The sequence below is a fragment of the Condylostylus longicornis genome, unplaced genomic scaffold (genome assembly GCF_029603195.1).
Source record: "Condylostylus longicornis isolate FDR11 unplaced genomic scaffold, ASM2960319v2 ptg000040l, whole genome shotgun sequence".
Lineage (NCBI taxonomy): Eukaryota > Metazoa > Arthropoda > Insecta > Diptera > Dolichopodidae > Condylostylus > Condylostylus longicornis.
Window position 1 is genome coordinate 1046492 of NW_026578009.1, and position 129750 is coordinate 1176241.

Sequence of the window (129750 nt, forward strand, 5' to 3'; positions counted from 1 at the left end):
TTAAATTTGAAATAAAAAAAGGAGGAAGTGAGAAGGAAGAATCATAAAATTTGAAAACTTTTATTCTTCATAAATTTCTCATTTGCGATTTTCTATAGCAGCTTCAATTTGTTTTTAAGGTTTTGTTACCGACCGCATTGCATACAATAAGGAAAGTTATGTGAATGCACGAAATTTCGCATATCGTGTGGAAACTCACTTCCCCATAGTATAGAACGTAAATAATTAATTTTTAGCAAGATGTCGATCTGCGAACGCATAGATGTATCTTAAGTTCGGACTGAAATTTTCATGAAATGAATTTTGAAATTTTATATATAAGTTTCGTCCGACAGTATGAAAAACAATCTAACTTTTGAAAGAAATTAGGTGCTGGTAAATGGAAGTTTTCTATACAGGCTAAATTTACGTTTATACGCATATAAAAATGAATAATTAATAACTTTCCTTGAAATATAATGTGTCATTTCAGTAAAATAATGATCCTGTTAAATTTTTGGAAATATCAAAATTCGGCAATCGAATTAAGGGTTGATTTAGCTGTCTATCGGAACCTACTGACGAAATTTTCAGAGAATTCGGATGGTGCAAAGAGAAACTCTACTAAGTGCCAAATTCACATTTTCCAGGGTATTTGTTAACTAATAAAGTTAACTAGTGTCTTAAAATTTAAAAGAATTTTTTTCTAATTCTATGTAAAATTTTCGTTCAATACAATTTGAAATCGGTTATGTGCTGATCACATCAAATTTTTTTTTAAATGCACATATTATAATTCATTGTATTGTAAAAAAACGTTAAGCAGTTTTATATTTTCAAGGAAAAAATAAATCATATTTAAGAGATTAAATTGTAAAATAAAATTATTGTAATATACAGGAAAATTAAAAAAAAATTCAATTTTTCTTAACGAAAGGACATAAGTTCAAGAAAATTGTAAATTTTACCTTCCTAAAATAATTATTTTCTCTTTCTCTCTCTCTTTGTTAAATTTTATTTTAATTTAATAGTTTTCCCATTGTTAATAGATTTTAATAGTTCTGTTAAGATAATAATGTTTGTATTCAAAATAATACCAATAAAATGAATGAGTGTTAAAATGAAACACTTAACATATATATGAATGTGTGTATATGTACATACATACATATATCATCATCTATATATAACAGATGTGGAAAAATAACTTTTTGGATTTGCATAATTTTTAAATTCATATGAAATTTCAAAATTGCAATATATACGTGATACTTGTGTTCAAGAACAGTAATTACAATATGATCATTCTGTATATTTAACGTAATTCTTGTTATATGACAATAAATTGCAAAATCATAAAACTTCAACGTATTCGTGATGATTCAATAAATTAGATTACGTTTTAATGAAATCAATGACATTTTATTTAAAAATGTTAGAAAATTATTTACGAATATATATATTATATAAATAGAAACCCTAGAAAATAAATAACATAAAGTGTATTTTAATAACAAAATTGTTGTAATATTAAAATATAATATGACATATTTTTTATATATATATACATACCTACGCCTCAAACTCCTGTACTCTATTCCTTAAAATCAAAAATTTTTTGTTTATTTTTTTGAAAGAAAATTTTTATTTTCGTATTGCTCCTCTATTCTCTATTCCATTGTAAACGAATTATAGGACAAAAATATTTATTATGCGTCAATATTAATGATGAAGATGTTTTCATATTTATTATTTTCATCAATTATATTACAATAAAATTAAAAAGGAAAAGCATATTTTTCTCTTATTTTTAAATTTAAAAACATTTAGACATCTACCTATACAATATTTACATCTATATTGTAACAAGGATAAAGCCTTGATTTTATTTAAAAAAAATATTTTGTTTGAATTTGGTAGAATTTATTTTGCTAAAGCTCATAATTTAAAATTAAAATTCTTAAATTATGAAAAAATTCTAGAATTCTAAAAAAATTTTTCTCATTCTTATTTTTCAAATAAATTTAATTTTTCAAGCAAAATTTTTTAATATCACATTAATTATACGTTAAATAATATCTACAGAATAAAAAATTTTTAAATTTCCACTTTAAAATAGAGTTGGCATGGTCCATTGTTATCAGTAGCAAGAAGAATTAAAATTCAATTCGATTATAGTCGGAAAAACTAAAGAATATTAACTAAAACTGAGTTTCCTGAATTTAGATTAATATTTTTGTTTATAACAATTTGATTTTTTTCTTCCAAATCTGTTTTAACTAAATTTTAAAAAAGTTATTCTCATATTAATTTGATCAATTTAAAATAATTTTAATTCTAGTGGAAACTTTGAGAACTTTTACTATTTTTTACTGATTATGTAATTTAATTTTAAAATTTAAAAACCACTATGTAACTGAGCATGAAAAGCATTTACACTAATTCTCGATGTTTTTAATGTAGTTAATATTCGTCTGCGTATTGGTTAAATCACTTCCGTAAAAATTGTTTTAAAACTGATTTAGCTAATATTTTTTATTTTTTGTAAAATTTAAATATAGTTACGAAAAAAATTAAAAATATTGGATACAAAAAATTCTACCAATTTATGCAATTAAAACAATTTTTTAGTCACAATCTATTTTATTTCACTAAAATTTTTTTGACGCTTTTTTTTGCATCACAAATTCAAAATTTGAATAGCGACAAAAAATTTTAGTTCAAAACTATTTTAAAAGTTTTTGAGGAAGCACGTTAACAATTTTACTTTAATAACTTGTCTTAATATATTTATAAAGCGGAAAATTTTTAATTAAATTTTTTTAAAACATCTACGAGTACTATTGCAATAATCAATACAAATATTCAAACATTTAAATCTATAACTTTTCCTTTAAGCATCCTTTATTGAAAAAAAACTTTATATTCCCGGTATAAAATTCAGATACCTACCTTATACAGTATCATTCCGGCAGCTAGACTTAAGGATAGAGCATAATTATGATTCCACTTAGAGTTCGGGTATAACCAAAGATACTTAAAAAACTCTCCTTTCTTTCCATTTTCTGGCATTTCCATCATAAAGGATTAAAAGGCAGATCTAACATTGTCACAAATTTTCCAAATTAATATCCCATTTAAGCCGACACACAAATAAAGTTACGAGAAAACTACTAAAATTAATATTCGCGTGTGCAAATTTCATAATGCTATATGAGGGGTTTTTAAATTTTTCTATTTAAATTAAGGGCTTTCAGACTGACAGAGTAATGATATTTCAGCATATTTTTCACTTTTCCCATTTTGTTACAAATATTCTACAAATATTTCAAAAATTATAATAAAAAAATATTGAGGTATTGAAATTTTACTGTATTTTAAAAATCAATATGGTGTTATTGTTATCCAATAAAAAAAGAAAAAAATTATAAAGTTTTTTCCATGAAAAAAATAATAAATAAACAACAACAAAAAAGAAGCGATTATAAAATAAAAGCAAACATTACTCGAGTATATCAGGTTTAGTTGAAACAAAAAGAATACAAAAAATAGAAAAAAAGAATCAACTTTAAAGCCATGCTAATAATCGGGGTGCAAAAAAAATTGTGGAATTTTCAGTTAGTTAAATTTTTTAGAAATTTAAAATTATTGAAAATAAAATGGAAACTATGCCGGCATTATTTAATAGTTTTATGATAGTAGTAAAAAAGAAAACGAACCCATTTATTTTTTAATTTATTATTTTAATTAATTTTTCCAGCATACTTAACTGACATCCGAAAAAATATCCTAAAAATTTCATCTATAGGAATCTTTTCAGTAGAAAATATTGCTTTTATTTTGTTACTAAAAATCAGTTTTTTCATAAGTTATCCCTATATGCTTTTTCTACATAATATTATGATATCAAAATGAATATTACGGAATGAATACTATAGACATCACTTCACGTTAAAAAAAAATTGTAGGTTATTAACATGTAATTATAAGCTAATGTCAAAAAAAAAAATTTTATTATAATGTTAAAAAAAAAAAAAAATTTATACCAATGATACACAGTTAGCAGGAGAATTTTCTGAAATTTGCAATGAGCATAGTATAGATTTGCTCTGCCTATCATATTTCCCGATTTATCAATCATAACTTATTTTTTGGACGGTTTTTAACAATTCCAAATTTGACGAGTTTTTTATTCGGTTGAGCGCATTCTGTCACTTTGCTTGGGAAATATCATCGAGTTTTAGATGTATAAAGGTACTGTCTTATTTTTATTTTTTTAAAATATCAAATGACAAAAATGGGACACTATTTCAATATAATATAATTCAATTAAATTAAGTTTTAATAATACAGAAACGTTCAATATTCTTGTCAGGTATCATATACATAACTCATGGCTCATATTCGTACGAGTATCACAAAGTTAATGTAATGTAATAAATTCCACTTGTTCTGATTTTTATTTAGAATATTTGCCTAATAAAAGTGTTCACTAATATATGGCTTTAACATTATCCTCCAGTTAAACAGGGTATTTAGTTATTTTAGTAGTGGCTATTGTTATTTAGCCGTCTTGGTGCTTGAAGAAAATTTGTACTAACTAATCAGATAGAATATAAATTTTGAGCTCATAAATATACGTTTTAAATACTATTACATTTCCGTTAAGATTTTTATAAAAAAATTTGTTAACAAAATCAATGAATACTAAAAATATAACACGATTTACTATATTATGTATAACATTTGTGTATAGTTTGTTTTAATATAAAATATTATTATTTAATTTCAATTATATGAGCTGTAATCCTCAATCCTTAAGGAATAGATGTAGGAACTACTTTATTTTAGTTTTAATTTCATTAATATTATTCTGTACACATACATAAAATTTTTGTATGTAATTTAATTATTATTTATTAAAATTTTTTTAAAAATTTTCCTAAATTAGGCTATTTTTAGTATTTAATTTTTATTTTACATGTACATATATACACATTTATTTAAGTAGATACTTTCTAAAAGCGAAAATGTCGTAAATTATATTTTATATAATATGAAATTACCATTACAATTATAACGCGTTACTATTAAAATTTAGTATCGTATTACGTATATAATGTTTGTACAACCATAGATTTGAACACATAATATACTTAATATATAAATTTTTGTACATGATACATTACTCATTCTTAGTACACAAATTTAATAATAATAACATAAAATGAGTATTAAAAATTAAAAAGATAACGTTATAGCAATAATAACAATAATAGCAATAAGCAACAACAATGATAATATAAAATGTTAATTTATAAAAGTTATAATATTAAAATGTTTGTAACAAAGTAATTAGTCTAGTATAAAATTTTAACATGTTAAGTCACATCTGTCAGAGCAACTGGTGCATAAAATTTTACATATAGTACGTGCCCTTACAATATCGTTACGATATGTTAAAAAAAAAAATTTTTTTTTTTTTTTGTTTTTCTTTGAAAATTTGTAATTAAATTTAAGAGATTCTCTATATTGTTATATACTAGTAGTACAGTATATGTACACAACATAGAGAAATAAAATTTATTACATTGAATTTTTCTTTAACAGTGTTGTGTTAACAGCAGAGAGATTTCTCTCCAAATGTTGTAACATTTTTATAAAATAAAATAAAAAAAAAAATACAATAATAAAATGTACATATGTGTACATTTTCCTGTCATATAACAATTATTATATAGGAAGAAGAAAATTTGCATTTTGACATTTTGTGCTAAAAAAAAATGTTTGTTTGAATATTTTTTTTCTGATTTTTCGTTTTCATTTTTTTCATTTTATTTTGGTGACTTTTGTATACAATAAAATAGCAAAAAAGTGCATAAAATTTTTGAAAAAGAAAAAAAAATATAATAAAGTGATTGAACATGAAAAAATTAAAATAATATTAGTTTTTTTTTATTATTAAAAAATTTAAATATAAAAATAAAAAATTCTTCAAAAAACATACACACAAACGCATTCACATACACACAGAGTAGCATGTATAATCAATAAATGTGATGATGGTTTCAATAATGTACTCTGAAAATGATGTTAACAACAAAAAAAAAAAATAATATTAATTTTATTTTTTTAATAAAATCAAAAAAATTCAAAAAATTTTGAACGTCACGATCATTAAAACCTCTTCCAAATATAACACACGAAAATATTTAATGAGATACGAGAAAAATTTAAAAAGGAATTTTTAAAGTATAAATAGATAAGATAAAGAAGAAAATATTTGTATTACAACAAAAAAAAAAACCAACAGAAAAATAAAAAGGACTGGAAAAGAAAAACAAAATTTTTCTTCCACCTTCGGTTAAATTATAATATGCAGCTTATGACGTTCAATTCACTTCTGATGTTTGACATAGTGTTTATGTTTTTTCTGTTTTTAGTTGGTGTTACCTGTTTGGTTTATTATTTACCAACTGGTAGACCACATAGACCATTTGTACAAACAGCTGAATCATTATTAGAAGCAGAAAAATGTCGTTATCGGCATCGACATCTTCATCTGCTCAGGTAAGTTTATAATAAAAAAGAAGAAAAGAAAATATAAAACAATAATTAATATAATGGAGGCAGACAATATTAATTAGTATTGTTGCAGAACTATAAAAAGTTTTTAAAAATTTATAAGATTTTCGTACCGAAAGAACAACTCAATCTACGATTTTCAAATCAGTTTGCATATTGTGAGATGTTATTAGCTAATTTGTTCGTAATTTTAACTTTCAAATTCGATATTTACAAAATTAATAGTCGAGCTCATAATTTTTCTAGTAGAACTTCCCTTACAAAGTATGTTCTCAATATAATTATAAAATATATTGAAAATTGGGTCGAAAAAAAGAATCTCCATGTCCTGTAATGAATAATGAAAAACAATTTTATAGAGATTCACAAACCCAATTGCAACTTAATGTTGAAATATAATTAATGTTGGTAGTAAATTAAATATGGAATTTTCCAAAATTTTTTTTTCCACACTATAATGGGTCTTTAATTTTCTTAAAAAACATAATTATTGCTTTTTTCTCAACAAATTCTTCAAAATTGTAGATTTTAAATCCAGACAATAAATATATGTATAGTGGAGGAAAAAAAACGTGATATTTTCCAAATTTTCCTTAACAAAATTCGATACTTAAATCTGAAAATATCACAACAATAATATTCATTTTTCTTTACAGTTCAAACGGTCTGCCTCAGAAAGAAAAAAATAATAATCAACAAAATATACGTTGACATTTAATTTATTTATACATAAATATTTTTTTTTTCTTTTCTTGTTCTCGTCCTTCTTTTTTCATTTTTTTTCTTTATCATAAAAAAATGAAATACGAAAACATAAAACAAAAATTTTTATAGCCAAAAAAATGGCCATGCTGATAGAATTCTAACGGATGAGGCATCATCAGAATACGAGGATGACGAAGAAGAAGACATTAACGATGATGAAAGTGATGAATTTGAAGAAATTCCAAAAACTCAATCTAGAAAACATCATCAACAACTACAGAATAAACAACATAGTTGTCATATACATAACCAAAATCAAAATGATGAACCGTGTTTAGATGCTAAGGAAATAAATTTTATTGAAAGAAATGAAATTGAGCTTGTAAAATTACGTAATAAAGGTTATTATCCTTTACCACGGCAACAACAACATCAGCTACAATTCAGTCAACGTAAAGAGAATAATATTTCTCATAAAAGAAATAAAATTTTATACCATTGTTGTCCGCCATGTAATTTAAGCGATTGTGAAAATTTTTATATCAGTTACGAGGATCCTAGTAACATTACTAGTAACACTAGTAGTAGTAGTAATAAAGGCAATAATAATGAAATATTTACTAGTAGTATGATAACTACCTATAAAGACACTGATACTATCAATACTATAAGAGATGATAATATTAGCTCTTCAGCACGATTAGTATATTTAAATGGTATTCCAACATCAAAAAGTAATGAAATTAGTAAGGGAAGCAATATCGGATGTAATATTAGTCGAAGTGCTATCAGTGATTTTATTGATATTGATAATATTCATAAGAATAGAAAAAATAATTATATTGACTATAAAAAAAATTCTCCCTTATTAAAATTAAAATCAAAGGCAATTGTTAATAAAAAACAAACATCAGCGGCAGCAGCTATAGCAAAATCTATAATAGAAATTAAAGAAGCTAATAAAATTCAGCCAATTCTATCATTACCATCTTCAATATTATCTACAATAGATGAAAAAACGAATGTTCCTGATGACGAAGTTGACGGTATTGATGATGATGACGATGTTGATGATGATGGTGATGTAGATGATGCCTTCGATAATAATGATGATGAATATGAAGAATATATTTATGAAGATGATGATTGCTGTTCTACAACATCAGTTGATATTGTTTTAGCTGAGGGAATTGATGAAGATGCTTCAAATGTTATTATATATGATAATAAAAGAAAATGTCAACATAATTGTAAAAATAGATATATAAATAGTAATAGAATAGCATCACAAACTAAAAAGGCATTTAACAATAATAACAATAGTAATAACAATAATAATAATAATAATAATAACAGTCAACATACATCTTTAAATATTAATGCAGCTGCTTTTGCTGCTGCTGCAACATTACGCGAACATTTTTATATAATTAAAGAGACTGAAAAAATTAAAGAAGGAACAACATCCTTTTGTAATAATTGCAATTTACAAAATTATTCATCAACATCATTACCATCATCGTCATCTTGTACTAATTCGTTGTCAACAACATCAACATCACCACATCTGTCTTCAGCTCATCAAGTCTTACAAAGCTGTAATAATATTCCATGTCCTTTATTATCATCGTCCTCAATACGTTGTACAGCTTTTAACACGTCACCATTATTAAATATTTCAACACCATTAATATCTTCGCCATCATTTGTACCATCACCGCCTGATTCACCTATATTATCAACACAATTACCATATATATCATCACCATCATCTAGATTAAGATTTTCTTCATCATCTTCTTCTTCTTCTTCAAATATTCCAGCATTGGCACATCAACCATATTGTTGTCATGTAAAAGCTAAATCAAATGATTTGAAGGATTGTGTGGGACCTATTGTGGATGTATAGAATTTTTGGTATGTAAATTATACATAATATTCTTTTATAAAAAAAATATATGTCATGTAATATTATGTAATGCCACCTCAATACTTATATTATATGAGCACACTATAAAAATTAAAATTACATAACCACCATCAAGTCGTAATATACAGAAATTTAAAATATTGAATAAATGACGTTAGTTAAATGTAAAAACCATTAAGTTTTTTAAAGTAGTAATTGAAAATCTTTCCGCTATTTTAGGATTAGTTTAATTTTAATATACCAAAAGTTACTAATATTGTTAAAAAGTGTACGAAAATTTAAAAATTCTTATACTACGGGGTAGTATAGAACTACTTAAACTTGCGGAGAAACTTAATTGAAAATTTGAATAATTTTTTTTTGATGACCTTAACGAATCAAAACAAAAATATAATTGATTTGAATAGATATTTTAGAACATCCTTCATCTCTTACTCATTCATAACTTGAACCACTAAATTCCAATACATAGTTACCAAATTACCATAAGAATCGATATTAAATTTCCTTTAAAAAATTTTTAAATGGTAAAGTTTTGAAAATATAAAATAGTTAGTAATTCAAGAACTAAAGTTAATATCGACACAAGATTTTTTTCGAAGTTATTTTATGAAACTTAAGACACCATTTCTTATTTGTAAGTCGGACAATAAAACAAATTATAATGGTTTATTTTTGGATATCCAACAGTTTTTTTTATTTTTGCAATGTTTCTTTCGATCCTAGAAAATGTTAATTTATGTTTGTATTTTTGTGTCTTATGTATTTCTTTGTATTATGAATTTGTATTGCTGAAAAATATAGATCTGAAATATAGATACATATTCATGTTCGACATTGAGTCCTAAGCTATTCCTCTGTTCTCCCAGCTAACTTAATTAAGCTAAGTTTATCAAAATTTTCACAAAACAGTTTCTAAAAATGAACGCAAGAACCTTATTTGATCTGGATGTGATCAAGTGTTCGAATTGTTTAGGCATAGCTGTCATACAATTTTAAAAGCTATTTGCGTAAATAATACATCTCGAAAATTTTTGAAGCTACTGTACCAAAATCTCAGACAAAAATCTTCTTTGGATTACTTCACTGCTTATGGCAGCTGCCATACAAATTCATAAGTGAATTATGAATGACAAAATGAGTGAATAACAAAGTCATTATAAAAAAATCAATAACAGATTTGGTGCAGTGTATCAAATTATTATGTAGCTCTTGGAATAATCCATTCATATAGATGTCACATAGTTACGGTCAACCCTTCGTATATTCTCATTTCTTATTTATTTAGATTCCTTTTACATTTTGTTCTTCAACCACCTAAGTCCTTTAAAAAAAATATTAAATGTAAAATTTTTAGATTCTTAAAACTTTTTTTAACTAGAATTTTTCGTATCCTTATATAGAAGAATATACTATTAAAGAATATACCGTCGAGAAAACAAAAAATAAAAGTAATTGCAAAGAAAAATTCGTTTTGTTTCTTATTTATATTTTTTCTCTTTTCTGTTTACTATAGGAAACAAAATTTTTAATTTATTGACTTAAGGCTAGTCTCCATTATAATGTTCAAGTTATAGAATACGAATGAACATACGAACGTCTTCTATATGTTATATATACTATATACATACTGTATACTAGGGTAGGTATACCCATTTGTCTTGTGTTAAAAAAAATTGTCTCTTGAGGTTTCATAAATAACTTAATGCTAAAGAATTTATTCTCTAATGCAAATATTATTTAAAAGTTTTTTCATTCTTATCAAAATTTCTTATTACATACTTTCTAAATTTTAGATATACTTAAAACGAAAATTCCAAATTTCAACTAGAATGAAGCTTTAAATTTGAAATATGTCCTGATTGCGTATATTATTTATTTAAAATGTTGTCCCGAATTTCTTCCTTTTGAAATTTATATAAAGAAGAAAAAAATATTTCATTTTAAATATTTCATTTGATTTTAGATACTTCCCCAAAAATTAATATTTAGAGTTATAAAATCATTACGAATTCGAAATAGGTAAAACTTTTTTGCCGACCGCATTTCATAAAATAAGAAAGGTTATGTGAGTCGAGTTTTTGGCAGAAATGTGTTTCTCCATGCTAGGAAAGCCGACTTAGACAATTTTTAGAGGTCTGTCTGGCAGTCTGTGTGTACAGATCAGAATCTCAACTTGGGTTGAACCAATTTTAACGAAAATTTATAGCTGAATTTTTACCAAGAATGTAATAGTTTGATCAACTTTTGGAATTATGTAAGGCCTCTTGAACTGAATACTTACTACGGGTTGATTTTACATTTTTCACTATATCCAAAAAAAAAATCAACGTATTTTACTAAAATTTTATATATAAGCCTATAATTTTATATTACGAGAAACCACTTAACTTTTGAAAGAAATCAGATTCCAGCGATTGGACGTTTACTACGGGGCAAATTTACATTACTAAGCATAAAAAGGAATAATCAACTCATTTCTTTGAATTTTAATATGCGAATTCAGAGTGTTTAAACAATAAAATTGTAATAAAATTGTAAATTGAAAGCCTGACCGCGGTCCGAATTGACATTTCTTAGAATATCTGAGGAACTACTTGACGTAATTTTGTTGAATTTTAATATTTTGCTTGCTTGTACCTCAATGCACATCGCGGTCAATTATGTGCTAATCAGGTCAATTTTTTTATATTTAAAATAATTTTTAAAAATTGGTATAATTTAATAATTAATTTTAAAAATAATCTAATGTGTCCTGATTTAAACCAGATTTTGAATTATTTGCTTGAATTATTTATAACACACTATATTTTTATTACAATTTTATTAAACAATCAACAAAATTTTGATAAAGATTTTATTTTTCTCTGTCATTATGATGATTTTATGGTATAACATTTGAAATATTTTACAAAATTTTTCCTTACTTTTAATCCTTACATATACATATTATTTACATTGTGTTTTACGTATATACACACAATTCAATGTTGTATTTTTGGTACGACTTTCGAAACTCAATTTGCTTACACCTTTTGTATTATTTTTCAAAGGAATTAAATGTTTTTTAATAAAATATCTGTTTTTATTTTCTATAGAAGACAGTACATATATTATACATATACCTTTTCTTAATTTATATACACACATAAATAGAATTGAGTTATATAAATTAAAATATAATAGATCTGACATATGTAACATAATATACAAACAATCAAAATAATTTAAAAATGATGAAAATTAAAAGAGAAAAAAATATTATTACAAATGACAAACAATTCAAAATAAAATTATATATTTATTTTTTGAAACCGCCTCTTTAATTCTAAGACATACCTACCTTTCTTTTTATATTTTTTGAAATTAATTTTATATAAACCCTCAAAAAAGATTAATGACATCAGTTGTGACAAATTGAAGGGAATGAGAATAATTACTAAAATTTATGACTTTAGAAGAAAAAAGAAAAATAAAAATAATAAACTTTTGTTATACCAAGATCATAAAAATTTTCTCAAAACTCCAGATATAGATTTTCAGTCAAATGTAATTGAGTAATAAAATAAATAATGGTATAATATACTCAAACCTATGTATATAGAAGAAAAAGATGAAATAAATAATATAAAAGTGAAAAATGATAATCAAAATACAATGATATTATAATTAATTATAAAAAAAAAAGAATATTAGTTACAGTATGGTCTACAAGTTTAAAAAATTTCGAATAATTCGTCAAGGAAATTTGATGAGAAAATGTCGACAAAAGTTTTATAAAACCTAACATCTTACATATGAAGAGAAATATGCACATATTTCAGCTCTTCTTTCAACATATTATTCCGATTCGCACCCGGAAGTTTTACTTCAAATTATGACAATGAAGGGACTTAAAAAAATTTATGGGAACTTTATCTTATAAATTGTTTTTGAAAATTTGAATCTGATTTTCGTTCATAATTAATACATGAAAAATATTTAGAGAAATCATAACAAAATTTGATTTCCAATTTAGACAGTATCATTCGTTCCCTTTTTAGGACTAATTTGCGCAAGTATATTAGGTTTCGAAGAATTAATTAGAAGACATTTTACTTCTTCTAAATTTCAACTTACTTCACTTGAATATTACTAAAATAGAAAAACTAACTTTACGCATTTATTAAACCAGGTAAAGAAAGTTTGGCAACAAAAAGGTAGTGCATTTGAAGTTCAGGAAATTATAATAAGTTATATAATTTCCGAGAAATCTTAACAGTAATATTCAATATTGTTTTACATGCTAGAATTCGTGCAACTAAAACAATTCTACAATTACGTTAGAATTTTATTTTTAGTACTTTTATATACAAATTTTTTGATATTTAGTAGGAATTTTTTACAGTAGGAAAAATTTTTAACCTGTCTCCTCTCTCTGAAAGTGAAATGACAGCTCTTTGATGGAGGATATAGGCTACAAATGCAAGAAAATAACAACTATTTAACTGTCGAATGCGACTATTCTTTTTTTTTGTTTATCCTAAATATATGCAAAAGTTTCATATATTTTGACATACGAATTAAAATACATAATTTATATTATATTGTTATACCTAAATTGTTTTCGAAAACAGTATTTTAATTTATTCAATGGAAAAGTGCTACTTTGCAAACCATTATTTTAATCCAAATTTATTTTTAATTCATTTTTCAGTCGATTATTTTCATATGTCAAAGTAATGGTTTTTTGAGTGAGTAATACAAAATGAAACTGAACAAGATATGTATATGGCAATACCAACACCTATGCACACAAAACAAAAATTCACATTCACCTAATAATTTTTTTGAAGAGTATTGAAACAATTTGTCAAATGATTTAATTGTATGAATACCTACACATCTGTTGTGTTGATTGGTAACGAACGTTTCTTATAAAGGATCTGTTACAATGAAAAATTCTCGAACACAATATTTTGTATACAGTCGCTAGTACATTTCTAAACAATATGTGTTACAAATTTATTGTTATATTACGTAGTTATTATATGAATAACAAAATATATATATATATATATATATATATATATATATATATATATAAGTAGGTATGTAATATATCTTCTATATAAAAATATTATTATAATTAAATAAAATGATAAGAAAGAGAAAAATTTATGCAAATTTTAATTTTATTCTAAAGAATTATAAGAAATTATTTACTAAGAAAGTGAAAAAAAAACAACTAACATACAAAAAGAAAATTGAATTACAAAATTTTCTTCTTAATACAAAACATTAGAGAATTTATTATGTTTTTTTTGTCCTCCTTGCATTGAACTCACTTTTTGAATAAAATAAAATATTATTTTTATATTTGATTCTCTAGTGTAATCAAAAACAATTACAATATATGCTAATACACATAATGTTTATGTAGATTATTAATAAAGAAAATGTTATCTCTTACACATTACAAATTTGAAACATATATGTATACACAAAACGCAATTAAGTGCAAAAAAATAAAAAAATATATCATCAATGTTATAAACTAAAAAGAAATAGAATAAAATTTGGGAGTAGAAGGTTCGAAAATATCAAGGATAACATCAAACTTAATTTAAAATTTTGCATTACATATGGCGTAATTAGAGAGAGTTTGTAAATTATAACACAACACTTCTCAATAGATTTTATTTCTTTGAAAAATTTACAAAATTTTGGGACGCTTCACAAAATCTATTAATTGTACTTAAATACTACCTCTCTAATTTGCCACGAGAATTCCGAGAGCTCCGAAGAATTACTCTGGTTCTGTCAGCATTTTTTCCAATAATATATCGAAATTTTCACATACACCCACATATACCTTCACAAAAGGGAGTAGTAATAATAAAAAAAGAGAAAAATGCAAATTCTTTTCTTATAAGAGAGAGTTGACAGAAATGTTCCTTTTACAGGGAAGAAATGATATTCAATAGCTTTTTTACATTGTTATACAGAGTTAAAGAAAATAATCTTATAGATTTTGAGAAATATTTTAAGATAATTCAAAATGTCGGAAAAATAAATTCACTATAATTGAAATTTTCTTTTCACCCATTTATTCTCTTACTAAAATTACATTTTATAAATTAATTGTTGCATAAAATATCTAAGCAATTAATATTATCACTGTTCAAACAACAACACCATTCAAAAAATAATTTGTGAGTGCAAATTTAAATTAGCATCTATCGTTTAAATTCACAAATAATTTTAATTTAAATTCACAGTGATTACATTGAGCACTGAAATTATTTATATGAAAAATAGACGTTGGATCGAAAAATTGTTATGAGAACAAAGACTTGTTTTAATATCAAAGCTAAAATGTATTGCGGTTTGGCAAAACCGGGCGTATAAAAACATATTTGTGCCTTATTGATTTGAGATGCTGATTATTTTGAAATTATCTGTTTGTCAATTGGTAATAAATTTATAATACATTTTTATAGTGTATGTACAGTTAATTGTTTGTTATGCTTCAAATTATAATTACCTTGCGATTTATAATTTAAAGTGTACAGAATTTCAATAATGAACTCGTATTAGTTTTAGATTCAATAACAATATTTTTATAATAACTATCTGCTTAACCCTAAATTTATTCCTTTATTAACTTTATCCTAAATTTATTCCTTTATTTATAAGAATATCTGAGAATTATCAGAGATACTTTGTGAATTGAAGAGCTCATTTTCATGTTGAACAATATTCCCTTGTTTATTCTTTCTAGAATCAATATATTGACTTCCAAAACGCAAATTTTTTCTATGGAGTTCATCATTTCTGTATTTATTTCATTGTAAGAACTTATTTAAAGCAAAGCTTTTAATCAATTTTATCACATTAAAGATTCGGTTTGTTGCTTTTCTTTCATATTATCTACTTCAATTTATATATAATGTAAATCTAAATGTGATATATTATAATATTAAATTAACACTCATCCATACAGTATAGTGTTTTGTCACATGTACTGTCGTATATACAAAGTTAATAAGTATTATAATATATTAATATCGATGCTATTGATAAAGTTTCTTTTTAAGATAATTAAAACTTAATCCCCGATGTTGAAAAACTTTCTTCAAATTACTTATTTTTTTTTTATAAAATTTTCCCAATAATATACATACATTATAAAAAACATTTACACACACGCATGCCTATGTAGAAATAATACCCATATTCATTTTAAGGATATACAGTGTTTTCATACTAAACACACCTTCATACATAGCTACATACTATGTAAGTATACCAAATAAAAATATTTCTTGACATCTGTGAAACATTTTTTTTCTTATGGCAAAACAAATAAAATTTGTTGTGATTTTAGAATTTTGGAATAATATTAGTGTATTAACGTTTTAAAAGTAAAATTACAAAAAAAAGTAAAAAATACTTTAAACTTTGTTTTTAAAGTTTAAATATTTGAAAAGAATGGGCTCAACAGAGCCCAAAATTATATAGAAAAAAATCTTGTTTCATTGAAATTTAAAGTAAATAATTTTCAAGATTCGTATTGTTTATGAAACAGTTGTTGAAATAGGTAAAATACAATTATAGTATAGTAGGAAAATCCATAACTCTCAATCTTGTTAGGGTCTTGTACTATATTATTATTAATATACTATCAAATTTTAGTTATAAAATTAATTTTTCTTTTTCGAAGATATTATGCTGCTAATAGAGAATTTAATTAGTTAACCTTTTATGAGTTGTAAGATAAAGCTTAAACTCCTTTAAAGATTTTTAACATTTATGAACGGTAATTATTGCAATATTTAAAATTTTCCGCAAAGATGACTTATAAATCAATAATTTCTGTTAAGTTTCGGGCGGCAATAATGAGTTTTGATGATAAAGCACTCTACGTCTCAGAAGTTACTGTTAAAATTATTCTTCTCCTGAGATACGGCAAGTAGTAAAAAAATTCGCCAAAATTGAATGTAGAGTAGTTCAGAATGTTACTAATTTTTTTGTTTTAATATTTAGTTCCTTTAAAATTAAAACACATTAATTTCCCCTAAAAGTATGCAACATAATAATTTCAACATTTTACTCGCCAAGAAAAATTACTTTTTTTTGTAGAACTACGTCTAGGAAACTGAGGTACTTATAATTTTTGATTTTCGTTAATAAACTAAATATTTAATAATTTTCACCCTCGATTTCAAATACAAGTGTGAATGTGCGTAATGCACATCCCAAAATACCTTATTTAGTTTCAGTATGGCGTACCTTTTACTAAGTAAATATTCAAATTCGAAATAATAGTACATTAAATCCGAATTTAAATTCTATTATACATTATTTTAAAAAATAATTAAGTGATATAGAACTGAAAATTATTACAAGTAACTTTTATTCAACAAAAAATTTTAAATTTAATTACCTACTCCATAGTTCTCTTAGAAAGCCTATAAAATTAATATATCGCGCAGCCTACTTTTATACATGTTTTCTCTTTGTCATAATATATAATTGCAATTGTTTTCGGAGCTCATGTAAAACAAAATCCAGCTTAAATATAAATAAAATGACTAAAAAATGAAATTAGGTCAAAGTTTTTTTCTCTTTGCACAATGTAAAAGTTCTAACAAAAAAAAATTTGCTTTAAATTTTTTATTTTTCTTTTCACTTCAATTTTCTTTTTTTTTTTCTTTTTGTTGTTTTCTATTTATTTTGGAATTTTAAAATTTTTCAAAAGTGGTAATGGTCGATTGTTCTGTATATTAAACGCATTACTTATTAACATTTTTACGAATAATATAATATTTTAGGGATTACAAAAATAAGAGGGCGAGTTGTTCAAGTGAATGAATGAGAAGCATAAAAAAAATGTTTGTTAACAAGAATTTAGTCCTTGTTGTATATTTATTTAAATATACACTCTTATATATAATATTATAATGCATGTTTATTTAATGGAACAATATATAAATATGTATGTATGTATTTCAGTGTAATAGTGTTTTAAAATTTAACTTGCTTACATTTAAACATCCTACAAATTGACATTTGAAAATTTCAATAATCAAATTAAAGAAAAAATTAGCCAAACGATGGTAGTGTGTGGGAGGGTTGGGAGGTGGTGGGAAAAGGCTTCTGTTGTCGGATAAAAATAACAATATTTGTTATGAAATCGAAGTACAAAAATCTGTCGTAAAATGTTCAGTTAACAGAGAAGTGTTCTTTAATTTGAAAATTTAATTTCAAAAATTGTTTTTTTTTCCGAAATTATTTCTTTGTTTTGTTGCTTTCATTTTATATACCGTGTAATATCTACAATATTATATAATATGTACGTTTTAGTATTCCTAATAATAAACATATTTTCGATTTGCTATGCTGATATTTTAATAATTTAATTAAAAAACAATTTCAAAGAACTTTAAATAAGAAAAAAATTTTCTTTTAAATTCTTTACAAAAAACAAAAAGAAATTGAATTTTTCGAAAATTAGTCATTAATTTTTTTTAATTCTACAATAGTAAATGAGACTAAACTGCAATAATTCCAAGGAATGTTTGTGCACATGCCATATATTCTGAGAAAAACTGATGGTTTTTTCCCATATTAAGAATTATAGTCCAGTTAGTCCCACTAAATATTACAGAATTACAATTAGTCCCATATATATAATATAGAAAATGGAAAATATTTCGTTTCAAGCAGTAACTACCAACTAAAAATCAACAAACTTTATGGTACGAAATGAAAGAAATCTCATTATTCGCGTGTTAAATAGTTGAATTGTTTCTTATCTATAGGCATTACATGCTAGGCAACTTTAAAATTTTCTAAATGAACTTGTGTCTATACTGTGAAAAATTATTCTTTATATGTAAAATTGTAAATTTTATGAATCTTTTCTAAATTATAGTCATAATAATTCAACTTCATCCAAAAACAACATTTTTAATTAAGTTCCAAAAAAATGCATTAAACATAATTGGATTTTTCAAATTTTATATTGTGTCAAATAATGTTCGCGCTTAAGCAATGGTATATGTTAATGGAATGTGCAGTAACTATATATGAATTAGTCCAATTACATTATTTGTTGTGCTAACATAAAACTTCCATAAATGTATATGTAAAAAAGTTCAGTTCACAATATGAATGCATACATTTTCTGTTATATAATTCATATGAACTTCAATAATAATATTTTATTATATAATATATATGATGAACTTACATATTTTGAAATATTTCTTTTATGTTGTTATAAGCTCTCGAATTTTATTGAAATTTTGGGTAATGAAAATTTAGTTCATATTACAATTTTTTTTAATTAATTCTTATTTTATAAATTTGAATTCAAAAGAAGATTTCTTTAATAAGAAGCTTAATAATTTTAAAATATTCATAAATAAATAAATAAGTTGTTAATATTAAGTAAATCACAGGTGTTTCAATTAAGTATATATTAATTGTTTTTTTTCATTTGATTAATCCCTGTAATTTACAAATTTAAAACTATATGACGAATGGATTATGTTGAAGACGTAATAATAATAAATCAAGTGTACATTAATCAAAAAAATTAATCCAGCACATCCAAAGACCATATGATGAAAAGAAATCGTTTTGAATTGCTCGTACTTATAATACGCGTATAAGATAGCATGAAAAATCATTTCTACTAATACTGCAGGTTTCCAAAGTAATTAACGTATATCACTCTCGATTATAATCGTAGTATAACAATTTTGGATTGCTTTTTAAGTATTGAGTAGGTAGTTTCTTAGGTAATTCTTAGGTAGATCCGATTAAAATTATTTTAATTTCACATACTCACATGATGGTTATAATAATTAAACTTAAAAATTTGCATATTTCAAATTCATATATCGGCAATAATATAACAAAAAATAATACGAGTATAATGTAACAAAAAATAAAATGAAAAATTTTTTTTCTTATAATTAATATTATATTTTGTTAAACAATCAATCAATACAGTAGCTAGTAACTAGTTAATGTTCTGTAATATCAGAGCTGGGTATATAAAAATGTTCATAAAGCAGATTAGATGTAAATTATTTTGAAAGACATAAAATAATTTGACTTCCATTGAATAAAAATCTATTCAATGATATAAAATTTAAAAATCGGAAAATATAGGTAACTATTTTTGCTAGCAATAATACTCATAGCTATTTGTCGACAACCCCACAAATCATAGAAAAGAAAATCTCATATAAACTACATAAATACTGTACAATACTTGTTTGAGGGCATTACTAAAACACTGTGAAATTTATAAATTTAAAAAAAAGGATTCGTGGCGTGTCAATTAATTAAATCATTTGCTTTAACATTTCATGTACCTTCATTTTATATTGTATGATTTTTTATTTAGAACAACTTAATGAGTTGACGATTAGCTCAGAAAACATACATAGGTGTGCCTGAAATATGAGCTGTTTGAAATAATAATATATATGAAGTGTAATGTTTATAAGTATTTAGGGGAAGATGTATAAAGGCTGATTATTATAGCTATATAGCGAGTAGATGTCCATTTTGAAGCAAATAAATATTCTAAGAGGTTTTAAATTAATTAAATTTTCTTTTACGTGAGTTATATAGTTATCCAAATATTTAGTAACAATGTGAGTAATGTCTTTTTTAATTAGCAAAATTAAAAAATTGTTGTTTCTAAGCTTTTACTATATTTTTTTTTCCATATTGATTATTACCTTAATTTGGCAATGGTTGACACGCTCTAGTCATGATAAGACTTATTTTAACCTTCCATTGGTTACAGCGTTCCCACTTGGATACAATTGTATCCATTTGGATACATTTTTGCTTTAAAATTTAGCTTGGATACAAAGATACTCAAATCTGCTAAAATGTCGAAATTGGCTACATTTTAAAATTTTGCTGAAATATGGATACATTTCTTTCTCGAACACTAAATAAATGTTAGAAAACTTTTAAAGTGCTGTAACTTTTAAGTGCATTATCTTCCAAAAAATGTTATTTGCTGACTAAATAAAATTTGCCCGTTTTCGTGCTGAATAGTTTTTACCGCATAGTTCAACAGCTACAGAACATATATTTTCTGACCTTAAATTTTAAAATGTAATAGAAATTGCGTGTGATTTCTAAAAGAATTTACTATAAATAACGAAACTTACATTGTTGAATAAAGCAAATTAATATTATTTAAGAGTTTATTGGTATAAAATAAGGCGATTTAGTATAATAATTCTACTTTAGGAGGCTGGATACATTTTGGATACATTTTGTTCTTGAAATTGGATACATTTTGTTTTTATTGAGTGGGAACACTGATTGGTTACAAAACCTTCAGGAATCCCACCCCCCAACAAAGCTATAGGTCTGACAAAATTCAACTCACGAAAATCCGACGTTGTGCAATCTTATACAAGGCAAAATTCAAATTATCCGCCACTTATTATATTTTGTGCATGTATATTCTTCCTTTTTCTTTAAGCAGTTGAAACCTCGCAAAGAAACCTCGTCAGACCAGGGCCAGGAATGACGAGAATTTTCTGTTTAATTAACCACCCTACTACTCCTGCATATTTTTTATATCCAATCTAATATTTTGGATTGATCAAAACAGGACTCTCAACCAAAATCTATCGCTTTAAATATCGCCAATCAAACTGCCTGAAAACAATAACTACTTTTTCAGTTCATATTTTTTAGTTTTAATGATCTTAATTAATAAATAATAGTTTTTATAAGATAATTTTTTTAAATACTATTTCACATACCTTCACACTATCGTCAAATTAATATTATAGAACATTTAATTTAGTAGATATCTACATATTTCTCTTTTAATAAAAGAAATTAAATATGGGTACGTGGGTAAGATGTTAGGCATTTACTCAAAAATTTCAATAATTTGAAATAAAATAACAAAATCTTACAAAACACATTATTTAAATACACATTTATTTTTTTTTTTTAGAGTAAAAGACCTTGACCTTTTTGTCACGTATGTAAAAACAATATTAAAAAGCTTACTCAAAAAAAAAAAAATTAGAAAAGTTAAAACGTGTCAAAATTACAAATTAAAAATAGAAAAAAAAATGTAGAGTATCAGTAATGTTCTTTTAAATATTTGTAAATAAACTTAACCCTTTGCAGGCTAAGAAGATTATTTTTAAAACCTTTAGATAGACTAATATCTATAAAACATCATACTTAATGTTTGTATTCCAAAATTGGCTTATACCAAGATCAGTATTTTTAATGTGGGGATGAAAGTATATACCACATTTTTTCAAAATGTGTTACGTAGCAACAGGTGAGCTGCATAGTGAGTGAAGGGATAAGAGGAAAATCAGTTTCGAAGACATTTTTTGTTAACACTATTTGGAACCTTCTACGAGAGGCTTGATGTTTTTGATTCGGCCACTGCTCCCCATTCACTCATTAGAATTTAAAATAAAACCTTTCGCATTCTAGGTTTGCTTTAACAAGTTTACATAATAAAACTCCATCATAATGGTTAATTAGTTTTTTTTTGTCATCCATTTGTGACAATATTAAAAAAGTTTCCTGTTTTTTTTTTTCATTTATTTGCTTATTAAATTAAAGCGATATTTTAAAATATTTCGTTGACAATCTTAAATGATTACAAATTTTTACTGAAAGATAGAAATTCTTATTTTTTTGACAAGGGAGAATATTAAAAGAAATGAAAACTTTTAATTTTCTTTGTTTTCTATATAATTGTGATCACAATAAATCATGATTTGACATACTGTTATTTACAAAAATTTATTTTCCTAATATATTTTATACGTCATAGCGCCTACACATTAATCATTTCTACAAAAATAAAAAGAGAAAAAAAAAACAAAAATATTTCTAACAAATTTTAAAGTTATTCCTTGGCAGGACATCATTTCCTTTTCCTATATATACAACAACTAACTGTGGCTATATTATAAAACAATATTTCTAAGAACTAAATACAATAGATATATAATAAACGTATAGGTACATTATGTATTTTATAAAATATTTCTGTAATAATTTGTGAGTGTATAGGAGCAAATATTTCGGTTGGGTTTGTTAATTTATACGGATGAGAGCATAATACAAAGATTCTTATCAGTAAAAATGTAATTTTAACTTGTTAACTGTGATAATTTTTCATTAATTTTTTTTATTAATTCATTTGGGAAATAAAAATTTTTAAGTTAAAAATCTTATGCATAATTTGTAACACTCAAAATTATTGAACAAAAATTAATGAATTTTCCTTTGGAATACAAGGGATAAACACTGTCCCTCCAAATATAAGCCTTTATATTTGGAGGGAGAGTGTTTATCCCTGTACTTGAAGTTAGAGAAATATGTATCAAAAAATCATCCTAAGTATGCAATCTTTGTTCCTCAATGTAAACAAAAAATAGTTACTTAATACATGAAATGAAAATCCTAAATTTATTTAGTCTGTAAAATACTAAAAGTTTCCTCCCTTGTTATCCATTTATTCTAAATTAATGACATGATTTCGTAATCTTTCATAAATTTTTTATAATTATTGAGTTTTATAACTTGAGCAACAGTTTTAAACTGTATCCAGTAAAGTACGAATCCCAGATGTCCTCAGGTTTTTTATATTTTTCTATTTTATATTATTTAATTGAAAATGTTAAAAATTTAAAAATGATCAAAGAATTTTTTTTAGAAAGTTCTTTCGGATCGTTTTTTGCGTTTTCAAATAACTTATATGTGTCTTCCATTAGTATAGTCTTCACAATTTAATATGGTCGTAATATTCTATACATGAGTCTTATCAATAAAAATTTTTCAGAAATTTAATAATTTTGTTTTTTTTTTGAAGAAATAAGATTCAGTAATGACACTAGTATGTAAAGGGTATCAAACAGTGAATAAATCTGAATGTAATAGAGTTGAAGTAGCTTTGTGCAAATTTGTGATTACTCTACATTCTTCAAATTTTATTTATATATATTTATATATATACATAAAACGACTACTTAATAGCAGTCGTCCCATATATGAACGATCTAACGTAAGGCAACTACCGCACGGCGAGTTAAAAATTTAGCGAGTTATAAGAAAAAAAAAATCAATGCTACTGTAAAGTTTAGCCTTAGGCACCCTCTTACTTATATTAGTACAAAAGCCGACGAATACAAATTAATTTCGAGCAATCTATTTTCTGCATAGATTTTTTAATAAAATGCAAAAAAAATGGAAAAACATAAAAAAAATGTTTGCTAGTTCTATGAATTCTGAATAACTAATAATAGAAAGAATAAATAATCGGAAGAAAATTAGACCGAATATTGTAAAGCTGCATATTATGTTGGGATTTTAATATTAAAAACAGCTTTTAATGATTAAAGTGAGATTTTTTAAAGAAAACAATCGATGAAATATCTTATACGAAATTATTAGAATATTGAAAATTTTTCATTCAAAATTCTCAAACGCACAATCGCCGCAACTATGAAAAAGAACAGAGTTGTCAATGAAATGTTTAAAATATTTTATTAATTTTACAAAAATATTTATGAATTTAATATCCAACTGTTGAGATGAAATGTTTTGTAGGTAAATTTGAAAATCGGATATCGCTTTAATACAACACAACAGTAATAATATATTTATTTAGTAAACGAAATGAAAAAAAAAAAACAATAAAATATAAAAAAAAAGTAATATTGTTACATAATATTTTTTTAAGAATATCCTTATAAGTATTATCCTAAATAAAGATAATAATAATATTATGAAGAATATATGAACAATATAATGGAAAGTACAATAATTTTCGTCAATAACAACATCGCCATTATCATCATCATCATTATCATCATCATTATCAATGCTATTTAAGGGATCATAAGCAACATGTCATTGTATCGTATATGTTATTATATAAAATTTTTACTTTCCAAAATGTATCCATATTGCCTTCATATTTTGTGAATATGGTCAAATCTATATAAATATGTTGGTACATTAAAAATTCTATGAAAAAAGAAATATTCTACAATAGATTGAATTATTTTAGCTGTCTATTTTTGTATCGATTTATTTTGAAAATTTTTTTGAAAAGTTTTTTTTTTAATTCACTGCTCATACACTAAGTGTTATTTGTTTTAATTTAATGATCACTTAAAGTGATTTTTGAAAAACTTAGCGAAAATTCATTTTTTGAAAATTTATAAGTCAATTTTGCTAAGTGAAATGGGATCACACAGCCTCAAACTTTCAACATCATAAGCGGAATTCCACACATATGCATAAATGAAGTGCATATTTCATTCTTTTTTAATAATTTTAGTTTTCCAAAATCTTGGAAAAAAGGGGAAATTATACTCATTAACTTCCCGGTTTTTCTAATAATCCAATCCAATATGCATACTAATTGATCTTCCACATACAAAATAAAATAAAAATCATTATGCAAGTTGAAATACTTTTAAAGAAATTATGCTTTTCAAAAACCAGGTCTAATTTAGAAAAACTTGTTTTTTTATCTTGTATATATTTATTTTATCCATTATTATTACCATTACAATATACTACAGTTGAAATAGTATGAAGAAAAATGTGAACAAATACTATACAGTATAAATGAAATAGAAAAGTAATTTCAAACAATAATATTGAATCAGGACACCGAAAAAATTATACAAAAAAAATTCTAATATAAGAAATAGTATACTAAAAGAGAAAGAGAAAAATACAAGAATAGAAAGGAAACAACAACAAAAAAAAGAGACAAAAAAAATCTAAAGCTATTGTTTTTTTGTTTTTATTTTTTTTACTATTTTATTCGATTTATTTCCTCTTCCTTATTATTTTTTGACAGTAAATGAATTCACTACATAAAACACCGACACAATATTATATGTGTAAGGTAGTGATCATATAAAAGTATATATATAAATGACTATGATGATGATGATGATACTGATGGTGTATATTGTTATAGTGTCATTATATGAAATCGAACTTTTATATTTTAATATTGAGTAAAAGCATCGAATGTGAGTAACTTTTAAGGGACAACAGAACAATATATTTATTAATTATAACAGTATATTCTGCCAATTTTATGTGATGGGTGCAATGACAACGGGCAGATTTAAGATTTCTTTCAACATTTAACTGCTAGTTTATCATTTTAGCTACTGCATCAAACTTATCATATATAATATTGGAAATTCGAATTTTTATTCATATAGTATGAAAATTTATAATCAATATTAAAATTTAATTCTCAATCATTCTTTTCCTTTATGATTGATCCTTTATGATTGATAAAGTTGGAAGCATAATGTATTCATAATCAAGAACAGGTTTCAAATACCGAAAATTAAATGGCTAATATTTAGGACAGACTAATTTATAAAAAATATTTCTTACTAAATTTGTTTACACAAATTCGTGGTAAACGTGAAAGAAAAACAGGACATACAGTATGTATATTAGAGCAAAATATATTACTTCTGATAAAATTTATTTAATACTGCCTTAATGATGATGAGAGGCATAATAACAATGAATAGGCAAAAGGGAACCTACAATATAAAATTGTTAATACATATTTTTAGCCAAAATGTGTAATTTCTCGATAAACTACTTACCAAGGTAAGAATTGAATAGCTTCTAAAATTGTGTCCTTATATTCTTCCTATGTACTTCTTACATACATTGCGTATAATACAGGCTTGAAATTAAATAAATTATAGATATTGATTATAAAATCTTATAGCATGGCAATAAAAATACAACTGACTTAAATTTTCTAAATCAATGCATTGATTCATTTTTGTTAAGAATATTTTATGATCAAATTTATAAATTGTAGTATTGTACTCGTAATTTAAGGTTTAACAGTGCATATACTACAAAAACGAACGGTAGGAAAAAAAATCTTATGTGATCAGCACATAACCGCCTTGTTAAAGTGTCGCATAAGTCTTAGAAAATTGTAAATTTTATTCTTAACAGGTTTTGATTTTTTGTGATTCCATTTTTATCAATTGATTTTGTTGATAATCGAAACTCAAATACCAAATTTGCAGAAATTGAATTAATTCCTCAAATATGGTACAAATCTAAAATTCACCTATCGTGATAGTTCAGTTTCCGTTCCCTGATGCTCCTGAGAAATTGACCGCCTCATTATTTGATCTTATCTAAATATCAGAAAAATTGGTTGATTATTTCACTGTATATGGGCAAAATTATAACTACCATCCGTAAACAGAACTGAAATTTCTAAAAAAATATTTTAGTCAACCTTTCCAATATGTCATAGACAAACACATTTCCACTGAAAACTCGACATGCAAAACTTTGTGCCATAACATGGGTTATTTAAAATTAACATTAATAACTTGTTATGTAGTTTCTCTTTTAGATGATTAAATGATTCTTTTAGATTTAGATGATAGTTAGCTTTTGAACACAAATTAAGCACGCATTGCCAATCTTAAATTGATAGAGTTTGTGGTAACTAAATAAGTTTTATCTAAAAATTTCTTTACTATAATAAATACAAATGAGGAGGTAAAAAAAACGTCTGCCTTTAAACAATCAAATGCGTAAAATAATTGAAATTAATTTAAACTCTGTGTGTATGAAGGCAGGTTTTCGTATCACACATATTGCACATATTTTTATCGAAATTTTAGAAGACCTAAAACCACTTCTTGTATTGTATACTTTCTACATTATTTTCATATACATTATTTTCAAGAAACCGGAAGTTTAACATCATCTGAAAAATTATTTTCAGAAGGTGCTAAACTTCCGACGGGTATGTCGGTATCTAGCAGATAATTGCATCCCAGAAACACAAACAACAAAAATTTATTTTGAACTAACTTTTTTCTTTTTGGAGAAGTTAATTATTATGGGTGAAGACTAACTTTCTTTAATTTGCTTAAAATGAAGACACGAAAAGTAATTAACCAGAACAGTTTTTTAGTTGCACAAATGGAAAGTTTGTATTAATGAATTTTTTAAAGTTTTTGACACTAGAATAGAAAATTTAAAATTTTCGGTCTATTTAACAACAAAATTTTTAATTAATTGCCTTTGAATACAATTTGTTAATAACATGTGCTACCATTCTCTACTTTTTTGTCTCACATTCATGAATATCTTCACGAATTTACGACCTTCCTATTTTTCGCTTAATAAAAGTTTTTCAACAAAAGGCCATATATTCTTGTAATAATATGCACCCTGGTTCTTAAAATACATTTTACTTGTTTATTTTAAAAATCACTGGGAAATTTTTTGGTATTGAATAACAAGCAACATTATTTCAAATATTGAGAGCCTCCAATGTAATCTCTAAAATGTTTCATAAATCAAAAATATTTTCTATTGACAATTTTTTTTTTTTTTTTTTTGTTTATCTAATGTAGGAAACCCCCAAAGGAATTCATTTCCCATACGAATATTTTATATATGATAAAATATATTACACTTTTTACACAATGAATCAACATTTTCTAAAGATTCAGTGTTGAATGGTACACGTGTTAAAAAAAAAATATTTGGAATCCACCTTATCAATTTTGCTATAAATGACATCATTATTTCACTTTTATACTTATATAGCGTTAAAAAATATAAAAAAGAAAAAAAAAAAGAAAAAAAATTCTTTTGGTTTAAAAAAACCAGGACAAAAATTTTAACGAAATCAACATAATTTAATTTTTTTTTTTTTGGTTTTTCAAGGCCGAACTTCATTAATTTTGGGTAATATATCAAAAGTTGGTTAGGTATTTTATTTCTTTTGCCTTATCTATTTTTGTTGGGTCTAGAATATTCTCATTTTAATAATATAATGTATAACAATAGTAATGAATAATAATTTATGAAAATTTTAAATTCAAAATTAAGTACTTGTAATGAATATACATGTATATTTAACAGTTACTATATAAAAATATTCTTACGTATAACTTACATAATTATGAAGGTATATATGTATGAAGAAAATATTGATGCACAATTTTGAATTTATTTTACAGTAGAATTGTGATAAAAGAGACTTCGGAAATAAGAAATTATTTACATAAATTTATTTTATTTCTAAAATAATAATAAATTAAAAAGGATCTTAATTGCTCTGTACTCAAAGTGTGAGTCAGAGATCAGATTTTAGTATTATTGTTCATGAGAACAAGCCCTTTATACATTGAAAATTAAAAATATAATTCATTTAGAATTGCATATTACTATAATCTAAAATCACCCAGAAGTTTTTGCCCCATAAATCGACTATAAATCTTATCGTTTAACCCGCAACGTTTATACCTGTCCGTAACACGTACATAATTGGATCTAGCTACGTAAAACTAATATAAAATTAAAGGACATTTCTTGTCAGAAATTCAACTATGTTAATTAATTTAAAAAGGTAAAAAAGGATGCAAGCTGTCATAATCAGTAAAAGATTATCAATGTTTTTCCGAATTGAAATTTGAAAATATTCTGAATCCAACCACAAATTTTGAATATTTTCCAAATAGAAATTCTTTCTCAACAACATCTAAATTTAAATCTTGAAAATCTAAAAAAAAAATCTAATCTTTTTTGAATATAATGAGTTTTGAAAATAACTTAGTATTAATTTAATTTCATTCAACTTATTAAAAATTTTGACAACTTGCAATACTTTTTCAAAAAAAAAAAAAACCTTGAAGAAAATAAAGACATTATGTTTAATAATATTCTTTAAAAAACAAACTTCATCTTAAAAAATCTGATGTGATCAGCATATAACCGACCGCAATGCATATTGTCTAGCTTAGTGAAAGCGTTGCAAAAGATTATAAAAATGCGCTTTAAACATATTTTTTTACTTTTGAGGACAGTATAGTAGGCTTTTAGTTAAGATTCATCAAAAAATGTAAATTTGTCTTTAAGTAGAGTTTTGGCCATTCAAATTCCCTGAAAAGTTTATCAGTTAGTTTCTCAGCCAGAACAACCGAACTCAAATATAAAACTTCCAAAAGTTCCATCAATCCGTTCGGCTTACATGGTAAAAAATGTAGAATCTGCCCCCAGTTCGGTTTTCGAGCCTAATTAAATTTCAAGTAAATTAGTTGATAATTTCTCTTTATTTTCGCAAAAATAAAGAGAAATTATCAATCGGTCTGATATATCCCTAAAGTTGATCAATCTGTGACATAGCCAAAATAAACTGATACATATATAAAAAATTTCACAAAAATTGGTTCACCCGAACTTGAGATACACGCATACACATACAGACAAACAACCCAACCGAGATCTCTCCAAAAATTTCAACCAAAAACTCGACATCCGAAATTTGGTGCCATCATATTACCTCCCTTATCGTATACAATGTGTTCGATAGAAACAACCAAATTTTTAATATAATAAAATTTACCATGCTACCTTGCTTTACACATTACAAGGAAATTGTTTAATTTTTTCTTTTAAATAAGTACCTACTTTAAAATACTCAAAATGTGATTTTTAATGATTGATGTGCGAAAATTGTAATTCTTATACACAGATTAAAAATACTTTTAAGCATCCTATATATTAGGTATACTCTTAAAAATTGACTTGTCTGTTTTGATGAAAAATTCTATAGAGACCTTTAAAAAGTTTTCTATTTGATGAAAAAGTTTGCTTAATTTTTTTTTTTTAACAAGATAAAAACAATCCAAGGTTGATAATGTTCTATTTTAGATATTAGATAATAATATAGACCCACGTATACTGCTTAAAAGCAATGTGTGCAGTGTACACACAAATACGCGTAAAGAGAATATCTTTGCATGCTTTTTTGAAAAAAATTCATAGAAACGGATAAATTAATAATGACAAAAAAAATGGAAATGGTACATGTTATTTTATATTACAAGGACCTTTGTAAATGAAATGATGACAAATTGCAGCAAGGATAATTTATAATATGATATGCTAACAAATTCTTTTTTTTTTTTGAGATTTTACGTAATACCTCATCATATTCATTTTTTTATAATTTATTAGAAAATTTTAAAAATCATATTATATCATTATTCATGTAACGCAAAATAATAAGATATAAATTTGAGACTTAATTACCATAATATCGATTCCTCTTTGTCAGCATCACATCGATTCCTTTCCATTATAATCGCAACGGCTATACACGTTGTATTGAAACTATGTTGGAATAATATGTATACAAATTATGAGAATGAAAGATTTCTATTAAAATTTATTTGTTTTTATAATTTATTATAAGAATTTTCTGGCCGTTATTTGTACAAGGTCGAAGTTAGTTTAATAAACATCTTTTATAATTAAATTTTAGCTAAATAATCACTTTAGATAAATTGCATAAATAATTCTAATGATTTTTAAAATAAATTTAAACCAAAAATTTTCTCAAGCTCAATTTATATTTTGCCAAAATTTACAATGATTTAAGATAAAAAGGAAGGAATTTTTTTTCTCAAACAATCACAATCTAAAAACAAACAGTGAAATTTGGATAAGATTAGTACTAAAATATTGAAATATATTGATTGGACGTATGCTATCTGAGTGTCCTGAGTTTTCTAATTATCGTGATTCAAATTTTGCCCTGCAACTCATTTTTTTTCCAATGAAATATAACTTAAACGTACGCAGTAACAGATACTTAAAATTAATTAAATTTTTACTAATTAGTAAAAAAAAATTAAAGAAATTATAAAGTAAAAATTATAAAACTAATTTGTAGTTAAGCATAAAGTCGCGAACAAAAATTCATAATTCAATAAAGAGAGCAATTTTATATATCCATTGTTATCCAAGATTATGAAAATGTCCTTTTAAAAATTATATAACTAGTTCTCTTGTCAGATGCGTTGTCGTTGAATTTTGTCTAAAAAATTATCTACCTAACGTAAAATTTACACTTAGTACAAAAATTCAGTTCTTAAAATCAAATCTATTCCAAAAATTGCTCAATTCGAGGTGTATAGCCAAAATAAACTTAAACATAAATTTGCATCAGAATCGAAAATCAGTTAAAATTGAGATACACGAGTAAACCAACAAACTTGCAGATCCTATATATTTCGCTAAAAATACTGTATTTGAATTTCCGTGCCATAATGAAATGCGTTTTCGCCAAAAATTGATATGCGAAATTTTGTAATATCATAACAAATTTTTTTGTGAAAACACAAATAATTCATAAAAAATTTAGAATATAAAAATTTATTAATCCGGTAAAAGTTGATTAATTTAGAATTTCTTAAATAAAATATCTTCATGCTTCGATTTTATGAACAGAAAATACACTGGCATATGAACAGAAACATTTCTATATTCTAAGTTATTCTAACCACATGTTTTCATTTTTGAAAAAATATTCAGATATGTTTGTAGTTCATTTATATGCAATTATGGATTTCTTTTAAATTTATTTTGTCAAGCTACTTAATCAAACATTCGGAAAATCAAAAACTGTTCTGCATTGCAAATATTATGTAAGTTGTTGTGCGCTATAATCGATACATTACAGAATAAGTTCTTATATTGAAAATTTTAATGAAAAATCAGTGTTTGTGCATGTATACGCAATCTTTAAAATGAAATTTTTTTTTTGGCTTTTACATGCTTTATTTACACTTTTTTCATAAGAAACGTGGGAACGAATAATAAGGTATTTGTCATGAAAATTATTAAAAATGTCAGTTTAACATAAAATTGTAAATCTGTTATTAAAGTTTCCGAAAGAAAATATAATTGGAAAATTTGAAAATGAAGAAAAGTTACAAACAAAAAATGAAAACGACGATGGAAAACAAATAAAATTCCATTTCATATAATGTGTTTGAACTTGTAATATTTACCTTGTGTTTAAAAAAAATAATAATATAAAAACTAAATTAAAAAATATTGCTGTTTAAATACGAAATTATTTATATAAATACGATTTATAACACCCCATCATAATTTGAATTTTCTATATGTATTATGTAAATACGCACTATAACAAAATCGAAGAAATTTCTTTGAGACAATTCTTTCAAGCTGTAAACATTCCCCTATTTAACATAGTATGCAGTGAAATAATTATACTAACTTTTAGTTACTTCGAGGACTCGAAATAAATATTATTACTCGATAATCAAAAATACTCGTACCTCAGTACTTGTATAGAATCTGATATATTTTAACGTCATGTCTCAAGTACCACAAATTTAACAGATTCGCATATTCTCATATTACTACTTTTGTTAAATTTCATAATATTACTTAGGTTAATGAAATAACAAGAATGTGACAGATTCGTATTAGAATTTTCACATGTGTTGTTAAGCTTGATTCATAATGAAATATTCCACTTATATATAGTGGAGAGAATTCATCAATTGTATTTTCATTAATTAATTAATAATAATTAGAATAATATTATTATCGTGTTGGCCTTTAGTTGGCCATGAAAGTAGAATTAATTTTCTTGAAGTAACCAATATTGTTTAATCGATTATGCTAAGCGTTTAAAATATAAGTCGTTGATATAAAACGCTATAAAACAAAATTTTTAGAATTTTGAATAACTGGAACCTTTAAATGATGATGTGTTTGAATTAAAAAAAAAAAAATTCTGCTTGAGAAATTGGTTTTCTGCAAAGATATACTGTATTTAAGATTTAATGCCGTTTTTACTGCAGTTTTCTACATCTTAAAATACGGAGAATTTTCTGTGTAGGAAACAAAGAATTTCATGAAAAGCATTTTACAGAAATCACCAAAAATAGAATTTATGAAATAGCTACAGCTATATATTTACATATGTATGTATATTTGCTCTTTTTATTTGTAATTAAAAAACTAGTGTGCTGATGTTAAAAATTTTATTAAATGTTTTTTTTGAAAATTTCAATATTGAAGTACTCATATTTAATAATTTTTCACTATTATTTTATATTTTTTTCTTGTAACTCTACAAAATAGAAATTTAATATTTAACATTTTGACCTTGCTCTTTTATAAAAGAGCTCTTCCAAACTACAATAAAACTATAATATGCACTTAGCTTTAAATAAAAATGTGTTACAAAATTTTCTCTTTTTTTATTTTCCTCCTTTTCAAACAAACAAGTAAAAAATAATATTTTGAAAAACATCTAAAATCCTTGAATCTGATTCATATCCTGCCAAGACGTTTAACAACTTTAATTTGCAAAATAATTGTCCTTGTTTCTCAACAGAAATGAATTAGAAAAAGATGAAAAAAAGCAACAACAATTGTAAAGTTTCAAAAAATTAAATGCTCCAGTCACAGTTCAGCACTTTAAAAAAAAATCAATTGACTGCTTTGTTTCGTTTTAAAGCTTGTTTTTTTTCACTATGTAGGAAAAACGAAGACGGCAGGAGTAATAAGAAACAAATTATTGTTATCCTTTCCATTTAGAAAAATATTCTTATCTCTGTGTTTATTTTTCCTCCTTTTTTTTTTTACTTTTATGAATTTTGATGAGCAAAGAATTGCAGCAACCGGAATATGCATTTTTTTTTTCAAGCATGAGAGAAACAAAACAATAATTGCATTGTTGAAATATATACGCCATGGTATTTAAGAAATGCTTGTTCTTTGTATGGTTGTGTGTATTTTTGAACCGTTAAAATATTATGTATACCTAGTGTAAGTTAAATGTTGATAATTTTGAAGAAAAGCAACATAAGCAAGCAACATAACAAGTAGTAAGAATAGTATACAAGAACTTTTTAAAATAACCACAGTGTTGCAGTCAAAGTAAAAATTATTAATATTATCGCGACATTAAAAATTTATGAACAGCTTTTGTTGTTTTTTAAATTTTCCACAAAATTTGAAATTTTCAATAAAATTGAATAATCTTTACCTTTCCAACAGGCATTACAAAAATATGTGACTAGTTCATCCGTCTGACATCATTTCTGCTATTAAAAATGCTGTATCTAAGCAAATTTCAGTCTCAGTAATTTTTCGTACTGAAATTTTCTGCTACGAGAAGTTTTTTGTTTTTGAAATAATAATATTGAAGTAGTTCCTATTTGATTTGTCTAAATTTTGTAAAAGTATTTCCAATAACTAAATTCTATTCTTTTAATATTGAAAATCCATTTCAACTTAGCCTTAGAAATGTGATAGTGATTAATTACTATAACTACTCAAACAGTACTTTCTCTGTTATTTGCTCTTCTATATGCTCAAAACAAAGTGAAAATTTTAAAGGAGCTATGGCTAAAACACGATTGATCTGAATGTCATTTTGCTGAAATTTTCTAAAATAATTTTTATTTATTTTAACATATTCGCAATGCAATTATTTATAAATGTATCCAATATTATTTTATCGGCATACCATTGCTTTAGAATTCAATTAAAAAATAAAAAACAAAAATTTGACAATAAATTTTTAAAATTCTGTATAAATTCAATTAAATGGAAAATTTAATGAATAATAAATATTATTTCTTGTTTTATGAAATAAAGCATTGGTTTTGTTATTCAAAACAATTATTACTCCAATTTTTATTTATTTTTTTTTATTCTAACCAAATTAAATTATTGAAAATACCAATTACGGATATAGATTATAATTATTTACTTTTTATTGTTCAATTTCATTTTAGGTTGCACACTGAAATAAATCAAAAATATGTAGGAAAGGAGAAAACAAATTTTGCAGATTTCAATTCATTAAATTTTAATAAAACACAATCATATCACTCATCAAATGAAAAATTAATACAAAATGATAAAAGTAATCATCATATCCAATATATTCAACAGCAGAGTAATACATTACCAGAAATAAATATACAACAATATAATAAAATGAAAAATAGCGCGAATTATAATAATAATTCCAACAACAATAATATCAATAATAATAATAGCAATAACAATAATACCAATAATAATAATAATATAAATAATAATATAGAAAATTATCGACCCACCTATGGTGCCTATTTATCAAATACATTGCCTAGGGGGCCTTACCTACAATACAAGTGCAAGGACCTACCAAAATCATCTATAGGAATTTTAACAAACACAAATGACAATAATAGTAATAACACCACATTAAATCGTCATAATATAATTTTTCATCCGAACCATGAACAACAGCAAATTACAAACCATGAATCAAGCAACAATAAAGAACAATTACAAAAACAGCAGCAGCAACAAATTGCAATACAATATAATCAAGATAAGCAATATGAAAATCAAAAAATCAATCTTATTTCTGGAAAATGGTTACCAATAGATACAAAAAATAAATCAATTGATTGCAAAACAATATATAATTCCCAAATTCAACAATCAAATACAGGAGATAAAAAATTATTAGAAAATCAAATTGGTGATAAAAAACAATATTTTCCAATTGATTCGAAAAGTACAGTTCACAATACACAGAATCAAAATATTTTGAATAATAATAATAAGAACGATATTACCAGTGCAATATTCAATAATTATAATTCTACCAACAACAATAATTCTAATTCTAATAATCAAAATATCATTCCACCAGCTAAACCTCCCAGATTATATTTGCAACAATATGATAAAATTCACAAATATATTCCACAAAAGCAACATCCATTATTGAATAATCCATTAGAGCAACGTCCACAACAACAACAACAACAAAATAAAAATTTTAATTTTCAACCATCACACATGTCCATTAATACAAAATGTCAACTAAATCCTATTTATACTCATCATAACAATGGCAACATACAAAAACCACCAATGGCTTATCATTATGAACATGTTTTACCAGAAAATCAAGAGAAAATCCAAATTCAACCACAATTCTATTCAAATATAGAAAATAAAAATTATCAGAGCACTTATATAAACTTACATTCACAACAACCGTATCAGCAAATAAAATATCATCAGCAAGAAAAATTTCAACAACAACAACAACTGCAACAACCGTATTTTACAAAATCTGAAACTAATATTCCAAATAGCCAACAGACAGCAACATGTTCGAATGTACAAAAAATTATGGACATTCATATTTCAGAGCCAAATGATCAAATTTCATTCAATGAAAATTTAATAAATTCACAATCAACGGGATTATTGGCAATAGCAGCATCGACAACTACAACAACAACACATCCTATTCCATCTAAAGAATTGAAAAAAGGATATAAAAATATTCCTCCTGTTAGTATAAAATTCGAAAAACCATATTATGATTGTTTATCTTCTAAGGATATTGAAGAGCCAGTAGATAAACTTCAAATAAAATCGACATTAGAGAATAATATTTTAAATGATAAAAATAAATTTTATGGATGCCATAAACCACAACAAATAATCAATTTTTATTCACAACCGCAAAACAATAATAATCAAATTCCTATAGTAAATTCAAATAGAAAACAATTTATGAATGAACAGGAAATTAAATTACATCATTTTGACACAAATAAAGCTGGAGCAACAACATCAAGTAATTTAATAAAATCCGAAACAAAACTAAAATTATCAACTTGTGAAAATATTGCTGATGGGCAACTTAATTTATATCAAAATCAAAAACATCAGCCAAAACAACTACAATCGTCGTCACATCAATATACAAAAATATGTGAAATTCCAAACGGAAATGACCTTTTAACTTTATGTCATGCAAAGAAATTAAATGTAGTAACCGGAAATAATGCTGTTGATAATAATCAATTAATAAATAAAAATATTGATGGAATCCTTAATGTCAATTCAAATAGAAATTATTTTAAATTTCCATCCAAAATTCAATCAAATAATGATGTAAATAGCTGTAGTAGTAGTAGAGGTAGCTATGATAATGTTGTTGTTGGAGTTCCTTTAAGTCCATTACCAATGATGGGTGTTTCAGTTGGAATAACTGGTAGAAAACGTATTCAATCTGAAATAAAATATGTGACATTAGCAGATGTGATGTCAACTAAAAGTGGAAAACTTACTGAAATGGAAATGTGGGCATTATTATGTCAATCGGTACAAGCACTTCAGGATTTGTTTCTTTCTGGTAAGTAGATTTGCTTTTGATTGAAAAAATATTTTACCATTTTAATATCAATTTTATTTAGATATTTTTATCATAGTATCTACATATACGTATAGACATGAAAATTTTCCAGTATATGCTTGAAAAAATAATTCTTTTCTAACGTAAATAAGACGCTATATGTATATTAAGTATATATACATTGTATTCTTGAAAATTGTCAATTTATGTATTTATAGGTTTAGAGAAAATTACCTGTAGCTACTTTTAGCAGGTATTTGATTAGAATTTTTAAAAGGACTTTAAAAATTTTTTCTTCAAAGAGAAAAATTTTTAAATTAATATTCTCAAGTATAATTGTTCATATCCTTTTCTCCACTCATTGCTAAAGGAATCTTAAAAAATAAATCTGAGAAACGTCAACAGCAATATAAACTTAAACGAGTCATTTTTCAGAATTTAAAAAAATATTTTAAATTATCACAAAAAAATTACCTACTTGCTACCTATACAACTTTATAATTTAAAGCAATTTCGTAATTTTGTTAAAGAAAGACCACTCGAATATTTAATATTTACGATGCGTTGCGTGGTGCCAAGTTTTTCTAATAAAAATATAGAACTATATTCAAAAATGTTTTAATTTCCAATGTAAATTGTTGTATTACAATATTTTTGATTTTTTTTGCGATATCTCCTTATATTTTATCTTTATTAAAATTTTGTTAATCAAAATCCCATAAATATTTTTTATAACTTTTCTATAGCCTATAATATATTTCCAAAAAAAGTTAAAAAAAAAACTCTACTACTTATACTTTCCTATTTCTTTTAATAATTTTAAATTTAGATAATCAATATAGACATTCCAAAAAAATTTAATTATTTTCTTGATATTATCCTTGTTGACGAAATCACCTTAAGTTATTTTTAAAATCATTAAAAATTCTTTTATTGGAAAAATATTTTCAAGGGTGTTTTGAAAAACGAAAGTTGATTTTCATGGCAGAATTCTTTTTTGTAAAAAGAATTTTGAAAAGATCTTAAAATTCATATTTCACACTGAGAGTTTCAGTTCTAGATTTAGAAATTTAGAAATTAATTTAATTTTATTAAAAATTGAATTCGCCTTGGTTGCTGTCCAAAAAATATTTTTTTTTTCAAAGCAAAGGTGACTTTTCAGTATAGTTATAATCTTGCATATAAGTTTTGAAGTATTTAAGACACAATCATAAGCATTTAATCAATTAGGTTTTAAAAACACATTTAAAGTAATTGAGAAAGAAAAGGAAAAAAAAGCCACAGTGTAGAAAATATCAACAACAAAATAATTTATAACAATTTTTTTTTTTACAAAAAAAAAATGAGAACATTTATTTCCCTATAGAATTTATAATGTGTTAATAGGTTCAAGTTTTCCCAAATTATATTAATAAAGAATTTCTACAAAACAAAAAAAAAACACAAAATATACATTTTATATAAAAGGAAAATAAGTAGCCTTAAGGAAAATTTTCATTGTTGTTCTTTTATCGCTCATGAATTTTAATCACAGTGTAGATTTGCTTAAAGCAGCTAATATCTGTTCTGCTATAAATACAAAGATATTAATAATAAATTTAATAAACCTAATATAAAAAAAAATCATTTTATATTGAACAGCGTTGACATTAGGCGTACAAACAAATTTTTCTCAGAAAATCAATAGACCTTACTGTATTTTGTATAAATATGAGCAAAACCAAAGCTTTCGAAATTATGTTATTCGTCAAAAAATCAAAATTAAATATGATTCTAGATATAAATAAGTCGCTTGCTAATGAACACTTTTAGTTCAATGGTAAGCTAAAAAAACACACATTACAAAGTTGCGCTCAATTTTCGTGATATAGTCATAAACAATAATGTCAATTGCGGTCTTATCCACATCTTTTGTTTATTTGCATACAGTTTTTTTTTCGGACAGCAAAGACAATCTCATGTTTTCATAAATTTATTAAAAATAGCATTAGTTATGCAAAAACAAATCAGAGACGATGTGCTTGTTGTTACGTTTTCGTAATTATGGGCGATCCCTTTACTAGATTTTTAAAATACATATCGTCGGCTGAATGCTATTTTGATCCATACGCCACTTTCACGTTTTTTATTATATTATATCGAAATTCATACAAAATAATAATTCCCTTGCTCATATTACCTCACAAGATATCTACAATAATAATAAACTAATTGTGCTTTTACGAGTACTACATATTTGTATCCTGATGTAGCAACTTTTCGGAGTTTATTATACAATACTACGTCTATACTCTTAAAATGGTAACACTATTTCAATTAAAATTCCTCTTTTAAAAGAGAATCGAAAGATTTACTCTAGAAATTTAACTTTTTGTTTTTAAGTAACTGTTTTTCCTTTCATCCTAACACAAAGATAAACTTTTATCTACAGTTATTAATCACAAGAATATTTTGGGTTTCTATAAATATTTAGGTTTGTATTTTCAATATTATTCTTACCGCATAATTTTTATTTTTGGTATTTTTTTTTTTTGTTCGTCATTTTTCCTTTTTGCATCTCTTCTTAATTTTTTTATACCCGTACGAACGTATGTTCGAAGGGTATACTAAATTTGCCTTACCGTTTGTAACGCTAAGAAATAACGGTGTTAGATATAGACCCAAGTGTATGTTTTTGATCAGCATCAAATTCTGAGTTGATTTAGCTTTGTCTGTCCGTCCGTCCGTTCGTCCCAACGATAACTCAAAAACTAATTGAGCTAAGTTCACCAAATTTTCGCAAATGATTTATTGTCGTAAGTGCCAGAACCCTATTTAAATTGGACATGATCGGGGTACCGGTTCGGATAGCTGCCATACAATTTCAAAATTTATTTGGGTATATCTCAGAAACTATGCAAGCTATGCTATTGAAATTTCACACAAGTGAAGTGAATATATTAGTACGGCCGATGTGCTTGACAAAATTCGTTAACATTTCTTGGTTCTTTCTGGTAGCTGCCATACAACTTCAATAGTAGTTTGGCACACACAGTATTTTGAAAAACACAGTACTGAAATTTTGCATAAATTAACATGGTAATATGGCAACTTAAAGTCATAGTCTGTCCCATAGTCAGTTATAGCATCTTTATTCGCACATAGAATGACAAATTCGTACGGGTATCACAGAGTTGACAAGGTCAACTCTATTTTTTCTCGTTTTTAAAATATATTTACATAACATAATATTTTTGTTATAATGTACATTAATATTTGGAAACTTCTTTATACATATATAGATACACCATCAACAACTAAAGTTCTACCACTTGTTAAAGCTTCTACTATACAAATTACATCAAGAGGACGTATTGTTTTTAGGTTAACGTCAACCAGCCAGTATTGTTGTCCTCCTAATGAAGCATTAACGCATAGTGAATCTAAGCATTTTGATATCACATCCCATTTATCACCAGAATATTTAAATAGCATTGGAAAGAAAATTACTTTTCTTGAGACGGATGTCGAAAAGGTAAGTAATAAAGTATAAAATAATGACATAAACGATAAATATATATTTTTAAATTATGTCTATATAATGACACAGTGACGTAATGTGAATATGTATATAAAATTTCGAAAGAATTTTAGAAAAGATTAGTTAATACAGTAAAGAAAAGTAAAATTTTAAACAATGTTTAGGTTTAATCAATGACATTAACATTTATGGCACTTATTTTAATGTAGAAGAAACAAAAGTTAAACATCCAAATTGAAAATATGAAAAGAGATTTGCATTTTCTAATAGGAGATCCGCAGTTTTTTTTATATGCAAAGTTATGGGAATGATTCTTGCGACAGTCAAAACCCAAATTTCGGTCGCGTAATGTGGCACTTTCGTGCGCCGAAATTCGGAAGAAGAATAGAAGAAAGCCAACTAATAAAGTTGTTGGCTTTTACAAATGTCATTCCCGGTTAAAAAATATTTTTTTCATGAAATTTTATAATAAAGACAGTACAATGTAATTAAGATAAATTTTAGTATATCCAACCTGTATTGCACATTTACTTTGTACAAATGAAACTATAAGTTGTTATAATTGATAACATTCACAAATTTCTTTATTTCTACTGCGATTTCTACTTTTTATAGATATAAAAAAAAATATTTTCTTTTTTGCGTATAGACGGATGTCCATGCATTAATACTTTTATGCATACACTCTTGTGCATACTCCCGTAGATATTCCTTATAAATTGTGATTGGAGAACATAATGTCTAGGCCATTAGATTTTCTGAGACAAATATTCTTACAAAATCATAAGAAGGAAATACTATAAATAAAACGGAATACCTGATAATATTATTGAATATGTAAATATAATATACACATATATATATATATATTTGTATATATATATGTATATTATGCATATATATGTTTTATTCATGCTCATTATATGGCGTTAAGATTGCTAATATATTTGCTCTTGCTTTAGGCTAAAACAGTATAGATTTGTGGATATTTTCCACAGACACTTTTTCTTATTGTTTTACTTTTTTTTGTTTATTTTTTTTTTTGGTTCCTCATAAACACATTGAATTGTATAGAGGATTTATTAAAATTGGATGGCTATGTTATATAAAATAATAATAATATTAGAATACTAATATACAATAGGATTTATTATGTACATTTAAGGTATTAAGAGTGAAATTGAAAGACAAAATATATATATACATATACAATTATATATACCTACAGGGTGTCCGAAAGCTGATGGTACTTCCGTAGCAGGTTTATAATATTAGTCTAGATGAAAAAGAAACGCATTAAGATTTTGTGTTTTCAGTCGTTCTCGAGCTATATAAGATCCTAAAAATGTAATTTCTGAAAACCGTTGAATTTTTACATTTTTACTGAGAACTCGAGAAACACGGCAAATACAGTTTCCGTTTTAGCGATGTATCAAAATTTTTTAGCATTCGTATCAAAGATTTTGTCAGTTTCAGAGGCACTCAATTCCGAAGTAAAAAATTTAGAAAAAAAAATTCAAAAAGAATTCCAAAAAATCAGGCATATCACTTTTCTATTTGTTGTAATAATGTCGGTATTTTGAGCTCCATTTTTGTACAATACAATATGCCAAAAATTTCAAGAATCCTTTAATCGAAAACCTCATGAAAACAAATTGAAAAAAATTACTAAACCAAAGTATTTTCACAACAAAAACAAAATTGTTTAAGATTTATTTTCCAAAATGAAAATCATTTGCCTCGTCTTACACCTCCAAATACTTTAAAAAATTACCATTTTTCGGAAGTACCATGGCTTTTGCACACCTTGTATAGGTACAAATTCTATAATAAAACTTTTTAACATTAAATAATTTAAGATTTTTTTCTTGCGTCCCTTTTGCACTCCTAAATATAATTTCATACTTCAAACTCTGCATCTATATGTATACCTAACCTAACACTTACAATATTATTTATAAAGTAATAACGTTAAGTATTGATAAATTAAAATTGAAGTGAAAAATATCTTTAAATTTATTTAAACATGTCCAAGTTTTATCTCATCTGCTCTTTATATATATTTTTTTTTGTTATTTTATTACATATTTCCTTGATTCTTCTTCATTTCATTAAATTTATCGCATTTGTGTATATAAACACATTTATGTATACACACACACAGTTCATTCCCATTTAGCATCCACGAAAATTTTGCAATAATGATAAAAATAATTGGTGAAATGTTAAATTGAAATGTAGGCGAAATGTAATTTATTTTAATTTTCATTTTGGATTCAGGAAAGCAATTTAATATTGGATTAAACCTTACAATACAAATTCAAAATTAAATAAAAAGAAAAACGTTTCTCTTTTTTTTTACATATAAGCTTATATTTTCATTTTTATTATGTAAAATGGGTTTTCCTATAAATTTAAAAGAAAAATAAAATTGATTGAGCAGAAAGACAAAAACATAGCACAAAATGAAAAGAATTTAACGAAAAAATTTGTGAATATTTTATGGAAATGAGTAAAATAATTTAAATATTTTAATCATGTTTTAAATTGAGGCTACAATTCATGTGCAATATTAAAATTTTTTGAAAATTGTTAATCGTCATATTATTTCGGTTTCAAAAAAAAAAACACTCTTTATGTGAAATCAACTGCGGAAATCATATTACAAAAATTCGTTTTCCGGGGAAACTGAAGGTATTCTGCTTAAAGTGTAAGTGCAGTTTTCCAAGCAGTGCAGCATTTAAAAATTTTAAAGAGAAGACATCTCTTTTTTAATAATATAATATTACGATCAATAAAAGATATTTGCGAAAATACTGTTCGAAAGGCTAGATTTAACAAAGATTTAAAAATACTAAATTTAATTTGTAAATAATGTTTTGTAGTACTAACCTGAAAAACTGTATTTTAGAAAACTACAAAATTTAAATTTATATTGCAATTACAAATTAAAAAGAGTCTTTAAACTATAAGGCAAGAAAGTGTCAGTCATTTAATCTCAAGGTAATGCGAAGAAAATTGTACTATACAAACTAACTAATTAAGTCCATAATTATTCGATAAACTAAACCACTATCATTGAAAATTAAGAAACTTTAATTCAAGTTCACGAATATAATCAAATGTCCTTGCAAAATTAACTGATTATTTCAAAGAGTAAAACTAAAACTGTACTATAATGTTCAAGAATAATTCTTAAATTTTAATGAATTTAGTTGAAAATAATTCCTAGTCCAATTTTTCATTACTAACAATCAATACAAAGTTATTTTCAGCCAATAAATCTTAAACTTTATAAAAATTGAAATTGGAAAAATACTCAAATTTTCATTTAAATATTGAGTTGCAAAATCCGATATTAATAGTTTTAATTTTTACATTCCTAATTTAATTCAACTTTCCATTATCACCACATCAATGTGAGCTATTGTCACTCCACTCCACAGACACAATAAGTTTTATACAATATCCACACTGTGTATTCGTCAAATATGCCACCAAAAACAAATTAGCGTTACACATATATGTAAAACGTGCTTAAAGGATTACATTGGCGCACAATTACACTCTAACGTTGTTTTAATACAAACAAATTTGTTGGCAGTAAGCTCCCATTTTTAATTATTTGTTTTATAATCCTTTATTTTCATAACAAAATCGAAATGTGCGTTTACATACATCCAAATTTACATATAGGCATACATATATTGTATTACACCTTCCGAAATATTCAGCGTAACAAATACCTGCAAAATATAGTGAATTCAATATAGTTTTTATTATAAAATGAACAAAAATAGAAAACAAATTCAAATCTGCTGCTAAGCAATATTGTTCGTATTAAAAAAATATTGAAATTTTTATAAAAAGTCGTAATTTAAAAGGAAAAAATGTGTTGGAAGTGTATAAATTTTCTTTTTAATTTTCCTGTGTTTTTTAATTGAGTTCTTCAGTAGCACAAAAAAAAAAACAAGCAAAATACAAAAACATATCCTAAAAGCACAAATTACACAAAAAACAAAGAGAGAAAGAACAGGAATTAATGGTGCTAGATTTTTAATATTGTGGGTGTGAATGTTGATGTGTTTTATTGTTGACTTGGGATTTTACTCCCCCTGTTTAAAGGTGAAAAAATATCCTTTATTAAATACAATGCACATCTATTTCACCTGTACGTACATACATATATTATTATTTATATGCTTCCAACCTATAATCGAAATTTGGATTAGTTTAGTCAAATTTGGAATTTAAAGAAGTTTACCACTTCTAACAATAGGTAAAAATTCACTTTCATTTTTTGAAAATATTCCCCAATTTCTTTTTTAGAAAATTATAATAGAATTTACTAAAATATCTAAGCTAATTGTATATTGAAGTTTTTTGTATGGAACAACCATGCTGATCGATCCCAAAAAAAAAGCTTTATGGTTTTTCCAACTAGCCTCTTCGCTAGGGTGCTTCTTCAAAACTTATTTTACTCAATACCTTCTGGGAGAGTGTGAATTTCCCGCCCGTTGTAGAAGGGAATAAGCGACTTTGCTCTCACGACGGCGGAGTTACCCACAAGTTGTTCGAGCTCATCAGGAGAGTGGGTGTCGAGTGTGTGTTGTTGAGTATGTCGCGTGCTCAGGGAGGGGAAAAATACATCCTTATAAGTCGTAGTGGCGCACTGTTACCCCTGGTTCTATAAATCTACAATCTATTTCATGAAACGCAAACAAATGAGGAAACTATCTTGTAACAAGATCATGTACATGCATTAATTTTATATGTAAACTAAAACTTCCCTTCACAATCTCAGTCTCATAGAAAATTTTTTCTTTCTCTAGGCATTTTGCTAATATTTTTGGTTAATTTGCGTTTTAAAAAGACACATGACTACATGACAAAGACACTTAGACTAAAAAATAATAATAATTGTATTTTTCATTATTGAACTAGACAGTAAGTAAAGATTTTTTTTTAAACAAAATACTAGAATTTTACATTGTTCGGCGGTAATTTAAATTGTGTCGTTCGTTATTAATCAATATCTTATAGAGCAGAAATGTTTTTAATTACTAAGGAAAAGTATAAGCCATTTTCAATTAAAAAAAAGACACTTTTTACAACAAAAAATACTTTAAAGACTAAACTTTTCAATTTCAAATTCTATCATTATCAAGGTTATAGCTTTTATATTTTGCTCTTCAAAGAGAATTCACAACGTAAATGCGTATGCAATGAAATCGGAAATTACTACAAAATTACAATGTAATAACTGTTTTTATGAGTTCGGATCTATATTTAATATTTCAGGAAAAAAATACACTAGTTTTTTTTTTTTAAATTTAGAAATGTTTGCATTAATGGAAGTGAAATATTGTTTTTTTTTCATATACTTCAGTGTAGTTAATTTTTCATATCCCCAACAATAGGTCAGCTTGTAGAAATATATGTTCATTTTGGGAAAATAACAGTATACATAGTATGGATTCGAGGAGTACACTAACGCAATTATTATATCTACTATTATTCATAGTCGATTCGCAAATAGTACAATCGAGGAGATATTAACTTGACTATGATCTGATAATCTTCTTACTCAAATGTTATGCTGATAAAGTCCTAAAATTAAAAAAACAATTTTTTTTTGTAAATTTACTATAGCAAATTAAACAAATATTTTATGTAACAATAACATTTTCTAATAATCACCCCTAAAAGTATGCAATTTTGCTAAATTTATAATTATTTTAAAATTGTTTATGAAAGTTTTGAAAATTTACCCAATTATTTGTAATGTTTTATTTCTTTCTTAGACCATAAGTTATTATTAAAGTTTATAGGTCAAGTAGGTATATTCTTTTATACTTCTATAGTCATTTACACTTCTAAATCCTTAGTTTATCAATAATTCTTGCATCTGTATACTTTAATAGTAAATTGCAGTAAAATCATTCAAAGTATTAATTTTTAAATGTTTTTCAAAATATTGTGTGTAGGCTTTTAGGCTTTCTTCTTTTTCAATACTGTAATATTAATTTCAGTAACAGAACTTTGCAAGGTCTAGTTTACAATTACTCTTACTTTCAGTTTCAATAAGCATGCGAAACTTTTAAACTGATAAATACGAATATGTGCTTCAAAATGATAATAACTGAATTAAGTATACATACAATTAGAGATTACAGATATTCTAGTAGTTTCCTAGAATAAATTTTAGTCTTAGATCTTTGTAAAGAGATCTAAGGCTTATTCTTTAATATTTTATACATATAGTTTTACGTACTATTGTTACGTAAAAAGTCATAATCCAATCTAATTACTTTGCAAAAAATAAATCCAACAAAAAAATTGTGATAATCAATGGTATTGAATGATTTCAGGAACAATTATCGCAATATAGTACAATATGACAAAGCAATAAAACCATTCTTGAAAATCCTTTTTAAATTTATTTTTACATTTTTATCCTAAAGCACTATTGATCAGATAATGGCTTTATCCTTTATCAGAATAAAAGGAAAATTTTCCTAATTGAAATTTCTTACATATATGAATGTCTTTTTAATATTCATATTAATAACAAGTAGTATAGTTTAGAATTTGAAAGAATTTAAAGTTTCTCATATAGAAATTTAATTTTAATTGAAAAAGTTTTCATTTCCAATGCTAAAAAATAAAATTTAAGGGAGAGAAAATATATCACTCAAATGCATAGATCGGCAATTGAATTAATTAGTCAAAGCTAATAATTTTGTATAACAGAATTAACATTACGATAGATTAGAAATTATATAACACATTATATAACAACTTAAATGTAAGAACACACCAGAAAAGTGATATTGATTTCAAGTTTTGCAGGGAAAATAGGGAAATTGGAGTAGTAGCTTTAAACTACAAGAGAAGAGAAACTTTTAGACGCCGTTTATTCCTTGGCAACAGACCCTTCTTAGGGTGCTTGGCATGATTATCTTTACTGGTCCTTGTTAATTCAAACACATAAATAACAATGTATTTTAAATCGAGCTTTACCTACTTGTTTTTCAAAAATCAATGTTAAGTTATTCTATGGCATTTCAGTTATCAAATATATTATATAAATATTTTTAAAACATACTACTACCTAAGTTTATAATCACAAACAAAATTGGTCCTTATTACATTCATTAATCTTTATCAAAAACCCACTCATTTTGGAATTCTCGTAATGAATCAGCAATAATTAAATATTCTGTAAATCAGAATTATGTAAATATCTAAGTATTTACATAAATCTTAGATTACTTTTTTTTAAAATATCAATGATTTTGAGCTTTTATACAAAGTGTTGTTTACTTTCGTAAAAGCTTCAACCTTCGCACCTTCGCCCTAAAATCTTTCACTTTACCAAAAGAAAAAAAGAAAAAGAACTTTACCTATGCAAAAATAAATGAATTAATCATTTTATCATTTCTGTTTTTGTTCATTTTATTGTTATCCTTGAAAATTTCAGAATAAAAATATAATAACACATTATCTGCAGACCGCAATGATAATAAAAATTTATTATTAGCACTTAATTCTTAATTTTCTTTATCGCTTCTTTACTTTTATTATTATTATTTTTTTTTTTTTTTCGAAAAAATAAAAATTCAAATAAAAATGTAAATTTACGTGTGAATCATTATGGAATCTAATTTCTTTAACGTAATTGCATTTTTTGTTTTTTTTTTTGCTCAGATTTAGGAAAAATAATTAAATTAATAAATATTTAACACAATATTTACGTTATTCACACTTTCTTGTACACCAATACCGATTAATTTGAGCTACTTAAATATAAATTGAATTTGAAAAAGCTGTACCAAAAATAAAAAAAAAAAAATGAACCAAAAAAATTGGCAAAATGAATTAAAAAAAATTAAAAGAAAAAAATATATGTATAAGATCAAAAGAAAATGTAAAAATTTTAAGGACGAAAATAAGGGCAAACAGTAGAATGAATTGAAACATAAAATAAATTTTATTTTAAAGATTTTAACATAGTAGCCCTATATATTTCTAAGAAATGCCTAGCCTTATTAACTGTTATTTGAAAAGAATTTTAATACTGTAGGAAATCAAAAAAAAATTTAATTTCAAGGAAATTTTATTAATCTTCTTAAACCGATTTATATTAGTTTGAATTTAGTTTTCGTAACTAAATTTCATAAAATTCTCAAACTATAAGGGAACAACTTCAAAGTACAATCATCTACACAATATCCTAAATATATTTTTAAATACTTAAAATAATCCTATAATTTAATGGTAATTTTGAAGCTATATAAACCATACATGGTCTATGTATTGATCAATATGTGTCTCATATTTTGTAACTTCATTCACCAAAAAATTTGTTACAATATTGAAAACATGATTAAGACATGCAACTTTTGTTGCCTTGCGTTTTTGTTTAAAAAAAATAAGTAAGGTTTTTAACGTTTTATTTTGTAGCATAACTTTATAAGAGACAACAATTGAAATTTTCACATAATTATAAAAGCGTATACAATACAGCCATTGAAAAATATTACACAAATTATATAAGCAAAATAATGAAGATTTTTCTCCTCTCTATTCAAAATTTGATACTTTGCTCTATTCCTATTGTATACGAATTGCACTGTATTTTACTTGTATACGACAAGGGTAGTCTGGGCTTAAAAAAAATGTGTAAAATAGCAACAAAACAAAGAAGTAGTTCAAACAAAACAAACATAAATACAAAAAAATGAATTTTTCTCGTGAATCCTTTTTATGTCCTTGTCAGTTCGTTAATATTTTTGATACTTTAGTGACAGTCAGCTACTTAGAATGTTACTAAGAATGTTGTTTGTATTGTTTACTTAAAACACAAAGCTTCACAGTTTTATGTATTATTTAAGGCTGTTACCTTTAATAATTTATTGAAACTTGTATTAATTTAAGGTTCAAAATCACTTACACCCTTAAAGTAACTTATTAAATCAAATACTAAAAATTTTAACCATTTATTAATAATATACAAGTTAGTTGTATTAAATTTTTTCTTCAATTTATCCATATGAAAAAAAATAATAATAATAATATATAGACCATAAATACGTGGGTTTCTTATTTAACTCAATATATTTTGTGCACATCCATTTGCACAATGTAAAATTGTATAGATCCAGCAGATAATATCCATTTTTTTTTCTCTGCCACAATATTTTCTTCTTGTTTTTTCCTTCTCGTACTACATCTCGTTTATTTCTTTTTCTCTAAGGTATGCATATATAATAATATTGAAAAATACCATAAGGACATACACATTACGAAGGAAGTTTTGATACGATTAAAGAATTTATCTTATTTTACCAGTTCATGTCGATACACTTAACCATTGATGTATATATACGTACATACGAGTAATATGGGATGGTATAACATAAAGTGTATATGCGTCAGACGTTCTCCATCTGTAATATATTCTTCTACATTATTACTTTTTAAAAGTAGCTGTTTGTTTTTTTTTTTCTCAATTTTAGCTTTTATTATTATTTTTTTTTTATTTTCCCTTACTTTTTTATTATATTTTCTTGTGTTTTGTTTTTTCTTGTAATATACATACGTGCTTTAGTTCTGTTGTTTGTCTCTTTGATTTAAGTTAACTTTAATAACGATTTATGGTGGCATGAAGAAAATGAAAACCAAAATGATAAAGAGAATAAGGACTGTGATTTTAACTTTATCCTCTAAAGGAATATCTTCATGTAAAAGAATTATTGAATAAAAAGAGACTTTGTTTTGGTCTTTTTTCTTTTTCGAAATTATTTAATAATGGTATGATTTTATTATTGAATAAGAAGGTAATATTCATATGAATTCTATTAATTATACACTTATTTATACGTATATACAATATTTTAGGGTAGCATTTGTGGGATGTTATAAAATTGTTGAATAGAATTTCTCTGATTTTCTTCAATTGGGAAAAAATTCTTGATTAATTTATTATTTTAAGTAAAAATTGTAAACCACTCCTTATTTTATAAGGATATATAGAGCTGTTTTTTTTTGTAAGAAGTATAAGTTCAGTTTTTAAAAATAATAAGTTAATGGTTTAAACCTTCTCTCCACAGTTACAATTACAATTTCAATAGAGTTCTATTTAGACATAAAATAAACAAAAAGAATTTTGCTGCACAATGCTATTGCATCTTGCAATGCAAAACCTTAAATATCTTAATATATGAAAAAATGGGCTTAAATCATTTTCAAAAAATTACTTTTTTTGTTATATTTCATTTATGTTATACATTGATTGTGTTAATAAGGTTTTTTTAATAGACTAATGAATATATTTACGATATTTAAAATTCGTAATTGTGGATATCAATTCAAAAACGATTTAGATTTAAATTAACACGTCAGATTGATTGTTTTGATTTATACATCAAAAATTCAATTTGTTTCGGAAATCAAATTGCAAAAAAGTACACATTATTCAAAATGAAAATTTTTAAGAATGTTGCCAATTTTCAAAAAAAATTTATTTATAAATACCTTACTTATTTAAGAGTTTATTTTATAAACAAAAATTATTCAATTTTTTATTTCTTTTCTTTTTTAAGTTTTGGCCCTGAAAGTATGCAAAATTTTTGCTTTATATTTAAACAGAGTTCTTACATTTAGCTGCTGCGCCTAATTTATTATATATACACCAAGCATTTGCAATGAACGCCGAAAAACCGGGATCCAATTGAAATCTTGAAAATAAAATTAGTTATGCATTTTCCAAAAAAATGTTTCTTTTCTATTTACAACAAAATAACCTTGATAGTATGAACTTATATAGAATTATTTCGAAAAATAACCTGAAAGTTTAATTCCAGGCCTTCCTCATTTCGCATTTATCTTCCGCATTCCGCAATAGATAAAATAACAAAAAAGTGATTATTATGCGTAATGTGAAATTCTTACTGTAAAATATTGTTCATTTATGCTTTGAAAGCATAGAGGGGAGGACACTTTTTGGAAATCGTGTAGGGCTATGAAGGAGTCATTTTTTTTTCAAAATTCCTTTTGCATGAAAATTTTTGCAAATTCTTGAATCAGAGCAACTCTTGTTTCGGCAATTAATTTTTGATTTTTAATTATCGAAATTCAGCTTTTGTTAAGATACTTACATTAAAAATAATTTGTTTTAAAATACTTCCAGATGCAATTAGTAAAATTTTTTAGAAATTTTTTTTTTTTTTTCAAAAAAAAAAGAAAAAATAGCTACCCACTTTTGCAAATTTTCTAGACAAATGCGTATGAATAATGTTAAAAATATTTGTATACAACTATATAAGTATTTCTGTTGTGTGATTTTATTGCTTTTATTTTTAAATATCATTATCCTTTTTATTCTAATTTAAATTTCATATAAACATATAAATTAAATTACACGGAAAATAACAGGAATTTCACTGTTTTTTGTCACATATTTTCCCATTCAGATATTTTTGTCTATGTGTATATGTGTATATGTCAGTTAAATACTCTTATTTTTTTTTTTTTTTGTTAATTTTGTTATGTCAAGGTTATTATGAGAAACACGCAAAACGAAAAAGAAAATTATCTATGACGATGATGATTTTATCATTATTGTTGAAAATACAAAACAAAAGCTTAAATGTATATCGAAGTCATTTCAAATTTTAATCTAGGTATATGAGTTCACATACCGTACATAATTCTATGTGCGCTATTTGAACTCATATATGTATAAGTGACTATATAAGTAAAACAAATATTTATAAATTTACACACTTATGCATTTAAGAACATGATATTACTCGTATATTATATATGAGTTTGTAGTTTCTATTTAATGTTCACCTGACACTAATTTATCCATAAAAATTTATTCAACATCAATTACCTTATGTCACGGGTCTTCTATAATACCATACGCATATACAAAATGTAAATATTATTTAAGTTTTTTATACACACATATGCATTCATACATATACATATGCATGTATGATTTATATTTTTTTTTTCATCCTGTTAAGATATAAATTCTATTTAGCTTTTTTAAGTCATTCTAATCTATATATATCGAATATATGGCATGAGTTTAACATCGTAACAATAAAAAAAAAAAACAAAACAAAAAAAACACATATCCCGTTTTGTTCATAAGTGACAATGTTATGTCATTTTTTTTGTCTTGTTTGCTGATGACGGTAAACATTCAATGTTGTTGCTGAACTTTGAATTTTATACAAATAGAATATAAAGGATAGAGTATGTATTTCCAGGATGTGACATATTCATTCACCATACATTTATCATATATTTTATGTAGAATTCTCAAATACTTAACGATAAGATGATTTGTATTAAGATTTTGTCGTTAAAAAATTGAACATTAAAATATTATATATTTTATTTATGTGCTTAAGTATAAAAGTAGCAACGGTGAGAAACGAGAAACACAGGAACAACTAAATTTTTAATATTTTAAATAAAATTGTATAACTTTTTTTAGTAGAATAAACGTTTTAACCTAGGAATTAGATTGAGAATTTAATATCGTAATCTTTTACTAAATAATTATTCTAAAAGAGTTTTACATTTAAGATAACACAGTGCATAATAACATATATTTGTGCCCAATGCAGTTCTAACGTAAATTTTAAGTGTAAGTTTTAAAATTATGTAGTCATACAAGTAGTATACTCTGTTAACTTCAGTTCTAATTTGAATTAAATATGCAAACCATTTTAAGGTTTAAGAAAATTATAAACTCAACACAAATATAAAATGCTAATTCAGTTTTGTAACCAATATTTAATAATTAAAAATAAAAGCAAACCAAAAACCATAAATTTTTTATAATACGTCGTTAAAAACCCTAATGAATTATTAGAGAACAATATTCGTGCAAAATAGTATAGAGATTATAAAGATGACATATATTAAGTAGAAGATCATAGAAGTCTTTGCATTTTTTGCTTTTAAACTTTAATTTTTTTGTTCAAACAATTCAACTAATAAAAAACTTTGTTTGTATTATTTTCACATATTTTTGAAAAACAAAACAAAAAAAACACATATCCCGTTTTGTTCATAAGTGACAATGTTATGTCACTTATGAACACATTTTTAATTTAAATTAAGCGTGGATACAAATATAATTAAATCTGATAAGATTCCGGAATTTTCTACATTTGAACGTATATTGTTCGATCTCAAATTTTACAATTAAAATATGTAAGTAGTACACTGTTTCTTAAAGAATTTATTATAAATAATAAAACTAACATTGCTACTTTACGATGCTGAATACATTTTGGACACATTTTTTTCTCGTAATTGTATAAAATCGGTATTACCGAATGGGAACACTGCCTTCAATACCAAATCACTTATATAATTATATAAGCATATTAATAACTATAATAAGTTTATATATTTAAACATAATATTTAAAAGGAATTCAAACGCATAGTTTGATTAAGCATACTTAATTAAGTATTTTCATATCATATTAACGGTTTATATACAATCAACAATTTCCGTCACTCTTATTAATGAATATACTCAATTAAAATTAAATAAATTTTACCTTTAATTTTTATTAATAATAAGTGAACTAATTTCTAATTGAGGTTATAAACTTTACCAGCTTTAATACTATTACAAGTGTAAGCATTATGTAGTAATAACCAATATTGTGTTTGTACAATACAACATGTGCCCGACATATATTTGTATATAAATTATAATTATTAAATACATCTTAAAATTACACAATAACACTACAAACTTATATCATATCTATATTATTGATTTATAGAAAATTTTAAGAATTTTACAATATTTTACATTGCGAAAATTTATGTGTTTTTCTTCAACCATCAAAATAATATACTGTACAATTAAGATATACAATCTTATTTGAGAGCAAATAATTTAAATTTCTTATGAGTATGCAAGGTATAAATCAAATATTTAAATATACTATTAAAATTTATTGAAAATTTCTTGAATAAATAATTGAAATGGTGTTAGAAAAGGAGTTAATAGATGATTACGTGTAATAATTTGTTAATAATTACACAATAATATTTATTACACTAATACGAGTAAGTATAGGTAAATAAATTAGAACATTATGTATATAGAAAGTATTTTGCACTTAATTGAATTCAAATATTAACATAATATGTGAACATATTATATGTACAGGAATAACATGAAATACTAAACATACTTATTAGTATATTATATGTACATATTATACTTATATACTCAAATAGAATTAACCACTTACTAAAATATACTGCTTATTTCTATTAACATAATAACATGGGAATATTTAATATACGATATATACATAATATGTATTTAAGTATGTCTTAAGTAATCCATTATAGACCAATATATCAATTAGAATTCCTCAATATTAAATATAATATTATTGTTGTAAATAAAATATGAATTAAAGGAAATTATTTGTATATGCTAATTAAATAATTGCAATATAAACGATTTGTTTTCCTTTCAAATGAATTTTTAATTTATAATTTTCATACAAAATCAATCTATAATTCAAAATAGTATACAATAATATTGATAAATAAATTATAATATATATTTAATAAGCCGTAAAAATTTACCCGTATATATTTACTCTACCTATGTAAAATATATTTTATTTAAAGGATAATAGGCCAAAATGAAAATTTGAATAGTAGAATAACAATATATTGTATAACACATTTCATAACTATTATTTGATAGGAAAACTTATTACTCTTATGAAAGAAATTACGAAAAATTAAAAATTTAAATTTTATTTTTTAAAATTATTAAATTTTTGTTCTAAATTTTTCATATTACAATTTTACAGATGTGGATCTATTCATTGGGTATAACTTTACAAAATACTATGAAAAATAATTATAGATTAACTAATTGGAATCGTAATGAATTGGCCAGTTCTATGCAAAAAGGTAATTAAAATTTATTACAATTTTATACTTTTAATATTTTAAGAAAAAAATATAACAAAGTTGAGTTAAACCAATGGTTTGTAATCATTTTCTCTTCAACATGTGGAAATACAATCTAGCTATTAACATTCTAGTTAAAAACAATCTAGCGTTTACGTTATTTAATTTATTTTCATTCACATACTGAAATATTTGATATTTTGCATACATTTAGGATGAGCTGAAAAAATAAATTTCAAAGAGATGTTAACATTTTTAAAGTTAATTTTTCTTTCAATTTTTTGCTAAAATAGTTATTAAAAATACTAAATTTAATTTTGTAATAAAAATTTACAACACAAATAAAAAAAAATAAAAAATTGTAGTGTCAATAGTATTGGCTGTACTCTTAAATTACCACAAAGTAGTCAGTCTATATCATGATTCGACATATTATGCCAACTAAACTACAATTTTTGAAACATACGTAAAAGTTGAACATACGTTGTGAAGAAAGGTCATTCTATAAAATCCTGAATATTTTGTAATTCTCATACAATTATCGTAGATCGTTAATTACCTGCATCTACATATATCATTACATTATATGTAATGAAATATTGAACAATTTTAACATTTTTTATGTTATTCTAATTGTCACAAACAATTGCACTTCTTTTTTTTATTCATGTGATTATTATCATTAAAATTATGTAATTTGCTGTAATACAGTAGTCATAATTAATAATAAATATTTTTTTTTTTTTTGTGTTTATTCATTATTTTCATATTACCTATAATACAATTTAAATAATTAATTAATTTGCAGATGACATGAACTATAATAATCGTACATTAATAGCTGGTATACCAAAATTGGAACAAGTTGTAAAGTGTATGTGTGAGGAGTTAATACAACATAGAGCAAGTTTAATGTATTTACTTGATGTAAGTGATATTTAATTTTTTAATACATACTATTAAAATATTACAATTAAATACATAATGTTTTATATAAGTGTTTTATAAATAATTAATTAAAATATTCGAAAGAAAAAAAACACTATATGTACATAAAATGTAAATGAAGGTCCAAAGTATAAATATCGCTATACATATTGTTGTATAACCTTAAAAATTCAATTTGTTTGCATAATATTTCAATAATTTTTTTTTCAATTAATTATTATTGAAATCGTAATCCCATTTTTTAACACGAGGTAAAATAAAAGCCACACCAAATAAAGGTGTGGTAAAAATGGGAAATTAATTAGGATGTTCCCTATTCAGGGTGAACCTGTAGTAACGTGGTATAATCTCTCAAGAACAAAAAGGCTGGACAATTTTACAAAAAATAAAATAAAAAACGTTCTTTGTGAGAGGGGGAAGCCACAAATGAATATTTGACCACCAAAATCCCCCTTAAAAATGTTTTGTTTCGACAAAAAGGGGTATCGACTTAAAAGGCTATTACTTCCATAATTATTAAACGATTTAAAAAAAACTTAATATGCAATAGAAACTTGTAAAAAAGCTCCATTGTTTGTATTTTGAGGCATTACATAAAAACTTATTGAGAAAATAAGTCAAAAAAAAAAAAAAGAAAATCTCAAATTTTTACAAAATGACCAATTACTAAAAAATTCACCCTTTTTTATTTTTTTTTTTATAATTTGAAAGATTTTGAATTAGTCTTCAAATTACCTTTTAATATTTGTTTTTGTGCGACGGCCTGTTTCCGAGATAATTCGGTTGTATACTCGATGGTTTCCAGAAAAAATCGTTATTTTATTGCAGGTTACACTTTACAGGTAATTACAGATTACACTTTATCTACACAAAAATTACAGGTTAAACTTCATCTTTGGTTTAGTTTATTTAGCTATATAGAGGAACATAATGATTTTTAAACCGTCCAGTTTACTAGAGAAATTATACGATGTTACAGGATAAATAGATTATATAACGTGCCCCTGATAGGTCTATGTTTGTGTATACACATTGAAAATATAAAGAATTAAATAACTTTTTGGTCTTTTTTGAGCATTTTTTTGCCAAAGAACACAAGATTGCAATATTAATATTCCTTTAGTTTTCCGTGCTTTCCAACTTAAGTTCAGATTGATTTACTATTTATCAAACTGTTTACCATTTGTTTTAATATAGTTTTGATAGAAGCCTATATAGTTACTTTAGGTAGTACAATCCCTTGGTCAAAGAGGTCTAATTGCGAAAAATCTTTCGATTAACTCAATATTTGAAATGAAAATCTGTAACTTTATTCATTTTAAAGTCTTATATTCCTTCTTAAGACAGAACTTTTCTGCCTTAACATATATAATTTTCCTTATATATAACTTAAAAGAGTGAAAGAGAAAGGTTTTTTGAATATTAATAATTTATTTTTTTTTAAAACAGCATTCAATTTTGTAAATCAGAAGTGGAACGGAAATACACTTAAAACAAAAAAGTTATTTTTTTCCCAGAAAAATAAAATTTTCCTTTGAAAAACTATTTAATCATATATATACATAAATATATTATAAAGTTTTATTGAAGTGAGTCTTGTTTGCTTGGGTATAATGATTTTGCAATTGCGTGTTTTACATTTTTATCGTAATTATTTACAGACAAGATTAAATAAAATTTATTTTAAAATTAAAGAATAAAATTTTTTTTCAAAATATTTCTTTTTTCTTAGAAATACATGTATATTTCTTTCATGAAATATAACAATAGTTAAAAACGATAATATGTTATTCGTACGGGATAAATGATTTCAAGTGATGTGTGTCAATTGCCATACTCTTCCATAAGTACTTCTGGTTTTTTATTAATTTATGAAAAATTTCGGCACTTTTTCAGCCAAGTTATAGCCAAGTAATTTTAGTAATTGTATACCAGCTACCACAAGGAGTCAAGAGATTTCAACGTTTTTTATCACACATAACAGCCCTAATAATATATTTTCTTTTGCGATATTTCGATATTATAGCTTCAATTAATCCTAAGATATGGCTAAATAACTTTTGAAGTGGTACGGTAGCTACGCGAACCATTGCCTCCAACACCTCCATTTAAAATAGGATTCTTGGATTGACTATTATAAATTATTTGTGAAAATTTTGTTCAGCTTAGTTCAATTCGTTTTTAACAGAGTTATAGCTGGAACGGACGGACAGGCAGACATCAGCCATTCAATCGACTTTGAATTTGACACTAATCAAAAACATTCACTTATGTTTATATCTCAGATTATTATTACTTAACGTTACCTTAACGTTACAACCGGTTAGGCACATTTAGTATCCCTTTCGAACATACATTCGTACGGGTATCATAAAAAAACCGAATTTTAAAGAAACTTCCACAATCTTCTGATTCTTGACCACATTATTTAATTTGTAAAATTTTTATAAAAAGTCAAGTTCATTAACGATATCTCATAGAAGATTTCATAATATTACTTCAAGTCCATTTCTGTTTTAAAACATTGCCAAACAAAAAAGCAAACACTTTGTTTTATTTTCATTATTTAAATTCAACTGCGCCCATAACCATATTTCCTTCACTCCATGCCTTTTAGTACAACAAGAAAAGCACTAAATGTTCACTTCATTTAATTCACTTACATTTAAAACAATAGCAACATTATGAAATAAAAAAAACTTATTCATTGAAATTGAAAAATAAATGAGTTTTCACAAAAACAACCAAAAAAACAAAAATCCGCAAAAAAATTAAAAACGGAAAGTCCTTTTTTTTGATATTAAAGGGTTAAACAATTTAGCAAAAATCATAGATGAAATTTTCATATATACTGGATGATGATAATGATGACGATGATGATGATGATGGAAAAATTTTTTTGGTATGTTTGAATAATTTTAAATGAATGGTTAGAAAAAAAAGGATGTCCACTATAAATATAAAAATTACTATTAAGTATTTAACATTAAAATAACGAAAATATATTTACAAAGATTTTAAAGTATCTATCTAGATTTTACCAACAAAAATGAAAATTATGTAAAATTTTAGAGCGCTCTTAATGACTACAACATTAAAATGCCATGTTAAATGTGAAATAGTAGAATTTTAGTTTTTTTTGTTAAATATTTTTCATTTCATTCGGGGGTCTCTTTTTCTAATAGTCATATTGAGAATGTTAGAATGTATCAAATTATAAATCTAAATATAAATTGCCTTTAACAAAAAAATTATAAGGTTTGCTTCTAATTGAAAAGTTGCGCACATTTATTGTTGCATTTAAAATTAAATTTTCGTTTCTCCTCTTGAATTTTTAATAAAGGCAATATTGTGCTCTGGAATAGATGAGAAATGAAAATTAATTTGGAAATTAAAAAATTTAAAGGTCTAAATTCTTCAATAAAATTTTGATGTCTAAGTAGAGTGACAAAGTAAAAATTTACAAATCCCGTGACTTACCATTTCCCTATTTTGTTACATTAACATATTTGAACTTCAAGGAAATCATATTATACTGAAAAGGGCCGATTTCACCTTGTTAAATTTTATATTATGTAGGGAACATAATATAAGATTCAATGTTAAATCCATTTGTATGTTGATGCGTATGATGTCCTAAAAAAATTTGGCGTAAGGTTTTCTTATATGTATATTTTTAAATTTTTCAATGATTCACTGTACTTCCCTATTTCTATAGTAAGAGACCATTTAACGTAATGCTAATTGAATCCCAAAAAAAGACAAAAATTCACATAGATAGACGGACAACCATAATTATAAAAATTCTTTTATATAATTTAATTTTTAAAGTATTTTGAATAAAAATTTGAAAAATGCGTCAAAACCAATTTCTAAAAGGGTAAAATTAATACCAATGATAATGAACAGTAACTAAAATAATATTCTATTTTTTTTTTTTCTATTTTAAAATTTTTATAACAATTTTAACAGTTAAGTAATTATTTAAAAATAAAATTTTCGGGAAGAATTTTTAAATATTATACAAAAAGGATCGTGAACCCAAAATTTTTTATCTTAATAGTTTCACATATTTTAAATTATAAATAATTTATAAATTTTCATTTAATATTTTGAGAATTTCAAAATTAATTAATTAGAATTTTAGTATATATGTATATTTAGCTAATGCAATTTGAAGCGAGAAATTTTTCACCTCTAAAATATTAGATAAGGACTCCAATAGTCGTAATTTTCAAAATTTAGTAAAAAATATTTTAAAATCTTTTCTGTTATTATTAAATTTTCTATGACTTTAGAGAAAGATATTGTAGAGTTATGTGAAAGCTGATGCTTCTGCTGATTAGATTTTCGAGTCTTTTATACAGTTTCATTATAAATTGGTTTATTATTCAAAATTGGGTTATTATTCTTATACATCCTCATAGAAAACAATAGAAATCCTGTTCTTATCATAGAATAAGAGAACAAATTTCATATTTCAAAATTTTCGGTCACTAGAATAGTCTTCAAAACCTAGAATATTAAAGAAAAGCGTCTTCTTTTAAAAGGGAGAAAACTAATCGAATATTTTATATGAAAAACTCTAGTACGGCCCCATATCATCATCATCATCGAATAGCGTTACAGCTCGAGATGAGCTTGAGTCTGTTTCATAACTTCTCTCCAGACTACATGATCTGTGGCCACCTGCTTCCCGTTTCTCATACCAAATGTACGTAAGTCGTTTTCGAGGCCATCTATTCAAATTAATCTCGGTTTTCCACGATTTCCACGGTCCCATACGAATATAATAATTATGTAAAAAATTGAGCCAATTTCAGAGGCTAATCTTATATATTAAATTCTAATTCAAAAATTAGTATATAATCCAATTTTATTGAAAAAAAAAGATTAAGGATTTTATTAAGATGATCTCAAAATATTACAAAAAAAAAAATAGTATCCTAAAGTAATATATTTTTGTTTAAACGCCCTACAATAATCTATTTAATCTCTACATGATGTAAAGATTTTTGAGAATTTTGATTTCATTTTGTAAAATCATTGAAGCTTAATAACTAATAAACTTTGTATATAATGTGCTATATGAAAGAAGGCAACACAAGAAAAAATATTGTCCAACCTACAATCTGATTTTGTAAAAAAAAAAAATTTAAATATTTCTAACTGTAATGGAGAAATAATATTTTTTTTTTCCTTCTCCTTTCTTAATGTAATAGAAAAATCAATATAACAGTAATAATAATAATAATAATAGATTTCAGTAACAAAGTGTTCAATTTTATAAACCAATAATACAAATAAACAAAATGAAATCAACATTCATAAAATCATAAGCTCATAAAATAATTCATGTGAATAAAAGTGATAAGAAAACATCATTATAAGCATATATAAGTATAAGGATTGTAGAAGAAAAAGAAAATTTTATGTATGTATGTATGCACACCTTGACTTATAGACCTTAAGGATGGAAAAAAATATAGGAAATCAAAATTCTTAAGAATCTCAATCTATTTTTGCATTTTATTATTATTCTGTTCTTTTTTTTTCTGTTATTTTGACTTTATAGAATGTTTTTATGAAAAATTGAAAAAAAAAATTTTTTCCTCAATCAAGTAATCTTAAATTTCATAAATAAACGATATAGCTATATTATGGAAACCCACCATGAATTTTAGTCCTTATATAACAACAGCATCCTTAAATTTGATCAATTGAAACAATTTACAGCTAAATGAATATGCTTGTATATTTGTACATATTGCATTATATAAATTTTATAGATGAATTACGCTTTCATACATATACAAAAAGTAAAATAAAAAAAAATATTCAAAATAATTTATGAAAAAAATTATTTTAAAACCTGGAAAATTTTACGTAATTGTTTCAAGTATTCGACTGCGAGAATTTTAAATTGAATAAAAAAAAATAAAAAATAAGAAAAATCTCTCTATAAGAGAAGCAGCATTCTTTTGTAAGTTTCCGAAGAAATTGAATTTTAGTATGTATATAATTTTTGTTATACGTGATCCTTTTCAAACTTTCTAAAAAAAAAATTTATAATAATGTTTTTCACGAAAATTATTTACAAAAAAAAAAATTCATCGATAAAAAATACCTGAGTTGTTTTTTCCTTTTTTAAATAGGATGTCTCGTATCACAGTCGACTGCTATATATCATTGAATAGGCAGTCATGAGTAGACAAAACTTTCGTATTAAGACGATGTTCACAGCTCAAATATGTTGATGTTCACCTGTGATTCCGAAATCTGATTATAACTAATGAATAGATATTCATAATAAATCCTTTATTCTGAGGTTTTCAAAACGTATTTAATAACACGCCTGTCTTAAGCAGGCACAGAGTTATGCTAAATATTTTAATATATAAAAAAATCAGTTGAGATTGAATTTATGCGCCTGTAACTCCGAACCTGTTGATCTGTGAACATCGTGTCCATACGAAAATTTTGTCTAAAGAGGGTCTATACCATGCTATATAGCAGTGAAATTTGATACGGGTCATCTTGTATACACACATACATATATATAATGGAATAATTAATTATCCACCTGTTCTGAATCGATTTAAAATTAGATTGGAGAAAATTTTATTATCTTGTATAAGGATTATGAGAAGAGAGAAAGGTAAGAAAAAAGAGGTTGTTTTTATTGTGGAGATTAAAAAAGTTACTTTACAAAATTTGAAAAATGTTGAAAAAAAAAATTATATATATGTAGGTATTTTGGTGAGAAGGAAACAATTTTGTAAAATTGAAGTTCTTGAAAATATCAATTTAAATAGAAATTTATTAAATCGTCGGTTAAGAACCAGAAAGCACATAGCCAGAAAAGTTTATTTTGAGTAAATTCAAAAAATCGTTCTTCTGCATTTTGTTGCTTTTCCCAACATTTGGAAACTATACAGATTTTTTTTTAAATATCGAAATTTGACCTAAAAATAGCATAATTTATTATTTAAAAATCAAAATTGCTTCATATAATGTTAAAACAGGTGAATGACGTCGACAATGGAACATTTCCAGTTAATATTTGCAAAATTTATTTGAACTGCAATAAACGAACTGAGTATAACCTTTGAAATAATTCTAAAAATTTAATAATGAAGACGACATTTTATTGGAATAATTTTCTTATCACCATAAGAACGTAGATTACGTTATAGAAAAGCTGAAATTTAAGAAACAATTCTATAACAAGTAAAGCATTTAATTTGATTTTTAATTAATTTTCTTAAAGAATGAGATAATGAGTCATATCATGAATTCCATCCTGCGAATTATACGAACTCAGCTACGATATAGACCTTTGAACGATAAGAAATTCTCGTAAAGATTATGGATCTTGTAAAGATTATAAATCAGCAATAGCAGCACAATTTTTTGGAGTGTTAAAATTAGTATTTTATTTCAACTATTGCTATTTGAGTGAACAGCTTTCATACGAAAGGATAGTTTTTAAAATAAATATCCTTTTTAGATTTTGAATATTTTTGAAAAGTGAAAAAAAAGCTAATAAGTACTCATATCCTTTCATGGTAGTCGTTTTAGAGGAAGAAGAAAATAGAAAATTTTTAGCTTTAGACAAAAGTTTAGAAAGACCATATTCTCTTTAAATTGCTTGTTATGTTTCATTATTTTTTCCATAGACTTTTGACATATTATATTTTTACTACGAACGTAATTTATAATTACTCTATGACAAATATTCGGAGCAAAATTTTAGTAATTCGTAATTTTTTGAATTTCAGGGCTACGAACGAAATTCATAATAGCACTAAATATTTTTAAATAGTACATTGCAGTGTATTATTACTCCTTCTGCATATTTTTTACTAATATTTTTCTACAACTATTTAAACCTGATGTTTTATTTAACTTATAGTGCTAAAACCGTAGTGCCAACACCAAGATTAACTTTACTGCCTGTAGTCTGCTTTAATTTCTAAAATTTCAAAAATCATACTTAAATCTAATTTCTCAACTTTTACGCATACTTTTAAATATTTTTAAAGTTATTGCTCATAAAAAAGAAAATTCTTTTTTTCTTGTACTTTATTTAAATAATTAAATTTAAGTAGATACCACAAATAAAAAATAAAAAATAAAAATTATAACTCCTATAATAAAATTTAAACGATCTTTAAATCTTGATTGCTTAAAATTAATTTTTTTTATTTCATAATTTTATTTGCACTTATAATTATTATAATTTTTAAGTATTAACATTAACATATGTATAAAAAGATATAGACGTACATACTTATATTAACATACATACATACATATTTCATATATATACCTACAATATATTTTGTTGACTTCCAAAAATACTCTCTGATTCTCCATAACACTTTGATAAATAACTCAGATAAATAAATTAAATTTTGTGTTTATACACATAAACAAACATAATCCTTACGTAGACATTTTGTACGCATATCAATATAAATTTAGGTATAGCTGCGTGTATATGTATGTACGTAGGTCTAGTTTTAAATTAATACAATTAAAAAATTATATTCAAACAATTTAAGATTACCGTATTTTAAAATTATTAAATTTAAAATTATTATATGCCAGACCCTCTTTTCTTGGAAACTTTTAATTTATAAAGTAACAAAATTTTAAGAAATTTACGGTTTTTTTATTGATTTATTTTTTTAATTTGACTCTTTATACCTGTAAATAATTGTTAGGTATTTACTCACACCTAATATTCTTTTAATTTTTGACTTATGTTCTACCTACTCTTCTTTTTCTTTTGCTATGTACATAATTAAACTTAAATGTTTAGTAAAAGTTTCAAATTGTTAAAAATGGTAATTAGGCCTTTTTTGTTCTTTGTATAAGTTTTTCGTTCACTTACGTATAAGAAGAAATAAAAAAATAATTAAATAAGGAAATAAATGATAAACGAATGGTTGATCTGCTCAAATTAAGGGCAGTTTTCCTTATAAAATTTTTATTTTGTTAGAGTTATAGAATTTTGGTTCGGTTTTTTCAAAACTGCTTTCTCTTGAAATATTTTAAAATTGTAACAATGAATACATATATTATGCTGGAACCTTAAAGTCAAAGGAAACGACGAATCGAAGAACAAAACAGAAAAAAATTTTTCTACTCCAGGCGGACGCTTTACCAACTAATTCTCTTTTCTGAAAAGCCAATACAATCATTCTATTATTTTCAAAAATCATGAAAAGTTTTTCAGAAAAATATACTAGAACATCATAACTTGTCAGCTGGGAAATTTTTTTCGATTGACTTATGTATGTAGATACCAAATTACTTCGAATCGCACATGGACAGACAATTGTACTTATTGTATAAAAGGTTCAAGTTTCGTTTCAAGTGCTGTCTTTAGACCAGGGCCCCCGTGGCCCTTCTTACCTCGACCCTGGTCTCAAAGTCTGGACGAGCCAACTAGATCAGCTCTTTCATCCACTCCATGGGGGTATAAGAAATTTCTTGGAATGCGACATTCCTGGGAACCGAATCCACCAGTCATAAATACACATAAATTCATACTGTTTTTTCTAATTTCTCTTATAAACATCATAATAAATTGAAAATGTACAATTTAAATCACATTCTTTGTCCTATATTTATATTTATACAAGAATTTATTCATAACACATAATTATAATTTATTTGTATTGTTAAATAAATATTTAAAATATAAAATTTATATAACATAAGAATATTTATAAGGAGATGACATCCTTTTCTAACTGATTATATTTATCCTTTTTTTAAAAAACAAATTAACTTGACTAATTAATGGTTTCGGTTTGTATGAATGTTTTAACTAGTGTCTTTGTTCTTTTATTTCAATTTATACGTTAAACAAATTCTGGTATATCATTGGCCTTGTTATAAAAGTGCTTAAAAACAAATTTAACAAATAAAATTGGTAGATTCTTATAAAATAATATGATTTTCTATAATTTTATAAAACTTTGCCTTTGCACAACTATGTATATAAAAGCCATTTATTTAATGATCAATTTCCTTGGATTAATTAATCTGTTTGATAACTTGCGAGTCTATTAACCTGATTGAAATTTTAATTTTCAATTATAAAGATTATGCATCCCCTGAAAATATGCAATATTTTAGAACAATATTTATTGATATTAAATTTTGGATTACATAATTTGCATACACGAACATAGCGCAATTTTGGCAAAATTTTCACCAACTTGAAATCCTATTTGAATTGTGCCTCCTTAAAAAACTTTATTAATAGTATGAATTTATTTTGTACAATTTAATAATATTCTTGAGAATTCACAGGGTTTAAACATATAAAAAAAATTAAGTTTTTTGTAGAAAATTTTACTTTTGAAAATAAATTATGTTTAACATTCAATTTAAGAAATTTAACAATTTGTAAAATGTGAGGTCTGCACGTTTAATTCTCTAAAAATTTTGCTATATTTCATAACTCTCCAATTTTTATTAAAATGCATTTCTAGGAATCAGCACCTTATAGTCCCCGAAAATTTAATAAAGAAGAGTCTGCAATACAAAATCAATAAAAATTATATAGTATCACATCGTCAAAAGGCGTTTAAACGCTACACAACTTTTTGTTTGCTAAATTGGGTGTATAAATTTAAATCCGAACTTTAAAATATTAGTGAATCTATAAGAAATAAATATATAAGAAGTAAGCGAATCTATAAAATAATCTCATCGCTTTTCACAATCTCCTTGAAGGTTTATACTTCTCAATTTTCTCTATAATTTTCGTGAAATGCGAAGTAAAACTTATAAATTAAGAAAACAGTCGTACTGTAGTAATAGGCCACCTGCAATCGTACGTTCAATGACTCTCTGACAATCATGTGGTAGTGGTAGCAAAACGACACTTTGTTGCTAATTGGTCTGTGTTGAATTTGCTGCACCGGCCACGTCAACCAACCACTTCACAAAACAAATCAACCTCTTTTATTCAACTTTTTATTTAAATTTTTTATTTATACAACTCACCTTATACAATATACCAAAAATATATATTTTAAATCTAGACAAAAATATTATTATACAGTTATGTATTTATTATTTATGATGTTCTTTCACATCTTAAATACATAAATTATTATTGTGCTACAAAAAAAAAAAGATGACGACTACGATAACAGCTATTTAAATAACGTTAAGTGTTAACTTTAATTTTTTGGTTCGTTTCACACCTTCTTTAAAATATAAAATTGTATACCCTTTTAAAATTAATTTTTATACACAATAAAACAAAAGCAAAAAAGGAAGTTCACTAATTTTATAATTAAAAACTACAAAAAAATAGAAAGAGCAAAATAAAAAATTGAATTAAAACCTTTTATATTAATATTTTGAATAAATTGATTATGTAAATTAAATATTATTATATAAGTACACAATATATATATATATATATATATATATATACATTAATTATAGCGATTCGAGCAAGAGAAGATTGAAGAAATTATTCAGATAATTTTTCAAGAAATTAAAAGTATCCTTTTTTCAATAATAAAAATTTTAAATCAGAAGTAGATTTTTACATTTCCTTTTTCAGTTCTTATTTTGGGAAAAACGAGGAAAAAAAAGTTGTTGTTTTTTTTTTTGTTCTTTCTCTGACATAAATTATACACTTGTATAAAAATCTTGTTTAACACAAAAAAAAAATCATAATTTAAACAAAATGTTAAGGTCAAGGTCATATCATAAATTTTATACAATGTTTTTAACACATCACAAAAAAAAAGAGAGAGAGAACGCCCACAGAAAATTCGTTCATTTTTTTTTTTATTTGATCGAAATTAATGACTTTTACATTTTAATTACTTTGATTACTTTTCATATTTAATTATATTTTTTTTTGTTATTCTCATTCTTTACTTAATTTTAATGTAAATTTGGAAAAAAAATATATTAAATATCTACTCCTTTTTGAATATTTTAGCTTTTAATCAAATATGCGTGCAAAACACATAAAATGAAAATTAATCAGAAAAGAAAACAAAAAAAAAATAAGATGCACACAGAATGCTTATAAATGTGAGAAGAATAATTTATTTCAGTTATAAAAAACAAAACAATTATATTCTTAGAATTTTTCATTCCACTTAGCCACGTGATTTTAAAATATTAACAAAAATTTCGCTATCAATATGGCGAAAATACCCAAGTGATCAAATTTAAATAATAATGAATAATTTGGAACAGTTAAATTTATTCCGTAAACTAAGATAGGTTAGGATAGACTAAGATTTTAATTCACAAATATAATATTTAAGTACAAAATTCGTCTAATATGCGAACATCACCTAATATTTTTTTACGCTCACTAAAGGAAATAAAGCGAACGTGTCCATGTTAATTTTTTGTACAATATATGAATATTCAATTTGAATGTGAGGTCAATTTTAAAAAATCTAAGTTGATCAGCACATTATCAACCGCAATATATAATTTTTAGTTTCGCGAAAGTGTTACACAAATGTTATGAAAACTTGTTTTAAAAACTCTTTTTTTAAAACACAATTTTAAGAATACTAGCTCTTAGTACAGTTTCGTTTCATTTTTCGGCATTTAGTTTCGGTAATAACCAGAACTCAAATATCAAATTGCAGGAAATCCCATTAATTCATTTCGTAGATATGTAGAAAACGTAAAATCAGCCCCCAGATCGGTTTCCGAACCCTGATCTTTCCCAAAAATTTTTACATTCATTGTTTTAGCACTCCAAATTAAAATATTAAATTTCAAGGAAATTGATTGATTATTTCTCTTTATATAACCAATAATGTAAAATCGGCCCGGAAAAATGTTCAGTTCAGTGAAGCCTGTATATCCCAAAAATGGATCAATAAGTGACATAATAAAAATAAACTCACATATAAAATATTATTCAAATCGGTTCTGCCGAACTCGACAATCGACACCATTCTATAAATAGTTATTTTATGGTTCCCTGCCACAGAGAAGTACGTATCCGGCAAAAACTCAACATCCGAAATTTGCCATCACGTAAGCTCCCTTATTGTATGCAATGGGGTCGGTAAAAACATAATGGTAGCAATTGCGTGCTTCATTGACAAAATGTATAAAAATTATTTTCAAGATTTATTCCTTTATTTCAAAGTAGTGGGAACACTTAGAATTTAAGAATTTAAAATTAAAATATTTTCCCGTATTATAGTCAGTGGAGATAAAACGTGTTCTTTTGATTTGAATAAAATTTCAGTTTCTCAAATTTAACATTAAGATTACACATTTTGCTTACTGTGCAAAATTTCTTTTGTATTCACAATATTAACAATTTTTATTTAAAATTAAATTTTTTTTTCTTTATAATATTAAAATTTCATTTTATATCCTTTTTCATTTAAAATTGTTGATTTTTCGAGTTCATGACATCTCATATTTCATTCACTTCACATTTATATTAACAGATTTATTGCATAACAGATAACACACTTGACTGATAAAAGAAGTAATCGATAATATTAAACATTGCATATACATATGTATATTTACATAATATTAAATGTATACCTATACATATTTTGTGTAAAAATGTGAATTAAGCACATACAATATGTAGGCACTTATAAATGATATGATCAATTAGCACTTAATTATAAATGTAGATTCTATAGAATTTTTATAATAATTGAGTTTACAAGAACATCTTTTATATCAATTTAAAATATTAATATCATTTTATATACCATTTATTTTTCGTGGTAATTTTAAACGAGTTAATAACGATTTTATACCAATTAATTAAATTGAATGTTGCCTATCATTAAATATACCGTTAAGGACATTTAATAGATGTGGTATTTTATAATTTAATATAAAATCAATATCAGTAATTTTATTACTTGAGAATTTCAATTTTCTTAAATGGGATGTGAGACGAAAAGTGGAAATTTTATGATAAATTTGTCTTGGTAAGTTAATCGGTTCTGCCAAAATATTATCTTATTGTTAATACAATAATACATACTATATATATATGTCATATATACCATTTAACGTCCTGTGGAATTATTAAGATATTTTTCCAGAAAATTGTTATGTGCGATTGTGGATAAATGGTTAACAGAAATATTGTATTAAAGTAACGAAAATTTTTAAGGACGTTCCTGAATAATATTTCTGATTATATCTAAAATTTGTTCATCAAATTCCATTGTTTAAGTTTATAATTACACTTACAATTGTTAAGTTTATAATTACACTTACAATTGTTTTAAGATGAGAACTAAAAATATTATTATGGTGAACTTGACTCATGGTGAACGAATCATATTAGTTTGGGCAAAATTCGAACCTGAAAACTATGTCAAGTTAGTAAACCAAATTTCGAGTCTATATATACCTTCTTTAAAATTCTAAATTGATTGTTCACATTTGCCACATATTTTTCTTGTCAATTAATTTCTTCAAATGTGCCTTTTCAAAAATTTTATTGCATGCAATTTTCTAAAGCTTATCTGAATATTATGGATTTATCCCTGTCGATTTTTCTCTAAAACAGTTCTATTTTCTTAAATTCTGGTTTGCGTTGCTTTGTACGTATGTGTATAGTAACACGATGCTATTCACTTTTCAACAACTCAATTCTACTTTTGTTAAGTAATTTCATCAATTAGTATAACATTAGTCTATGCAGCATTTAAATATGTATACGTATGTATGTTTTGTTATATATTCGTACAATAATTGTTTTATGATATTGCTCTTCTTACAGTATTTTTTAGTTAAATTTACTTTTGAATGCATTAAAAAGATACTTTAAGCATTATTAACTAAATATTATTGTTGAAATTCTTGTATTCCCGACGACCGTCTGAAATTTTAAAATTATAAAATATTTTTCATAATTACTGAATTATGTAAATTTTTAATTAAATTTTTAATAAAAATATAATGCAGAATTTATTTTTCACGATTTTTGAATTTCTTATTCACTTTTTCTCTAGTTTTATTTATTAAAGTTTTCAAGATCTTCTACTCGAACGAGCAAGAATATAAAATTATTAATATATTTAATCATTATTGTGTTAAGTATTTGAAGAAAAATTATGGCAAAATCTTTTAGATTTGACAGATAAGAAAAGAATTATTGGAACCAATTAAATACTCGTATAAATCATATTTAAATCCAAAATTGTATAAAAATTTTGTTATAAGTAGAAATACGCTGTTTATCGCTAACTATTCATAAAATTAAGAAACATTGAATCATATATCGTTTACAGAAAGTTAAAGTTTTTGGTAATATATATGGTGAGATTAATACTACAACTAGGTAACTTTAAAATTTGATATTTTTAGATAATTAACCTAGGCGTCCTAAAAGCGAATTGTTCTTTCGTCATCGACAAACATCTAAGCTTAAAAGTATTCTCAAATATATGAAAATTATAATGCCAAAATTAGGTATATTCATGAGAAATTATTTGTTATTGCTATATTTTGTACCTTTAAAAGTCAATATCTCTAAACCAATAATAACGTGTTATTTAGTTGTAGCATTAACCTCACGATATTGTTCTAGGTTCGATAGCTTCGAACTTTTAGTAATATTTTTTAGATATTAATTTTTGTTAGTCCGATTATTTTTAACCCTCTTTTAAAATTATTGTAAGATTTACAAGTTTCATTTCACTTAAAACGTGTGCAAATAACACAATTTTTTACTCAAAAAAAAATTCAAGAAATTACTCCCTGGTGTCAATGTAAACCAATTCAGGACCACTCTGAATATTAAAAACCCGCCTAACATAAACATTGTCTAGTTAATCATATATATGTTTCTGTTCGCATATCCATTCATGATTTGTTGACGTGGCCGGCGCAGCAGGTTTATCGCACCACAATTAGCACAAATTTGCCGCTTTACTGTCATTATCTCGTCATCACTAGGCTGTCATTCAGTGTTTCATATTCATACATGATGTTTTAAAGAATTTTAAATTAAATTTTTTAAAATATCAACCTGATTTTCGTATTTTGGAAATGGAAAATGAAAAATGAATTTTACAAATTATATTCACCGATATTTCTCTAGCTTACATCTACACTTATACTCGTATTTGAGCTTGAAAATATTATATATGCTTACGATTACAAGCGATGTAGTTACTCAATTTTTTAATTACATTAATTTTTCGAAATATTATTCGCGATTCTTATAAATATTATACTTTAAATTCAATATTTTTACCGAATATAGTTCTAAATTAACTACTAAGCAGTCAAAACACGAAAACCATAGAATTTTTATAATAACAAAACTTTAATAATTTTAAGGAAAATTCAACAATTTTTTCTTCAAACATGATTAAAAGCTTTAAATTATAAATATCAAAAATTTTTAAATATCTTCTTTCTTTTTTTTCAAATTTCACTGAAAACTTTTCTTTTACACAAGGATTAAATAAATTTAAAGTGAATACGAAAGATAATCAAAAAATGTAAGTATTTTACACGAAATATTTTCCAAAAAAAAGGATTAACCTACGTTTACATTAGAATTTTATTATTAAAAATGTATCGGAAAATCAATCTTGAAATTTTGCGAAAAATTTTTATTTACAATATAAGAGTGTGGAACACCTTCTTTTCATAGAAGACTTGTTAAAATAAATCTCTTCAATAAAAATTTAAAACAACTTAAAAATTCGATAACAAGTTTATCGTTCAAGTAAATGTTGAAAAAATTTTTAAAATTTTTTAATTAAAATTTTTATTTTATCCATTAAAGTTTTAAAATCTAAATTAAATTAATATGGTAAAGGTTATGAAAACTTACTAATTTTGTTGTTCTTACTTCCATAATTAAATTGTAAATGAAGATGTGTTTAATTTTTTTATACTAAAATATTTTGGAACGAATATAAAATTAATTATTTATGAAACCGAACCAATTAAATTTTTTTTGGATTCAATTAAATTTAAAGAACGAGTATGGCTATAGAATTGACCCTGTAAACTCTGTAATACCCGTAGAAATTAAAATATAATGAGAGCCGTAATAATCGCGGCTCTTAATTCTTTTTGCAAAATTTTCTATTATACTTTCAATAATTTCTAAGATATAGCCAAATAAGCTTTAAAGTCGTAGGGCAGTTATCCGAAGTACTAACTTGATCACAGCTAAGCTCAATTAGTTTTTGAATTATCGCTGTAATGAGCGGATCGACGGTCAGACAGACAAACATGACTAAATCGAGTCAAAATTCGACGCTGATCAAAAACATATCTCAGATCAAATAATCGATATTTCATACCATTACAAATAATAATAGGTAAATTTATAATACTTTTCAAACATTTTTTTAACGCTCGTACGGTTATAAAAATAAAATTTTCAGAAATTTAATTGAACACTTTTCCAAAAAATTTTTGAAAAAAAGTGCTTATTAGTTTCACTCTGTCCGTCCGTTCGTCCGTCTGTCCGTGTGTCTGTTTACAAAACTTCTACACCCTTGAAGATAGAAAGCTGAAATTTTGTATGAAAAAAAAAACCAAAAAAATGACCTTTTTTAACTATTTGTTGCAATGAAACCATAAGCATTTTTGAAATTTTGAAAACGCATGAAGACAGCGGCTTGCTTCTCCTAGCGCAGTATACTATGGTTAAAATTTAGAAAAACAAAATGGCCGTTCAAATTTATCGTTATCTAAAGTCCGTTTTTTCCATATTTTCGATTTCGTTTTTCTTCTAGACCCCAGCCTGTAGAAGCTTGAAATTTTAGGGGCTCTTAGACATTAACAAATAGTTTATTTCGTATGAAGAAAATTCTTTTCCATCTCCACCCCTTCTCAAGTTATCGCCTCTTGAAATTTGTAAAATTTGAATTTTTGACACCTTATATTTCCGAAACCGCAAGTTTTTTCAAATTTCTATAAAAAGAAAAAGTTAACGGTAAATTCCATGACATTAAAAAATATAATTATTTTTTTTAACTCACACAATTAACCCTTAAAATCGAGCATTATGTTAACCCCTCTTTATAATAATTTTCGCTTTATTTAAAAGACTGCATAAACCGTTCATCCTAAATATACGCAATCCTAGGAATAGCTTTGAATATGAATGAAAATAATTTTAATAGTGTGATAAGTATACATAGACTGTATTTAAAAGCAGAATTTTGTCTAGTTGAAGGGAAAAGTGCTACAATACAAACCATTGGTTTGACCCAACTTTATTAAAACAGCGTTTACACATCAAGCAATTAAGTTTGACAATTAAATTCGACAATTATGAAATCGGATGAGAAACTCTGTTTGGTCAAATCTGGCATCAAATTTAATTTTTTTATTCATATCGAAGTATATCCATATAGAATATATCAAAGTGAGAATAATGTCATCAAATTTCCTCCAGATATAGAAATTGCATATACAGCCATTTTCAACAATTTTAAGCGATATAAAAAAAAACCTTATAAACTGCACAAAATATATAAACTTTAAAGTAAAATATTGATCACTCCGCTCTTTTTTTATTCCTACTTCGTTCCTGCGAATAGGGCTGGTGCACGATATTGAAGATAATGTTGAACACTAGTTTCTTAGGTCATTGATTTTACTAGGTACCTACTGCACTCTTAACAAGTAAAATTTATTCTCGCCATTTTATTTTTTTATTTATATCAAAAATTTTGGTAAGAATTGGACAAGACTTTATATGAGATACGATACGATATGGAGAATTGGAAAAGACTCTATACGAGATTTGATATCAGATTTGATTTAATGTTTACCCATTAAATTTTCATCAAATTTCCATTCAAACCAACTAAGCAAGTCTAACAAATTTTGCTTGATTTAAAAACTCTGTCTAAGGGAGGAGGCTTAATTTGAATTTGAAATATAAAACAAAAAATTAATATAAGTAACTTTTATTTTAAAATATTACATAATTTCCTAACACTCTGAAAATAAAATAATTGTCATAGAATTTAAATAAATATGAAGGGAAATGAAATTAAATCAATTAATATTAATTTAAATATCGAAATTGAAACATTTTAGATTGTCAATATTTTCTTTCAAATTCTAAATTTTCTTAATTAGCAATTGATTTCCTAGTTTTTCTCATTTACGTACATTTTTACAATTATTATTAATAATAATTATTTTTATTATTATAGCTACTCTCTTTTAATATTTTATATTCTGTATGTCGACCCCAAATATCATTTCGTATATTTCAAAATTTCAAAAAATTCATATTTTATTTTTGTTATTTTAAATTCCAGACACAAATTTCAATAATTTCTAATTTTATAAAAAAAAAAACTTTCATTTTTTTATAAAATTTTCCGTTTTTACTTCCTTTTTTTTTCTTTCCTTTTGCTTTTTTTTCTAATTGACGGTATCCCAAAACTAAACCATTTTTCAGTACCCTTTTTTTTTAGCTAAGTAGGATTGTGTGTATGTTATCTGAATCGATTAAATTTTTCGGCACACACATACATACATATATTTTTTATTCCAATTAGAAATCTTTTCTTTAAAGTGAAAGGAAAGGAAGTGAATAGAATAAAAACCCTTTTTTTTCTCATCATTTTTTTTTTTGCTTTTTATTAAAATTTGCAAAAATAATCGAAACCAAAAAGTAATCGATAAATTCTTAAAACCCATATATAGAAAAAAGAATGAATTATGAAATCTTTCAAAACCACTTTTAATGGTATATAAAGGAAATACACACACACATATACATACATATAATATTACCATATATATATTTGCGTTTTATATACATATATAAAAAAAAAAAGTTCTTTTAAAGAAAATTTTAAATTTATTATAAAAAGTTTTAGACACCATATAGCTAGATAGAAAAAATTACTATTGCGACAGCAAAAAATTCTATAAGCTAAATTGTCGAATTTAAATTTAAATCTAGATATATATATTGTGGCTATTGGTATATGATTTTGTGCATTTAATATAAATTTAATAATAATAATTGTATTTTATGTAAACTCTACACTTATTTTATTAAAATATATATTAGGTTTAAATTTTGCAAATAAATTTGTTTACGGAGGTTGTGTAAATATTATGTTCTATATATGAATAGAAATGTTTTAATTATATAATAATTAAATTTTATTAGAATTACCTACATAAATTAAAAGTTTGTTTGTAAAGAGATATGTCATACATATATATAACACATTCAAAATTTTCACTATTGTAATCCTTTCGAATTTCAATTGTATACTACAATAATTTTACGGAACTCTAAATTATTATATAAGAATAACTAATGGAAATTTCTTCATAAAACTGCTAAACAGAAGGATGACGTTATCAAAGGAACGAGTCAAAGCAGGAAAATTCAAAAAATTTTTTCCTACTCGAACTTAACTCGAACTATTAACCTATAGCTTTATAGGCGGACGCTTTATTGAATTGAGCTATAAAGATATGGAAAATTTGCCTTATTAAACATGAGTTATTCTTATAAGAAATAATAATAAATAATATAAACAACTACACGTTGTATTTATAATTAATTATAATAACTAAATTCATAATTTTTTTGCAATTAATTTAAAAGATTAATAAGTGGTGTTCTCAATTACACTAAGCCAAAGAACACAAGGATAGAAGTATTTATTGAATATCTCCATCGTAATAATCATGTAAAAATTTTTTACTTTTTCACTTTCCTTAGCAAAGTGGCTGAATAGCGACTGAATTTTGTGTATATTTTTTTTTTTTGGAAAATTATGTACAATACATAATGACTTACTTTCTTCTTGCCTTCATTAGAATTTAGAAGCATAATAAAAATTTTATATAAAAAGGTAATTCATAATACGGTGTAATTTTTCTTTTAACTTTTTAGGGAATAACCCTAATAAATGTCTATATATCCATAGTTCAACAAAAAGAAAAAAAAAACGGGGGTCATAAAATAAGGCTTTCATACAAAAAATTAATAATAAAATAACAATAAAATGAGGTCAACCATGTCAATTATACAAAAATTTATAAATTGATAGTGGATTTTTTAATGATATACCTATCCCGAATTTTTTTATATAAAATAATTCCGGATACAAAATATAACTAATAATTTCATAATTTTTATATCCTTATTTTAGTACAGGATATTATCGATGCCGTCTTGGAAATGAATAATTAAAAGAAAACAAAATATTGTAACGTAATACCAATTGCTTATTTTGTACATAAGTAGAATATGTAAATAGCAGTCAGTAGCATTGTATAAAGAATTTTGTGTTAAAAGAACAGGGTAATTTAAGGAATCTAAATAATTTCAATAAGGGTTCAGGCAGAAATGCAATTTTTAGGATCAGATAGATGTGCAACTATTTCATTTCTTTCGTATTCCATGAGTTTATATTCAAAAACGCACACATGCAATAGTACGATCGCATGCAATCGAGCAATTTGTAGCAAGCAAAGCAGTTTGTAATTTTTTACAAAATAATTGCAATTTTTAGTTAACCCACTCAACTCTACAGTTCAGTTATGTAGATGTGGCCACAACGATTTTACAATTGAAAAGCTGAAAATTGCAAATCTGTCTGAGTCCTTACAGTTTATAAAATGTTAAACTTTTAAATAAAATTGGAGTCAATTTTTTAACGAATTTTAATGTGAATTGTAGCGTAAATTTTCTACCAAAAAATTATATTTTGTCAAGGAAGAACGTTTAATATTAATGAAGCAAAATGAATTTTATGCTCGAACAATGAGTGCAAATTAGCCTCTAATTCATTAAAATTATTATTTTTCTTTTTTCAATTGATTTGTCTAAAATTTTATCTCGATTTTAACTTGAATTTCCTATCTTATGGCCATCCAAATTTATCAGTAGAGTAAATTCATTTATTCTGACTGTTGTGAGTTAGGATATATTTCTTACACGACATCTTTTGTTTTAAAAAATAAATTGTGTTTGTCCGGGTTTAGAAAATTCGCTTTAAATATTCAAACACTTTTGAAAACTACTGTGCAGCTCGTAAACATTAATTATTCATAAATCTGATGAAATCTTTTATGGTTGTGTAAAAATGAAAATTTTAATTTTTCCTTAAAACCCTTATATTCTTTTATACATATACAAAGCAGCTACACATTTTATTTAAAAAAAAAAACAATGAAACGTGCGAGGAAAATCAAAAGCAATAGATACAACATTCTTGTTATAAAATCTTTAAAGATATTCAATTAAAAAAAATTTTGTTTTTATATTTGTATAAAAAAATCCTTGAAATTCCTTGATATGCCTTGATTTTTATTTGACAAGCATACAATTTCAATTCTTGTATATTTTTTTTGAAGAAGAAAACAAAGACAGAATCGATTTTATAATTTGATAAAATAAGACACAATTGTACTTACACACCTTCATATAAATTGAATATTGCGTGAAATAAATTCTACCATAAGATTCATCCAAGGAAAATATATTTAAATAGTAATTCTAAAAATAAATTCACAAGTTCAAATTATTTTATTTTAAATTTTAAGAAAATTATTGTGTCCGTGTTCATGTGTACATTTATTGTGTTATTACTTGGAAATTCATTCAATAATAAAATTCAACAAAAAAATTCAATTGTTAAAATGAAATATGAATGAATTTAAAGGACTTTTGTTAAAAAAGCAGAATATGGGCGTTATACCACAATAGCATGCCTTTTGTAAAAAAAAAAAAAATTCAATGACAAAATTTAAAGTCACCCAATATTAAGGATTCATTTTTGAATTCATTCATATTTTCGGAAATTTTATTATAATTAAAAATTTTGTGTGGGTATACACAATTTTTGTATAATTACTTTTTGTTTACCTGTACATACTTATTTTAACTGCGTATATTTAATTCTTATTACTAGAAATTTAATTTAAGATACAGATACAAGCATGTTATTTTAAAATGTATAATATAATATACGTATACAGAGTGTATTCCACTGTGGAGCGTGTATGTTTTCATTTGTAAGAAAAAAAAAAATTGTCGCACAATAGGCCAGTATCGGGACCGGTTTAGGACTTAGGATAATTAATAAACAGCAATAAATTGTTTTCGCCAACTTTATAGAAAATAGGCTATAAACGATGGGATGTGTTAGGTATATCAGTGCTTTTAGAAATGCGCTATAGAAAGGTGTTGGAATAGTCTATTTAATTATAGCTTACAACTATTAAGTATTTTAAATTTAAAAACTACAACCGTATATATAATGAAATTTCGAAATATTTTTCGTTTTTTGTTGTACAAAGAAGTATTCTTCAAGGTGGTGCAAGACTGGAGCTTATTAAAATTTTTGATTAAATCTCAAGTTCCTTACCGATATGCCAATTATATTCGTAATCTATTTATCCCAACCCTGTTTTCAAAAAAGTCAGCCAAAACAATGTTTTGCTTTTTGAAGTGCGGTCCTGATAGAGACTTATTGTGGTAATAGCATTCAAGAGTCACTACTTCACAAAACAGCCTCAATAAAGGCCTATTGTGGAATAATTTTTTTTCTATAATTTTTTTTTTATAATTTCATACTGTAACGTACCTTATGTTAGAAAAATTCCTTAGATTTTCAGATCGTGTGATTTAAACTTTAAAACCAAAATATTTACAAACGCAGTGTAAACTTCTCAACTTCATTTGTTAATTCACAAATATACTTACATTAATTTCAATTATACAAAATTTATCTGAAAAGCCACTTATAAAAATATTTAAAGCTATTCATATTAATTTTTTGCCATTAACTCTATTAACCATATAGACAATATTAATCAGTTTCTTTTTTTTTTTTTCTTCTACTTATTTATAATTAAAAAATTTAAAATTTCGAGACCAATATTAAATAAAATGAGGAGTAAAATTAGTGATCTACGATTAAAATAAACATTAAATGGACGTTATATAATTTTCACTGCTCAATAAATAACAAGAAAAAAAAAATAAGAGAAGCAAAGAAAATGTGGTCAGACTAACATAAAAATTAATTACAGCATATTAATTTATGAAATATACCAAGTACGCAGACAAAAAAACAGAAAGTATTAAAAAGGATAAATAACCCAAAAAAAACCAAAAGAAAAAAAATTTATGAAAACTTTTCAACAAAAGATTAAAATTATGTGAAAAAAAAAAGAAAAATATTAGTGAAAGAGTTGAAGGCACCAAACCAAATGTACATAGGCGTGTGATTGTATAGAGAACCTTTCATTTATAGTGTGAAATATTATATTTTATATAAAAGAAATTTTAAAGTCTGCCTATAATTATGAGAGTGTGTTAGTGTCGTATGCATCCGTTAATTAAAAATAATTTAATGTTGGCTTTAAAAAGGACATTGAAATTGACATTTTCCCTTTTTTTTTTTTTAATTATAATTTTCATATTATTTTAATGATTTTACCATTAAATAACACTCAGTAAAAAATATTAAAGCAATTACAGTTATAATATGAATGAACACACTTATGGCAATTTTGGGTACCATATATCACTTTAATATTAATTTCAAGGAACTCTGAGTACGTTATTGTCTCTGTGATATATATAAAAAATACTTGCATAGGGGAAATTAAGGATAATTTTCTGATTTCGAGTAAATAGTGAAATATTTTTCGAAATTGAATGAAATATTGAAATATTAAAGGCACGAAAGTATGAAGTAGGAAATTGAAACCTCTACTCGAATATGATACTGATTAAAAAGTAATAACATTGTGAAGGCATGTGATACTTTTCTGGATATATATTGTAACTAGATTTACAGTGAAGAGAAAATATGTGGAAAAAGTTAAAAATTTTATTTTTATAACAAATTGCACATCGTTACCTGTATCCCATAAACTATTTTAAGAATATACTGGCGTAGATTCAACAATTTTTTAAAAAATCTTTTCGGACCGCATAAAAAAATTTCTTCGCCACACTAACTGTGTGCTTCAAACAGTGATTATTCGAAAAATCATAAACTTTTGAGTAATAATTGACTTTGACTCAACACCTTCTCTTATCAGTAGAACCAATCCGTTACTAATCTACATTGATTCATATGACATAGTTTGAACAACACGTCCTTTTTAATGTAGTACCTACGAGTATAATTTAAGTGTATACATAATGTACAATAATGAAGGCTTCCAAAAAATATTCCTAGTATCCCCTATAAGTATGCTAAGTATTGCATGTGTGTACTAAGTGTGTAGTTGATATATATATATGTATACGTTTGTATTTTTGTTGAATTATTGTCAATAACAAAAGCGTTAGATCCGGACCTTTTTTTTTTTTTTTCTTAAATGCTGTTATAATTGATACCCTTTTAAAGGATTAAAATTTATTTTTTGTTAATTTCATTTTTCTTAATTTTTCTTTTGGTTTTTTCCTTTCTTTTTTTTTCGGTTTAATTTGGAATAGAAGAATTAAGCAAGTAACTGAAAAATTGTGGAGAAAAAGTTTTGTTTTTTGAAGAAAAAATTTTTACTTTACACTATACGAAATTCTCAGAAAATAAAGGAAAAGGAAATAAGAAGAAAAAATAAGAAGAAAAAGTATGAGAAACACAAAAATTGTAAAAGAATTTTTTCGTTCTTTTTATTTTTTTTTTGTTGTTGTTTTCTTTTAAGAATTATTGAAAATTTTCCATATACTCTGTCATATAATTTGAGTGTACGTAGACACACTTTGGCTTCATAAAGTACCTATATAAGCATTGAAAATTTTTTTTTTATTATTTCACAGTCGAGTACTCAGTGTTAATGCCAATTTTTCCTTTTAAATAAAATATTTGAAGATAAAATTAGAAACTGATAATAGTTTTCATTTATAGAGCCGAAATTAGTAGTAGTTATAGTTGTAATATAATTTAAATTGGTAGGTTCTGAAATTGATAATGCCTTGAGTTCATGACAAAGAAAAGTATATATAACAATAAAAACCGAGGAAAAGTTAATCTATTCTCTCTCAATTTAAAGTTTTCCCTATACAGCTCCCACCTAAAAACCATTATGATGGAGACGAGCAAATATTGTATATGTCAAGGTAGATCGTAGCTTTGTAATTTTATATGATCACAATTCTGTGCCTATATTAAAAATTATAGTGAAAATTATTTGTCATAATTTCCAGAACCTACAGAAACAATACATTAATTCTTAACATCTTGAGGAATTCTCTCAAAGGAAACAATGATTCAATAAGATACCGCATTCACGCCTGGAAGTTTTTTTAAATAGCTTTTTCATTGGAAAATAGCTCTTAACTTGGAAAAAAAAGCATAATATAGGCAAGTGCTTGTGCCATATATGTACGCAATATTTTGAAAAGACAAACCAAAGAATTTTCTTTTTCTTATAAATTCAGCAGGATTATTTTGAAAAAGGATTTATGTCTTTTATATACATATATAGAGAAGAGAGAGAGGCAAAACAAAACAAAATTTGTAAACAAATTTTGCATGTGCATGTTAATATTAAATTTTTGTTTGTGTGTGTTTATTCCAATATATTGTTCTTTCTTACGGAAATCATATTTAAGAGCAAATTGAAAATTTTGAATAATTTTTTTTCTTCTTCTTTTACTTCTTCCCTTACATAAAACGAAAAACAGCTGAAAAATTACTGGTTGCTATATGATCCTTTTTTTGCAGTTAATCGAAATTAAATATTAAGATATTTTGAAGTTAAATTAATGTAATAAAGTGGAAGAAATTTGGTTTCTCTATACAAACTCTTAAAGTTTATGGCACACGTTAATTAATTTATTTTAGGTATGATACACTTAAAGAGTATAATTTTCGGTACATAGTACATGTTGCAACCTATATGTAGTGAAGTGCTTTATAAATTAAAATTTTTACGTATAAGAATAATCATGTATAAGAAAATAATCTAGAGGACGTATCATAATGTATTAATGAATACATTTTTGAAATTCAATTGCCTTATTAAAATGCACGTGTTAAATTGATAATTATTGTAGCCATCCGAAAAAACAAACTTTTTTGTTAATAGCCCTTTACCAATTTTTCATTTATAAACAATATTAAATTTTGTATTATGTCTAGAGAAAAAAGTTTATAATACCTCTTTAGTAATAAAATTTTTGTTACATCTACCAGGTACTCGTATAATGAACTTTATATCCTTTTGAAATGCCTATACATTATATATACATATATAACAGTTTAGGTTATCAATGTATTCGTAAAACACAAATCACAAAATTTCAGTACAAAAAAAATGAAAATTTAATATATATTATATGTATTAGGTGATTATATAGGTGTGTTGACAATAAATATAATCTTCATAATATATACTTTATTGTGACAAAAGAAAATTTTATTCATATAATAGAGTATTATTTATTTTAAAGAGTTTTTGGGAAACAGATTATGGTTTGAAAGAGTAAATTTATTTTATAACAAATTATTTTTAAAGTATCTATTTCATATATGGGCTTGGATAACCATAAATAAATTTCAATTCTAAAAATAAAAATCTCAATTGAGAAAAAAATGGGAAATTTAAAACATTGTTGTAAGAATTTTTACATATTTTCATGTATATAATTATTTTGAGTATGAAAAAACTGCTCATGGGAACTGGTCATGCATCACTCCCCGAATTGGAAAATGTGAGAGTATAATATTATTGCATTCGTATTCCATTTACGTAATTTTCAAGTGTGAATTTTTTCGTAGTGCGTGTCTGTCTCTTTTTTTTTTAAATATTATTATATTGGTAAAATTTATCACCTATTCTTCCACCTAATTCTCAAAGATGACAAGCTCTGTCGATTCTTTTTAGAAATAATTACGAATATCCATTGGAAATAATGAGAATTTTTTGTAGATTTATGATTTATAACACCACATTTTTTGTAGATTTATGATTTATAACACATATAAAAATTGTGTTATTATAATATACTATTATAATTATTATAATATAAAATTATTTATTATAACATGCATAGAAGTAGAAACTGTGTGTTCAATACCTTAATCAACACGAAATTTTTAGACTAAAACCATAGAAAACCCAACACTAAGAATTTTATTAAAACTTAAAACAATTTTCTTATAGTTTGTATATCGGATAAGAGATGTCGCCACATATTATAAAAATACAATAATTTCATATTTTTAGACTAAAACCATAGAAAACCCACCACTGAGAATTTTATTAAAACATAAAACCAATTTCTTATTGTTCGTACATCGGATATGAAGTGTCGCCACATATAATACAAATACAATAATTTCATATTGTAGTTAAAAAATTGAAGCTTGCTTTCTAAAGTGGAATATGTATGTTATTTCATAGAGAAATATTTTTATCGTAAATCATTTTGAAAGCAAGAAAAAAAGTATATTATCTACCTAGTGGTAAAAATGAAATTATTTCAAAATAATTTCATATTTAGCATAGAACAAAACCCACAAAATAATACAGTCGTTATAAATTCCCAATTTCCTTTAACGAAAATAAAAATTCTACGTGCTGTGGTACACCTCTTTTCAAAAACTCATACGATTTGATTAAGTATTCCAATTTAGCACAAATCACAACCATCATAATTAATTAAATGTTCTCGCTTTATATTTCAATCCACTTTAATTCCTAACGATATAGTAAAATGTGTGTGTTATATTTTTAAAAAAAGTTTTAAAATTGGTATAAGAATTTATAACACTTTGATTAAGTGTCAGTTTAGTGTCAAAAATGGAAATGATATTGTCAAAATATTTACCGATGTTTCGATTATTGAAGTTTTACTAAAATTCTGAATAATTGCTGTGAAATAAAGTAATAATTGCTGTGATGTTTAAAAAAAATATGAAAATATCTAATTTAGTTGAAATTTTTCAAAAATGACTATGAAAATTTCAATATCGAAGGACTTTCAAAAAGCTTTAGAAACTATTCAAAAACAGTGGCAAAAGGCTCATGATTCGGAAAATGTATTTCGTTATAAACTTGATGTTAAAGATAAAAAAATATTGCAAGGCAGTATGAATTTCTTTTGTCAGGTAAAAATATTTAATTCAATAAAAGTTATAATTTTTTTTTTAAATTAAACTAAAGGTGTAATATTTTAGCTGAACCCAGAAAGGGCAACTTTAAGAAGGTTACCACAACAAATTGGTCCCCTTGACAAACCATTTGATGATTCCGTTTTTAATTTCAAAAAAATTGCTAAAGCTGAATATCTACTTGATGTAATATTTAATGGAGCTTCTTATAGCTTTATCATTAATCAAAGTCCTTTAACAAAATATCATTCATTGATATGCCCGAAATTGTATTCAGGATTACCACAAAAGTTAACACAAGAGGCAATTTATTTTGCATTGTCATTTATGAAATCTATTGAGAGCACTGATTTTATCATAGGATATAACAGTCCAGGTGCTTTAGCAAGTGTTAATCATCTTCATTTACATTTAATGCAGATTGAACAAAAGTTATATATTGAAACTGTGGTAAACTATTTTTGGCGTTTCAAAAAAAACAAAAAACCAATTAAATATTAATTTTTTTCAGGAACTAAAAGAAATAAACGCAAACTTTTTTAGACCACAAAATTGTCTGTTTGATGAGGCATTTTGCTATGTTATAAAACAAGAAATGGAGCTTCAAAAATCCGCTGAAGATATTTATGAATTTATCAAGTTCCTTTGTAAAGAAAGCATTCCCCACAATTTATCTATTATAAAGCTTCAAGATCACGTCATTAGAGTTTTTATATTTATAAGGGAAAATCCCTGTGTTGTAAAGGATTATACAAAAATCAATATTGCTTTTTGTGAATTTAGTGGTTATTTTCCTGTCGGTGGTAATTTATTTTATTATCTTTTTTAATGGACTTTTATAGAATACCTTATTCCAGATAAAATCTTATATGAAAGCTTAAATGAAGAGTTTTTAATTAAAAAAATCAAGTTAGAAACTGGAAATTGTTTCGACAAAGTTAAGGCGTACGTAGAGACTTTACCAATAGCCAAAAGCTAGAACAGAAAATCAACTCGATAAATTTGGCTGTACTTTCTAACAAGTTTTATTAGAAAAAAAATGGAAAAAAGTATAAATTTTATTTATTTTAGTAAAATTTTTATTTTTTGAAAATCAGTTTTAAATATAAATATTACTTTTTATTAGGATAACGATTTTGTAATTTTGTAAAAGTTTGATTTAATTATGATTAAAATATTAATTAACTCGTTGATACGAATATTATATACGGAATGCAAATTTAGTAATCTGTTCTTCATAATTTTTACATAATGAGTGCAAATTGGATACCACCGTTTGCAACGTAACCCTTGAAAATTATTAAAAAATTACAAAATTTGTTATTTAGAATAAAATACTAATCTTAAGATTAATTAGGTTACTAAAATTTTTAATTTTCCAATTTAAAATGAAATAAACAACTGTTAAAAAATAATTTTTTATTGTTTAAACTTTTGATAAAGGAAAATGAAAATTGATCCGAAAAAGAAAAATGGAGCACAGTTCTAAGAAAAGGAAATTAGAATTAAGAAATAGTTATTTTGAAGAATTCAAGTTTCAATAACCGAAAAAACATTGAACACTTGTTTTGTAACATGATAATATTTTTTACGTTTACGAAAGTTGTGAGTGGTTTGAAGCACCTACCTTCAGGCAACCTCAATCTGTAGCTGATACTAAGAGGCCACTGTAAGCAACTAGTATATTTAAACAAGATAGAAAACCTATATGATTTTGATTTTCCAAAGACGTAAAGAAAAAAATCAATTAGAAACACAATTGCTCAGGGTATAACAAAACCTTGCTAATAGTATAACGAATTCTGTCATTAAATTTAACGTATGTATAAGCTTCTCCCAAAAGCTAGAACGCAGAAATACTGCGTTTATTGCCCGCTTTTTGCCTTCTAATACCTATATATTATATATTTGGATATCCAACAATTAAAATTTCGAAACCTCAGAGCATTAATTCTAGTTAGAGCTGTACACATCAGATACATATTTTATATTTCAATATATTTTTTATTGTAGTGTTGCTTTAGAATAATCACAACATTTTTGTTTAACGGAAAAAGCAGAATATTTTAAGAACGTCTTATCACTTTGTACAATAATATTCATACAGAAAAAAATTCAAAGGATACTTATTGTATTAGAAAATGAAAGGAATCAGAGCTAAAGGCACACCTGAATGCGTCAAACCAAATCAATTTATGTTTAACCTAGTAGTGCTAAATTTTAATTGTTTTTGCTTACATAAATATGTACCTATGTTACATTTTGAAAATATTGCAATTTTTAAAATAAATGTATTTTTTCTAATTTCAGGTTATTTCAAAATATTTTCGAAGTCAATTTCAAATTAAACCATTTTCTCATATTGTAATGGAAATATTTAAAGAAGTTGCTTACAAATTAGAAAAACTAAAAAATCCTCATTATCAATTAGAAGTTGAAAAATCAGAAGAAACAGATTCTGGTAGAAGTTCTGACAATTGTATTGAATCTCTTAATCATAAAACAAATCGTTTAATAAATTTAAAAGTTGTTCGAGAAAAGAAGAATGTTAATCCTTACGGTGATTATGATAAATGTGGAACAATTGGATTTGCTGGAATTAAAAATCTTCAATTAAAAAAAGAATCAAAACAATTACCCCAGTTGATAGTTCGTCGACGAAATCGTGAAACAATTAAAAAACGAAATTCTAGAAGGAACACAATTGATGTAAATGCTTTTGATTTAGAAAAAGCATCAAAAATAATGCAAAAAGAAGAAAAAATTGGTATGGATTATTTTAATACTTCGAGATCAACAAATTATTTAGATAAACTTGTTATGGGAAATGAAGATTTTGAAAGTAAAATTGATAAATTAAAATTGTGTGATGGATTATCCGTTCCAGGTACCTAAAAAATGTTTTAATAACCTTAAATTAACCTTTACTGTTATTTGTTTTAATTGAAACGCAACTAAAAGTGGTTGCATGGTGCAATTTCCCTTTTCTTTGATTTTTTTAGAAAAATAATAGAGTAGATATGTAGGCACAATTTTTAAAATAATATTCAAATTCTATTAAATTATTTTTTGAAACTTAATCAAATGAATTCTGTCAGAGCTTTGATAGTATTTTTTAAATATGATCTATATGCTCTGGATATCCTCGGTCCCTTTTGATAACCCACATTTAATTCATATTAGCTATTTATAATTTCAAAATTTTAATTTATCATTTAAGTAGTATAATTTCGACAAAAAAGTTTTCACGGCTAATTCTATAATTTTTAAGTTTTACTATACTTTTCTGTTTTATTCAAGTGTTTTGATTCTGACGTAAAATCCGAAATATAACGTGAAAATATTATAATGTGTATAAATAATTAATAAGCAGCTTAAAAATTTTGCCTGAAGCATAATATGCCTGCATTATATTTACAATATTTATATAATGTATATATAGCTATTACCTATGTATGTATTAAAAATATGAGATTTTTATTTATAAAATTTTCATTTTTATATATTTCAGATGTAAATAAATTAAAATTAGAAGATAATCTAAATACTAAAATATCGCATATGTTTAATCAAAAGAAATGTGAACAAAATTTAATTAAATATCATTCTGAAGAGAGCTTTCTTTGTTCAACTAACAATAATAATAAAGGTCCTGAATTTATTTTGAAATCAAATTGTCCTCATCGTTCAATAAAAATAAACAAATCAAAGGTAAGAATATTAAAAATATATAAAATATAAAATATAACATTATTATTTTGTTGTTGATGATAAAAAAGTTATAAAAGTTCGCAAAAAAAAAAAAAAACAAACATACAAAAAAATTAAAATAAAATAAAAAATTTTTCATTTTGAAAGATACTAACACTATAAGGTAGGAGTCAAAATTTAGAAACTTTTTCATTAACAAACTTTCATTTTTGTACATACTATCTATGTACTCCGTGTGTCCATACATACATATTTATATTTTCATTTTCTAAATGTATCTACTTTTTGTGTTTTTATTTATTTCTTTTATTTTGTTTAATTTTCTTTTTTTCTTTTGTGTTATTTTAGAACGTGCCGCCACAAACAGTTCACGTAATACTTCTTAATGGACAAAGTCTACATATCAAATGTAATTATTTAACAACAACAACAAAGGATATATTTAAAGCCGTTATAGAATCTGAAGATTATCAAGAAAATTTTTATTTAGGTTTATGTGCTTTAATTGGAGGAGATTTTGTATTTTTACCATCTGATTTAAAAATTTATAAAGTGAGAAAGATTTTTTTCACATTATTAATGTTTTTAAACCAAAACAAAAAAAAAAATAATAAAAATATTAACAAGAAAAAGGATCCCTTAAGAAAAGAAAATTATATTTAAAACAAATATAAATATTTAGATATATATATGTACATATATATTATGTATATTATACACAGTCATATGCATGTAACACCCAAAAATAAAAAAAAAACTTTTTATTACTTTCTTTCCGCACAGGTGGCACCACAAAATTGGGTAAATGCTTCGAACAAAAAGTTTTTAGGATCACTGTGCAGCGTATTCTTCACGTTATTTCTAAGGATTAAGTTTTACTTGCCAAACTTAAAAGGTGTAAGGTATGATAAATGATTATTTATGCGCTTTATGGATGATAGTATATAGTAACTAGAGAAAGTAAAAGAGTAAAAAAAATTCATAAAAAAAAGTACAATAATTTTTTTTTAGTTTACTTTTTTTTCACCTTAATATTTTTTGATTACAATTTTATTTGCTATGTACAACTCATATAGCATTCTTTAACATTATGTAATATATATATATATATACGTAAATACATATGTTTTTATACCCTGCACTTCGTGAAGGGTATATTAACTTTGGTATGGAGTTTGTAACTACTTGAAGGAGTCATCTGGGGTATGGACATATGTATATATTCTTGCTCAGCGTAAAATTCTGCGTTGATTTAGACATGTCCGTCTGTCCGTCCGTCCGTCCGTCCGTCCGTCCGTCCGTCCGTCCGTCCGTCCGTCCGTCCGTCCGTCCGATCGCACGATAACTCAAAAACGAATAATGCAATCGACACCAAACTTTCACAAGTTGCTTCTTTTGTGCCAAGGACGAACCCTATTGTTATTGGACCAATTCGGACAACGGGTTCGGGTAGCTGCCATACAATTCAAAGAGTTTATTTTAATTATTTCAAAAACTAATAAAGGTACAAATATAAAATTTTGTATACATGTGTCCAATTATATTCTACATATGCTCTAAAAATTTTAATGAGATAGCTGCACCGGTTCGGGTGGCTGCCATACAACTCCAAAAGCAAATTTTTTATATTCGGCAAAATAATAAAGTCAGATTCATGAAACTTGGCAGTCGTGTGTCCAATTATAGGTCAAATATATTTCTGAAGTTTTGATGGAATTGCTTGACAGGTTCGGGTACCTGCCATACAACTCCAGAAGCTAATTTTAAATATTCGGCAAAATAATAAAGTCAGATTCATGAAACTTGGCAGTCGTGTGTCCAATTATAGGTCAAATATATTTCTGAAGTTTTGATGGAATTGCTTGACAGGTTCGAGTAGCTCCCATACAGGTCTAAAAGCTTATTTTAAATATTTGGAAGAATAATAAAGTCAGATTAATGAAACTTGGCAGTTGTGTGTCCAATTATAGGTCAAAGATATTTCTGAAGTTTTGGTGGAATTGTTTGGCAGGTTCGAGTGGCTCCCATACAGATTGTAGATTGTAGATTGTAGATTCTAAGGGAACTGAGTGGGGACAGGAGCATCCCCCCAAGCCACCGCAGCCATTTTTGACTTATTGTAGCCACCCCACTCTCCCGTCTATAATATCCCCGTCCCAATCACAAAGCCGGAGATATCCCTAAGGGAGTTGGACAATAGTTCCCGAACACTTAGGGACCCATGTTGGCTCCCATACAAGTCCAAAAGCTTATTTTAAATATTTGGAAAAGTAATAAAGACAGATTCATGAAACTTGGCAGTTGTGTGTCCAATTATAGGTCAAAAATATTTCTGAAGTTTTGGTGGAATTGCTTGACAGGTTCGAGTGGCTCCCATACAAATCCAAAAGCTTATTTTAAATATTTGGAAAAGTAATAAAGACAGATTCATGAAACTTGGCAGTTGTGTGTCCAATTATAGGTCAAAGATATTTCTGAAGTTTTGGTGGAATTGCTTGACAGGTTCGAGTGGCTCCCATACAAGTCCAAAAGCTTATTTTAAATATTTGGAAAAGTAATAAAGTTAGATTCATGAAACTTGGCAGTTGTGTGTCCAATTATAGATCAGATATATTAGCGAAGTTTTAGTGGAATTGCTTGGCAGGTTCGGGTACCTGCCATACAACTCCAAAAGCTAATTTTAAATATTTGGAAAAATAATAAAGTCAGATTCACGATACTTGGTAGTTGTGTGTTCAGTTATAGATCAGACATATCCGTGAAGTTTCTATAGAATGGTTTCACAGGTTTGAGTAATTGCTATACAACAATGAAAGATGCAGGGTATAATTCAATCGGTTCATACCGACTGAAACGTTTTTACTTGTTTTAATATAAACTTGTTCATTTTATATTATTTGTTTTAGCTCCTTACAAACACGTCATATGTTATACTTACAATTAAGGAAAAATATTTTGGAAAAACTTATCCTTTGTTCTGATGATGATTTGATTGTATTGGGTGGCTTAGCATTACAAGCTGAAATGGGTGACTATAAAAAAAATGTAAGTACATAATATTGGAGTATATTATACACACATGCATACATATATGCATATGGAGAAGTATTTTTTTTTTCAATTCATTATGATAGTGAAAAATTTTATATTTTATGATCATGTAGTATTGCGTATGGTAGTGAAAAACATATGTTTGTATGTTTTTAAAAGGATTTTATAGTGGTTCTTGTAAAATACTCTTAGCACGTTAAGTTTTTTTTTTTGTAAAACAAAAGCTGTTAAGTCAAAAGATTAAAAAGAAATCTCATTCTTTTTCGTTTTTTTTTGTTTTGGCTGGGATAAATTTTCGTTGTATTTTCTTAAATTAAAGGAATTTGAATATTTATACTTGTTGAACTTAAATTTTATGTAGGATGCTAACAGTTTTATTTGTATCATAAATCAATATTACGTTTCAACAAAAAATGCTTTTATTAATTAAAAATTTGTTGAATTTTGAAAATTGAAAAGTATTTTGAAGTCGCAATTTAACGAGATTATGATGTTTATGTTTTGTCCAAACATAAAATGAAAATGTAAAATATTGAGAGTCAAAAGAACCAAAAAATTTTTAAATATTTTGTGTGAAAGCGTTAAATTTTTCAAAATTGTATGTAGAATGGAAAAACAATTTAGATAATAATTACATATAAGTTAGTTAAAAAGAACATATTGCAAGTACATGTTTATGTAATTTTATTAAACAGTAGTACTTTACTTTTAGTTAATTTCCTTTTCATTAGTTAATTTCCTTTTCGTTAAAACATATATTATGTAATATTGTTCCTCAATTAATCAGTAATACTCTTTGTGTTTTAATTTATATTCTTTAACCTGTTAAAAGTTAAAATTCATCAATTTAACAAAAAAAAATGAAAATTTTAATTTGCAAGTTAATTTCCTCAGAAATTTTCCTTTATCGTATTTCCTTCTTATCGATTGAAACAAAATTTTTTTCTATTACGGAATAGCTATACTATTTATACCCGTACGAACGTATGTTCGAGGGGTATACTAAATTTGCCTTACCGTTTGTAACGCTCAGAAATAACGATGTTAGATATAGACTCAAGTGTATGTTTTTGATCAGCGTCAAATTCTGAGTTGATTTAGCTTTGTCTGTCCGTCCGTCCGTCCGAACGATAACTCAAAAACTAATTGAGCTAAGTTCACCAAATTTTCACAAATGATTTATTGTAGTAAGTGCCAGAACCCTATTTAAATTGGATATGATCAGGGTAACGTTTCGGGTAGCTGCCATACAACTTCAAAATTTATTTAGCTATATCTCAGAAACTATAAAAGTTATGGTATTGAAATTTCACACGAACGAATATATTAGTAGGGCCAATATGCCACATAAAAGTCGTTGAAGTTACTTGGCTCCTTCTGGTACCTGCCATACAACTTCAAAAATTATTTGGCTATATTTCAGAAACTATAAAAGGTGTGGTATTGAAATTTCATACAAACGAATATATTAGTAGTGCCAATGTGTCTCATAAAAGTCGTTGAAATTACTTGGCTCCTTCTGGTACCTGCCATACAACTTCAAAAGTTATTTGACTATATCTCAGAAACTATAAAAGCTGTGATATTGAGATTTCACACAAGTGAATATATTAGTAGGGCCGATGTGCTTGATAAAATTCGCTAAAATTTCTTGGCTCTTTCTGGTAGCTGCCATACAACATCAATAGTAGTTTGGCACAACCAGTATTTTGAATAACACCTAGTACTGAAATGTTGCATAAATTAATATGGTAATACGGCAACTTAAAGTCATAGTCTGCCCCATAGTTAATTATGGCACATTAGTTATTCGCACATAGGATAACAAATTCGTACGGGTACCACAGAGTTGACAAGGTCAACTCTATTTTTTTTCTCGTTTTATACTAAAGTATTGTAATTTTCCATGGAAAGTGTATTTTTTTTTGTTTCCACATAAAGGGCAATTTCAATTTGATGTAGCAAATGAATGTCAATTAATTCTATTTATATTACAAAATTGGGAAAAAGTTCTACAAAATCAACAATTTTAAAACAAAATTTTAATAAGGATGAAAGAATTGCCTTAGAAAAAGAATAAATTTTTATTAGGTGACTTTTTTTAAAGATATTGAAATATTGAAAACAACAGAAATATTTTATACGTACATATAAAAAATCATTAAAGCAACTTCACTCTCGTTGAAACTTAAAGCAATTTCAATTATTGGGAGTGAATGGAGAGAAAGATGAAGAAAAAATAGGTATTTTATAGCTAAAATTAAGTAGGCTCTTTTGTTAACGAAAACTGTATGTAATTTTTAAATTGTAATAAATGTTTGTAAACTTATGTAAATTCTTGCAAGAAAAGCGTTCCAGTAAAAATCATTTTTGAATTTTATTTTCGAAAAAAACTTCGAAATAAGTGTAGCTATTTAGTCACAAAAAAAAATTTTTTTAACAGATAAGCAATTAAAATTTCAATATTCTAATTTTTTTTATTTTTGATATTGTAGATGGAATTCCTTGATTATTTTAAAGTATCTCATTATCTACCGGAAGATGTATATTGTCGAAATAAAGAAATCGCAAAGCATTTAAGGAACTCACATTATTGCCGTAAAGGAATGGATCATAAGGAAGCTGAATATAATTTTGTAAAATATGTTCAAGAAATGAAAGAATATGGTTTTCATTTATATAGTGCTAATTGGGTAAGTGTGAATAAAAAGAATGATGTCTTTTATTCACTTATTTTAAAGTTTTAATATTGTAACAAAAGACATTTTTTTGAACATTCAATAATAAATTAAAATGCATTGTAGTGTACCTCTGCCTTTGCATGCATGAGAAGAAATGAAAAATGAATAACATGTAAGTTAGACAGGTGGAACAGTATCTCGTAAACGTTCAGCCATATAAACAAGTTAATCTTCGTATATTAAGTTTTATTTTTACACAAAAATACAGTTATAGATTTTTTTTCTTGTAGAATCCTTGTCAATTTTAAAAGTAATATTTCAAATAGATACCTATTAGAATGTTGTAGTGTTTAAATATGAATTTCCAAAAAAAAGGGAAAAAGAAACTTAAAGCACCGAATATTTATAAATTGATTCAGCAGTAGGATAGTACAAAGTCTTATATTATATATTAAAATTTAACTGTATTCTTAAACTTCCTGCTAAATTGGAAATTATTTTTAAAAAATTTTAATTCATTTATTGTTTTATTAATATTTTAATTTAGGTATCATTATGAAGAATTCAATGATATTTGAAATGAGACCACTTTGTTGTCCGGTTGAATTTCAGTTCTGTTAAAGTATTCTTTCATAATTATAATTTGAGCCATCATTTTATTTATTTCAACCTTAATTTTATACTTTAAAATTTTTAATAAATGAAATAAATTTTTTTAGACTTTTTGGGATTGATTAGAAGCATTGTTTAGTAGACTGCTACAGTTTCCAAAAATTTAATAAAAAAATTTCGACTTTGTCGGTTGACCCCATAATCTCAAAATTGACGTATTAATTGTAATCTTTTCAAAAGAAGAATGTGTAATTTCTATAAAAATCATTACGATAGGCAAGAGTGATTAATTATTATTATGTTTATATAAGTATATGCCGGAATTATTTTCTCTCTTATAAAACACCGAATAATTTATCAACTTCAATATATTAAATTGTAGAATAATATTTCATATATAGTGTATATTTTGAATTTAATATTTTTGGAAGGACCTTAGATACGTATATATTATTATTAGTTCATATAATATTAAAATATATGCATTCACACCAGTATATAACACTATTCAAATTTGATAATATGAAATCATAAATATTATCATTTAGCTGATTTCATTAAGGTATTAGTCATATAGATTATACACAAAGTTTACTACATATAAAGTCATAAAATTAATTAAATTTTATTTTAATATTTTTATTTTGTTTTGTCTTTCGTTTAAGGTTTTAAGTGAAACAACATTTATCAAAATTTACCTTGGCATATCATTAGGTGGTATCACATTTTTCGAAAGAAATTGTGATCAAATGACAACATATCCAGCAGAAAAACTAATAATAAATCAAAATAGTAATAATATGATTAGGAATGCGTATAAAATTTTATTAAAACATTTTGAATGGCTTGAAATAGAAAATTTATGTTTTTCAAAGCATATTCTATGTATTGTAGTGAGAAAACTTGAAAGTCTGAAAGCAAAAGACAATAATAAAATAAAATTTAAGTTAAAAATGGATGACAAAAAGTGAGTATAAAAAAGATATTTTAGTTTTTTGTTTTTCTAAATTTCGAATAAATTGCGTTTGTAATTACCATAGAGTACAAACATTTTACAAATGATGTGTTTTCTTAAATCAATTTAAATGGAACAGTTTTGAAGAAATAATTCACAACATTTTTCTACAATATGAACAAATATAGTTACGCACTATGCTTTAGTATAGTAGAAATCAAACTACTAAATCAAATACGTAAAATTAAAATTTTGGTTATTTTACAAAAGTGTGTGTGTACAGTGGGGTCGATATTTCAATATGCAATGGTAAAAATTGTTATTACACTTTCTTTTTTTTCGAATCTGAAGCAAATGCTACAGGAATTTTTATTAATTTAATTTTTCGTTAATATTTAATTGAAATACTAAAATATTTTAAAATATTTTCTTAAAACCTTTCTCTTTATAAACTCGCAAATATTGATAGCGTTCTATGGAGAGTAGTTGAAAAAAATTAGATTGATAGGATACCAAAAATGTAATGTTATGAGGTTCCAAAATCTTACAAATACTATCATTTATTTCTTTCTGCTCTACTATACTTTGTTACCATTTTATTACCTTAGTTGATGGATTCATCAACAATTACAACTTAAAATTTTAATGAATTTTAATAAAATCAAAACGTGAACAATTTTATTCATATTTAAAAAATTTTAAAATTAAAATAATCATATTAAAACATTTTCCATCGATTAAATTTCTCATTTATAATTCTATTCGTATTTTTTTTTTTTACAGAAGTTATTTTGCATTTAGTTTAGCATCAGATCATCATCAATTCTATTTGAAATTAAGAAATTCATTTGCATCATTAAAATCGATTTCGAATGAATTAAATATTCCAATCACATCAATAGAAAATTTCAAATTTACCGCAGAGACAAAGCAAAAAAACTTTGATGATAAAGAAATTACAAAAGTAATAAGCCTTTCATCAACAACATCATCATCAGTATCTGAGATTTGTAAAAAATGTGATACAAGTTCCCTTGACAATTGTACAAAAATACAAAAAGGGTACCCTGATAATCAAATTGAAAATTCTTGTACAAAAACACCATTATCATCAACATCAACTTCAGCATCATTAACATCAGAACAACAAAATAATGTTTCATTTGTTGAAGAAAATGAAATTAAAAATTTAAATTGTCTTCGTCATTCGCAGCAACAGCAACAACAACAAGCACATCATCATTGCCATCATCATCAACATCAGAATCAAGAAGAAGTTATAACCGGTAACATAGTAATTAAAAATGTGGAAAAAAATAACAATGCTCCCAAAATAAAACCAGCAAAGAAATCTATGTTAAATGATAATCGCTTATCAAAATTAAAAGAGAAATTTCTAAGGCGTACAAAATCTACAGCAGCCGGCTTAGAAATTAATTTAAAAAATAAATTTAAAAAAGATAAAAAGCATAACAGTTCTATAGAAAATTTACAAGAAACAAATAAAAATGATTGCTGTGGTGATTGTAAATGTACTATAGCATCATCACCATCATCAACAATTAAATATGATGGGACAACAGAAGAAGAATACCAAAATAAAGAAAATGAATGCCCAAAGGCTCATTTCAGTAATTCACAATCACACAAAATCAAGGAAATAGATTTGGATGATGAAAGTAAAGAGCATTTAACTGGTTGTAATTTAAGCTTTGAAATAACTCCAGTTGATCATATAAATACATCGTCAGCAAATGGTGTAAAAATATGCAGTCCAAATAGAAATAAAGTTAAAATGGGTACACGTGTATTTTCATCACAATTTTTAAATAAATCTTATGATAACATTTATGATCGATTTAAGCAATTCAATAATAAAACTTCAATCAATGATAAAGATTTTAGTTTATCACAAGAACAACAACAACAATTGCAGTCAAGATTACCACCACCACCAACAATACCAGAAAATTTAACAAATACGACTGAAGATGATAATAGCGAAATTGATGCTGGAATTTATGATACAATAGATTACAAAAGGGATATAAAGAATTGTCGTAAAAATCTATCTGAATTTAATGGTAGACAATATGATATTGTTGATGTCGCTAAAGATGAAATTCAAAGATATCGTCAACAATATGATAACAATAAAAATGATAATGATAAGATATCACCAATATTGTTCAACAATCAAAATCAAGATAATAATAGCGACGGAAATATTTATTCTGGTGTTTACTGTAAAATAAAACAAAATTATTCTACTAATAAATGTATGTTATCACAAATGAAATCCCCACCATCATCACGTCGACAAGAACAAAAGCAAAAGCAACAACAGCAGCAGCATCATCATCATAACCAGCAGCAGCATTATCAAAAACAACAAAAGAAACTCGAGGGACATAATAATATTAAAGGTTCATCTGAAGAAGCTTACGTTATCCGTAAGTTGAAAAGTTTTATTATTTCTTTCTTTTTTTTTGTTATTAATTTTTCTTTAATTTAAATTTGGAGCAAATGTTAACAAATTTTTGTATTTTATAAATTTAAAATAGATTTTTTTTTGGTAAAATTCTGATTTTTTAGAATGGAAATTTATTTGATAATGAAATTTCTGCAATACGCAGTCTTACAAATAATACTGTTAGTTACTTACATTTATTTTTATAATGTTGCAAAATTTCATTCAATTAGTGGAAACATAGATGTGTAAAAAATTATATATGTAGGATTTACGACAGAGATTCTTGTGGAAGAAAGCGAATCATTTATATAGTGTTATCATCAATATTAAAGTTGAGCAATTTTCAGCTAGTGCGACATTACCAATTTGAAATTTTAATTTAAAAAGTTTTGCTATGGAAAAATACAATAATTTTTCACTACATTTATTATGATCACTGTATTTCCCAAACTTCCGTTTTTCACATCTTCTCTTTGATTTTAGATGAGTTTAGTGACATTATGATATCTTTAATTGGGAAGTTGTATATATACCACAAACCATATTATTTCATTTCCTTAGACTAATATTACGTTTTATTATTTTTCTCGCATTTAAATAACAGTAACAAGCAGCTATTTGCCGCCTGGAACAATTTCTTTATCATTTAAATTTTATTGGGCTTAAGATTTTCTTTTTATTTCTTGTAATCCCTTTATTTTTTTTTTTTGTATTTAAATCTGAATACGCACTTTATAAAAGTATCCTTCTTTGAAACATGTTTAGTCAAGTGTATTTCCGTGATGTGTTTTCAAGGACTTTGTTTTCTTTTTCCTATGCCTATTTACATATACATATGTATAATGTGTAGGTACTTTATTTAATTTTCATTCCTAAATAAAATGAAAAGAAGATAGAAATATAAAAATTTAATATCATAACAATAGTGTTATCTAGTAGAATGTAATAAGTGACATTTTGTACATTTTCCAAGAAATAGTTAAAAAAAAATTTCTCATATTATTCTTTTATAAATCACTTAAAAGAGGTTTGCGGCATTTATTGGTATGATTGTCTTAAGATTTGCAATTTGTTTGGTACTATAATATTCTTAAAATAGAGTCATTATGTGCATGTCCGAATTTCGAAAAGCTTTTGAATTAGCAAAAACATATTCTAAATTCAGAAATCATGATGTCACTAGTGAAATCTGTGAACATTGTGAATTAATGCACTCTAACTAAAAATTGTCAATTATAATTTTTTAATTATTTTTATAACATTTCTTGTCATATATTCACATTTCTTGATCATAAAAATTACATAAATGATGTTATTGATTAATTTAAGTGAATACTGAATCTAAATTTACGGAATTGCAGGATAGGCTATGATCTTCTGTTAGAATAAAGATTATTTTAATAAAAACTGTAGAAAAAAATGAGAACGTAGTTCTTTTATTCTTTTTGGCACATACTACATTCTTTTATGTAAAAATACTGATAATATTATAAAATGTATGTTAGATGGAATGCGTACATAACATGAATAAAAAAATAATCCTTAAGGAGGAAAAATATATTGAGACAAAATGAAAAGCATGTGATGAGAGACAGAAATAAAAAAAAAATAAAGGAACGAAATACTCAAATTGATTTGATTATATTATTATGCATAGGTTATGCATATGCACAAACGCTTATACATTTTATATATGTATATTAATTCAATAATGTATGTATATTTTTCTATTTATTTTTAAGTTTATTTTGAACTTTTAAGATCCTTAAATAATTTAGAGTGTATTAATAGTTGTTTGTATATGTATACTCGTATATTATAGAGTTTTTAAACCTTAAGAATTCGAAAATTTCGATTAGATAGCAAAGTTTAATAGCTGGGATTTACAATAAGTACATATTTTTATAGCAGTATAATATTATTTACAAAAAAGTTTAATGTATTTAATAGTATAAGTATACAATGTATATTACCTTTGAAATAAAAGACACCTGAAAATTAATAATCTGATAACGTTAAACAATGATATGGATTTAAACTTTAATTGAAAAACAAAAGAAAAAAATTTTATTTTTCTGCTTCCTTTAGTGAAAAATAATATTCCCTTTAGAATATTTTTTGATATTTTCTATAAGAAATGTATATCTACTCGTACATACTGCACACTCCTAATGCGTTATTGTGTTATGCTCTAATCGAATTTGGTAATTTTGAATATTTATTTACATATTTGGTTTTTATTTTAAAATTCATTACTAAAATGTGTATGAGTGTATTATTTATTTATTTTTAATATATTTCTTAAAATTTGCTTATTAGTTTCACTATGTCTGTTAAGTTTATCTGCTATATAGAAAGGCAAAACTTTGTATGTAAATAGAATTTTAAGCATTTATAAACTCAAATAATTTTCTTCTTCTACGTTAAATAGTCATACTCAAACTTTATTTGAATTAGTAATAGCAATCTTATTTATTTATTTTTAAAAATATTGCAGAGTTTTGAATAAACAACATATTCACTTCATTTTAAAAAGTAGTCTTTTTTATACCCTATACCTTCGTGAAGGTAGTTGCCATACAACTAAAAGAGGTTATTTTAAATACATAGTATTTCGAAAAGTAATAAAGATATTCATATATCAAATTTTATAAGAGTGTGTGTACAATTATTTTCTACATGTATTCTAAAATTCAAAATTTTTAATGGAATAGCTGCAATGGTTCGGGTAGCTTCTTAAGTAAATTTTAAATATTTGAAAAAATAATAATGTTAGATTAATGAAACAAATTTGGCGGCCGAGTGACCAATTACAGATCAGACATATCCGTGAAGTTTCTATATAAAATGACTTGACAAGTTCGTGTAATTGCCACACAACAATGCAAGCTAATTCTAAATATTTCAAAAACAATTTTTTAAACTCAGATTTTAAAGGTTCATACTGATCGAAATGTTTTTACTTTGTTTATTGTGTTTAGAAATCTGCTGAATTTTTTCATTAATAACACTATAGAAATACAGAGAACTAATGATTATAATTACCTACACAATTTTGCTGCAAAAGTTTTTTTTACTGAGTATTTAAAACTATATAACAAATGACGATGTTTTCTTCAAATGTAAATCTTAAATTTGTAAAACTTTATTCCTACATATACGAGTACATTAAAAAGTGAAATAAGAAAAAACTAAAAAGGAAATTTTACCTACATATATAGAATACGTCATATTATGTGAACACTCTTATTTTTTACTCAGTATGCAAACATTATACAATGCACTTTTTCACTACATTGTAAAACTCTATATATTAAGGATATTAAAAAGAGCAAATTCAAATTATCTTGTATATTTTACATGCACATTTTTATACACCATAATAATATTATAGTTTCAATTTTAGTTTCACTGCATTACGAAGTTGATAGCGTAAGAAATGTCTTTACAAATTTATAAGCCCGAAAGTTTTTTCTTTCTTTGTACAAAGTTATAAATATATTTTGAAATAAGTACATAGTTTTTTTTAACATTGTTGGTATGTGACATTAATTGTATATGAAAAATTTCATTTGATTTAAATAAGGTAATGCAGTTTATGTAAGAATACAAGCGTATACCAAAATTTATAAAAGATAAACCATGATATAAGCGCGTGAAAATTTTTCTTACTCTAAAACTTTTCTATTATATTTTGTTTAATTTTATTTGAATTATCTTGTGGTATTCACGTTTTTTGGGAACTGTTACAAAAATTTTGTTTTATAAATTTCATGAAAACTAATATATTTTGTATATTAGATTTATTAAATTTAAAATTTGATATATGGAACCTTTTGCATAGATTCGTGATTCATGTTAACTTTATAAGGTAAAATAATGGAACATAGATTAAATATTAAATTTTAAATTTATATAGATATTTAAAGGTTATATAGAACTGGTTTTAAAATTTGTATTATGGTTTTGAATATTTCAATATAAGAACATTACCCCAATTTTTCAAAAAAATAAAATTAAAATTTCGACCGAACCTCCAGTAATAAAAAATTGCACGGGTCTCTTTCAGCCAAATGCACGATAATCAGACAGAGAATATCATCTTCGTTGTCCAAAAGCTCCGTGGTAAGACATCGTAAGACGGAGGAGGAATCATCATTTTACTTAATAAGTATAGCTGAGTTTTAAAGAAAAAACATTTTCTATTTGGAATTTTTCATAATTTTTCGTACACTTTTCTCAATGTTTAATTCAAATTCAACAGGAAATATTTAAAGAGAAAATATTTCACAGTTAAAGAAATTATTTTTTCCATATTCCTATATATATATATATATATAATATTTGAAAATTTAGCGAGATTCACATAAATCAGAGAAAGAGAAAATGAAAAATATAAAATTTTCATCAACTATCTGTGTATATACCTAAATCTTCTGATTTTTTGAAATAGTTTGAAGAATTTAGATTTTCTTTTTTTATTGCGGTAGTAAAAAAATTTTTATTGCTTTTATAGTATTTTTGCTTTTCATAGTTTTCTTAAAGGATATAGTGCATATTATATGATTATTTGATTGTTTCTTATATTATTAAGTTTAAAAACTGTTTAAGTTTCGTTAAGCTTTTCTAAATTACGGTTATTGTGACAATAATTTCCGTTTTTCGTTTTAAAATACGTTTTATTTTTTAACAAAAGGTTAAGTAGTTCTTCTTTTTTTTTTCTTTTGGATTTATGACTTAAAAAATGATTTCATATACATGAAAATATTGTAAAAAAAATAGTAACAATAAGAATGAATTTCAGAAGAAGATGAAATTTTGGTATGGATGAAAAAGGATTTAAAATTTGCTATACTATTTGCTAAAGTTTTTGTTCTAAAAAAAAATCATTTGGCACAAATAAAAGTACAATATATATATATATATATGAAAATAACTGAAAATGAGGTTTTGCCTCATTTTAAACTTTGTTTTTGGATTATATGAAGTATTATGATTTAAATTCGAAAATAATTTTAATTTATATCAATTCATTTAAGTTAATAATATTTTTAGTTTCAGTCATAATATAAGGTTTTCTTTGGGATATAGCAAGCCAAAATTTAAATAGGTCAACATATTATAAGCAAATGTTAAAGCTCAAGGTTCCTCCAGTGTCATCTAATTCATATACATCATAAAAATTTCTTAAACAACTCACGCAAGAATGAACAACATATTTTCAGAAATATGAGTAAATTGTTATAATTTAATTCTTCATAAAATAATTATTTTTCAAAATTGACTTGGTAATGAATTTAGAAGACATAAAAAGAATAGATGATAGACCAGTTTACAAAAAAAAATATATATATATTTAGTTTTTCTTCGAATTTTTCATTTTCCTCTTAAATTTATTAAATAGCTGGAAATTCTTAAAATATTCTAAGAATCAACAAAATAATTAGCATTGTATATTTACCATTAAAACTCTTAGAGGGAGCAGTATTTTAAGCAATAAGGTCAAGTATTTTATATTATTTGAATGGGACTTTTTTTTGAATAAGTATCTTTAAAATAAAATAGTTAATTCTACAAACAAAAGTTATTTTTAAGTATGGAAGAATTCTAGGAAAATACGCTTAAAACAGAACCTAACAGAACCCCTCTTCAAAATTTTAGAAGACTATTAAGAAGAATCTTTATTATTGTTTAAGAGTATTTTGTTATAATTTATCTAGGAATTTATTTTTAGGATTTCCAATATGTACCTACCTATTTTTTGATATTTTAAGACTTTTAAACTGATATTATGATTACTAAAAAGTTAACAGCGTACTATTTTATCTATTATCGTCACGCCAATAATGCGAAGCCGCTTGTACCTTACATAACTCTTAATTTTAACAAATTATATTGTATTATTCTTATTTTATTAACAATTATTTTCTTTTTCATTTTATATTGTACAGATTCAAGCATATCAAGTGATTTTCATAGTTATAATAATTTTTCTTTAAATAATGATACCATATCAGAATCTTTATTGGAACGTTTTAATAACATATCAAATTCAAGTACTTATGGACCTGAACGAATATTACGAAAAGTTGTAGTTGTCAAAGAAATTATAGATTCTCTTACACCATTACTAAAAGTAGAAGAAAATAATAAAAATTTATGTAAAAATTCAAAAATTTATGAGCAACAACAACAACAACAGCAAACCAATTCGATATCAAATCAAGATGCACCTATCATCAAATATTCAACATTTAGTCCAGGAAAAATGAAAACTCTTTTAAGAAGTTTTAGTAATATTGATTGTATTAGAGATCAAAATAATCCTAAACAGGATAATTTTTCATTAAGCGCCGAAAAATCAAAATTAAAAAATATGAAATCGCATTCTCATAATGAAAATTTATATCAAGAAATTAGCCCAAATGACAATTTTGAAGAAAATTTACAAAATTATACATTAGGAATAAGTATTGTTCAAGGATCAAATGACAATAATGTTTATGTTAAGGATTTAATAAATAATGGACCAGGTGATAAAGCTGGAGTATTAGTCGGTGATCAAGTAAGTTTTTATGGTTTTTCTATTCTATCGTTCATTTGTTTTGATTTAGGCGTCTATTTGCAAACCTACACACGTTGAGTTGAAAAAATTACAAAATTTTGACTCATCTTAATTCTGGTCTCAAAGTTGTAATCACCCTAAATCCAAATTTAAAAAATTATATTTTTTAGAAATTTATTAATAACTATCGAATTCCATAACACATTTTTGTTTTGCCGGACATTTTTTTTAACACTTTTCAGACCAATTGTTATTATGAGGCAATTAACTGCCACTTTAAATTTGAATAAGAATATAAATTAATTCAGAGGAACTAACTGAAATATAATTGGCAAAGTAACACGCACAGTTACAATTCAAGGTTTTTAATTTATTTAACTTGATTCTCATTAGTAGTATGTTGTCAATATATTAATAAATATATTATGATTAATAATAATTTGATTTGTTGTTTTATACTGTTTCTTTGTTCTTGAAACAATCTTCATAACTTCCCTATAATTATAATATTTGCTTCAACACAAAAATTATTTTTTCACCATGTAATATAAAAATACAAATATTAAAAAAAATTTATTCTTAATACAAATTCTTAATAAATAACATTTTTATTTCCAGATAATCGCTGTTAATGGCATATCACTGTTAAATTTACCATATATGGAATCCTTAAAATTGTTACAAAATACTGGGCGTATTGTTGAATTGACAATATCCCAAATTGTTTCAGTAACACCCTCAGCGACAGAAGCACCTACAACAAAAACAACATCATTAACAAATATAAAAGAAAATTCTAACAATAATAATAATAATAAAAATAATGAAAATAATAAATGGAAGGATGATTGTTTGCAACAGTCTAGGAATATAAATTATTCGAAGGATAAAATATTACAACATGGGAAACAAATGAAAGAATATACTCTACAAAATCCCTCAATTGAAAATGGTCATAGTTATAATAATATTAAAAATATAGAGTTAAAAGAAAATTCTTGGAAATCGTGTCATATGAATGATAATATTAGTTGTAAAATAATGTCAACAGAAAATCAAAGTAAGGATATAAGTCAGACAAAAAATCCAAAAAGAGACAATATTAAAAAAAATAAGTATAATTTAAATCAAGAATTTATAGAAGTGGTGGAAAATGATGATGTGGACGGAATGATTAATGAAAATATTACTTTAAGCTTATCAAATATGTACGTGACGAATGTTGAGCATTCAAAACATAATTATTACATTAGAGGAAGAAATGGTATAGATGGTTATAGTGCTGATAATTTAATTGAAAGTAATATTCCAACAATTAGTGTAAGAAATAATTTAGATCCTAATGTTTCAAGAAGTTTACCTGATTTGCCAAAAGTAAGTCGTGTTTACATCATCTTGTAGAAAATTGTTTTTTTATTTATAAGAAACAAATTCAGTATTCTGTGAAAAACTAATTAAACTTTTTCTATACTAAATATTTTACAAAAATCTTTCTAATAAATTTGAATTATTTAAAATTTTTCAAACTTCACTCAACTATTACCAGTTTTCATAAATATGTAAATAAGTTCAATAAATGCGCTACTTTTACTCTTCTTTTTTATTATTTTTTTTTTTAATTTGTTTTTCCAGGCGATTTCTGTGCTACCTAATAAAATATCATTACTTGGTGAAACTGTAGAATATGCAACTGTTCTACGAAAAAGCCAAAGGCGTACTAGTAATCCATCACGAAAATATATTGGTCCGATTCGATATCCAGTAACACCGAAAAAAGCATGTTGTTCTATTAGTTCATCAAATAAATATAATCAACAAAATCAGCTCTCTATTAAGGAACAAACCCAACAGGTGCTTATTTAAAAACTAATAATACGTATATGTGTGAATGTATGTAATTGTATTGAATAAATTAAGTATAGATTGTATAAATTTTAGTTTTAAATTTAAAGACAATAATTATGTTTTCTTTGAAAACAATTTTAATTGTATTATTAGCGAGCCTGCATTTAGTTCAGTGCCTATAATTTATGTTAAATTTAAACGATCAATACTATTCTTTTTTATATTATAATTTGCTTTATTCATTTTTTTTTTATTTTCATTTAAGTGTAATTTTTTAGTATAAAAATTAAATTGTGTTTATTTTATAGGTTTTGTTTTATTAAAATGATGATTTATTTTAATTATTTGTTTTTGTTTTATTTTATTTAATTATATTTTATTTTTTTATTTTTTTTTTGGATTTTTATTGATTTATTTCAGTTTTTTTATTAAAATTTCGTATATTTTAAGACAGACAAAATTGAATGCAGTCCATTTGATTTTAAAAATAAATTGGTTAAAAATGGAAATTATTTAAACTGAGAGATCGACTCTAAGGTATTTAAAGAAATACTTTTCACATCAACTGGAAAATTAATAGGTTTAGGAAATTGAAACTAGTAGTTTTGGGTAATGATGATAATTGGTGCTGCATTATTTTTCACATGTGTTAGAAGAAATACTCACTTATGGACAAGCGATCGCTGAATTCATTAAATTGATTTTAAAATTATAATTGAACTATAAATTGAACATAATAATTTTAAATTTAATTAAAAATGAAAATCAAACTGTTCCATGTTGAACAATTTTGGTTTTATTGCAATGAATGTTTGCGATATTGGCATTAATTTTGATACTTTAGTTATATTGTATACTATCGAGTCTTAGGAAGAGTACTTTTTAACTTTTTTATATAATATTGAGTTGATTAATTGTTAGTATGTATTGTATTATTGCAGCCGCAGGAACAAAGAAATTGGCAGTATACTTTTAAAATATCGAATTTAATTACATTTTATTAAAATATAATTTCGATATAAATTCAAAACTGAAACTGTATATAAACTGAATGTCAATAATATTCCAGCAGTAAAAAAAATCTGAGAAACAATACTTATTACCTGAATTTGCTTCTACGTACCCCATAATGTAAAATTTCTTGTGTTTTTTGTTTTTTAAATATTATGTGTGGAAGAAATCTACATTTATAAAACTAAAATGAGAATTACTAAAAAATTTTTTTGCATTTATTTTTTAACCCTAATTAAATTAGCTCACATCAACAAAAGGGTTTGAAAATAATATTTTCCAGTGAAAATATTTAAGTACTACACAGTTTCAACGTGAAGAACTTCGAATCATTCGCAATTTTTTAAAATAAAGAAAAATGTAATAAGCTCAGAGTGTTAATTTTTGTTTTGGAAAAGTTGGAAAATAATAATATTAAAGGAATTAATTTATCTACTTTTCCCCACTTGAAAATTATAATAATTTTCAATTAGAATAAAAGGTGTTTAAACAAAAAAAAAAACAAAAAATTTAATAGAGAAAAGGATTTTGGGGAATTTTTTTAAAAATTTGTGTTTTTTGTTTTTCTGAGTTAAAAAATTTTCTCATATTTGGTGATAAAATGCATTTTAAATTAAATGTGCAGTAATATTTATGATATAAAACGTAAAAAATGCATATAGTTTCCTGTTATATACGTTCATTTTAATAATTACTTAATAAATCATTCTCGCAGCGAAGTAAAAAACTTCTAAATGGAATTTTTTCAAAGTAAGAAGACTAAAAAAATTTTTTTTTTTTCAAATTTTTATTTCACATTATTTTAATTATATAAGATGTTAAATATAAAAATGGAATCTCATTTATCTTCACTCTATTAGCAATAGTGAAAGTCAGGAATGAAAAATGTGAAAATTAATTTTTTTATATACAGGTACCTTCATAATGGTATGTTTATATGTTCTTAAATATATTACGTTATCATATACATATATACGTAATAACATGTTTGAAATTTTACATACGCTTAAACGTGTGTACTCGTACCTATATTATAATATAGTCTTAAACTGTAATACTATACGAATAATGTAATACTATACTGTAATATTATACCGAATTTTCAATTATACAAACAAACATTAACAGATGTTTCATTACGTATAGCACAAGGTTTTTGTAATATTTTAATAATAAGATTAATTTTAATAATAATTTTGTGATAATTGCAATAAAAACTTTATATAAAAGGCAAAGAGAATAAAGGAAAATTATTATTGAACTGGGAAAAAAAATTTTAATTGGATAACCATAATATTTTATTTTTTAAAAAATGAAAGTTATAATAGTTTTAAATTTGAAAATTTTCATAAGCTTAAAAATATTTTAAAAAATAAAATTTGAAAATTTTTTATTAAAATATTTATGCAAAACTAAAATGTTGAAAAATTTTTGAAATAGGATTAGTTGCAACTAATTATGTTGGTAATTTTAATGGTCTTATTTAAAATCTAAAATGTTAAGGGTTACAAGTAGGTATAGTCTGTAAATATATTGTTGAAACTTTAGTCAATTTTAAATCAAAATTTTAAATCAAAATATCAAACTTAATTTTAGATAATATCAAAGGACGGCTACTATTTTCAGAATACTAGAAAATTCAAACAAATTCTAAATAGAAAATACAATTGTACTTGGAATATTCGTATTATAACTTTGTCATTTACACAATTATTATTTAAGATTTTCTACCATAATTTTTATAAGACCATATATATATATATTGGTAAAGTAATTATTTTTTCTACTATTACTTGGATTAATTTGTAAATAGTTTAAAATTAAATAAAATGACATTTTATAGAAATAGAATGAAAAATAACGCATTATTTGTAGACTAATATTATATTACACAATTTTACCCATACGTGATTATGTATAAATATAATATTACATTATAAAAATAGTCGCGATGTTTTTTTTTTCAAAAAGAAAGAAACCTTAACCAAATTTTATAAAATTAGAAGGAAAAAAAAATAAGTAATAATTCAGAAGTAAAACGTGAATTCAAGGTTAAAAAGAAAATCGGTCAATAACATTTTTAATTTTCATAAAGAAAATAAAATTAATTTTATAGCTATTTTACTAAAGTAAGTTTAGTTTTTTTTTTACAAATGAAACAGATACAGTAGTGGTTCTTTTTTTGGGGATATAGTCTTAATATTAAAATAGTATACTCTTGCCTAGAACTGGGGAACTTCAATTTAAAGCACATACTCCAGTAAATTATTTGACCTGACGTATATATTTTTCTGTCGACAATAGTGTGGTTCAGTAATAATGTTCTTAAAAAACAATATTTATAATAAAAGCATTGTTTAAAAATAATCTTAAAGCAAAATTTTTCACATAGTGCGTTAAGGTCTACTATATCAATATTAAAGTCTACTGCACTAGTAAATATAATAGTGAGGTACCTCGGGATACTAATTTATAGTCATCTGTTCATACATTCTTCTTTATAGGCACAGACCACTCGAATATCGTATTTGCATATTTAGTGTTGTTTTTAACGTAAGTGAGGACATAAATGTTTTCTCAGCTATAAAATTACGTCGCATAAAATAAATGCAAGTATTTCATAAAATTAAGATTAAAAGTTTAACTTTTTAAACTGTTTACATTACATGAGATTAACTTAAACTTTTAGAAAATTGAAATTTGTTAGATTATAATAAAATTTGTTTTAACAGGTTTTATAAGACCTATTAAAAATTTTTCCAGGTCGTATTATCATCATTAATTTTTCGAGAGAAATTCAGAAAGCGCTTTAATTCCTTAATCACTCATTATGTTCGAAATTTGAAATATTGTCTAAGAATCACCAATTTTAAATAGAAAAAAAAAAAACATCAATTATAAGGAAAAGTGGTTAACAAAGGCTTATTTATTCTTCGAAAACCTAAAGTCCGAAAATAAAATTTAAAAAAATATTTAGGAATAAAATTTTAAAAGCACAAAATTCTACCTTTCTAGTTTATCAGTTCCATTCTACCTTTGAGATTTTATATTTAGTTCCTAAAATTTTGTGTTTTTTTTTTAGTTACAACTGGAGTAATTTAAATGTAATAGGTCTGATACGCTATAAAAGTAAATTGAATAGTTTTTGATTTTTTAATGATGTTCTCTTAGCCAGGCTTTATTACCACGAGGCACCCTTAAATATTATCTAGCTACCTACTCATTACTCCACATTATAGAAACTATACTCTATATACTTAAGAAACTATATTGTTCTAAATTATTCAGAATAAATACCTCCATAATTCAAAAAATCTACAAATATTTCTTGTTTTAATTAAGAAATTACACTTTACAATCTATTATTTGTTATTTTCTTGCCTTCCAATTCTATAACATGCGTTCTAATTCTATATAAAAATCAAAATTTATCTTATCAATTTATTTTGACTAAATTTTAAAATTTCATTAATTTTATATTTGATTTCCTTTGCAGAATTGCAATTAATAAAAATAATCGAAATTTTTTTCCTATTGTTTCTCTTACAAAAAAAATTATTCAAAATTTTTTCCATTATTCCTGAAAAATTGGAAATCATTAACTTATAAACTCATGTCAAAAATAAATATTATTATTTTTTTTTCTTTGAATGAATTCAATTAAAAGCAGTGAGCTTAAAAATTAAATTTTACAAATATTTTAATTTAATTTAATTAAAAAACATTTTTTATTTACTATTTCATTATTTCAATGATTTTCTATATATATATATATATATATAAATATAGCGGGGTATTTTATTAAATAATTTTTTAATTAAAAATTCAATAGCACTTATCGAAATATTGTTTATTTTACAAAGGCTTACAAAATATATCCAATGATTTTTTTTTCCATAATATTTAAAAGCACAGGTGTATTTAATTATGACTGAATTATAATCGTTTCATAAGGATTTTAAAAATTTTCATATAAGTAAGGGTATATGTACAAATATAGGCTATTATTGATTTTTTTTTAATGCGAAATGTAAACAAGCATGACATTGTTTATCTATTTAATATTATTGAATTTTTTTAATTTTTTGTACCTATAAGTATAATAAATTAATTAGGTATGTTTTTTTTTCTAACACTTCGTCGAAAAAAATCAATTTTTAAAAGTATTCACGCGTAAGCACTTCCTAGACATGTACAATATAGTGTATATGGTAGAATTCTGTAGTATTGTTATATACGATTATGTACTACTATAATTTTTTCTGTATAATCACTCATCTATAGACATTAATATAAAATTTTGAAGCATTTTTAAATTAAAAAATAATTTAGTTAAAATATGTACACTAATTTTAAAAGATTTCACATATTTATTCAAATGGCAACGCTAGGAGTATACAGAATTGTCTGGTAGACAAAAAACATCGAAATTTACCAAAAAAAATTAGATTGTTTGAAAAGTTAATTCAACGATTTGATCTTATTGTTTCTAACTTTATGTGATACAGAAGATTATTTCTTACAAATTGCTTTCAGTTTGCGAATAGTCACACTTGTTCTTATTCAAAAACTAGACTTTTAACGATTTCCAAGAACTATATACTTTGGGAGGAAAGATGGGATACTAATAAAAATTTCGTTCTAGAGAAAGAGTACCTTCATATTAAATTACATTTCTGTAAGAAATGTTGAATTTTTTCTATAGAACGACGTAAAGCCAATAGGCCGTCAGTCAGACAGATAAGACGAGCAGAGTACTCAATTTTTTCAAAATATACGAAGAACAGTATACACCTAAAAAAAAACTTTTCAAAATATATATGTATACATTAATAAATAAATGATTAACTACATGATTTTCATACTTTACACTTATATAGCCATATATATAATCAATCGCACTCATGCTCTAGTTAAACAAAATTATAATTTACAAACATATTGTACATCTATATATATGCATATATATATTTATATATGTATATATATATATATATACTATATGAATAATGTGAAGACCGTAAAAATTTCATTGAAAATTTGTATCAACATCAAAAATTTTACAAGGTCTTCTTGTCTGGTTAGTACCAGGAAATTTTTTTTTTTTCTTAATCAGAATGAAAATTGAAAATGAAAATTAAAGTATTCAGATTAAATATTTCAAATTTCTACCTTTAATATATAAAATGATATATTATGTATATGTATATATATGTATGCATATGTAAGTACGTGCTTTTATGTATAAGTATACTTGTTTTAAAACTGTTATATTATTAAAAATTTATGTATAAAGTTAAATGAGATTAAAATATTAAAAATTAGGTTTTTCGTTAAATTTTTAAACTGGAATGTCATTTTCTATAACATGAAGATTCCCCGAATTACGACTGAAAAAGAAATTTTTACTTGTAATATTTTGTTTAATTTTTATAAAGTTTGTTTAATATTGACATTATACATACATAGGTAAAACGCATTTTGTTCATCAGGTTGCCATTGTTACAGAAAATGAATAAATAAATCGATTATTTTATGTATTTACATTTGGTATAATATTATATAGAACTTTTAATTCTCTTATACCAAAGTGTAAACTGATTTTCACATTTCATTTTATTAAAAATTTCTTTGCAATATATATATAGGTAATATACACGTATAGACAGTATTACATAGGTATCTATATATGTGTAATTAAATTAAATGAATCGGGACAACTTTACTTCCGCCTCTGCTGCCAAAGAGGAACAGAGAAAATAAATTATTATATGTAAAAAATCTTAAAATTTGAATCGATTTAGTATTTTTTTAAAATCGATTTTATTATATTTAAATATACATAAGTATATATATACAAGAATGGTGTAAGCTTATTAAATTTCTTTTAAGTATATGTAAATATAGAAATACTAAAATATTGAACGAGAACTACGACCATGTAAAAAATATGGAAATAAATAAAAAATTCAATAATTAATAATGTAGTCAATTAAAATTATTTGGTTTGTAAGATAGCACATTTTCATTTAATTATTTGAATTAAGAATTTGCATTTTATATATAAACGATATGTTATTCCAAAAATCGCTGCATTATAGCAATAGTAATTATTCCATTATTCTCCTTGAAAGTACAGTATAGATCGCACGAGTCCTTGTGGTAGCTGTCATATGAATCTCTTAAAAGTGCTGTATATACTGAAATGATCCACAAACAAATAAAGTATATGTATACTGTAAGGACTAGAAATAGAGCAGTCATTATATTAATTTTAAGTACATAATTATGATTAAACTAATCTTCATGAAATAGTTTGAGTTAATATGCCACAACTTGAATCTATTTAGACTCCTAAACTGACTTAAACCTACTCAGAGTATTTTGCTTAAACAAATTTTCTTGTTATTTTAACAATATTACTGTATAATGTTTCAGGTTGACAAAATTGTAAAGCTATATAGTGCTAATTATAATTCGAAATATGTCGAAATCTCTGCAGGATTTATCATGCAACTCCAAGAATTAACCTATTTGTGTTATATGGACCACAATGTTACTTTTATTACTGAATAGCGTATAAGTTTAGAAGGAGTTTAAAAGTAAAATTTAACAAAAAGTTAATAAGTTACTGAATGATTTTAAAATTGAACTACATTACTAATTAATTTAGTTTAATAATTTTGTTTTTATCTTATTAATTTGCGCTACAGCTTTTATGGAAAATCAATTCGGTGGAAAAATATAGATGACCGAAAACCATTATTTGCAAATGTTTTTTTTATAACTCATCAAGATATATCTTATTATTCTCGAGAAGAAAGGGGTGGCAGAGAAATATTTCTTTGTAACAAAATAGTATTTTTACCTATAAATGTTTGAACTGCTAGTATTTCAAAGGACTTCTATGAAAGATTTAAAATATTTTCCTATTTAACTTTAGACTCAAAATATCACACATGAATGCGCACAATAAACAAATCCTCCTGCTTGTTATTTCAATCAATATCGGAAAAAACAAAAGAATCTGATTCTGACAGCGTTTTACTTCAATTATAATATTGTTAAAGTTCTTTTTAAAACATCAATTTATTTTATATGCATTAAATTTTAGTAAATATAACCAAAAAATCCTATATTGTGTACATGTATGTGCATGACCTCCTAACACTATCTACTGTATATGGATAGGCATGGACAATTTTGGGAGTCCATGCATATGCTTATTATACACAATAGGATTTGAATTTTAAGTATTGGAAAATTTATTTTTTATAATTATAATTAATGACTAAATTGAAGAAGTTTTATTGCATAAAAACCACAGGAAACATTTAAATACAATATTCGTAAAATATATGATAACTATATGTATATGGAACCATTATAACGTGCAGTTAATTATCATTTGAATTACCTATATCGGACTTATTAAAAAAATAATGTAGTAAATACAATTAAATTTCTATCTTTTGAAAAAATACGTATTGTATTATACTTTTAATAATAATTTTAATTATACTCTTCTTTTTTTTTCTTTATTCAATATAATTAAGGTACTCTACTATTTTTCAAGCAACCTTTCACCAATAATTTCTCGATTTCTGTTTTAACGGACCTCTTTCATGGAAATTGTTTGAGTTGCATTCATTGTGAACCATTTGGAAAAATAAGAAAACGAAAAACTTCAAAATCTCCAGTACCAATAGCACCATCTGAATCTGTTACATCACAATTAAAATTAGATAATTCATCGGCAAATCAAACTAAAGAACCATTTAATAGTGAAAAGAAAATAACAAGAAATACAAAATTCACTTTGGATAGAATTAATCAAATTACTAGAAATTCAAAAGAATTAACAACAATTTCATCTTTAATTGAAAAATTTCGTGATGCTCAAGAGAAACAAACAATTGCTATGGAAAAAAAATATGCAACAACAAGATTTATTAATAAAACTCCAGATTATAATAATAGTGTTACATATGTAACAGCTGATATAAATCATGAAGTTTTCATACCATGTGAAGGATTTGATAAATTTTATGAAAATAATTCAACATACAAACGAAGTTTTTACAAAAATAATAAATCTGAATTTAATAATGACAAGAATACGAAAAGAGATAGTATTGAAACTGATGATGGGTATGCAACAATAAATATAAAAGAAATAGTTGATGTGAAACTGAAAGATTCAAATCAAGAGAATATAATTAGGCCACCACCAAGACGAAAGCGGCGTGTACCTCCAAAAGTACCACCTCCACCAAAAATTGCAATGAAGAAAATTGAAGATCAAAATTCAAATAATATCTATGAAGATGTTTGTAAAAATAAAAATTATGATTCAATTTCAAATACGAATTCGGAAATAGTTGAAGCAAAAAATCAAAAAAATGAAAAGATTATTATAACAATGCAACCAAAAAAAGGCTTAAATAAATTTCCAAATAAAAATGAAGAAAATAATTTTAAATTAGTAACACATAAAAACTGTGAAAATTCTATTGATAATGAAATTATTAATAGTAATGAAAATAATATTATTAATAACAATAATAACAGTAATAATTTCAATAATAATTTTGATATTAATAACGATAAAATTAATAATATAAATATTAATAATTACAATAAAGAAAATAATTTAAAAAATTTTAATAGTAATAATCAAAATACAAAAACCGTAAATAAAATATATTTAAAAAATCATTTGAAACCATACAATAATAATTATGATAATAAAACAGGGTGTTCTAATATAGACTTAACAAATAATGATAGATTAAATTTTTTGACAGATCAACAACAATATATTCAAAACAACAGTAATAATAATAATAATAATAATAATAATATAAATAATACAAATAATAAAAAATATTCTTTATCATATAATAATTTACAAACAGATATTCCGTTTAATGATGACATAGACAATAATAATAATAATAATAATAATAATGATTTAAATTATTATAATAACCGTAATAGTAATAATTCAATTAATTTATTTAATAAATATGAAAAGAATGAGTTTATTGAAAATAAAATTTATTATAAAAGTAATACAAGAATTACAAGATCAGAATTTAATTTAAAATCAAAAGGAATAGAAGATAATGATAATGATCAAGATGATAATGATGATGATGATGATGATATTTTAATATGTGAATCAATTATTCATACTATTAATACATCAAATAATAATAATGATATACAAAATATTAATAATAATGAAGATAATTTTGAAAATCTGTTAATACCTGAAAATTCAACATATAAAAGATTATATTCGGAATCATTATATGAAGATGAAATAGATAAAAAATCATTGTCTTCCATTGATATTCACTTAGAGCAAATTGCAACTTTAAAACCAGATGATAAATTTCAATTAAATTATCAAAAAATAATGCGTAGTCCTTTCATTAAATTAAAATCAATCTGTCAAAATTAAATTCTTGAATATAGCTTTTGCAGCATACACATAGGGCACGTCTATATTTCGAACTAACATTATATTCGAATACATTATGTAACAATTTCAAATTTTCAAATAAAAATTTTTATATAAATTCCTTTGAAAAAAAACTATTTTAATTTCACTACTTGTAATGTCATCAATTATTAAAGCTTTTATTGCTTTAAGTAAAGATTTATTTATACACTACTATGATTATTAACAAAATATTTTATTTTATTATCTAATATTTTTATTTGATTTAATATTTAAATATTGAAGAGCACATAATAATTAAATTATTAAATTAAATATAATATATACATAATATATATACACAAGAATATAACACTTAAAATTATTTAAATTTATGAATATTATTAAAATATTTTGATTCAAAGAGCCCCAAATTTTCAACTAACAACTTAATTAATTTCTTATTAATTCAAAGAAACTATGTATTTTTGTTAAATGAAAATTTCTTGGAATTTTTTTTTATTAAAAACGTATTCTACTATAATAATAAAATTATATTTATTCAATATTGGTCTAGAAAAAAATAATTATTAAAAATATTTTATATTTTTTTCATATATAACATTATATGTACATACATAATATATATAAAACTTCCTTTTCAAAGATAATTTCAAACAGGATTTCCAGTATTTTGATTCACAATAAGTATAAATTTTTGATTTACATATTTTCAATTAAAAATTATGTAAAACAAAGGGACGTATTAATGTACAAAAAATATTACATACTTACTTTTTCAGTTTGGTATGGGAGTAGTGTATAAATGCAAAGCTACATATTTTATTTGTAAATTCTATAAAAATTAATTTGAATTTTGAATATCAGGAATTCTATATTTATATAGCTACTATCTTACTCTGTATAGTGATGAAGTTAGTATTGTTATACAATGCTTTAACTATTATACGTTTAGAGTATAAATAATACGTCTAAGAGGAACATCAGCAATAATGTTTCACTTATACAATATAATGTAATTAATTACAGTAAAAAAAAATCTTGAAAAACTAATATTCATCATAGATTGGAAATATTATTTATATGTTCAAAATTTACTTAGCATCTGTATAAACACTATGAAATAATAAGAAAAGTTTCAATTCTATTCATATTCAATAAACATTTCTTAACGAGAAATTTTATTGTTTTTCATTATTTAGAATAAAAAAATTTAGCACCAACAAATATTTTAATTGCTCATAGAGTTTTCGTTACACCGAATTGATATTTCCATTTTATATAAGATTTCCATAAACATACATATTAAACTATGTATTTGCGTTGGGTTTAAATGAATGTCGTGCCTTTCAAAATAGTTTTCAATTACAATTGAACCTGTGTGAAATGAAATCCAAAGTTATTTAAATTTCAATTATGTTGATTTTTTGTTCTGTTGGGATTCTGTTACTTTTAATAGTTATTTCTTGGGTTTAAAAAACAAAATAAAGGCTCACATTATTGAATAGTGTCATTCATAAAAATTTTATAAACGAGATTATTAAAAGAGCTTACAGAGCTTTACTAATTTATTAAATTAGAAAATATATTAATTCCCAAAAAAAATTTGTAACACCAATAAAGAATCAATAATTATTAATTATAGTAGATGATTATGAGAATAAATCGGCAAATTTCTCGAAGTTGTCAAAAAATAAATAAAAATCCGAAATTTTTCGATCAAACTAGATTTTTTTACTATACAATATTAATTGATTTCTTTTATTTTAATATTCTGGTTAAAATTTTTTTTTATATTCATTATTCATTGAATATTTAAAGCTTCTCCGTAGGGTAAACATTCCTTAAAATTCAAAATTAATTTTTTCTTTATTATTATCAAAATTCAATATACATAATACATATTTGTTTATTATATACATACTATGATACAAATAAAATACAAGTAAATTTTATTAATGCAAGCAAATAATTTAAGTTTTATTATTTATTAAATTGTTACCATTTTATTATTTGTGTATGTCCACAAATGGATGTTGCATGTTATAAATTAAATTTTAATATTCCAATTTACCAGCAGTCATTTTAAAACATGATACTCTTATTTATTTATTTATTTATTTATGTGAATAAATTTGCCATCCAACACCTAGATATTTTTGTAATATTTATTTTTGTATCATTCAATATTAAAATTTTATTTAAAATTTTAATATATAAAAAAAAATTCATTTTAAATTTTAATACAAACAAAAGTTTATACTGCAGTTTTATGCAAAATTTTATAATAAATTAATTATACAAGAGTAAGTGTTTGTTCATAATAAATACAAAGTGTACACTATGTATGTACAATAAATTTAAACAGAAATTCATTCATTGATTAAAGGATTTATTTTTTTTATTTGTATTGAAATATTTTTTTTTTTTTTGGTTGATATTAAATTAATAAGCGGAAATTATATGATTGTACGGAAGTCATATTAAATGAAATAAATGAATAACAGACAAAAACGAGATAACGAGATGCAAGATTAAATTAAGTTTTTTTTTAATAAAATTTTGAAAATGTGATTGAAAAGAAAATTTATATAAGAAACATATACAAGAATATGGTATATATGAGATTTACCAAAACTATTTTTTTTTTTTCAATATAACAATTTTATTTATTTATTTTATTATTGAAATATTATACATGCTATGAAATTGAATTATAAGAAACCCTCACGAAAAAAATTTCAGGTAAAAATAAACATTTTAAAAGAAAAAATTTAAATAATATTGAAAATTGAATTAAGAAATTACCACTCTCAATTTAGACTTTAGGTTGTCCAAATTTTAAAGTTTTAAAAAATATGAAAAACCAATTTTTATGTTATTTCCAATGAAATTCAATTGCAGTCTTCTACGAAATTAAATATTGAATTTTTTTAAGGAATTTTTCAATTAAAACCAATAATATTACAACACATTACCCAGCGCTTTGATTTTTAAAAATGATTTGGATAACCTCATACATCATTTATAAATAAACGAAACCAGTTTTCTATAAGAAGAAAAAAATGTTAATTGCAGTTGAATGCAAAATTAAATGTCTTATAAACGAACTGTACAGTAAATAATTTTTTATCTAAGTATAGCCTGTGCAGGTTGTTTATTTCAGAATTAAAAGTAATCTCTAATTAAAATTGTAAAATAATTTTTTCAACTACAAACAATTTTTATATGCGAGTTGCAAGTTTTATATAAGCTAGCAATCCAAAAAAAAAAATTTATTTCGTTTGGCAAATTTTTTTCTCTCTCATACTTTTTTTTCTCTTCATTTGTCTTCAATTTTATAAATTGATCGCAAAAACTTATATAATACACTCTTAAATTTGAAGAATCCAGTGAACGTTCAGAATTGTGTATAGAAACAAAATTTTTCCTTTATATTTAAATAAAATTGTATTTAAAATTTCCAATTACACTAAAGTAGCTTTTATTGCTTAAATTTCAATTTTAATTAAGTAGCAATGAATTAAAACTTGGATTAGAAGACCTCGACATGGACATCTAATGAAAATTACTTAATATATTTCTTGTGTATTACACGTACCCATAATGTATAACATGATAATGTATAACAAGATAATGTATAACACTAAATTTCACTATACCTCAATTATTATTAATCAATATCTTAAAAAATAAAAATAAATATTAGATTTCTACTTATTTTTATTATAAAAATAATAATATTTGTTTAAAAAAATAAAAACATTTATTATATTAAATAATTTTAAAAATTTTTTTTAATACAAGAAATTTTTAATAACAATTAAATTAAAACCAACACTAATAAAGAGTTTTTTTTTACAACACACACACACACACCCTGCAAATAATATTATATACTAAAATTCAACCACACTCTACTTATATACATACATATATACTAACTGAATCACATATTTAATAATAATATATAATGTATAACATCACCAATCACATGAATTATGATAATTGAAATAAAAAGTAAGTGCAAAATAGTAATAGTAAAAAAAATCAAAAAAAGTTCACAAAATAAATTGAAATAAAAAAAAAAAATAAAATAAAACAGGGTTGCAATCACAGTAGTCTGTCACTTTTATACACATCTATAACTACAAATTTAATGCTATATATATATATAATACCTTAAACACATTATACTATATTTATATAATGTACAATAGAAGCAAAAAACAAATGTAAATGTTCGAATTATAATGTTACGTAATATTTAACCACAGATTTTGAAGACGAAAAGACCAAAAATTGAAAAAAATAAAAGATGGTCAAAATAAAATATAAAAAATATAATATATATATGCAATATATACAAAATATAAATAATATATATATATATACATATATATATTATATAAAAAATATTAAAATATCAATTTATTTTAAATTTTAGATAGAAAATTTTATGCAAAAATATTATACTACTTACGAGTATGTTTATAATTTATTTCTTTGTATTGTTCAAATTTTATTATTAAAGAATTTTTGAAGGCATATAATATGAAAGTGTATCTAATATGAAATCAAATACAAACATAAATATATATACATACATACATAAATATACAAAAGTATTTGCATTATATATTAAAAATAATAGTATATAAACAAACAACATATATGTATATCTACATTATACTAAAATTTTAGATATTTAAGAATTATAATCAATATTATACAGAATCAAAATGAGAAAAGAAAACAAGAAGAAAATATAAAAAAAAACAAAAGGAAAAACCTAAATGATTTACCATAATAATATAATCATGTAATTATTGTAAATGTTTAATGAAATTATAATGAATTAATTAATAAATGACTTAAATAATGACATATTCAAATAATTTAATATAAAGTGTTTTATTTATATAATTTTTTTGTGATTTTTTATTCAATTATGAATTGATAAGTTTATTCCTTTCTTCATTAATGGTTACCGTTTTATTAAAAAATTGTGATGCACACAAATAATTAGTAAATATCTAGTTGAAAGTCGAATCATCCGAAGAGTGGTTGTATAGGGTAAAAATTTCTTGTTACTAAAAACCAACTTTTCAGATAACATTGAATTAATTGAAATTATGATGTACATATATAGGATGTTTCGCATAAGGTGGCAAATATTTTCTTTCCATACAAAATTTCTTTCCATACTATTTTTAAAATTGCATACTTTCGGGGGCATATTATACATCACTCTTAATAAATTATTATATATCTTAATATCTAATAATTCTCAAAGAATATAGAATAATTAAACTCTTTGATGTTTATAAATAATATTGATGTTTATAAATAATTAAAATTTTAAAAATATTCTATATACATTTTAAATTTCAATACACACATATTACAGAACTTGAATATATTAGGGGATAATTATTAATTTAACAATTTACTCAGGAAATATGTAAGTAATTATTGTGACACAAAATATAAAAAAAAAGTTAAAACCTTGCCACTATATTTCTTTTACTATCAAATAGGCATTTAATTTTTATGTTGCAAACTGGCCACAAAAAAACTCATACATTCAAAACTCATTTTTAATTTTTTTAAATTTAAATATATATTTGCTTAAACTCAATTTGTATGTAGCAATATGTGTATTTGGTTTCTGAAACTATACAAATTTTCTCCATTATTTATTAAATAATAAAAATACTCTTCCAATTCATATATTCATTTGTTTATGTTATTTGATAATGAAAACACTGATAAAATTAGTGTACATCTGAAAAGCAAAAGAAAATTCATTTTCCATAAGAAAATCCATTATTAAATTATAGGAAAAATTCTTTTCTTTGACCATGTTTTATTCAATTCTTTCATTATTATTATTCTTTTATTTTTATAGTCAGTATATATAATGTAAAGTTAAAATCAAATAAATAAGCAGAATATAAATTAGATGTTTCACTCTACATTTACAATATACAAAAACCCCCCTAAACAGCCAGTGGGGATTAAGTGAAAAAAAAATTCAATTTAAAGCAAATTTAAAATTGAATTAAGGATAATAGCTTAAGAAGTTTATTGAAATTCCAAATAGTTTGAGAGAATTCCAGTTTGTTTTACAGTTGGACTATAAAGTAAAACAACAGAAAAAGTAGTTGCTGTGAGATTTAGAAAAAAATTTAAATTATAATTCAAATATTTTTCTAGCAAAATATTAAATTCCTATATGACTAGATTGCACAGCATAGCTTCCCAATACCAATTTTTCAACAAGAGAATTGAATCAACACTATATACAAGAAGATGTTACACAAATTAAGTATGCATTACGACCTTTACATTATTACAATATTGCTGGTTGCTAATCAAACTTTAAGAATTTTAAAATATTTTAAATAACATCGAACATTTTTTTCTTGTTTTCAAATTTTATAAGCTAATAATCGAGCTTTATCAATGTTATTGAGTTTACGGTATACATAGACAGAAAACACGATTTTTTTTTATTTTAATTTTAGTATTTAATTGAGCAAATAAAAATTTTGAGAGAAGAGAAATGTTAGATTTATAAAATTCTCTTGTCAAGAGAATTTTATAAATCTAACATTTCGTTTGTAACACTAAAGTATTAAGATATGAAAGTAAGAGAATATGGACACGTTTTTGTTCCGATTTGTATTCTGAATCAATTTAATTATGTTTAACCATCTATGAAATTTTCGGTATTTTTCAACGACAGCTCGAAAGCGCTTTGAACCAGTCATAACAAAATGCTTTTCACAAATTGTTCAGTTCATAGGTTTTACATGAGTCTTTTATTTTGAGCTCGTTTAAAGCATCGATTGTTACATACAATCTCTTCCCTTGAAGCTCTTCAATGCTCAAAATTTTACATTTATATATATAAATTAAGTATTATTAAAATAATTACCCGAATTGTATAACTTATACTATGACGGCTGTTTTAAACAGTAATTTAATCAGTTCCATTCTTGTTTGCAAATTTCGAATTCTAACTGTGTAACAATTCTACAATTGTATGAAAGCACTCGGGTCCTATAGTTTACACACTCAACTACACTTTTCTTCTTTTATTTAATAAATTTTTTTTTTGTGTTTCATTAATTTTATTTCTTTATTTATCTTTAGTCTTCTATTCTATTTCAATTCTTATATAGAGAAGTTTTTGCAAATTCAACTAAGAATTTCTTTCCGAACAATTTCCAATTCAAAGAGAACATTTTTTTATCCTCAATTTTTTTTTTTTACCCAAAAATATGCTGGATAGAAACGGTTATTTACAAGAAAATCCTTCGTTTCAGATTATTACGAACTAAAAAATAATAAAAAATTTTGTTTAGTTTTTTAAAAACAAAAAAAAAAATTTTTTTTTTCAAATTCGCTCTATTCTTTTTAAATTCTCCGCCTTATGATGGATATTGATTTTCTATGGTTCTTGTTATGTAAAAGAAGTAAAAGAAGTAGAAAAAATGAAAGAAATTTACCAAAAATCATTAAATGCTTCGTCGATTTGTTTTTCTCTATTCATTTCTATCATCGCTTAAAATGATTCTATTTGAATTCAATTCTTATTCTATTCTATCTATTATAGAAATGTTTAGGAAAAAAAAGGGTTTAATTTCAAAAATTCTATTGCGTTTATATTGAAAAATAAAAAATTATAAAACGAAGGTTTTTTTCCTTCTAATCGCTCTATTTATTTTTTTCATTGCAAAGTCTTCTACTCCAATAATGAATTTTGTTGCAAAAAAAGGGGTTTTTGTACTATGGACAAAGCTATATATGATGCTCTCATTTTTAGAATTTGGTGTAGCAGAAATATTTAAACAAAATTCTGGATCATGATCATGTATGCACAAACTTTTTACATAAATATTTATAAAAAAGTATTTTGAAAAAGTGAAATGAAGTTTAAAATATAATTTGTAACAAATATTTTTTGAAAAGGGCTAAAAATCATAATTGAAGATGAAAAAATAAAGTTTTTAATTTAAATAATAATAATATATACATATAATCAAGAAGGAGTAAGTGCAACTATTTGGGAATTAAAACTTTATAAAAATTTTTGTAAATTTGCAATTTTTGCACTACAAGCACATAATTTTGCACTAATCTGTAAAAATAAATTTGTACTTATCGGTTCTATTTTAAAAAAAACTTTCAATTCTAAAATTTTCTAAATAAAATTTCTAAAGCTTTCAAATCTTAAAAGAACGAAGAACGCCATCCTAAAGATAAGAAAAGTTGAATTTAAATATTTAAAATCTTATGTCTCTTGAAATATTCGAGCTTTTATGTTCACATAGAGGTGCTACTTTTTTATCTATTAATGACCTTTTTAATTAATTCTGTACTGTCACGAATTTGCAGGAAGTAGTTCGACCTCCGTTTTTAACATGAAACAGAGATGTCAGTCGGTTATTTACGCTGATTTCAGTAAGGCTATCACGTGATTAGATTCTATTTCAACTTACATCATATATGGTTTTCCAGATCGCTTAATTCGGTAAATTGATTCATACATTCGAGGAAATAATTACTTTGTTCAGTTTAGGCAAGGGAATTTAATGACCCAAAAGACCTCTTTTGGTATATGCTAGTCAAATTATGTCTCAGATTGCTAGCATTGAGGCAATTCAAAAAAGATTTGTTCGATTCGTTTTTGAGTTTAATTTTGATTGATTTGTCATTTGCTATTATGACAAAGTTAATTTTCTTTAATCATAATGCTTACTTCTTACATGTAACGTCAAAAAAATTAAATAAATAAAATAATGAAAAATAAAACGGTCCTCCAAAGATGGGGTTTAAACTTTAGGCTAATAACCTACTTCTTTGAAAATTATATTGTTCGGCAAACGGCAAGTCGAAAGACCACGAGCAGGGTGGCTTGACAATGTAAGGAGTGATTTAAAGATGTTAGCACTTAATAATTGGATAAGATGTGCAAAAGATTGAGTTGTATGGAGGCGAATTTTAGAGGAGGCCAAGGCTCTCGAAGACCTATAGCTCCATGGAGAAGAAAAAGAATAAAAAATAAAATAATAATTAAAAAATATTTAAATTTTTGTAAATTCGGCAACAAATAAAATGGAGACGTTTTTCGTTCTTCCAATTTGAATTTTATTCTTACAAGGTTTTTTACGTATTGAACGATTTTTTATGCTTTTGTATTTTTAGCTTAATGTAGCTATTGACCTACATTATATATACATACTTTAAATTCATAATTTTTTTCTTTGCATTTTTTTATCATGTCTAATCATTTTTTTTTTCTTAATATTGTAAATTACTGCAAACGGCCTTATAGTAAGCATAAATAAATAAATAAATTTTAGCTATCTTAAGAATTCTGAAGATTACATGTAATATAATGTAACATCGGCAGCTCTAGGCAATCAAGTTTTGCATTCTATGGGTATAATTTTTTATTTGAGAATTAAAGAAATTTCTGATATTAAGAATTGTTGTCTTATAAAAAAAATTAAATTAAATTTTAAGTTTATAATACCCTAGGTTACTTTTGTATGACCATGAAACATAAGAAAGTTGGATTAAAAGCATTTTTTTTTTAATAAAATTCATTGCATCCGAAGTATTTAATCAGAATCTTTTAAGAAAATCTGAAAATGACTTCAAAAAAAACTTAATAAAATTAATTGTACCTTTTCCTCAAACTCAAGCAGAAAATAGCATAATTATAAAGATTCTTATATAAAATAAAAAATTCGTATGAATAATAAATTATTAAATTAAGAACAATACTCGTTTAATTATTTTAATTAAAGTAAGTATTTAAATCAATTTTCTTAAACCGGGTCACTCCCACGCACTTACAAAATAAAACAAAATGTTGAAAACTTTATATAGCCAAATAATCCCTTTCAACAATTGAGAGAAAGAATTAAGCAACCAAATATTATTGTTATTTTTTTCTCTTTTTTTTTTTGAGAGATGAAGATAACACAAGTAAACCTTGTGAAAGAATAAGCAAAATTTATATGCTGACTATTTAATAATAGAGCACCAAACAAAAAAAAAAGGCGAAAATAAAAAACACAAAACGAAACCTAGTAGATTAAGATAACAGTACGCTTAACATTAAGAATGTACCTTTGTAGTCGTCTGTTATTTAATATACAAAATATAAATATATAAGTATGTATATAAAATAAAAACGTTTACAAGAGAATTAAGATAAAAATCTGAGTTGTTATTTCAAACAATAAGAAATCTAGCAGAAAAAAACACAAACAAAAAATATTTTGGCTTAGTTTTATACATCCTAGAGGAAAATTTTTAATGAAAACCACAGATTTAACAAGGTTTTCTATATAACCTGATAGGGATTTCTATGTTATTTTACTTAGAAAAAAAATTTATATTCAATTTCTTAGACTAAATAAATTGACTTAAAGACTGAACTAACAAATTTTAAAAGTTATTTGAATCCTATAGAAAATTTATTTTCATGAAAACAATTAAGT

The 129750-nt window shown here is 24.4% G+C and overlaps 3 protein-coding genes across 4 annotated transcripts; all 3 read left to right on the forward strand.

Moving 5' to 3' along the window:
* The first annotated feature begins 5886 nt into the window (after nt 1-5886).
* On the forward strand, nt 5887-36019 carry LOC129609901 (probable basic-leucine zipper transcription factor E). Of its 2 annotated transcripts, XM_055522146.1 has the most exons (4): nt 5887-6549; nt 7399-8741; nt 9093-9186; nt 35881-36019. In XM_055522146.1, the coding sequence occupies exons 1-3, from the start codon at nt 6356-6358 to the stop codon at nt 9176-9178; spliced, it is 1623 nt and encodes a 540-aa protein (XP_055378121.1). In that variant the 5' UTR covers nt 5887-6355; the 3' UTR covers nt 9179-9186; nt 35881-36019. The 2 variants fall into 2 exon arrangements, with proteins under 2 accessions (XP_055378121.1, XP_055378120.1); XM_055522145.1 differs by having other exon boundaries at nt 7399-9186.
* Nucleotides 27786-117513, forward strand: LOC129609770 (uncharacterized). The gene is made up of 17 exons (XM_055521889.1): nt 27786-27793; nt 35881-38297; nt 41579-41811; nt 56702-56804; nt 57613-57731; nt 89165-89741; nt 90366-90565; nt 90914-91117; nt 91349-91467; nt 93472-93610; nt 96112-96309; nt 97575-97876; nt 98648-100317; nt 106289-106902; nt 107521-108276; nt 108535-108753; nt 117315-117513. The coding sequence occupies exons 1-17, from the start codon at nt 27786-27788 to the stop codon at nt 117369-117371; spliced, it is 7935 nt and encodes a 2644-aa protein (XP_055377864.1). The 3' UTR covers nt 117372-117513.
* Nucleotides 86676-88259, forward strand: LOC129609902 (GDP-D-glucose phosphorylase 1). Its single transcript, XM_055522147.1, has 4 exons — nt 86676-86851; nt 86921-87304; nt 87366-87657; nt 87712-88259. Exons 1-4 carry the CDS (start codon nt 86693-86695, stop codon nt 87831-87833), a joined length of 957 nt encoding a protein of 318 aa, XP_055378122.1. The 5' UTR covers nt 86676-86692; the 3' UTR covers nt 87834-88259.
* Nucleotides 117514-129750: the final 12237 nt, after the last annotated feature.

Excerpts from the sequence above, each read along its gene's own strand:
- LOC129609901 (XM_055522145.1), top strand. The coding sequence starts at position 6,356 with ATGCAGCTTATGACGTTCAATTCACTTCTGATGTTTGACATAGTGTTT. Across the intron at positions 6,550-7,398 it reads CGACATCTTCATCTGCTCAG|CCAAAAAAATGGCCATGCTG; the intron begins GTAAGTTTATAA and ends AAATTTTTATAG.
- LOC129609902 (XM_055522147.1), top strand. The coding sequence starts at position 86,693 with ATGACTATGAAAATTTCAATATCGAAGGACTTTCAAAAAGCTTTAGAA. Across the intron at positions 86,852-86,920 it reads GTATGAATTTCTTTTGTCAG|CTGAACCCAGAAAGGGCAAC; the intron begins GTAAAAATATTT and ends GTAATATTTTAG. Across the intron at positions 87,305-87,365 it reads AGTTATATATTGAAACTGTG|GAACTAAAAGAAATAAACGC; the intron begins GTAAACTATTTT and ends AATTTTTTTCAG.
- LOC129609770 (XM_055521889.1), top strand. Across the intron at positions 93,611-96,111 it reads TGGGTGACTATAAAAAAAAT|ATGGAATTCCTTGATTATTT; the intron begins GTAAGTACATAA and ends TTGATATTGTAG. Across the intron at positions 108,277-108,534 it reads GTTTACCTGATTTGCCAAAA|GCGATTTCTGTGCTACCTAA; the intron begins GTAAGTCGTGTT and ends TTGTTTTTCCAG.